At 41.7% G+C, this 144,179-nt stretch overlaps 1 protein-coding gene and 1 pseudogene across 3 annotated transcripts; both read right to left on the reverse strand.

Annotated features, from left to right (window-relative positions):
• Positions 1-25,678: 25,678 nt before the first annotated feature.
• PCMTD1 (protein-L-isoaspartate (D-aspartate) O-methyltransferase domain containing 1) lies at positions 25,679-88,923 on the reverse strand. Of its 2 annotated transcripts, none has more exons than XM_080938633.1 (6): positions 88,724-88,923; positions 60,928-61,349; positions 48,012-48,114; positions 35,148-35,319; positions 32,625-32,748; positions 25,679-29,669 (listed from the first exon to the last, which is right to left on the reverse strand). In XM_080938633.1, the coding sequence occupies exons 2-6, from the start codon at positions 61,232-61,234 to the stop codon at positions 29,302-29,304; spliced, it is 1,074 nt and encodes a 357-aa protein (XP_080794759.1). In that variant the 5' UTR covers positions 61,235-61,349; positions 88,724-88,923; the 3' UTR covers positions 25,679-29,301. The 2 variants fall into 2 exon arrangements, with proteins under 2 accessions (XP_080794759.1, XP_080794760.1); XM_080938634.1 differs by lacking the exon at positions 88,724-88,923 and adding an exon at positions 70,994-71,119.
• A 42,042-nt stretch (positions 88,924-130,965) lies between these two features.
• On the reverse strand, positions 130,966-136,469 carry LOC308437408 (small ribosomal subunit protein eS27-like; annotated as a pseudogene). The gene is made up of 2 exons: positions 136,436-136,469; positions 130,966-131,354 (listed from the first exon to the last, which is right to left on the reverse strand). The product of its transcript is annotated as a small ribosomal subunit protein eS27-like (transcript).
• Positions 136,470-144,179: the final 7,710 nt, after the last annotated feature.

Raw genomic sequence — 144,179 nt, forward strand, 5'->3', positions numbered from 1 at the left:
TAGATGGATGGATAGACAGACAGACAGACTAGATGGATGGATGGATGAATGGATGGATAGATGGACAGATGGACAGACAGACAGACAGACAGACAGACAGACAGACAGACAGACAGACAGATAGATAGATAGATAGATAGATAGATAGATAGATAGATAGATAGATAGATGAGATAGAGATAAAACTGGATGACGTTCTGGATTGCTGGTGGTGCTACATCTCCATGAAATTAACCATAGTCCACCCCATTCCAGTTTGAGTTACTGTGTGTCTGTCCCTCCTTCAGTCCCTGTAACCTCACCTCAGTTAGGTTACCAAGACCAACCAGGCAGGTACACTGTGTCTCCATTATTACTATGTTTGGATTCAGCTAGCTATGACCATCGTCATCTTAACTGGTAAGCTCTATGGTCACCTCAAGAGCAGCGCTACAGGGGTTCCCTAGACAACTAGATCTAGACAAAATCGACTCTTTATAATCCACTCCAGATCTGAGAATGTGCCTAATGCTTTGATGTCAGCTTAATAAAAACCAAATTTTCCCAGCTAGGGAGAAATTGCTTTTGTCTTAACACACATGTGTGCTTTTCCCTCTGACATAGACTGTCCATCCTCCTGAAACCTGAGGCCCCGGACCAGGCTTCTACCAGTAAGGTTTTTTTATTAGTTAATCTTGTTGACTTGATGAGACTTAGAATCTAGGCATGAAGAAATGTAACAGTTTCTAGATTGGGTTGAGGTGGAACTAGCTAATTTTGATGCACCGACCCATGAGCTAGAGTCGTGGATGGAATAGAATATTAGGACTCATATTTCTCTGCATCATGACTAAGATGCAATACAACCATCTGCTTCACGTTCCTGACATCTGCCATGGTGATCAACTGAACCTCTATCCTCCACCCATGAGTCAGAATGAATCTTCCCTTCCATTTTGTTAGGTATTTTTTTCCCACAGCATTGAAAAGGTAATAAAGAAAGGCTCTCTGCCCATTCTTGATATATAGTCAAAAACCCTCACCATACTGAGACCACTCCTCACACTCATGTTGAGGCTCTCACGGGACCTCTGAACACTGTCTTCTCTGTGGAAAGATGGCTCTACTGTACCAGTCCAACAGGAAACAAGGGGCAAAGCCCAACCCATGAAGTGTGGGGTAACCACAGAACCTGTCACCAATGGAGTGAGGGCTGCTGGGGTCTGCAAGTAACTAGCCATTTTCCATCAATTACCGGGTCAGTAAGAACTGCTACTTTATGAAAGTTGTCATTAACTGGCCTTAAACCTGCCATATCCGCCTTCCTCAGCCCTGAGAGTAGCTTGAACTATAGTAAGCACTATCATTTATCATGAACGGAAGTAATGGGTAGCCCTTAGCCTCGCACATACTTGTATTTGTCCATCCCCCTTCTGTTGTGACTCAGAATTCAAGGATCCCTGTTACAGTAAATATTAAAAAATAACAAACGGTTTATCTCTTTACCGTCCCAAGGTCTCACTCCTCAAGCCCGGTTTTAGTTCGGAGACTCACGCTCCTCTGTCTCCCGGTCTGAGCCACTAACAAGGTAACACGGTCCAACTGTCCATGCAACTCCCTTCCCTTGGTGGTTTTCTACCACCTGTTCTCTGCCTCTGTCCTGGGGTATTTCTGTACCCCAAAATCCCGCACAAATACAACTCTACAGCCCAACAGATTTTCGTACAGGTTTATATATTCAACTCTCAATCCACAAATCTTCTACACAACAAGATTGCATCAAATAGACAAAGATACAAACTGCCCTTCTTTCTATAGGAGATATTAGACCTGTAAAATCCTTAATGTTCATAGCTTTTTAACACCAATCAATCCCACCTGGGTCTAGCTGGTCCTTAGGAAGCTCCATGTTGCCTTGACCTCTAACCTCCGTCCTCTCACCTTCTTCTGACCTAACCTCTGAGCCCTCTCTAATTCCCTCGCCTACCCAGTCACTGGCTTTCCTTTATTTTACTAATTAAAATGGGCAAGCTCAGTTGGAGTCACGTGACTAGCCAACCCTTCTTGGGGAAGTGGAATTAACATTGAAATACAAACAGCTGCGGGACAATCTACATATCCCTTATTTTCTCAGATTTTAACATCACAGAAAACAGTAAGCAGAAACATTTAGCATGCTGAGTAAAGTTTTACATGCTCCATCTTAAAAACTGGAAAACGATTCTGTGAAAATTTCAAACTTTCTACAAACTAAAACAGTACACTGAGAAAAAAAAAAAAAGAGAGGGCTTTGAGACAGAGCTGCAGGGCCTCCTCAGTTTGCTTTGTTTGGTTTGGTGGCTTCAAGACAGTTGAGACAGGCTCACCCATGTGGTACCCCAAACACATATGATCCTTCAGTCTCTCCAGAATGCTGATGATACACCCCCAGATATGCACCTCCAGCCTCAAGATATAACCTTCTAAAATGGATTTGAGGTTGTATTCCTCACACCCCAAGGGTTACTTGCACAATCAGATTCCAATGGGACACAGGTTCTTTTCCGGTCTTTCTCCTCTATCCCAACAAGGTTACAAGAATGGCTTCCTTTTGCTCTTGCCCTTTGCCCCTCACTGTTACTTCTAGATTCTTACTTTTGAGAACTCTAGAGCTCCAAGCTCCTGTAGCAGTGTGCAGGGAAGCCAGAGAGGCTTTGAGTGTCTCCTTAACCCTACATCCATCCCTCATGAGAAAAACTGGAAAACGAAGTTCCAAGTGGATGAGTGGATACCTCTGGATTCTGAAGGGTACAGTCTAGACATGTAATAATTACCATTTATAGAAATTAAACTATTGGGAAAAAAGTATGTCTATGACCAGGTGAACCAGGAATGTTTGTACATTGTGTTTCCAAGAATTGGAAGGGTTTCCTGCTTTCTATACTACACAGATGCTTCCTGAAACACAGTGAAGGTTGGCAAAAGTGAAAGCTGAGCAGGAAACCATGACAACACAATGTGTGTACAGTTCTGGATACCCACCTGAGAGTACCTCATGTGTCCTGTAAGCCTACCTCATGCAGACTTACAGTATGAAAATACCTTACCACAGTCATACTAAACACTAATATTCTAGTGCCTCCTAAAGTAGCCTTTTAGTAATGAGGGAGACTTGTCAAACATTTTGCAACAAATTACACTTATTTATGCCATGGTTTATTTTTCAAGTTTCCATAGCCAAGTATTTTCAGCTTCTGTCTTTACAGAAGCTACTAAGTTTGGCAGGAATGCCAGTGCCTAATATTTAAATGGTCACGGCAAATGGCAAGAACTATTTTTTGGCACTTTTCCTTTTCTTCCATACATCACATCACACAACTGCAGTCTCTCCTCCCTCCCTCTCCTCGAAATCCCTTCCCCCATTTTCCTTTCCCATCCACTCCTCCTTCATGACAATAGGACTAGGCATAGGTCTATGAGTATAGCAGAATGTCATTGGGAATCATTTCACTGACTTTGTGTGTGCATCAGTCATATTTGGAGGAATAGGCATAGGTCTATGAGTATAGCAGAATGTCATTGGGAATCATTTCACTGACTTTGTGTGTGTGTGCATCAATCATATTTGGTTCTATTCTGGGTCTCTGGGATGTCCTGCCTCTGGTTCCTGCCCATTCAGGCAGTGTCAGGAATGGACTCCCTCTTGTGGCATGGCTCTCAAATTGGACCAATCATTGGTTCTGTGACCTTATTACCCAATCCTTGACTTCAAGCTGTACTACACAACTATAGTAATAACGAACACAAGGAATTAGTATAAAAGCAGACATGTTAATCGATGGTAATTAATCGAAGACACACACCTATAGACACCTGATTTTTATAAAGAGGCAGAAATGCACAATGGAAAAAAGAAAGCATCTTCAATAAATTGTGCTGCTCTAACTGGACTTCTGCATGTAGAAGAATGCAAAGAGATCCATATCTGTCACCTGAACAAAACTCAAGTCCAAATGGGTCAAAGACCTCAACATGAAACTGGACATACTAAATCTAGTAGAAGAGAAAGTGGGAATGGCCTTGGACATATTGGCACAGGAAACAACTTCCTGAACTGAATACCAATAACTCAGGCATTGTTATTGGATGAAATGATTTTCATTAACTCCACATCAGTGAGTTAATATCCCAAATATATAAAGAATTCAGAGAGACATCAACGAACCAAATAACCCAATTAAAAATGAGGTACAAATATAAACTGAGAATTTTCAACAAAACAATCCAAAATGAATAAGAAAAACTTAAAGAAATGTTTAACAGCCTTAACTGTTAAGGAATGCAAATCAAAAGTGCTTTAATATCCCATTTTATACCTATCAGAATGACTAGCCTAGTGCAGTGGAAGCTCCCTGGATTCTATGAGAGTGAGCCAACCTTAGTGTCCTAGCAATGGGGACATGGAACCTGAACTAGACATCAATAACCAGGCTAGGCTCCTATCAGTGGGACAGGGACATCATCCCCCCTATGAAATCTTTGACCTACAATCTGTCCTGCCAGTAAGCACTGTTTTTAGAAAAATGATATACAAAGGCAGAAGTTATAGAGCATCTTGGACAAAGGCACAGCTTAAGTGTGGCGAAAGGACGCCTGGAGAGTTGCCTCAGGAGTTGTGAGCACTTGCTGCTTTTATGAAGGAGCTGAGTTTTCAATTCCCAGTACTGAAGACAAGCTGCTCACCACCACCTCTAGTTTCTGTTCCAAGCTATCTTGGACCCTTTTCTGACCTTTGAGTGCACCAGCACATCTTTTACTCACACAAGCACATACACACAAATGAATAAAAAAATAATAATTGCCCTTTTTAAGTTGTGAACAGAGAACTCAGCATAGTGTGGCACTGGGCTCCACGATGCTAACTGCTGATCTCCACTCAGATTCCTGAGCCTAAAATACATCTCATATCTGCCAAGATTCTTCCTCCACCACAGTGAAGACCAGCATATGATGCTTTGAGGTGACAGACTTTTTTGCTAGGGAGATACAATACACAGTTCATGGCAATGGGAGTCCATGACAAACCACAGTACAGATACCACTGAAGTCTAACTTGATGTGCCAACTGGTTTTACAGGACTATGCATGAGGAGTAGAAATAACTCAAAGACAGTTGTATCCCTAAAGCTCACCATAGTTCAAGTAAGAGCTAAAAAAAAGAAAAGAAAAGAAAAGAAAATCCGGAACACATTGTACAGTTTCCAAGCAACTCAACAGTTTGGAAAATGTCCTTTCCAAGACTCTAGGAGAAGCTTTTGGCCCCGTGAAGGCTGAATTCTCCAGTGTAGGGGAATGCCAGGGTGGTGAGGTGGTTGTGTGTGGGTGGAGGGGGAGCACCCTCATAGAAGCAGGGGGAGTAGGGATGGGATAAGGGTTCTGGGGGGGGGCAGTAAAAGAGGATAACAGAATGTAAATACATAAAATATCCAATAAAAAAGTGGGAATTAGGGACTTTCCAAAGTGCCCCATCATCATCGAGTGACATTGAATGTATGTGTTTCTGCCCAACCGATTTCATTTCTGTTGTTAGAAACAAGCATTATTGTAACTACAGAGGGTCAGCTTCTGAAAAATCCTTAGCACCTTCACGGCCTAGGAAACTGACTTTGCTTTGCTCTATAGGTAAAATGGAGTCTGAAGTCAAAATGACTAAGACAATATAAGAACACGCACAAACACATGGTAAAATAAAAAATAAAAATAAAAAACAGAAAGTAAATGATTTGCAAATGAGTCTCTTATGTTATTTTAATCTTATTAGTATGTGTTGCTCTGTATACATGAACACAGATGCCCATAGAGGTCAGAGGCAATCCATGCTATGTAGCTAGCATGCTGTTTTGAGGTACCTGACTTAATGCTGGGAACTGAACGTAGGTGCTCTGCAGGAGTAGTATATGGGCTCTTAATTCCTGAGCCAATCTCTGCATCCCAAATCATGAGATTCTTCATGAGCCAACCTATGGTATAAGCAAACCAAATCCTTACAGTAACATTGAGGGGTTCAAGAATTCAGCCCTCCTGGGCCCCCACTGTGGAAGCCTAACAGTCTCACCAGTCTGAATTAGAATCCCCACTTGGCTGCATTCAACTGACTTAAAACATTTTAAAAGTTAATTCTCAGTGTTGTTACAGCTTTTCAACTGTGCTATTCAAAGGATCAAAGCACAGCCCATTGTTCAACAGTACTTTCTGGCTGGGCTGGTAGCCAGGCATGGAAGGGCTCCAGTATGGTTGAAGCCTGTTGAACTGACCCAGTTTGTGGCCACTGTTAACCTAAACCAGAGAGTCCAAAGTCTTGGAAAGCCAAGGCAGTAGAAGGTGCAAGGTTGGACTTCTTAAGAGAGATAGAAAGGAACTCTAGGAAGAAGTAAGAGGAAGGTTTTTTTCTCCATGAGATAGGAGAGTAGATGGACAAGATTACAGATATAGAAGAAATACCTAGACACATGGCTGGATAGGGAGAGGTCATCAGGTTAACTTAGATCAGCTAGTTGAGAGTCTGCCCACCTGTCTTAGTCAGGGTTTCTATTCCTGTACAAACATCATGCATGACCAAGAAGCAAGTTGGGAAGGAAAGGGTTCATTCAGTTTACACTTCCACATTGCTGTTCATCACCAGAGGAAGTCAGGACTGAAACTCTTTGGGTTTCTTCAACTTTTCCAACACAAGACTTCTTAACATTCTTACCAAGTGGCAACTATCCTCTTCAAACACACAAGCAAACAAGTTTGGGTTGCAATTGAACCTTAGGAAGCATTATATTGACATTTGTGGCAACTGTGATAAGTGCTGTCGCTCTCTCTGGGGTGTTGCTGCTCTCTTCCAGAAAACTGTCACTACAAAACCACAAGGAATCATCAGGCACAGCCATTATCAATCCTGCCAGGAACGAGAATCCATCCTATCCTTTTTGAGAGTAAGGCATATTTAATGTTTACATGCGTACAATGTCAACAAAGTGCTTCATAACCATAAACGTCTATGGACTGTGTGCCATTTTAAAGGCAACTTGGACTTTAATTAGAAAGTAATGTCCTCCTTTTATTATTACAGCTGAAAGGTTTAGTGGGTTTCCTAAACATTAGTCTCTCCAAATTCAAGAGAGGGGACTATTTTGCTTTGACCAAGAGTAAGATGAAAGCACTGAAGGCAAATTTTCCATAAACAAGGACAGGAAACCCCTCACCTGGCATGGTCTTTCAGCACTTCTTTTCCTGTGGCTCAAGATTTGAAAATTGTAATATCAGACCTTGCCTTCTAGTTATTTAATTATCTAACAGATGTAATTTAAGTATCCTTTAAAGTATATAGGGCTATTTTTGCCATATTAAAGATAAAGAGGCAAATCTGTACTAACTTGTTTGACTCTTTGTCTTAGAGTTTTGCTGCTGTAAACAGGCACCATGACCAAGGCAACTCTTATAAGGTCAACATTTAATTGGGGCTGCCTTATAGATTCAGAGATTCAGTCCATTATCATCAAGGTGGGAGCATAGCAGCATCCAGGCAGGCATGGTGCAGGAGGAGCTGAGAATTCTACATTTTGTTCCAAAGGCAAACAAGAAAAGACTGGCTTCCAGGCATCTCAGACAAGGGAATTAAAGCCCATGCTCACAGTGACACACCTACTCCAACAGGGTCACACCTTCCAAGAGTGCCTCTCCCTGCACCAATCATATACAAACCATCACACTCTTATATTATACTTCATACTGCACCCTTCAAATATCTCCCAGATGCTGACTACTCTAAAAAGGCTTTCAAGAACCTAGAAGTCTACTAGGCTATTTGTTGGTCTGCCAAAAGCAAGGATATACCATTCCTAGGAAGAACAACTCAGACTTTGTCAACTGGTGTCATATTCTCATGTTAAAATTATCCTTCCCAAACAACATAAACACATTCTGACCCAACCGAGAGACCCAAGGATTTGGGAACAGATAATTAAAAGGAATAAATCAAAAAAATGATTACAGAAGAGTTAATGAGGAGAAAAAAGATAGGAATTACAGGGAAGCTCTATTTTGGAAGCGAAAAGTCTCATTCATGTAAGCAACAAGGGGGTGGGCATCAGAAATCCTGAATTAATAGGAAGATCTTAGTGCTATCAGGGAGCAATGGAGCATATATCAGGATCCCTGGCTAACTTACAAGGCTATGATTTGCTGGGGTGTGGTCCAATGCCTAGTGCAGTGGTTCTCAAAAGGGTGGCGGCCCCTTTTGGGGGTTGAATGACACTTTCACAGGAGTTGAATATAAAATAGCCTATTTACCAGATATTTACCTTATAGATGCATAACAATAGCAAAATTACACTTATGAAGGTGCAAGACAAATAATTGGGGTCAGCACTACATGAAGAATTGGACCAAAGGGTTGCAGCACAAAGAAAGTTGAGAACCATGGGTCTAGTGCTTGCACCAATCGGTCTCTTCAATGCCAAAATGCCGTCAGGGACAGAGGAGCAGTGGCAAGCACCAGGAGAACATGGAAAAGCAAGTGGTTTCATTGATTAGTGTGGGTGCCATCCTTCCATCAGGTACTAAGCAGGAAAGCCGCAGGTAAAACTGGGCTGAACAAAGCTTGAGAACAGAGAAGCTGCCCCAGAAAAAGGTACCCTGGGGCCAAGGAGCTAAAAGGGAGAATACAGTATAGGGCTGTGGACACAGCAGCCCGGGAGACACTAGACTCAGAACAAGAAACCGAGGGCAAAGTCCTCCTCAGGCAGAGAACTACAAATCAAAAGCCATCCACAGTTCCTTCTGCTACAGCTCCGAGGCAAAGCTCTACCTCATAGCTTTGAAGCTCAGTTGATTATTTATTGAATCCAGGCAGAAGAGATCTTCTTCTTGATGTATGGTATCATTACCAAACCCTAAAGGGCAAACAGTTACAACTAGTTGACCTAGATGCACATGTGTCCTCCATGCGCCAAACCATGTTATAAAAAATGCTTCACCTATGTGAGGAAGTCAGTGACAAAAGGGCATCACAGGATCCCAGGGTTATAATGATGACAGTGCGGAGGGGGGGAGTTAGATACCTCCAGCCAAACCAATAGTTCATTGCAATGAATATTGACAAGTTAGGATGTGTGGACAGAGGGGTGTATTGTGGAACACTGTGACGGCCCGCAGCTTCCACAATGAGATGTCTTCTACCCTTTGGTTTATTTTGTTAGTGTGTGTGTGTGTGTGTGTGTGTGTGTGTGTGTGTGTGTGTGTGCGCGCGCGCGCGCGCGCGCGCATGCGTTTGGGGAGGAGGTTGTAATGGTTTAGGACAGATATGAGAAGATGGGGGAGATTAGTGGAACTGGTGTACATGATGTGAAATTCACAAAGAATCAGTAAAAATTATTTCTGTTTCTTCCATTCTAATCCAGAAAGCCACACATATCACTGATTCATGTCTGAGTCACACTGTCCACTGTGGGCTTCTTCATTATTTATCTACCATCAAGAGTTGTCTGTTTAAAACTATGACCTCCATTTCTTGCTTATAGGTAAACTACCTGATGGCATGTTTCTGAGTCTGTGAGCAAAGTCCCTGGATGACCTGCCTTCCAGCAGTGACCAGCAGGGTATATGGAGTCACTAACAAAGTGTCTTTTCTGCAGATACAAAAGACTACAGTTGACCCTGAAAAAATATGCCCTATAGATGAACACTGTGTACTGGAATTTATTTTTAACTTTTTAAAATCATCTTTAAGGACTAAATCTTTCCTGCTTATGGTGCATTTCAGTATTACATACAGCAAATATTTAAATATTATGTTTTGTAATTATATGCAAAAGAAAGAAATGGAATACTCTGAGTCACAAGACTGGGAGACCTACCAAAGTCTGCAGAGCTAATTTTGTCAAGTTTATTAAGAGGCAAAATAAATTTATCTTTGCCTGCAGTAAGTTTTCAGGCTCTCTATATATTCTATAGTAGGTGAATACTGCCCTCTTTTGGCAAAATGTTCACATTGTTCACATTGTGTTTGGAGGATTTTGTCAGTGTCACTCAAGTTAGTTATTTGGGACAAACATTCTCAGTTGAGAAAAATGACTTCACCAGATTGCCTGTAAGCAAGACTGTGGAATATTTTCCTGATTTATCATTGATGTGGGAGGGCTCAACCCACTGTGAGTAGTGCCATCCCTCAGCAGATTCTGTTCTATAAGAAGCAGAATAATCCCTGTTTAGATATAAACAGGTGCCAACTCACGTGGTGCCTCCTACAAACACTATCTTTAACACCCCCTCGCTTTCTCATCACAGTGTCTCAGGCCCCGACTTGTACACAGACACCCCTTAGCCACCCAAGGCCATGCCAGCTGCAGAAGTCCAGCTCCCAACTCAAGTAAAAATGCCTGCTATACCACAGGCCTAACAGGTCAAAGAGGAAATAGAAACTAAAGAAAATAACAACCATCCATCAAAAAAAATTCAGAAATGGGCACCTAGATCTATAGTCACTCTAAACCCAGATGCCTAGACATCAGCATAGAAACACAATCAACAAGACTTAGGACAATATGTTGCCACCCAAGCCTACCTATTTTACTACAGCAAGCCATGAATCTTCCAACACAGATGAGGAACAAAACAAACAAACAAACAAACAAACAAAAACTCAAAGCCAACTTTATAAAGATGATAGGTGTATTAAATGAAGAATTAAAGAAAGTCCTTAAAATTTTCTGAGGAGAATACCAAAATAAATAAATAAATAAATAAATAAAAAGGAGGAAATGAATAATTCCCTTAGAAAAAAAGAGTTAAACTGGTTATTAGAAGAAACTGGAAATAGAAGAAAAAATCTAATGGAAATTGTGGAAATGGAAAGTCTAGGTAGGTTATCAGGGACTATAAAAGCAACCATCACTAATAGAATATAAGAAATGGAAGAGAAAATCTCAGGCATTGAAGATTCAATAAAAGAAATGAATATGTACTCAAATAAAATGTTAAATCTAAAAATTTCCTGGCAGAAAAGCATCCAGAAAATCTCAACACTATGAAAATAACAAACCTAATAATAACATGAATAGAAGGAGGAGACAAAGGAGAAGGAGGAGGAGGAGGAGGAGGAGAAGAGGAAGAGGAAGAAGAAGAAGAAGAAGAAGAAGAAGAAGAAGAAGAAGAAGAAGAAGAAGAAGAAGAAGAAGAAGAAGAAGAAGAAAAAGAAGAAGAAGAGGAAGAAGAATCCCAGATTAATGTCCCAGAAAATGTTTTCAACAAGATCATAGATGAAAAATTTCCAAACCTAAAGAGAGGCCTATGTACAAGAAGCATACAAAACACCAAGCAGATTTTACCAGAAACGAAAGTATCCTCACCACATAATAATCAAAACACTTAATATTCAGAAAGAATATTAAAAGCTACAAGGGAAAGAGAAATTAATATATAAAAGTAGATCTATTAGAATTACAACAGGATTCTTAATGATGGTACCAAAGCCAAAAGGTACTGGATAGATACCTTACAGATGCTAAGAGACCACAGATGCCAGTCCAGACTACTATACCCAGCAAAATGTTCAATCATGACAGTGGAGAAAACAAGAAATTCCATAATAAATTGAAATTTAAATGTCTATTTACAAACCCAGCCCTACAAAAAATACTGGGAAGGGGATTAACTGTACCCCTAAAAACATGGGGGAAAAATCTCTCATCAGCAAAACTGAAGGAATAGAAGTACACACACACACACACACACACACACACACACACACACACCACCACCACCACCACCACCACCACCACCACCACCACAACCACCATCACTACCATCACCACCATCATCATCAACAACATGAAAATAACAGGAATTAAGAGTCACTAGTCATTTATCTCTCTCAATATCAATAGACTCAATTACCCAATAAAAAGACACAGACTAACAGAATGAATGTAAAAACAGAATTCTTTTTTTTTTTTTTTGCATACAAGAAATGAACCTCAACATCAAAGATAGATATTAATTACCTCAGAGTAAAGGGTTGGAAAAAGGTTTTCCAAGCAAATGGACCTAAGAAGCAAGTTGGTCTAGCCATTTTAAGATCTAACAAGATAGAGTTCAAACAGAATTTAATCAAAAGAAATGGGGAAGAAGATTTTCTACTTATCAAAGGATAAATCTACCAATGCAACATTTCAGTTGTTAACACTTAGTTGTTACACACACTCATGTGTGCAAAAAAAAGTTACTAAAGCTTAAAGCACACATCAACCTTTACACATTGGTAGTGGGAAACCTCAATATTCCACATTCACCCATGACATCCCATCAAAAACAAAACAGAGAAATACTAGAGCTAACAGAACAAATGGACCTAAAAGACATCTACAGAGCATTTCACTCAAATAAAGAACAATATACATTCTTATCAGCACTTCATAGAATTTTCTCTAAAATTGACCACATACTTGGTCACAAAACAAGTCTCGATAGTTAAAAGAAAAAGGAAATAACTCCCATATCCTATCAGAACACCACAGACTGAAGCTATATTTCAACAACAAACCAAAAGAAAGCCTACAAACTCATGGAAACTGAGCAGTTTTCTAGTGAATAAATAAAGACTTCCTGGAATTCAATGAAAATGAGTGCACAACAAACCCAAACTTATGGGACATGATGAGGCTGTGCGAAGAAGAAAGTGCATAGCACTAAGTGCCTATGTTTAAAACTGGACAGAGCTCATACTAGCCACACCACACACAAAAGCTCTAGAACAAAAAGAAGCAAGTATACCCAGAGGAGAATATTGCAAGAAATAATCAAACTCAGGGCTGAAATCAATAAATTAGAAATACAGTGACCAATAGAAAGAATGAATGAGACAAAGAGTTGGCTCTTTGAGAAGATCAGCAAGATAGACAAACAAGTATTCAAACTAAGGAAATATGGAGACAGAGTATCCAAATCAATGAAGTCAGATATCCAAAGAATCATTAGGTCATACTTTTTAAAAAGTTATTTATTTATTTTATGTATATCAGTACACTGTAGCTGTCCTCAGACACACCAGAAGAGGGCATCAGATCCCATTACAGATGGTTGTAAGCCACCATGTGGTTGCTGGGAATTGAACTCAGGACCTCTGAAAGTGTAGTCAGTGCTCTTAACCATTGAGCCATCTCTCTAGCCCTAGGTCATACTTTTAAAAACCTGTTCTCCACAAAACTGGAAAACTTAAAAGAAATAGATAATTTTCTCAGTAGAAACCACTTACCAATGAACCTATACCTAAGAATATAAAGGCAATTATTAAGTGTCTCCCAAAATTCTCTTCTATTATATCTAGTGTGTCTGGTTTTGTGTTAAGGTCTTTGTTCCATTTGGACATGAGATTTGTCCAGGGTGATAAATTTTGATCTATTTGCTTTTTTCTACATGCAAACATCTAGTTAGACCAGCACCATTTGTTGAAATCTTCTTTCCATTGCATGGTTTTGCCTTCTTTGTCAAAAGTCAAGTGGCTGTAAATGTGTGGGTTTATCTCATTTATTTCATGCTCTTCAGTTCAATTCCGGGTTGATCAACATGTCTGATCCAGTGTCAATACTATACAGTTTTTATTACTATTGCACTGCAGTACAGCTTGAGATCAGGGATGATGATACCTCCAGAAGTTCTTTTATTATTCAGGATTATTTTAGCTATCCTGTGTTTTATTTTTTCATAGGAAGTTGAGAATTGCTCTTTCAAGATCTATACAGAATTGTGTTGGAATTTTCGTGGGAATTGCATTGAATCTATAGATCGATTTTGTTAGATGGCCATTTACATTATGTTAATTCTACCTACCGATCCATGAGCATGAAAGGTCTTTCCAACTTCTGTTATCTTTCTCAATTAAGGATGTGGGGCAAGGGGAACACAGCTCCATTGCAGATGAGAGTGCAAACTTGTACAACCACATTAGAAATCAATTTGGCAGTTTCTCAGAAAACTGGGAACACTTCTCCTGAGACCCAGCCATACTAGTCCTAGTATAGCTATATAGCAGTATATACCCAAAAGATGTCCTACTATGCCACAGGGAGAGTTGTTCAACTATGTGCATAATATCTTTGCTCATAATAGCCAGAAACTGGAAAACAACTTAGATGTCCCTCAACTGAAGAATGGATAAAGAAAATGTAATACATCAACACAATGGAATACTGTTCAACTAGTATAAACAAACACACCGTGAATTTTGCAGGCCAAGTAGATGGAACTTGAGAATATCATCTTGAGTGAGGTAACCCAGAGCCAGAAAGTTATATATGGTATGTGCTCACTTATAAGTGGACATTAGCCATAAAGTGCACAACAACCAGGCTACAGTGCACAGACCCAAAGAAAGTAGGGAGTAAGGAGATCTCAAAGGAGGATGCTCTATCCAAATCTCACTCAGAAGGAGTGTTGCATATTAAATAAGAAATACTTATCACTTTATCACACTCCCCACGGTCTCACTCCTCGGGTGCCACTTTTAGTATGAAGCCAGGTGCATGGATTCTGTCACTCGATTCGAGTGATACCCCCTCCACACAATTCCCTTCCCAGGCTGTTCACTCTGCCTGCCCTACTACCTCTGTCCCTGGTGGAATTACCGCCCCGGCGTCTTCTTTCCTCCACTGTCCATCACAAACATCACTTCAAAGGTCGGTACCTTTTCAAATAAGTATATGTAATAGATTCTCAATTCACAAACCCTCTACACAATAAGATTATATCCAATAGACAAAGATACAAACTGCCCTTCTCTATGAGATAAAAGAACCCACAGAAGCCTTTAAATATTTATATCTACCTATGTTCGATTACAACCACAAGGATCTAAGTCTGCTTTCCCCGGTTCAATCTTGATTTTTTTTTTTAATCCCCTTTCCTCTTCTGTTTTCCTACCTTTTTTCTGCCTATCTCCACTGTCTAATCACATATCAACTTAACATAAATCTACACAGGGGAAACTAAATAGTTATTAGAGGTAGATGGAAAGAGAAAACTGAGTAGGAGAGGAGATGAGGAAGGGAAAGGGGATGGTGATCAGGCATGGGGAGAGACAGAAGCAGGAGAACTCTGGGGGTGAGAATAGAAATTGGCAGGGAGCATCTCTGGTGACTAGCTGGAGGCCTGAATTGGGGGAGGATATCAGGTGTCTGTAGGAGTGACCTTAGGTCAAATTCCTACCAAAGAGGAGTATAAAGACTGAAATGACCACCTCCTGTAGCCAGACAGGACTTTCAGAGGAGAGAGGTGGATATGAATCCACCCACAAAACCTTCAACCCAAATTTTGTCTTGCCTAATAGATGTTCACAGATAAAGATGGACCAGAGACTAAGGGAACAGCCAAACAATAACTGCCCCAACCTGATACCAACCTATGTGAGAGAACTGACCCTTGACACTATTAAGGATGCTGCTATGCTTGCAGACAGGAGCCTAGCATAGCTGTGTCCTGGGAGTCTTCATCCAGCAGCAAATGGAGGCAGATGCAGACACTCACAACCAAACATCATGCAGAACCCAAGGAGTCTTGTGGAAGAGTTGGGGATAGAAGTGGGCAAGCCATAGGGGTGAAGGACACCATAAAAATACCCATAGAGTTAACTAATGTGGACCACCAAGTAAGGAGAATGCAGTAGCTATTCCTAGACTCCCTACACATTTGTAACAAATGTGCAACTTGGTCTTTATGTTGGGTTCCCTAACAAGTGGAGTGGGGGCTGTCTTTGCCTCTGTTCCCTGCCATTGGGGTCTTCTTCCCAATATATATATTCGATACAATAAATAAATAAAATAAAAAAGGTATAAGGGATAACCCTCTGTTAGGATGATGTTTTAACTGGGCATAGTAATTAGGTGAGCCAAAAGGTTTTTGGTTGCTGGACTTCAATCCTTTGATAGTTGGACACCAGTAGTCAGCATCAGGAAGAGGGATTGGCTAAATAAGGGAATAGACCTTGGGGGCTAGCTTCAAGAAGGTAGTCTAACAGTTTTTAGTAAGGAAGAGGGTGGTGGAATGGCTAGGGAAGTATAGTCTGTGAGGTTGGACTAGGATGTAGATTCTGAGAGCTGAGGCTGGCACTGGAGCTGGGAAGTAGTCTGTGGCTGATTCAGAATCTGTGGAGACAGATAAACTTAAGTGAAGGATTTTAGAAAAAATTCCTAGGTTGTACATTTAAAACTGTTTACTTGTATGATCTTGGGAGTTGGGAAGAAGAGGATTCCCAAGACTATGGAAAAGGGAAGAGGACCAAAGAAATGGTGAGGTATCCCAGGGAAAGGGGAGGAGGGAGATCCACCCCTTAGGAATAAGCTATGCAGGAAAATTTATGCTGTTGGTTGGAAGAAATATTTATTTAGAATGTTTTTGAGATATCTTGAGAGGAGCCAGAAAAAATGTAGATTGGCTACATAGAGTTATTTGGGGAATAGCCTTTGTCTGAAATCAGGGTCTGCTTGTGTTGGGGAGAATTCAATCTGAGAGGCTTTTGGTACATCAAAATAGTCTTTTGGGAGGTATTTATGTGGGTTCTGAGATTGAGATTCTTTAGAAGCATGGATGGTTGAGGAGGCTCTAGGCAAACTATGAAAGGGATGGATGGTATGCCATAGGGTTTCTGGGATTGGAAAGGTTGAGAGAACTTGGGTTTGGTTCCCAAAGAGAGACTGGGATAGTCAAGGTGACAAGTTCTGTAAGGGGGGGGGGTAGGGCACTGGCAACTGGGGAATCAGCAGTGAGAGTGATTGTTACTAATGGAGAGCTTCGAAAAGAGGTTCAAAGAAGCAGTGGAGACATTGATGGAAGGATGAGTGAGGTTAAGGAAAGAGTTTGTTGGATGACCTTGACTCAAGTCAGGGTTTGACCATAAGAGTATCTCTGTCAGAGAGTACATGGGGTTAGCTATGTTTTATCATTGGGAGTGTAGGATTTATTCAGTGTTTGATGCCTAAGAACATCTGGACAATTAATGAATTCAGAAGAGTCAGTTGGTGGTGGATGTTTGGCAATCATTTAGCAGATTAGAAGCAGGCATGTAAGTGGAGAGATGATTTGTGAGAAATGACTGATCTTGAGGGAACCAAAGCCAGAGGATGTGGAGAGGATTTTGTACTGGAAGAGGGCTGGTTATGTTCTTATCTGGGTTATCTAGGTAGGGTATCCTGGAGCAAAGTGAAAAAGTGAGGTAAATTGTAAAACTGGAGTGGTGGTTTGGTGAACTGTCATATCAGCATCATTATTGTCTTTACTGATAATGGAGGGGTTAGTCTGACATTGCTGTCTGACAGGAAGGAGCTGACATTCATATAAAAAGTGTAAACAGACAAAGCTAGAGGCTTCTCTTGTGTCTAAGAGGGTTGGGGTTGGAGGGCTTTGCTAATTTTGCACAGGAGTGTAGAGGATCTATCGAAGTCTGCGGCAAAATGGTAAGAGCAGAGGGACTGAGGAAGAACAGGTGAGGAATGTGAGGGTAAGTTTTCAATAAGAGAAGCGTGGAGGGATTGAATCCAAGACAGTGAAGGAGATTTAGGAGTTGAAGGAGATATTGGAGGAAATAGATTGTGAGAGAGGATCCCAGAGCTTGTTTAGATTTAGAGGTGAGCAGAGGAACTGTGGCAAGAGTACACAAACTGAGGGACCCTATGGCCTTTTGCAGTGTCACATCTTCCTTACAGCTCCCCTCTCCCACTAAGGGCTTTTGCAGTCCCTCACCCTCCAAGAAGGAGTGCTTCAATCTTTTCTGGCCAGCCTCTGGAATGTAGGGGAAGATTTATGACCCAGGTGGGTACCAGAGGTACCTTATCTGGGTAGCCCTCAAATGTATGGCATAGCCCCTTAGATGCAACCCACGTTGGCAGCAATTGATTTAAAGTCAACTAAACCTGCCAATGCTTTCATGCCTAGTCACCATCGCTGTAGCCTACCTGTTACTAAGTATATAAAAACTATACTGACGGAGAGCTCTAGGTTGCCTCCCCTCCAGACCCCAGTGCACTGGACTAATAAACCTCTTGCTTTTGCATTGATCGCTGATCTCTTGTCTCATTCATGGGAGCCTCAAATTGATAAGACTCAATTTGGGTCTTACAAGACAAGGCAGTCAGCTGTGGATAGTTTCATATAGAGTTTTGTAGAGGTAAGTGACAAAGCAAAGTCAGTATTCCAAAGTGTTTATGTGTTTGGAAAGTGTAAGGATGGAGGGGTTTGTATAGATCTGGGAGGTGAAAGGCTAGAGTAGAAAGTACATTTTAAGTTTAAGAAATTGTGGATGAAAGGAAGGTGGGGTCCAGTAATGTCTTGATATAGGGTATGTACTAGGATCAAGTATCTATGAGTCCATGGGTCCCCAGAATTCTCTCAGAACTAAACAAGTGGCTCAGGTATCTTGGAGGAATGTGGTAAAACCTGACATACACACTCAGGTCTATAGTAGAGCGTGGGCCCTGTCAGTACTCGACTGCCAGGGCCAGCAGGTGCAAGGGAGAAGCCAGAAGGCTTGATGACCTCAGGGAAGCTGTGCCCGGGAGGTAATCTGATGCCTACTGTACTCTGTAATTTAAGTAATGCCTGTTCATTCTGTTCCGATCCAATCTCCCAAATAATTGACACAAGGACCTATTAAGTTGATTAACGAGCTGTAAGCCTAGGCTTGGCAGGTTCTGAGCCATTCTAACTCTCTAAGATTGTTAATACTAAACAAATGGCCCATGACTTGCCAATGCCTAGCTCACTCTGGTCCATGTGTGTCCTCATGTCTGCTCTCTCCTCCTGGTCTCTCCATACACTCCTCTTCTCATGGTCTTCTTTCTATCTATCTATCTATCTATCTATCTATCTATCTATCTATCTATCTATCTACCTATCTCTCCTCCCTGGGACCACCTCTTCCCAAATCTAGAAGTCCCAATTTAGTCTCTACTGCCCAGCTAATTGTCAGATTAACTTTTTATTGACCAATCTGAAGGTGGATTTTTACAATCTGAGTTTACAAAACACAGATAGAAGATGCTACATAAAAATAACAGTGCCAAAGTCTGGCCTGTATTCTACTCCCCTCCCCCCCATAGAAATCAGCATTTGAAAGGTTGAAATACAACCTTAACACAGCTTTCAGTCTCCTCCCTCAGGCCAGGGAGGAGGGAAGTAATGAACCAGTCTCTGGCCTGGCGATTATGTCTATTCTTGTCATTTCAGTTAGAATCTATGTCAGGAACCGCTGCAGCTCCTGTGGGGTGAGTTTGCTTGGTGTTTGTAGGTTCATGAGCTTTTTCCAGACAAACGTTGACAAGTTATTTCTTCAGTGCCTGGGAAATGAGCCAATTTAAACCAGATTAGTTTATATTAAAGGCGGGTTTACTGGGAAGCGGCTCTTGGGTGGGCCAGTTCCCTGGCTCCAAGGACCAAGGCCAAAGAAGTAGCCATGAGGAAGGGGAGGAGGGGAGGAAGGGAAAAGAGAGATGATGTGAACTCAGAGACAGAAAACGAGATGAGAGGAGGAAGATGAGTGAGAGGTAGGAGGGGGAGGGAGCGCCAGAGCACAAAATGTCTGGATTTATAGGGTGGAGCTTCTGGGGAAGGACAGCCTAGCAGCTGGGCTGGAAAGTTCAGGGTTGGGGGCAGGGTATGCCAAATAGGAACTGAGGGATGCTGGGATTACTTGGAGACCAGGTCTGCTTTGATTTGTAAAATACGCACCTCAGTCCTAAGTCGCGCTCCAGTCGAGTTCCTCCTAGAGGAGGTGATTAGAAAGAAGCATTATAGAGATCCCGGAAGGTGAGGTTTTAAGGCAAGTTCATCAAGAGAAAACAGGACACAGAGCAGCGCCATCCACACCTGCCACTTTCCCAGGGGTTAGAACTGGGGCCAACGCCCCTCACAAAAACAAGTGTGGGGAGGACTTAGGGAAGGGCATCAGCTTTTAAGGGAGACATTGGCAAGGAGCTGCAGATGGGCAGGGCTGGGACAGTAGGGAGCATAGCGGCCGCCATAGCGGGCCTTTTGAGTGGTAGTTGCGAAGGAGGGCGGGAGGTAGGAGGTGATGCTGGCAGATGCAGCCTGAACAAACCCCCTTAGCAGGCGGAGGAGGAGGAGCTTTGGCACTGAGCGGAGTGTAGAGCGGCGGGAAAGGGCCAAAACAGCAGGGGAGCTAGGTGGAAAATCCATTTCCTTGTTTGGGTAACTTGCTGAGGGCAGTTGGAAAGGCAGACGGCCCTTCCTGGTGAGCAGCAGCGACTAGGGGAGGAAGTCAGGCTGGGAGAAGGAATCTGAGAAGCAATCTGCTTTCAGAACTGGTGGTGAAAACGGGCGGCTGCTGTTAACAGCTGCAGGTGACAGTGGGGCTTTTTACCGGTGGCAGCAGCAAGGGTCAGAAAGATTTGGGGATGGGGATGGGGGCGTGGCCTGCAGTGGTAGCATCAACTGTTCTAGCTTGAGAGGTGTGATTTATGGCTCTAGTGCCTCAGGGGAAGGGGAGAAGTGGCCATACAGTTACTGCTAGGTTTGTGGAGCTGCGTAGAAAGCACGTAGAGAGCACGGCTTTCCCCAGATCGCGGTGTAAGTAGCAGGTGTTGTAGGTCAAGGGCTGTCTGTACTGGCCGCATGCTCGCACCCAGGGAAGGGACAGGGCTAACTGGAAGAACTCTGCTGTTAAGAGGGGAGGGATGCCCCGCAGTCTGTCACAGTGTTCCTACAGAGTTGAGGCAGAAGTTTGAATGACCAGAAAGCAGAAAGTGCAAGGGGAAAGTCTGGAGCTGTGACTAGAAGCAAGCAGGACTGGAACCTGAGACCATATGGGTTCCAGGTGTAGAGAAAAACCAATCACTTTTGTTCTGCTAAAGGTATGTGCCAATAAAGCAATTCCTAATAATATACCGCTGCACCCGTAGGTCACCACCTCACTCAACGCACACCAGTGACGCTTCTCACAACATGTAGGAATTAACACAAAGACCCACAACTTCATAATGTTCACATATGAGAGACTTTGGAACATGAAGCCCTACATGGGAAGACTTCATCAACCCTCTCAAGTCACAAGGATCTCTGTGGAAGAGGAACTAGAAGATTATGACAGAAAGAGTATTCATGGATGACTCCAAAAAAACTTGCTTCCGAACAAAATGGGAGATGCACCTAGGAGCTCATAGTGAGCTATGAGCAGGTCAGGGCAGTGAGCAGAAAACCTGCACCGTGTTCAAGACGGACAAAATCCCAGAGAACGGGAGGTGAACACAATGTCTCCACCCTAACCTAGAAGCTGTTTGTAGCTGTTAACGGCCGGCAAATCAGGAAAATCAGTGTTTGTCAATAGTTATATCAAACCCACTCTGGAACCCATACCAACACAAAACAAAATGAATGGTTTTGAGGGAGACTTTTTGTTTGACTTATTTTTGGTTTTAGATATAGAAGGACAGCATTAATTTTATGAGGGAGATATGAGAATTTGGGAGGAGTTGGAGAAGGGGAAGGGTACATGATCAACATACATTGTATAGAAGATATTTTGAAAATAGATTTTGTAAACAATATAGCCTTTTTTTTAGAAAAACTTTTTCTTTTTTAAGTTCCTCTGTTTGGTTTGAGTCTATATGGCCTTCCCATTGGTGAGAGTGGGGCGCTGAAGTCTCACACTATTAATTTGTGGGGTTGGACCTGTCATTTAAGCATTAATAATGTGTATCTTATGAATGTGTGTAATCTTCCTGTGGGGCATGGGTATTAGGAAAACGTTCCAATGATTCTTTGTGAGTTTCAGATGATGTACCCCAGTCCCATTCACCTTTCCACCCCCTCATATCTTCTGTCACTGCAACCTTCCCTGCCAACAGAAAACACAGACACAATAAATAAATAGATGCATAGAAAGTATCGTGGAAGCTCTAGTATGCCATGATGTGTCCCCACAGTGTTCCTCTCCGTCTGCACATCACTTCCAAATGTTCATTGCAGAGTCACTAGTCTAATTGGGGGTCTCTGGCTCTGCAACACTGTCAATATTAGTTCTTCACTGGGACTCTTCCCAGTTATCCTGTTGTTGCTCTGTGTTGTAAAGATCCTGCAGCTTCGGATTAGCAGAACTGGCCCTTTCATGTGCCCCAACAGTTCACAGATGATGCAGATTTTGGGATGGGCCATCTCAAAGCCTTGGATCTGGACTTGGGTATGAGTTCCCTCTCTTGGAGTAGGCATTAAATCCAATTGGATAGTGATTGACTAGTTCCAAAAGGTTTGCACCACCGGTCTATCTTGTATGCAATGGTAGATTAAAAGCTTTGTAGCACTTAGTGTTTACCTTCCTCCTCTGGTAGCAGAGAGCTTTTTGTTTTTGTAAATATATTTTTACTTTCATGTCTTGAACTGTTTTATTCATTTTCTTTGTTTGTTTCTTTACAAATTTTATTAATAGGCTTCATCATTTAGCTCCTTGAATATATTCCTAATATTTACTTTTGAAGTTTTTGTCTTGTTGCATTTCTCAAGGCCTTCTGTAAAGTACGGTGGCTGGGTTCTGGAGGATGAATGCATATTATCTTAGTTGTTAGATAATGTCTTTTTGTTCTGGTATCTAGGCATCTGGGTTTGAGGGAATTTTGATTCTAGGTATTGACGTCCAGTCTTATCTTTCAGGTGGGTATTCCGTTCCGTGGTTTCTGTTGTCTTCTCTGGATCTCAGGAATATGTGGTAGTTGTAGGTTGCCCGGAACAGATTTCTGAGTACCTGCCAGCTGTGGCCGCTGATGGTTCCAGGTACAATGTATTTCTTGGTATCAGATGATGCCATAAAGGAATGTAGATGATCTAGAAGGGGTTGGAGCTAAGAGGACACAGGAAGCAAGAAAGCTGGGTCTGCCACAAGGTTTGGTGGAGTCCCCAGAGGAAGCCTAGGCCTCTGCTGGTGGCCTGCTCCAGGGCTGGGAATGAGACTGGTGAAGTGGAATTGGGGAGGCAGAAAGGAGAATGAAGATGTGCTACCTGCTTCCCAGACCAGCAGAGCTCAAGGCAGAGGGTGCCTCTTATGAATGCGTGTTGCCCTAGGAATGGGGCAGAGAGGGAGAACTCAGCACATGTGCTGCCACAGCTAGAGGTAAGACTGGAGGGTTGTAACTGGGGGACAGGAGGAAGAATGAAGATCACCCATCAGGTCCTCAGGTTCGGAAATACCAGGAAATTCAAGAGCCAGTTATATACAACAAACAAAATCGTGTAAGCAGTTCTTTAAAATGAACCCTATTGAGTTTGAGCGGCAGATACCCCAGATCCTCCTGGTCCCACGCGGCCATCTTTCACGACTCCATCCTCGGCCTCAGCCTGCACCATTTCTCTTGGGCTGGGGCCTCCATCTTAGGCTATGCTCTGCCACCCCGGCACCCTCCCATCTTGTCTGCGTAAGCAAAGTTCACACACCCCAGCGAACTACAGAACCCTGAATCCCTTGTAGCACGTTGATAAAAACAAACGTAAGGGCTTTGGAAGGCAGAACTAGCTCGGGGACTCCAGTGTGGCTCGGGTGTGCTCCGGATAGCTGAAATCCCTTTCGGATAATCGGATCTCCACACTTTTTCTCTCCCCCAGGTCTATAAGCGCTTGCTTTGACTCTCTGCCTCTCGATGGGATGCAGAAACGATCTCTGGGTTGTTAGTTCTCATTCCAGGGTCTCTCCCATGAAGGCCAGACTTGGAGTACGTGTGCAACGCCTTTCTTGTCACTGTGTCAAGTGTGTGGTGGAACACTGATGGCCACGTCCTGGGAAGTTCAACTTCCTCTCTTCAGAGTACCCTTTCAACTGAGAAGGGGATCAAAGAAAGCAGGCAGCAGAGCTGAGTTCCTGGGCCCCTTCTCAATGTATACAGCACCCTATCACTATTTGGGTGCACAATTCCAAATTCTTAGGGAAATAGATTTCCCAATTGTGCAAGGCTGCTGAGGCTTGAAATCTTCAGTGTCTCCAAAAACTGGTACCGGGAAAACGGGTATCTGCACATAGAGGAATGATAGTAGAGCCTCACCTTTCACCCCGCACAAAACTCTACTCTAGCGAATCAGGAACATTAGCACAAGACCCGAATCTTTAAAAATGCCAGAGGAAAAAGTAGGGCATATACTTCAACATTTTATGAGTAAGGCTCAAATCTCAGGAACCAACAAGCAATAGATGGAATCTCACTTACAATACAGGAAAATGGTAAGAGTGAAGAAACAACCTAAAGAATGAAGGGAAAACTTCTTGTGACAGATCATTACCATCTGTAATACACAAAGAACTCAAAAAAAAAAAAAAAAAAAAAAAAAACCCAGCAAGAGGATAATTTAAAACAGGCTGTGAAACCTAACACAATTCTCAAAAGAAGGAATAAAAATGCCTAAACACATTTAAAGTGTTCAAGATCCCCAGAACCACTTTAACTCTACTTCACTCCAACCAGAACAGCCAGCAATAAAACAAATGACAACAAGTACTAAGACTTAGGGAGTGTGGAAGCACTTGTCAAACAGTTGCTATGCAAATCAGTTGTATTTAAGACCAGCTTTTTCGTTTGTACTACTGGAAATCTAGTCAAAAGCCCAAAGCTGGGGATATCATAGGACTACTGTCTTTCAAACTGGGCATGTTGTAAAACTGCCTTCCGAATTGATGCAGATGTACTATTCCCAGCCTTGGTCAGTCTTCCACTTGCAGGGGAAAGTGCTCAGAATAAGAAACTGTTGACTGCTTGCTGATAAATGGGTCATCAATACCATCTCCCTCTTAAGGCCCAGGAAATAGCATGAAAATGGGTTAGAAACGATGTAAAAACTGGAGTGTTGTGGAGTCTGAAGGACCGTGGTTGCTTGAATGAGAGTGGATCCCATATTTGAATGCTTGGTCCACAGTTGGCAGAACTATTTGGGAAGGTTTAGTTATGTCCTTGTCGTAGTTGTCACTGGGGGTAGGATCCGAGGTTTCAATAGCCCACATTATTCCCAGTTAGCTCTTTGCCTCGTGCTTGTGGATTACATGTAAATTCTCACCCACTGCTCAAGTGTCATGCCTGCCCACCGGCTGCCATGCTCCTGCCCCTTTCACTTTAAGAGAATGTAAAGCTTCAATAAACTATTTCTTCGATAAGTTGCCTTGGTCATGGTGTCTTGTCACAGTAACTGAAAAGTAATTAAGACAAATGCTATGAAACGAATTAGGTCAAATGCCACCTTTGGGTCATGACATGCTGTTGTAACAGAAACCAGTGAAATTCAGAAAATCCTTAGGTCTTACCCAAAAACCAGATTTCACTAAACTGGAAAATCTACAAGAAATGGCTGCACTCCTAAGATGCATATGACATACCAAAAATTAAACAGAGATGGAATAAATATAAATGACATATCTATGGCAGGCAGAGGGATTGAAGTGGCAATTTAATGCTTAACTAAAAAAGTTTAGGTCCTCATGGATTCACTGATGACTTTTACGAGGCCCTCAAGGAAAATTAATACACCAAATGCTTCTCAAATTGTCCCATAAAATAGAAAAGGAGGGATTGTTAAGCCTTTTAAATGTTCCAATAACAAAATCAGATTAAAGACACAACAAAAAAGGCCAATTCTCCTAATTTACACAAAAATTATTAGTATTTACAAAACATATTCAAGAACACCTCAAAAATATTCACCACAATCAAGTTGGCTTTATTCCAGACATAGGGATGGGTAAATATATGTATAAATCAATATTAGAAATTACATAAATGGACTCAAAGACAGAATAACATGATCATCTCCATAAATGCAAAAAATGGCTTTGGACAAAATTTAACATCCCTTTATGTTAAAAGTCCTGAAGAATTTCAGAATAAAACAATCGTATCTCTACATAATAGAAGCTACATACGGCAGACCTACAGGCACGTCCTCTTTATGGAAGAACTCAGCATTTCCACTAATGTGAACTCAAGGATCTCCACTCTCTAAACTCTACTCCGTAGAGCATCGAAGTCTTAGCTACAGCAATAAGAATGCAGTAAGAGTGTGGAATTCGAGATTTAAACAGCAATAAAAAGCCAAAGCTTAAGTCTATGTTTGTTAAAAAGCTGTGCCTCCTTTCTTGGCCCCATAGTCACCTTGGAAGAGTAGACAGAAGTTTAAAACAGAGGCATCAGTAGCATCCTATCCCCAGGTGGGAGCAATTACTGGTGAGGACAAGGCCAAAACTAAGGAAGTGATCGTCTCTGGGCTACCTTTCAGGACCTTACTTTACCCAGGCCTCCTCATGCTCCTCGCCTGAATTCTTCTCATTTTAATATACTAAAGACAGGTGTCACTACACCACTGTGTGTTCTTGTCTCCTATGCAGCCACACTGAGTAAATCGAATCTGCTCTCATCGATGTTCAGTTCTTTTACTGGGGTGTCTCGATGGGGACTGACCTCACCATCGAGGTCAATGGAGCCAGAACTTTAGCCCTAAAAATGTGGCTAAATCCTGTGATTATTGATCTCAAAAATAATATCTCAAACATAAAAGAATCAGGCCACTGGATAATGCCATGTAATGCTGTGATTTGTTTATTTAACATGATTTTCCTCCCAAGTTGCCCAATGACTTAGCAGGTTTTGACTTTCGTCTCAAACAATCAACACATTTCCTGTACTTTATTTTCACTATATATGCTATTATAACACTATAGTAACACCAGAGTCCAGTTGATCAGTGAATAGGACAGACTGAAATTTCCCTTGGCAGCTATGGCGTCTCCCAGATCCTAGGAATTTCAGCGATGGCAGATGCTCCTTCAGGCCTTGTCACCCAATCTGCTGCAAAACTTAAGCACCACACACCTGCACTCAAGTCCTCTTTGTTGTCTTCAAAAGAGAAACTTAAATGTATTTTTGTCTATACGTAAATCCACGAGACTATTCCCCAAAATTATCAATCATACTTTCTTTGGCCCAGATGAGCTTCAAAGTCCCTCTGAAACCACAGATGTCTCACGTTTGTAGTATTCCTCCTGCGTCAGCCTCTCAAGTGCTCATCACAGGCATCAGCCAACTCATGGGACTTACTTTCACTTCCATTTTTGTTTATTGTTTCATTTTCTTAGTTTTTTTTTCTTATTTTCTTCCATTTATTTTTATTTTATCTGTATTTGCTACTTCTTTACTTATAAAGCATAACTTTCCATACTCAAATAAAATAAAACCCAAAGATTCTTAATCTAGTGCATCTGAGTTAACAGATAAGACAGCTTTCCTTAATTTTCACTCATCCATACCTTTAAAAAGTCAACCATAAAGTCACACCTGAAAAGTCAATAAATTCAAAAGGACAAAATATACATTTCATAGACAACAAATCCTACAATCAAGACAATCTCCTGTACAAGTCAACAGAAGACAGCATGAAAATAATCTATCTTTAAATATATCAGTAAAAACATTCTCCTAAATAATGAGATCATTGAGGAAGACATATTTTCAAATATCTGTACATTAAGCTCTAAGAAAAAACTAAAAAGATGTGGGTGACAGACTGGGAAATAAAAGAAAACTTTTCCCAGATAAGACTATGTGGGAATCAGGAATTCAAAGATTGAACTTGTTAAACACATTTTAAGCAGAACAAAAGAGTGTGTTGGTAGGAATATTTCTCATTGCTAGGGTGCTTGCCTAGCATGTATGAGGTCCTGGTCCTGGGTTTAATCCCCAGTACCACCAGGGAGCGGAAGGTGTCTTTCTCCTTTCTTGGACAGAAACTGAATAGAGCATTTCTTAATAATAGTCTACTAATTATGTGAGGAAAAGTTACACAGGCCCACTCCACAAGACTCAAATGAATCCTTTCCTTAACACTGGCGCTCACATTATTCAACCATTATCAATTGCTTGGGTCAATTTCATGTTTACACTGTTCTGATTACCTTTGCAGAGTTAGTGGACCTGCATTATACACTATGTGTCATCATGATTGCATTTCCTTAGGTGGATCTGGGCGGCTGCTCTGACAGTGGTGTGAATGAGACACTTGGAGTCTTCCTTCTGTGTGAAGCTAAGTAGTAAGTAGGTGACCTCTCACAGCTTCCTAACAAGGAGTAACTGTGCAGGCCTTACCGAGAGGAAAGAACTAGTAACAGCACACACTGCCTGCTGTGTCACTGTGTTACCCTATGTGCCTTAAGAATGTTGTATTAAGCAAAAGATGAGGATGGTTACACTTCAAAGGAACAGAATACAGAATGAAGGCGAGTGAGCTTGCCGTGGGTCTCAGAGACCCCTCTCTGATTCTGAAGCAAGATTTAACACAAAGGCATCTACATACATCTTCCATGACTATCTATATTAGGAATAATCAGAGCAGTTGAGGACAGCGTGGCCTACCTTGTCAAACAATAAATATCCACTTAACGAAAAGTTCCACTGCTAAATTCCTCAACGGGCCACATCATTCCTCTTGCTCCTGGCGGTCCCTAAGAAGTGGTGGTCACTTAAAAGTGATTTACTCACTGTCTGCATTTAGAGGCAGATGGGACAATGACTGCCTTTCCGAATCTAATGCTTCATAGTTACTTATAGAAAAGCAATCCCATACACACATAAAATTCTACAGGTAAGAAAACCTCATGATCTTTAAATACTGAGAACACACAGGGCCCATAGAAACTAGTTGTGTCAAGCAGCCACTTCCTAGTTTAACATTCACTAGCTGTGCTCTTAAAATCTCTAGGAGAGAAGCAGGAATTGTCCCCATGCCTTTTGGCAATAGCTAAAGTTTCGGGTCTATAAAATTTCATGAAGTCTGTTGTTTTTAAAGCTAAATTACTCAGTTTCTTAAATTAGTATTGCACTCACATGTTGCCCGGAATATGTCTAGAACAAAAGTAAGGTACGTAGGTCTACAAGCATTTGCTTTCCTTATTAGATAAGCAAGCTCCCGTAACGGAAATGCAAACTGCAATTTAAATAAGCCTACATGTATGACAATGCATGAGCCTCTTACAGAGTGAAACTGCCAATACTACAAACCCATGAAGAAGCAGAAATAGAACTGTATACAAAGTTCTTACTACTGACCCATTCCACCTTAAGATAGATCAAAGCAGTAATTCTTCAAGATTTAAGAAAAATAGATTTTAGGAAAGAGACTCTTTAAATCACTGAATACATCATGTCTGTCATTAAGAGAAATAATTTATGGTTTTTTTCTGCAATAATTCATTCTAATGAATTAATTCTCTATACTCCTAATTGACACCACATTTACAAGAGTAAGGGAGTTTCTCAGTAGTCATTCTTCCCTGTTTTTAAGTTATTTGTCTCTAAAATACGTCAAGTAAGCCTTCAAAGACTCTGGGAGCGGCAGCTTCATTATCTTTTCCCTCAGCAGGTTCTGAGGTGGCTCCTCACGCTTCAAGGCTTCGCTGTGATCTTTCTCCTCTTCCTCTTTGCTGTCTTCTTCCATTTTTTCATCCTCTTCACTGTCTAAAGGCTGAGGGATAAGCTGATTACCCACGAATACATAAGTGTTGATTCTCTGTTTAACTCTCTTTCTTTTCCTCTTGGGTGGAGCCCTTTGTGGAATCCCCTTGGCCTGCATCTCATCATTTATGAAGTTTCTAAGTGTACGTCGAATGTAAATACGAGCCAAGTCTTGGAGATTCCTGACAGCACACGGGGCTATAAACAAACACAGAAATGAAAACATACGCTGTGCACTTCTTCATAAACTTTAGAAAACATCGAACTATAAAAAACTGCTTTGAGAATGCTTAATACACAAGGACTCACTGCACACTGAGCAGGGCAGGTCGTATAGCAAAATGAGGTAAATGTCCGTGTTGTTATCTACATGAGTACAAAGTCTCTGGGAAAACAGTAACTTAGAAACAGGACAAAGTGGTAAGTTCATCAGAGATTTTACCTTATCATTTAATACTGCTGTTTCTTAAAGTTATATGGGGACTGAGAGAAAGGGGACACAGTATTGACCATAATCACTTGGAACTCCAGTTCCAAAGGATCTAATGCCCACTTCTGGCTTCTGAGGGACTAGGTATGGACATATTGTGCATGTATGTATGTATACATGAAAGCAAAACAGTCATATAATTAAATTAAACATAAACCCCTTTCTTAAGAAAATGAATGAATTATATGAGACAAATACCTAACAGAAAAACTTGATGAAACATTTCAGTAGCTGCCTGAACTCTGAATTTCTGGGGGTGCTCACCTAGGACGTGTGCATGGCTAGAGTAACACCCGGGGGTGTGGAAGGTCACCAAGCATACACACGTTCACAGCCAAGTACCATCAAATGTGAGTTGTGAATAAACACAGGTCCCCGTTTACTCAAGTCAAATACATTACAGAACGGAGGAAGAAAGGTAACATAAGCTCAAGTGTGTAAAATATCAACTGTGCCTTTGATGCAAATTTGTTCCCTTAATTACTTAAATCATTTGTTAAACAGGAGGCCAGGCATAAGAACTCTTTTAGAGACATGACTGGTTTAAACTGGGACAGTCCCTGAATACAGGGAGCTCACATATGTGAAATACATAGGTTTAAAAAAGAAGAAGGGATGAAAAGGAAAAGAAGAGAGAAAAAACCAGGGACTATGAGGAGAAAATGGGAGTGATGTCACAGGAAGTTCTTGGTACAGATATGGCAGCTTTCCACTAGCTGGTGAAAAGTACAACTCCAGGAGACTGCTTTTAGAGTTCAAAGGAGCTGAATCACCTAGCAGCCAAAAGGGAAAGACTGAACCATACAAAAAACATTCTGAATTCTCTTTAAAAACAAACAAACAAACCAAAAAAAAAAAAAAACCTAACTTCATATATAAATATTTTTTAAAAATGATTCCACAGAAACCAATGTGATAAAATTTTATAACTTATTATGGTGTTCTCCGCCCCTGAACTTAAACAATATACCTACCTTTCTTTTTGAAATTTTAAATCATATTTCTACAGTTTTATATCCATATAAACCACATGCCACACAAAACCATGGAAAGAAATGAGATTAAGCTATTTTATTTAATACCTAGATTTCTTAACTAAGGAGGCTTACTGTTTTATCTTAAATTTGTGGGTAACAGGTCCAACCTCTTTCCTACCTCCATCTCTACTGTCCTCGAGTAATTTAACCTATGTGTTGCCCAAGCATAGCTCAGACACCATCTTTTACAAGAGAAGATTCTCTACTGATATTTCAGTTGTTTAGTAGGTTTTGGCCCAAACGGCTTCCTGACACTTGTAAACTCATAGGCAACGCAAACATAACCTATAGAGGAAATGTCTGCACCCTCATCCCCTCCTTCCAATGTAGCGCAAACAAACTCAGCTCGTCATTCTTTATCCTCCACCCACATTCTTCAGTGTGGCACTTTTCTACCCTCAGACAATTCTGTCCACACCCACATAAGCCGTCCTCACAGTAACTAGTATTCCTGCCCACTGTCCTGTTGATGATCCATCCTCCTCAGGCACCAAACACGTTCCTGATCTTGAACCGCTGTTGTTCTTCATGAGCCTAACACCTTCTATAGTCACTAGAGATGCTGCCCATCAGTGTAGTGGGCTTGCCTACAGGTGCAGCACTCAGAAGGTAGAGGCATGAAGAATAGGAGTTCAAGGCCATTCATGGCTTTACAGTGAACAGGAGACTCTGACCAGAAAAGAAAAAGAAAAAAAAGAAAGAAAAGAAAAATACAGCAACAACAAAAAAAAAAAAAAAAAAAAAAAAAAAAAAGATGCAAACACTTATCCAAGTAGGTTCTCCGACAGCATTTTCATCAATTCAGATCATAGAACAGCAGACAGGCCTTCCTTCCTACCACTAGATGCTCTTCCACTACAAGGAGGAACCAAACTGAAGTAATTTTGAGAGAACCTTCCATTTTGAATAGGGGTCAAATAAAGTCTAAGTTCCCAAGACATCCATAGGTAAATGACATTCTGTTTGGCAGAGAGAGATGTGAATGGAGGTAACTGACATCCTGTAGGGTAGGCTAAGATATGGGCTAGGAAAGTTGCCCCACCGCAGTTGAATACGCCAACCAATGAGAACAGGGTAATAAGTAAGTGTAGCTTTACCAAACCACACAAAGAAGTGTCCCTAGGAAAGTTTCCTTCCCCTGAATTCTGATTGGTAGAAAAAAAAATATAACTGTAACTTGGCACAGATGTGTGTGGTTTTCAGGCTTAGAAGTTCTGTAACATTCTGACTGAGGGGCAGGGGTGTGAGTCACACACAGTTCAGATCACAAGTCTGTTCTACATCCCTGATTGATCTGTAGGGGCCTGATTACACTAAAGTTGTTTTCTGTATTGACTTGGTGTTTGAGTTGTGGTGGATCTAAGTATGTTCCATATATCACCACAACCAGTTACTTTCTACCACATTGCAAACTACTGACACAGTTGGTAGGATCCGTTTTCTAAATATCCTGGAAGGAAGATACACTGACCTATACAACATAAAGAATTGACTTTTTTTTAAACTATATTAAGAATAACCGTACTCACTGCATTACTGCCATACTCAATTTGCTATAATCATATAGAATATATATCTATAAATGCCATCATTAACACCTCCTTCTGAGGGCAAAGGTCTACTTACGGAGCCCCACAGAGTCCGCTGTGCCGTTATCATTCTTACTGGGTTGTACTAGTGGTGCAAAGGAAACCGCGAGGATATTTTTACTTTCCCAAGTGTTTTGTCCAGTCCTCATAATCTGTGTCAACTATTTGGAGTGAAACAAGAAAGAAGCAATTCAATTACTTTAATGTCAAACATGTACAAGAATAACTGCCAATGAGGAGCTAACATTTAAATGCAACCAAGATATTTCTACCTAGGTATAATACAACACAAGAAATCCACCACCTACTCCACAGGAAATGCATGCCTGCTACTTCAAGTCTGACCCAGAACCATAGTTAAGGAATTTACAGAACCCAGAGGAGAACCTACTACTATTTTTTTTAAAGATTTATTTATTTATTATATATGAGTACACTGTAGCTGTCTTCAGACACACCAGAAGAGGGCATCAGATCTCACTACAGATGGCTGTGAGCCATCATGTGGTTGTTGGGAATTAAACTCAGGACCTGTGGAAGAACAGTTGGTGATCTTACCCGCCAAGACATCTCTCCAGCCCTGAGAACTTACTACTACTATTATCTGACTATATAAACATAGTAATGAACTGTCCATCATGAGTAACACACTCAGTCCTTACTGAAGACTCACAATTTGTCAAACTCCAGAGAGTTGTTTGTGGAGTACTCAGAACGTCTGTATCACACCTTCTCAAAGCTCAGGGAACAGCCCCCAAAAAGGACAGAAAAAATTGTAAGAGCCAGGTCACACAGCACTGCTACATAATGGTGGCTTTGAGACATGACAAGACCACGGCACCTGCAGGCTCAGGGCATTTCCAGGAAGGCCTAAGGCCCCACCGTAGCTGAGATATCTTTTGATAACAGCTGCTAGAAAAGGGAAAGTCGGTTTCCTTTAAGGATAGAGCCCTTGTTAGGCTGACCATTCTTCAGTGAACAGTGCTACTTACATGTATAAGAACAACACTAATCGGACTCCTGAGTCATTAAAAAAAAAAAAAATGAGGTTGGGAGAAAGTCACTGGGAGAGAAATCAACGTTGAAGAGGGGGTTAGAGGTGGAATGTGGTCAAAATATACTGTTTGTAGGTATGACATTCACAATGAATAAATTATGTATATGTGCCACTGAAGATGAACTTTCAAAAAGGATTATATATATACATATATATATAATGTATATATTATATATATACACATGTGGTCTGGAAAGGACCTCATTAAGCATGTGCACATGTGGAAACCAACAGTGAAAGCTAGAGTTGCAGGCATTTGCAGATCCTATCTCTTATCCTATGACTGCACAGCAAGCATTCTTAGCAAGTGAGCCATGTGTCTAGTTCCAATATGAATGTTTCAATACAAAAGGAATACCTGAATGTGGACATGCTGAGTCTCTATGTTACATCCAACCTCTGTAAGATTCTATACTCACCTCTACAGTTCTATACACAACACGACCTCCCCAAGTAAGTGTCTGAAATAGGCTCAGGCTTTGGTTAGAATACTGTTAAGAGGACTGTACCAGTGAACTCACTTTATGCTCTTCTATAACAGTGATAAGGGATCCTAATGCTAACCTTAATTTCATACCACAAATAGAGCCGGGAGATGGTTCCCTGATCAGGATGCTTGCTGCCAAACATGTCACCTGGGTTTCATCTCTAAGACTCACATGCCAAAGGAGAAAACAACTCTCACACTTTTTTTTTTTTGACTTCCAAACGTGTTCTGCTGCATGCCCCCATAAATCATCACAAAAAGAGCTTTGCTAATTCAGCACACACTTCTAATTTTAGAACGGCTGTAAACCTAGCATGCACACAAAGACGCCAATGTCATGCACTGCAGCCTAGCTCGAGTTATTTCACAAGATCCTGGATTACCAAACGAGTTAGCACTTTCAAGAAAAATCAAGAAAAGTACATACACCAGGTAGATGTGTGTTAAGAACATTGTACACTGTACTCTCGTCTGCACACTTTCACACTGATCAAGGCATGCCCATTCTTTTCTTTTACTATAAATGCTTTGTACATGTGTGTTGCCCGGGAGAATTCATAGCCCTACCTGAGAGGCAGGCCCTCTACAATTCAAACACATCCCAGGCATTTGTATCTACTGAACCATCTTTCCAGTCCCTCAATGAAGTTGTGTTTTGTTTTGTTTATTAAATCACTTGTTTTACTTAGGGAGCTAAGCACTTGAAGTCACAAACCAGACTAACATGTTGCAAGTAGAGGACATGCATTCAGCTGCATACTTTCCAAATGGGGACTTGCCTGACTGGGTGAGGCTGACTACCCAAGTGAGCTCTAGTCTCCCACAATACTTTCTCTCTATATCTGTCTGCTTAAAATATTTAAGGATCTCTTCAAGCTTCTTTCTATGCATATACATAAGCACATATGTGAAGACCTATTTCCTCTTTTAAAGTTACAATTCATTTTTCCCTGTCACAGAGTCTAATTCCCAAGGGTTACATCTGTCCTGTGACAAATGCAGGACAGTCAAGGTACCTGGTCCTCTATAGGCATGACCAATATGCCCCCAACTTTGAGTAAGATCTTCATGTAGTTTTCGTGGTCTTTCTGTACTCCAGCTCCACAGTAAATTCGATCATACTGGTGACTGTCAGAAGCTATCTGAAGGCAATTACCCACCACAAATGCAGGTTCACAGAATTCGAATCTGGGTGGGAAAACAAACATTTTAATTTGTTTCAACAATACATTAGTTCTTTGACAAATCCCCATAACCCTTTCCTTGAAAAGGCAAGGCTACCAAAATTCATTTTAAGGATAAAATACAATTATGATATCTTATTCCAAAATATACATGAAATTTGACACCGATCAAGTAAAGTCTTTTGTTATCTATGACACAGCATACAAAGCATTGACCTATTTTGGACCATACAAAACTGTTACTTAAGGCATAGAAGTGAATATAATGGAAGTCCATCAAACCACAATCTTGAGATGTCCCCAAACTGAAGTTTGAGGATGAAAGTCAATGACAGGAAAAGGCTTCACGTCCCAGGTTCTTTTCAGATACTTAGGGCCAGCATACAGGAGAAGGGCTCACTCAAGGACTCCTCTCTGCTCGCCACTGCTGCGGACAGAAATAGTGGTGCAGTTCTGGCTGAGAGATACCAATCTACTGGCATGGCCCTTGCAACCACTAAGAAGAATAGGGCGGCTTTCCTAAAAACTGGGCTAGAAAGTAAATGAGTTTTGCTTTTGTAACTTCAGCTTTGGCCCCTATGGTTTTCTTAAGTAACACAAAAGGAGATGTGGTTTTGAGGTTCATCAGACCACATTATAATGCTGGCTCCTGGTCATATTATACATCTACAAACTACTCTTTATAGATTTCAATGTTATTTCTTAAATTGTTAATACAGTGAAAAACAGACTATTATACAAATTAAACTGAAAGCTCAATGCAAATGCAATTCTTTTCATCCCTTAGACCTTAAACTCAAGCTGAGCTCAAACTCCTTGAGGTCCTCCTGCTGCAGCCTCTTAAATGCTTGAAGTGTAGGGGCGAGCCACCACACCCAACCACATCCAATCTTCACAAACTAATTCTTCATCTTTTGATAGTAATAAGTTCATACAACAGGATTAAACTGTTTACAAATGAAATAATTTACAGTAAGAGCTTGACATGCACTGAAGAATGAACAAGTGATTTCAATCATCACCAATTTTACTTTAGAAAACATATCCTTCGATAATTAACCGTACATATTAGTTCTCATTAAAATGCACTGAAGTTTACAGCCTATTGTCTTTGTAGATGGGGCTTTAGAAAAAGCAGCAAGGGTTGAAAGAGCTAGGAGGTAGAGTTAAGAACAGGGCACACACTGTACTGGTCTCCACACGCTCACAGTGAGCCAGGCACGAATTAACGTTTACACTGTGAACTCCCTTTCACTGCTTCTATCTTCAGAATCCCCTTCCGCCATTTTGGTCCCATGCAGAGAATACAGGATCCTACGTTCTGGACATTTTGGTCCCATGCAGAGAATAGGGATCCTACGTTCTGGATGTATTCATTGTCTCCTTAGAAAAACTTTAATTTTTTGCTGTAATTCGGTCACCAAGTGTGGCAATGTTGAGAGGTACTGATATCTTTAAGAAGGCAGCACGAATAGGAGGTAACAAAGTCATGAGAAAACCACCTTGGAGGGATTACTTCGTAAATCATAGGGGTGGGTAAGGACTCACAGAGCAAAACAGTTGTCGCAAAGCAAGGTCACCTCAAAAATGTTATGTAGTATTTCCAAATACATGCTCATCGTGAGGTGCTGTCTATCATGCCCTGACACATCAGAAGGTCGCACTGGGTAGCTCGTGTTCTGTTACAACACAAGCCTACTTCTAAGTACTACACTTGCTGTGAACACTTCTCTGATTGCATGTGAGAACCACGAAGAGTTATTCCTGTTGTCTGTGTGTGCGCTGTTCTTTTCCCTCCCCAAATCCCTCACTGGCCACCTTTAATTAATGTCTGCTATATCTTCAATTTACACTTAAAATCAGCTTGACAATGAAATCAGTCTTTAAAGTATTAGCTTACCCACATTAGGAATATTTACTTTTTCTCAGAGATCTAGCCCAACCTCCATGAGATTTCTCTTTAGATTTATATATCTCGTTACTGTATGTGCACAGGTGTTTCACCTGTATGTATATGTACCAATGCATGCCTGGTACCTATGGGGGTCAGAGTGGGCATCTGTACCTCCTAGAACTGGAGTTACAAATAGTTTTGGGCCATCATGTGAGGGCTGGGAATCAAACCTGGGGACTCTGCGAGAGCAACAAATTCCCTTAACCACACTGACTCATTGATCCAGTCCCAGAATGTAATTTTTGACTTTAAGTAATCATAGTGTGAACCACATGGTTTACAAAGTTATTCTCAGAAAATTCTACCTGAAAATCGTCATCCTTTCATTCCCATGCACCGGAATTTTTAAAAATTCAAGACTTTGAACTATTAAAGTTCTTTTACAAATTCATCAAACAGCAAAAACACCATTTGAAGTGGGCAACTTATAATTAAAACCACAGAACATTGTTGAAGAATGTTGTGCCTGGTTTTAAAAATGTATGCCTCCGCACGCGCTCCTGGTAGTCTAGTCAGGCACATACAGTCTAACTTCAGCTATGGGAACTCACTGCTAACACAAGGGAAGGGACAAGACAATCCCACTCGTGGCAGTATAACTTACAACTGTGATGCGTGCTTTAGCATTTGGAGGGAAGAAATATGACTCCTTAAGAGGGAAGGTGAAAGGAAACACACAGACCTGGAAGTCAGAGGCCTCCATGAAACGAAAAGCTTTAATCTGAAAGGCCTAGAGCCACACTATCCAACATGACAGCCATTAAGAAAAACATGTAAAAAATTCATATGCTTTATATATATTATTACCTTTCCAACTACCAACTCTGAATAAGAACTCAAATTATAAATCTGATGATCACAAAACTTAAGATCTAAGGAGAAATTAGCCTAGAAACAAAGCTACGGGGAATGCATGTGCCTACTGCACTCCACAGTGATGCTGTAGCTCAGGTCATGATGCTGGCTGGTCAAGGCCCACTTCACTCAAAAGTGATACAGTGGTTCGCAGGCCACGATGCTGATGGATAACTGCAACATTATACACATATTGTTCCAACATGTAAAAACAATCAAACTAACTCTTGGCTCTGATGTCACATAACTGAACATCTAAAAGCACACTCATTATTCTACTAATAACCTGAATTTTCCTATCTAATCAAGATATCAAGAAGTCTATTTACCTAAATGTGTGGATAAGGCATATCCAATCTCCAATGTCCACTAACGTAAGTGAAATAGACTTCTAATTCACTTGCTACCCTTTAACATATTAACTTCCTTATATAGAAACACTAGAAATGCAAAATATGGTAAGATGGCTCCAAGAGTAAAGGCACCTGCTAACAAGTCTAATGCCCTTCGTTCAGGTCTTGGGACCACATGGTGGAAGATTAAAACTGACTCCCCCAGGTTGTTCCTTGACCTCCAAGTCAACACACACACAACCAACCCTACCCACAACAAAATCAATAAAAACATTAAGAAAAATAAATTGAAATCCCAAAAGCACTGTACTACTTCAACTGATAGAAACTGAGACATACCTAAAACTGGGAGAAGATGTTGGATATAAAATCATACAGAAAATAATTTGTAAGACAAATATACAAGTCACCACCAACGTATGACAGTGTTAAAGAAAACCAGATATGTCCCCCCAAAGTATCTACAATTCAACCTTTATTTATTATACTTAAATAGTATATTTAGTATTTGTAACATGTAAAAGTTTTTCACAAAGAAAAAAGTTAAGAAAAAAAAACTAAAGTTGTACATTGTTAACATTTTAAAGCCTTACATATAAACAGAGATTAACTTTGTGAATAAAAGTTAACCTCCAGTTGCTTCTGCCTAGCAGACAGCAGAAAATCTGCACCCCATCAGTCATGTCACAATACCTTTACAACAGCATTCATGAAACAATCTCACACTAGTCAGCTGGGAAAGGACAGATATTCCACTGCTGGCCTTTTTCTCAAAAATCCTATGAATTAAAATATACCCCTGAGATCCGAAGCCCTCTTCTGGTGTGTCTGAAGATAGCTGCAGTGTACTCATACACATAAATAAATAAATCTTTAAAACTATATATGTATACCCCTGAAAAATGTTGGAACATGTTTATAGATATGCTCATTAATAACTGAATCAAGACATAGACAAAAAAAAGACATAGCTGGTGGCCATTAGCAGTGTTGTTATTATCCAGGTATAACTCTGACTGATTCTTCCAAGGAGACTAGAAACAATTCTTAGTTGTCGGCTACCCCAAGGGCTGTGCCATACCTACGCTTCTTAAATGCACAGAGGCAAAGCACACTTTAAACCTTAACAGTGTCTGTGTAACCTAGAAGACTGGAGCAGTAATCTGCCCAGAACTGTGTATAAACAGCAATGTGGGCAGTAATAAATTATACATGTAGATCAGGCTAGACTGCAGAGGAAAGGGAAGTCCAAATTCCATCTTTTTACACAAAGCAGTGGCTTTCTTTATGGGTACATGTTGGATTATCTTCATCTTCAGATGGACAGAACATGAAACCTGAGAAATGTAACAAACCTACCAAATGATAGACAAATATATGTGGTTATATTTAAGAATGGCTCAGGTGTTCTTTCCCTGGTTTTTATATTAAAATTAGATGCTTGTTAAAATGTTGCACCTAAGTTAAAAAAGAAAAATCCCCAAATAGAATCTCCTAAATAAACTCACTTTCCTGAGTCATGCTACCAAACATTAAAGTTATCTGTATATAGGGAGAAAAATACAAATTCATTCACCTGAGGCGTATCACTAATAACCCTGAAAATACAATGACTGTTATGAGACTCCCACACAGGAACATATTCCACTTGCTCTTACTAAGCTGTGCGCTGGAAATAATTTATGGAAGAGTGCAGAACATACATCTTGGCTGAGAACATGAACACTTTGCCCAAGTAAGACCATGATTCTGATCACTTACCTTAGCAGTGGCTTTCTTTACAGGTGCAGGTTGGATTATCTTCATCTTCAGATGGACAGATGAGTTCATTCACAGCAGGGACCTTGCCAACTTGCCCATATAATTCTTTTGAAAAGCAGCTAGGAGATCAGGGTGACCTAGCCTTGCCCTGTAGCTTCCCTCTTAGACGGATAGTCTAGGTCTAGGAGCTGACTGAGAGTAGAAAAAACAACATTCCCCTTCAATACACTGTCAAGTTGGGGCCGGCAATTGTGCACCTAATTTATCAGGTGCCAGAGGACACTGTCATTGAAACTGTAGACAATTATTCCAATGGATTAAAGGAATTTCAAGGACCTGAGGAAGAGTCCTACCTTCTTCTCATATCTCATCCAAAACAAACTGACAAATGAAATAAATCACAAAATCTTTTTCTTAAAACATTTCATTAAAATACAGTTTGAGTCTTAAGTTACTACGTTGTTAAAAATAAGACACTTTAAACATCTCTGCTGGGCTAAAAGCAACTCTTGATCTTGAAATATACAATTCAAATACCTTATAATCAATAACTAAACTGTTGAATTAAAATTAGAAAACGAAGACTTTACCTTTCAAGTGTTTTCCCTTCCAACTGCATCAGACTCATCTTAGGACAATTCGGGAATAATTTTAAGTAAAGTGTTGAAAGTAAATAAGTGTCTTTGTTTGTACTGAATAAACAAACCCACATTACTGAATCAATCACTAAAACCCTGACAGCTTAAGTCATTTTAAAGCCATTATATTATTCCCTGCACAGATTATATATTTATATATATGCATGCTAGGTCTTCTACTATTTTCAAGAATTCTCTGTCAATTTGATTATTTGTCACATTAAAATTATTCTAGCAAGGTCTGTGGTTCATTCCTACCTATAACCCCAACCCTGTAGTAGCTGAGGCAGAAGATCACAAGTTTGAAGGTGACTTGAGCAACTTAATAAGCCCCGTCACAAAACAGGGGATGGGGGGATTAAGAAAGAAACGAACACTTTTGAGACAGGGGTTGACTCTGAAGCCTAGGCTCCCTTAAAACATTTAGTGACTCTCCTGCCTCAGTCTCCCAAGTGCTAGGATTACAGGTATGTCATGATCACCTCAAAACGGTATTTTAAAGAGGCTGACGATGTAGTTTAGTGTTAGAATGATCTAACCTGTATAAAGCCTTTGGCTTCATCCTCTACCACTGGGAGTGAAAGAAGAAAAAAATCTACTTACAACTTGGAATAATTTGTATAAAATTGTAACTAGACACTATTAATATAGCAAAATATGCAAACATCTGAAGGGTATTGAGAAATACTGATAATTAATTACAAAAGCCGGACGATTTCAATACAATTCACTTTCCGCTACTCCAGTGATAAAACTGAATACAGAAGTATTTAATTTTCAAATACAAATCGCTGTAAAAAATAAACCTAATAAGTTGTAAGTAAAACCAGGATACTAATTACTGCAATACATCAGTACTATCTTTTGAAAACTACAAAAGATAAAGAACTCATTGCCTTTCACTCAGTAAAGCTGTTCCGTCTGAGTTGACGGTGCCAGTGTGTTTAAGCACATCAGTGCTGTTGCCTGATTCTTACCTGAAGGAAAAACATGATTCAAATAAAAGTTCTACTTTACATTTCGTAACTGAAGCTAAGAGGATAGGCTACAGTTTACTGGAGCAGCTCAATTCTGGGACAAACTAATTAAAAAAAAAAAAAAAGAAAGAAAGAAAGAAAGAAAGAAATCAATCAGCTTTAACTGGCCAGAGTCAAAGACAGTGCCTCTCAATCTTCCTAATGCCGTAACCTATTAATACAGTTTGTCATGTTATGATGACTCCCAACCATAAAATTATTTTCTTTGCTCCTTCATAATTGTTTTTGCTAGTGCTATGAATGATAACGTAAAATATCTGATACGACAAACATCAAAGGATTGGTTGTTCAACCCCCAAAAGGGTTGCGAGCCACACATTCAGAACCATTGGTCTAAGACAAAAGATTTTCTCATCTGACCACATGGTACCTTTTTCATTATTTATGACTCATTTATATACCCAATTACATAGTAATAATGGTCCATTCTATAAAGGATAAAGATACAGATAAAAAAGCATTTCTAAAATTTATTCTCTGTTCATCTGGAGGGAAGACATACACTCTAATGACATTACAGGAACTTAATGCAGTATGATTCCAAAAAGCTAAATATACACATTTATATTAAATAAATGTGTACACATAGCTATAAATAAATGTTTTACCAGTGACAAGCTCTACCATGAGGTCAAAATTTACAACTTAAGCTTTTCTAACTACAATACTCACCCAAGTACTCACACCTAGACAGGTGTATTTTGTTTACTGCATAAATACTGATTTGAGGGTAATCTGATTCCCCCAACTTCCTCCTCCTCTTGTTGACTAAATACAGAAGATGTGAGGTCTCTGCTCACAAATAAACACTAGGAAATTCAGGAGGGAATGGTAAACATGCAGGGTTATCTCTTCAAAGCAGAGATGCAGACCTGTTTTCAGCCCAGAAAACTGAACATGTATGTAGTTAACAGCCTGATGATCTGTGCTTTCTATCCGTAGAGCCAGGCCTTCTCTGACTCCCACAAACGCTTTACATCCATCTCAGTCACTCTTCCTAGACCCTTATCTGGAGCACTGCTTTATGGAAAAGTCACATGGACTTTGGGAAGAGTTTCAAGGTAAATATGTCTTAAACTTTATTGTACACAGGGGATAGTTAATTATCATCAGGAGTCTATTTTCCCAAAATTGTCCTATGCTTAAATATGACTAAAATAAACTGTCCAATGCCAGACTCTAGAAATATGAGTCAAGCCCAGCTACTGAGTCCTGTTGAACTGGATTTCCTTCTTGCCTCACGTGAGACATTTCATTACTCTGTGGCCATATATGCCTCTGTGAGAGCCTGCAGAGAGCCCCTCAACTGAGCACCTGTTCTTTTCAAAACAAACAAAGAAAAACCCCCTCAACAAATAAGGCCCCAATACCAATTTAAATCAAAGTGAACTTTTAAAAACCGGTCTTTGAGGGCTGTCAAATGAACTTTGACTCAGTGGGTAAAGTTGCTTGTTGCCAAATCTGACATTCAGAGTTTGATTCTCCAGGACCCACATAATGGAAAGAATCAACTCCTGGGAGTCGGTGCAATAAAGATGTTTAACAAATTAAGTATAACACTGTGTCCTGTGTGGAGACTATTAGTGGTCAATAAACTGGCAACAGCAGCATAATTCTACTAGAACATGCCAAGAACATCCCTTTAAAAGATGGGAACCAGCTTTTCCTGCAGGGACAAAAATTACTATCGTCAGAGACCATTACCCCAGAAATCCTGAAAATTCATCTGGTCATTTGTTTTTATGAAAACCTTTGAAACCAGATCAGTTCAAAGGGAAGTTCAGTGAACACTAAGTAATAAGTAATCCTTCACTCCAGCTTCCCATGGCCAACCAATAAACTTTGAGGAGCTGCTCTGAGCAAGTACCTGCCCATGCATTGCTAACATAATTCAATGGACATACACATTAAGGACACTTTCACTCAAAGAATATTATTTAAGACACAAGACCCAAGTTTGTACCACACACACACACACACACACACACACACACACACACACACACTTCTGATTTCTACATTAGATATTCTAACACTGGTTAGTTAATAGATCTCTCGACCTCTCGCATCCTGATCCTAGCACATACATGTAGGAAACCCTTCAAAGTGTAGTTTACAACACATATACCACTCAGGAATACTACTGAAGAAAGGAGCTGATGAGAAGGCTCTGGCCTCCCCAGATGAAGACCAGCACTAGATTTTAAGCACCTGTTCTCTCTATGCTAAGTTTCAGAGATGAGAGGATAACACAAAATTTAATGACCCACTTTCCTTGATCTCTATCTTGATACACACATATATAAAACTGTTATACACAATTAAATATGAAATTGTTTACAGGAGAAATCTTTACACTTTGCAAATGTTCTAATTTTTCATTGAAAGTTAGAATATTTTCACATTAAAAAAACTTAAAGAATCATTAAGACATAAGAATGACAGGAAGAAAAAATATATCTACTAACTGGTTACCAAAACTAAATTACGTAAAAAAGAATTAAAAAGTAGCCAAATGAACAACCAATCAACTTTGACTACTTAACTTTATACCAGTTGCTATTTTAATTTTTATTGGTAAAATGAAACTATTTACCAGTACTAGCTTTCTTTGTATACAAGAATATAAGTCCAATATAAGATATTGAACAATAAGTAGTATTTCATACCTGTTCTGATTAGTTTTTTTAATTTGACACAAACTAGGCTCTTTTGGAAAGAGGAAACATGAGAAAAAATGTCTCCATCATAATGGCCTGTAGAAAAGTCTATGGGGGTGTTTTCTTAATTTATGATTGATGTGGGACAGCCCAGACTACTAACTGTGGGCAATGCTGTCCCTAGGCTGGTGGTCCTGGGTTACAATAAGAAAAAAACGTTGAGCAAACCATAGGGAACAAGTTAGTAAGAAGACCCTCCTTCAGTTCCTGTATTTGGGTTCCTGATTTTGAGGTCCTGCCCTGACTCCCTTCAGTGATGGACTTCAAGCTTTATTTCCTTCCTAGTTTGTTTTTGATCATGATGTTTTATCACAATAATAGAAACCTGACTACAATACTACCTGCTAAGAAGTAAAATAAAATTCCTCCAACTGTCTGTCTTCTTTCAAATGGATTAACATAAAAGTGTTTCAAAAAAATAAGCTGTAAAACTTCAGCAACTATGATAAATACCTGGTTAATAACTTTATGAAGAACAGCAAAAACATTCAACGTCACAAGGAAGCACTTAGATTATTCCTCACTGAATGTTACTGATCATTTTAGGAATTATTTTTAAAAACCTTCATAACAGTAACAAAAACTGAAAAACAAGCAAAAAGAGTTCAATCATGTTTCAATTCTGTGAAAACATTTTTTCCAATCATAGAGGGAAAAGTGCTGAGGAGGTGTTCCAGCTGTCATGCTCGTGAGGACCTGAGTTTGCGTCCCCCAGAACCCTATAAAAAGCTTGGCCTTGTAGCACACGCTTAGCCGAGTTGATGAGCTTCAACTTGGGTGAGAGACCCTGTCTAAAACTCACAGAGAAAAAGTGACTGAGGAAAGAGATCCCGGGGACATCAATCTCTGGCCTCCACACATACACACGTGTGCATATTTCATATCCATACTCACAGGAGTGAGCAAGCAAGCAAACACAAACACACGCATCAATAAATAAATAAATAACAAATGAGACATCTAAATAGCCTTCAGACTGATTTATTATACAAAGTGAAAATCACTGAACTCATAGCATTCTTCACTGATACTCAGACCACTTCTCAGCAACAAACCTGAACAGATTTGCCTTAGTGACTCAAGTCTTCCTTGAGTCTGTTGAGCCTTTGCTAAGACTACTTTTATACTAGTTATAATGTATCCAAAAACTTGTGGGCAGGTTGTTTCAATATTAAAACTTATTTTACAGGAAATCAAACAATGAAAAGAAAACCAATAACCAAATAAAATTAATCTTGCCCACATCTCAAAACTCAGCAACTGTAGATTTATGTTAAGTCGATATATGACTGGACAGTGGAGAGGTAGGAGGAGAAAAGGTAGGAAAACGGAAGAAGAACAGAGATTGGGGGAGAAATCAAGATGGAGCCAGAGAAAGCAGACCTGGATCATGGTGGCCATAATTGGCAATAGGTAGATATGAGTATTTTAAGGGATCTGTAGGTCATTTTATCTCATACAGAAGGGCAGTTTGTGTCTTTGTCCATTTGATGTAATCTTATGGATTAGAGGGTGTGTGGATTGAGAATTTAATATATAAACCTGTATGAAAAGCTATCAGGCCTTAGAGTCATGCTTGTGCCTGGCAGTGGGGTAAAAGAAACAGCCGGGGCAGAAGCATCAGGGCAGGCAGAGTGAACCGCCTGGGAAAGGCGTGTGGAGAGGACAGATTGCAGACCAAGTGACAGAGTCCGTGCGCACGGCTCCATACTAAAAGCAGCATCCGCGGAGTGAGACCGCGGGGGCCGATAAAGAGGTAAGTCATTTCATTTTTAATATTTAATGCAACAAGCAACTACATTAGGAGAAAGATGACAAAGATACAAACAGATGTTAAGGTTTAATGTCGAATTTCGTATTAAGCAACTTAAGCTAATAACTTTGATTTCTGTTAAATGTGTTTCTTTTGGAATAAATACAGAAGGGAATGAAAATAACTAAGACTATGAACTAGGTGTTAATTATTCCTAAAGAGAAGTTATTCAGGGGCTAGAAAGATGGTTCTGGAATTTGGCACACTTGCTCTCTCAGGGACCGTGGGTGGATTTCCAGAGCCGACATGCCACCTCTCAAACTGTCTATAACTCCAGCGCAAGGGATCAGATGCCCTCGCCTGAACTCTGTGTACACCAGACATGTATGTGGTTGTACTCACAGACATGTAGGCAAAACGCTCACACAAATAGACCTACAGAAGAGATAAGTTGTTCAGCAAATTGAAATTTTACCTGGCCAACTTAAATGTATTGTGTGCATTATAGGGAAAAAATAACCTGAACATCTCAACTCCTTCAATCCTGCCTAAAGCGCTTCATGATCCAGTCACAGTCACACTGTGATGCACGAAGCCTCTGCTGGACTGCAGGGGCTGAGGAATTGCTGCGTCTTGTGTTCTTCAGCCATTCCAGGCACTTTTCACACTAGGATAGATACGAACCCACAACAGAGAAGACAACAAAAATAAAGGGGGAGAGAGCAAAAGGGCAGAGAGGGAGACGTTCCCTTGGGGAGTGGTCCCATCTCCCTAGAGTTTTTACAGCAAAGGCTGGGGATGGGTGAGAGGCCCTGCTGAAAAGCCAAGTCTGAAGTCGGGGTCGGTTTCTCCACTGATCCCTTGTTGGACTGTGACCTCTGCCTGTGCCTCCTGTTCTTACAAAGGCTTTCTCTGTTGGAAACTCCAACATGCTACATAGAAACAGGACACACTAAAGCCCTACACGCGGTAGGCTAGTTCGATTCATAGGTTTTACTTCAAATTCAACCATAAGAGCCCTTGTTCCACAAAACCATCAAGGCAGAATTTCAGTGCAATTACACCCCCAGATCTTCAGTTTTGCTGCTGGCCAAGGATCAATATCTATGCAGTACATCTTGGAAAGAGAAGCCAAGGTAAAAGTAAACAATTCCATAAAGCAATTTCCCAAACATGACCCCACATGACACATACAGGTGCATTTATACAGTAATCTCTACTAAATTGATTGTGGATAAGGAGGGATATCTGTATGCTCGTATATACGTTATAGACAAACTGAAGACAGACTGTTAAACTACCAACCGATAGGCTAAAAAAACAGGTACAGAAAAGTACTGGGACCACAAACATCTGGTTTTCTATCCAAGACTTAACTACAAACATCTGGTTTTCTATCCAAGAGTTAACTATGTGGCATTTAATAAATAAAAAAAATCAGTAATCACACATTTACCGATAATTTAATAAAAAATTACTTGGTAACTGATTTTCTCACTGCATAGCAGAGATTTCTACTTTATTCATTTAGCCAGGACTAATATTCTGATACTGTTTAAGAAGAGGCATGCTATAATACATCCCTTCATCGCTCTCACACCAAATCTCCAGGTATAAATACTTACTTATCAAAGCTATCGCTGTTTTTGATGAAGCTCTCCAGTTTCTCCTTGGCATACTCCACCACATCTGAGTGAAGTTCAATCCCATGATTTATTCCAAAAGGACCTGGAATTATATAAGCATTTTTAAAATATACATACATATATATATATTAATAATGATGTGCCCCAGAATCCCAATTTCTGTGCACTTATCTATCAATAGCATTTACAAAGGGCAGGAAATATACAAACAGCTAGCTACTACCTGCATTTTACAGATGAATGGAAACCTGTTTACACCTGTTTTCTATGAAGAGGAAGGAGTGAGCACAGTGTCAAGAGATTACAAGGCTTTACACACCTCCAGACAGTTCCTGGCAGGGTACCATGGCCAAAATCATCACACATCCGCAGGTTTAAGGTGCAGTGGTGTCGACTTGCCTTTCTGAAACTGGAACCGGTCCCTGCACCCCCAGCACTGTTTACTAACTTGCTTACTCAGACTGGCCTTCAAGGCACTCTGTAGCTAGTCTCTAGCTTGTGGTTTTCCTGCCTCGGCTTCCTGAGCAGCGAGAGGAAATGTGCACCAACACACCCAGCTGAGGCACTGTTACCGTCAACTTCACTTTATGCAAAATCTGGTGGCTCTCAGGCGTGTGGTTCCAGCCAACTTCACGTTTCTCGCACCATACTTTTTATTCATGATGGCTGGAGAGACCTCCCGTGAAAAGGGCTAGAGGAGAGAGCTTACTGAGTGCTCCCTGTAAGTGCTCCCTGTAAGTGCTCCCTGTAAGTGGCAGATGGTTCTAGGACTCAGTATTTTCTAAATTTTCTAAACTTCCTACTCCACATCCTGGTTGCCCACTCTCCTCACAAAGGCAATGCACAAAGCTCTCTCCAGCGTCTACAATGGAGCCCAAGAGTAGTCTGCAAGGCTTCCTAAGAAGGGTGTGTATTCTTCCTCTTGTTTTGGGCAGTCGCTCTGTATTGTACCAACTGTCCCTAAATTGTCTCCTGCCTCTGCCTCAGGACTGCTGGGATTAAAGAAAGACGTGCACCCCATGCCAAGTCTACTCGATTTTCTTACCGAATCTGTAACTAAAGGAGTCCTCTAGTGCCTGTCACAATACAATGTGTACCAGCCTTGTCTTTATTAAGCACAAAGTACTAAGACAAAGTCAAACAGTACAGAAAATTAAAACATTTGATATTTGCATTATGCAATGCAGAATGACTTCAAGAGCAAGCCCTATCACAACGTCTCTAGTCACAGGATTGCAGGCATAGCCACAGGCCCACTAACCTGAAATAGTATGTTTTGACGAGGAAGCAAACTAGGGCAATCCTAAGCACTTCCTTTCTGCTCCCTTACATTCGTAAAGTTTCATCTGGAAACTGAAATCTCAGTTTAACATTCCTTCATATTCCTGATACTATGAACAGTAAAATTGAAAATTTACCAAAAAAAAAAAAAAAAAAAAAAAAAAAAAATCACTCCTCTCCAAATTAGATGTAAAAACTTCAGTTTCCGGAGGAGACTGAAGTATATGTGGGGGAAAGTTCAGCCTCAAAGTGCTGTTCAGAAGGAAGACAGGTAAATAAGGGGGTAGTGAATATGCCCAACATATATTCTAGACATGAAAGGGCTTGTTCAAATGTGCGTGAGCAAAACATCTGTAACTCAAGATCCAAGGGGATCTGAGAGCTCTGACCCCACAGGCACCTGCACTCCTATACACAGACAAACATGCACACGCGGACACACATACTTAAAAACAATAGTGGTAAAAACAGAAAGGAGAACTGAAATAGCAATGTTACTATATTAACAGAATGTGCTCTCAACTAGAACACGCCAAGCTGTCAAAATGTAAGACAATGCTGATAGTTAGAACTCAGAAAGAGAACCCCAGGAAAATAAGACACAGGAAACTGGGGACACACCAGCTGCTTCTGAAAATGAAAACTGGAAGGTCTAGGGTAGGAAGAACATCTCAGCATTATACACTGTAAAAATGTGCTTTGCCCATAAGCATGCATAACCCATCAATCAAAACACAGGGTACAAGGGCTGCAGAGATGCTGAATAGTAAGTGCTTCCGATGCAAGCGTGGGAAACCAATTCTGAATCCCAGAACCCATGTAAATCCAGGCTCCTTGGCTTGTCAGTAACCTCAGTGTTTCCTACTGCAGACGGAACGCAGCAAGAACAGGAGCACACAGGCCAACCAGTCTGGCCATGAGACAATAAACAGAAATCCTGTCTGGAACAAGGTGCAAGGATAAGGACTGACATTGAAGATGTCCTCTACCCTCTACAAGCATGGCATGGTACACATGTGCCCCACCCCACCGCACCTCCACACAAAATGCTAAAGCCACACACGGGGCTGAACAATGTCATCTTCAGCTATATAGTCTAGTCAAGGCCAACATGGGTTACATGAGTTGCTATCCCAGGAAACATGAGATCCTATCACGGGGGGGGGGGGGGGGGGGGGAGAAAATTGTTTAATTTTAAAGCAATATAGAAGTATATCTTTATCACTTAATAATCAAGAAGTCATTAACATTGAAGTAAATTTAAAACATGAAATATATTAACAAAAGGCAAAATTCATGGACAGAAGAGGTTAGTAGCTCAAAGCATGGGCTGCTATTGTAGAGCACCCAGAAAGAGGATTTAAAAAAAAAAACCAAAACTATGAACATTTAGATTTATTAAAACATATTGTCATATATATCAAAAACAATAGTACAAGTTGCCAATGGGAAAAACAGAAACTACTCTCAAGAAAATGTAACTGTTGCTTTGTATTCAATGCAATCCAATGTTATTTATTCACATAAACCAAGGCATATTTTTAAGAAATAATAAATGTTTCATTTCTATAATATACAGCTATAAAGAGAAAATGCTAACAGGAGATACAACGCTTAACAATTAACTTTTAAAAGAGAAAACAGGAACAGAGTCAGTTTATTAAAACAAGTAAAAGTTACTAAAAACATCTAGGTATTCTATATATTAGAAATTATTTTTAAGACTGACTAAAGCTCAGTTATGATAAAGAACAAAGATAACAACATTTTCACATAATAAAACTACAGACTAATTATCTTCTTTTAACGATTGTGCCTAGTTCTAACCAGCTCGCATATTCATCGTTAGTCAATAATTAAAGTAGATGTCAAGCACTAGGCAAAGTACAGTAACTATTTTCTATTTCCAGCAGTGTCCCCTTCATGTGACACCCCACAGCTGGGGCAATGTGATGTGGGTACACACACCTATCTGACAGCCATCACGGAGACACAAGAGCATTACACTACACAGATAAAGCACACGCTGCTGGGACGTTTCCTATAAAGCTAACTCACAGAACACAGTCCAGACAAAAGGACTTCCTTACATTTAGCTGGACAAACTGAGGGGAGGAAAATGATCAGACCTACAATTTTGTTTGAGAACATTAAGGCAGAACGTGCTTGTTTGTCCCCGTGGAGCAAACTAGGATTAGCCGATTACTTCCTGAAGATTGTTTCTTACTCAAAAAGGAATCGTGAGGCTCCACCACTGCTAACGTAAAAGCACTTGGCTTGCTGTGAAGTATAAGACAAGTAACAGAACATGAGAAATGATGACGTGCCCCCACCCCCACGCACATCAGTAACCTGGGAAGGTGGGACAAGCTGGACCTGTTTAAAGTCATCATGGTTTGGTCCTACTGCAGACAGGCCAAAGGCAATCAATCCCTCTGGGGTGTGTCGCTAGTGAGGCTAATGTAATAACACAACCAGGGCTCTGATGCATAAATATACCCTAATTACTATACAAAATCCAATCTGATACACACACATACATACACACACACACACACACACACACACACACACACACACACACACACACACACCCTATGTAACTCTGCCTGACCTGTACTGATCTGGGTAGTCTTGAATTCTCAGCAGTCTTTTTGCCTCGGGACAACATTATATGCATGTACCACCATGCCCAGCTCAGTCTGAGTGATTTTAGTGTTTTGAACTATTCAAATCCCTGTTCTCACTTGTAAAGTAATACCACAAGTTAACAACTATTAATATAAAAGCATTTGGTAAACCCTAATATTTACCACAAGGGGGAGTACATGAACTGGTTATTTGGTGTTTATGATACTTATGTAAAGTCAATGGTATTAAATCATGCATATTAAAATACCTTTTAACAAATTATATTTATCATCAGTGACTCTGATTATGTAAGGTAAGAATTTAGGAAGTGAAAGTAAACTTGTAAACTGTGACAGGTAAAAAAAGAATTATGTGCCAGGTTCAGTGACAAATGTATTTAATCCCAGCCCCAGGGAAGAAAAAGCAAGAGAATCAGAAGTTAAGATCGATCCACTTTGGGGCACACAGGTAAACACAAGGTCAGCCTAAACTGCATGGGCTGTATCCCCCCAATAAAGCCAAACATGGATAGATGTGTCTGTGTGGTTCTTAGAGCTCTTCACACTCTAACACTGATTAAAGACAACTACTGTCCAACTTTTCCTAAGTCTTATCATGGAATAGTTTCATGATTCTGGAAATGAGAAACTTCTCTTTTGTAGATTTGGCAAAGTCTCATGAAAAAGTCCTAGACTTTGCCACTAACATCTCGAAAGGCACAAAAACCTTCCTAGTCTATGTATGTAACTACTAGTTTCTTTTTACTTCGTTTCAGCTAGTTACTGGTTTCTTGACACAGTGCCTCATGAGTTTCCGCTATTGGCTTTTTGAGACAGTATCTCACTGTAGTTCAGGCCGGCTTTAAACTCGAGAACGTTTTATGTAATTAAGGATTTTCACGATTCTCCAGCTTCCACCGCACACAAATTTACACAGCTATAGATTTGATCCAACAATGTTAATTTCCCCCAGAATTCATTTTCATTGGCTCTTTCCTGCTTCTTCTGAGTCAGGGTTTTACTACATAGCTCAGGCTGGCCTTGAACATCTTGTTCTGTACTGGGATTACAGGAACCACTCCCATGCCCGCCTCACTATTACTGAAGGTATCCACGTCCAGACATGACTCTCACTGAAATGTGAATTTATTGAGCAAAATGAAGAAGAGCTAATAAGAGAAGTCCTACGGTTTTCTATTGACTATTCTCAGCAACTGGTATAGGGTTTAATGCAAATACTTCATAGGGGTCTGAAGAGATGGCTCAGTAGTTAAGAACACTGACTGTTCTTCCAGAGGTCCTGAGTTCAATTTCCAGCAACCACATGGTGGCTCACAACCATCTGTAATGGGATCTGATGCCCTCTTCTGGTGTGTCTGAAGACAGCAACAGTGTACTCATAGGTAAACTAAATAAATCTTGAAAGAAAGAAAGAAAGAAAGAAAGGAAGGAAGGAAGAAAGAAAGAAAGAAAATCTGAACAAGGTGGGATAGGCCTGAAAGAATCTTTAAAAAAAAACTTCATTTAAGTATGATAAAGAAATTACAAATTTATATCAAAACTACTATCAGGGAATAAATAAATCTTATAAATACACTATTCAAAACTAATTTAATAAAAAATCTTCAGACTAGATTACATATTTACTTCAAACCTACTCTCATCCTATTAGAAATCCATCACATAAATATTATTTTTTTAAAAAAACAAGGTGTCCTCGGAGTTTCACATTACTGTTGAAGTGGGATGGTCACTGGATTAGATGAAGAAAAAGAAAAGCTATTTCAGAGCATACCTTTTGATATGCTGGGGGTTTGAACCCTGAAAATGAGTTTGTTGCCTTTTCTACAGTAAAAAAAAAACTAAAGAGGCTGGGATGAAGAAGAAAATATAGTGAAATTTTGGCACTATGTGAAAAAGAATTCAGGAAAGGATTGAGTTGAGGACAGGGTAATTTCTTGTGTACCCCAAAGAAGAAATAAGATGTGAACCACAAGCGTAAGGACAAAGACTGGGAATACTCTCCAAAGTCCACGTGCAGACATGGGTAGGTTAGCCCTGAAGTTGTGGAAATTCATGGATTCAGCAACATTCAATAATACTGAAACCAAAACAAAAGAGAGATCCAGTCTTCACTGCAGGCTAAAGACAAAGGTTTGTGGTTCTTGCTGTTATTTAAGTGAACAAGGCATTTACAGAAACAATAGAAGGAGATCTGGACACCCAAAGGAAGGGGAGGGGAGGGGAGGGGAGGGGAGGGGAGGGGAGGGGAGGGGAGAGGAGAGGAGGGGAGAGGAGGGAAGGGGAGGGGAGGGGAGGGAAGGGGAGGGGAGGGGAGGGGAGGGCTGAGAAACACTGTCTTCAAGATGCACAAGACCTATGTACGACTGCTCCCTTCAACACCACTGAATGATGCAAGAAAGGGTGTGCTCCTGAGGCCGCAGCCCTTCCTGAAGAACTATTAGCAGGGGAGGGCTATCATTACTGTGTTCATACACTTAACTGTCTGAAATGAAGACGAACAGAGAGGGGAAGACCAGTGGGAAAAAAGGCTCAGCAAGAGCAGGAGAGGGTAGTGAGGAGGGAAATAATATCACACCAGACTGCAAGAAACACTCTCTCATGCACACAAGCACTCGAACACACACACACACACACACACACACACACACACACAGAGTTCCTAGACTGGAAAAGGCAGACTCTGTCAGAAGACAGACTCAAAACAGAATGTGAAGAAGACCAATTACAGAAAGAACGAAACCCTCCCCGCAAACCAAGCATGGCTGTGAATTACAATTAACTCCTGCTGCTGACTTCATGCAGTCAGCCCAACAATCAACACAACCCAGAGAGGATTGTACCACAAGGAAAGAAACAACTGTACAACTGTGCGCTTTGACGTTACATGACTGGCTCATAAACTCTCATACAGAGAAACAGATGCAGAAAGACAGTTATTTTCTCAAAGTATTCTGTTCTCGTAGCTGTGTTCTGCAGTCGTATGTATACACACATGCAGGAGAGCAAGAAAGAGGCAGAAACAAAGATACAGACAGAGGGAAGTTACAACCTTACATATTAAAAACTCATCCTGGTAGAGCCTACTTAACTCTGCAAGCCGAAATGAGCTCGGAACCTGACTTGCCTGTGCTAGCACCAGGGACTGGTGTCATATTTATGACCTAAGCTCCACTCACAGATCTCCGTGCAATGCAATCTCTTGCTCAACACAAGAAAGAGGAGACTTTCTTCTTTACACTTCTGCTAGGAACCCACACGAGTCACTCAACACCTGCTCCTCTGCACCAGATCAGCAAGTGGCACCAAAGGCACTGTTCACGTGGGGTCACAACAGCACTGCACTCGAGGAGGGGGTCACGAAAGTGCTGCGCTCATGGAGGATGCAAAAGTAGTGCGCTCGTTCGTGTGGTGGGGGCGGGCTCATAAGAGCGCTGCACTTATGAGACTTACCACTAAATCTGACAAGAAGCAAAGAGGACCATTTGCTACACAGAAGATCCAGGTTGGAAAGACATTAACCCAGAAGTTAGCCAGGTAGCTCAGGATCAGAAAGATCCTGTGTGCTTCCTCACATAGGTGGCTCTTAGATCCTAACCGCTCCACTCTGAGCATCTAGATGGGAGAATAACGACTCCAAAAGCAGGAAAGGGGTCCACGACACAGGAAAAAGGAGGCTTTTAGAAGAGAGCAGAGAAGACAATAGAACGTGAGATACTAAAGTAGGAACAACAATGTAAAGGGCACAGTAAAGAAAAAAATGGCAGGAGGTGGGGCTGGAAATCAGTAGGACAGAAGTAGGTACGAAAATGCCAGAAAGAAGCCTGGTACTTTGTAAAATAATTTTTTAAATTAAAAAAAAAAAAAGAACGAACCATGCTAACGATGCAGTAGAGGATGTTGGGTAGACAGCAGGAAGCACAGATGACTGTACAGGAGGAAGTAGCGCAGCGTACACAGGGCGCTTGACAGCTTAAGTGTGACGGTAAGAGAAAACACTCTCGAGGTTTGTTCAGTCATAACCAAGTTACCTGTCAATACTCTCCATAATTACTAAAAAGACAGACATCTTTTCTTAAAACACACGATAGGGGGTCAAGACTAAAGCCAGTGTTTAGTGCAGAAAACAGAATTTTCCCTTAGCATGAAACATGACATTGGGAGAATGTGTTTAATCTTCCCAGGAACAAAGAACTTGGGCAAGACCACTTTACAGAAGTCCTCACAGAACCTGAGGAAACATTAGACAATTCTATGCTAACAAATGCTGATAAAACCATGAATAAACACAAACAATAACAACAGGCAATGGACAGGTAAAAACACTGCCCAGACACTGCACTGAAGCTATACAATAACCAACTAGTACTGAGCAGATGCTCCATTCATTAATTATGGACGTACCACACTGACCTCCAATGCAATGACAACCCACATCCACTTAGATGGCTACTAAAAGATAAAACAGGCTCAGATTCTTGGAAGGGAGGCGTAGCTCGTAGGAAATGTGTGCTCAGTGTACACAAGACCCAAGTTTAATATTGGCAGGCATGTAAAACACTGAGATCACATTTTAAGTATCGTAATTTCTTAAAAAGGAAAATATGTTGTACATTCAGTCCAACAATTCCCGTTCTCAGATCTACTCAGGAGAAATTGTCCACACAAGACTTTCTATAGGGGCCTCATGGCAGTATTCCCAAATAGCCAAAAAGAAATAGCTCAAATAAACATCAACTGTGAACTGACTGGAAAAAAAAAAAAAAAAGTAATGATATTTATTCCTCAAGTCATAGATTCCACACATGAGTTGTGAAGCTATAGCTGGGTGACAGAAACCAGAAACAAAAAGATCACGTGTGATCCCATTGCTATTAAAGGTCCAGAAAGGTAATCTATAGGAGCTATTAGCTGTCAAGGCCATGATGGGATAATACCAAGAGTGGGTACTACCAAATATGTCCTCATAGAGGTGTTTAAGACTAGACTGTGGCAGGTGCAGTATGCTGCCATTTTATTTTTTAAAAAAATCACTGAGTTAAAGACTTACAAATGGGTAATCTTGAGGCTGGAGAGACAGGTCCTGCACAAGTACTGGCTGCTCTTCCAATCCAATTCCCAGGACGTGTATACACACACACACACACACACACGTATGTATGTATGTATGTATGTATGTATGTATGTATGTATGTATGTATGTGTGTGTTTATATGTATGTGTGTGTGTGTGTGTGTGTGTGTGTGTGTGTGTGTGTGTGTGTGTATGGCAACTCACAACCTTTTCTAATTCCAGCTCCAGGGAATCCAATGTCGCCTTCTTCTGGCCTCAGAAGCGTCATGCACACTCATGGCTCACAGATACCCATACACAGAAAATATGCATACACATAGAATCACAGTGAAGGGGAAATAGTAAGACTTCCAACATATGATCCATACGTGATTAAAAGAAGTGAGAGAAAGCATGTACAAATACAGAGGGGGAATTGTGTGAACATTTTCTGAGGGCAAAGGCCATGTAAGCATCCCTTAACATCCTGAATGAAGACCAGAATGGATACAGGGGTTAGAGGAAAGAGATTCCTGAATAAAGTCTTGGGTTGAAAAGGGGTTGACACTATTGTTATGGTTGTCAAGTTTCTTGGAGCACGTTTGAGCTTTGCCATCAGGATATCTAGTTTCTTCTTGGTGCACAACGTCTTAAACCGTGATCTACAACCAACAACCCACCCCCCCCCACCTTTTGGGGCCCTGGAATTGGAGTACCCTCTGAAAAGTCCCCAGAATTTTACACAATCTCAGAAATTTTCTGCAACTGGAATTGTCACGGCTCTGCTAGCACAGGAGCCAAATTATAGTTGGCTGCTGTGGACATTCAGAAGCAGCCCCACATCTTGTATCTAGGATAAAAACGAAAACATAATATTTCTGTGTTTAAAAAAAAAAACAAAACAGAATCCCTAAGTTGTCACTACAGGACTGTGTCCCATACTGAGCTGAGCCTGACTGTAGGAGATCCCAGTGACACACTTCCTCCAACAAAGCCGCCCCTACTCCAAGACCATACCTCCTAGTAAGTGCCACTTCTTTTGGACCAAGCCTTTAAACTCATGGGGGGGCCATACCTATTCAAACCACCACAGTTGTTTTTTATTAGAATTCTACGGCAATTTTTAAATATAAGAAGTAAGGCAGAGCACCTGTGAAGCAGTGGCCATAGCTAAGATTTAATCTGAGAAGCTGCTCTGTTAAACCTTATTCCCACAGTACACCCTCATATCGATGTGTGTTCCAATAGAGGGAGGCCAAGTGAAAAAGACTTGGACCTGGTGGACTGCTTACACAAAGCCTGTAATCATCTGGGTTTGTGCATGGGGTGTGGTCCTAACCTACAGTGGCCACATTTACAGAAGCCCTTTCCTCAGCATATGCTCGCTGTATAGTCTTGATACAGCGATCCAGGCAGAAGCTGGGAGAGCAAGGCATCTCTGGTTTGGTAATATGCAGTTAAGGGATAAGGTGCTCCTTGGGGAATTCGCTCAGAAAGGAGTATAGAGGAGAGGCCATAATTAGAGCATTCTTGTTCAGAGAGGAGCAGTTAAGAGTTTTCTCCGGAAACGTAATTATCCATAAATTTAATTTTGCTCCAGACTTGGAGACTAGGTCACTTCAAATCCTAATATGTTGCATCAGAACATCACCTTTAGTTTTAAAGTAAAAATGAATTCTGTTCTGCTTACTTAACTGTCTTCCCAGAGCTCAGGATTTTTACAAGGGACTCTCAACAAAGTTGAAGAGAAGAAAAAAGAGGCTTCAGGTCTTTTACCTTTTAAAACCAAACCATTACCACAATGTTGTTCTTGCCGCTGCTGATTCAGGTGGGGGTGCTCCCTTGATGTACTGACTCACTCACCCATAACAATGAGAGAATTAGTCAAGAGACTAGGAAAATATTTAAGTTGGATAAATAAATGTATGTATGACTCCTTTTCCTAGAACTATAGTTCCTATATTACAGGTTCTAGTGGGGAAATCGGAATACTAGTGATAGGGGGTAAAACAGAGGGGAAAAGTAGAAGAAAGAAGAACCCACAAAATAGCCAAAGACCAGTTAGCAGACAGTCCCCTTTTTCTGCCTGCCAATCAATATGCAGAACTCTTGGCTCTTCCAGCACCAAGTCTGCCTACACATGGCCCTGGTTTTCACCATGATAATAATGGACTAAACCCCTAAAACTGTAAGCCAGCCCCAATTAAATGTCTTTATAAAGTTTCCTTGGTCAGAATGTCTCTTTCTAGCAATAGAAACCTAACTAAGACAGCAGTTGGTACCAGGGTCTTGGGTCTTGCTGAGATAGGACTGACTACGCTTTTGTTTGGACGAATGTGGTTTGGAACATTGGATTAAGAAAGCAACAGAATGGTTAAGTGGGGCTAGTGGGGATGAGGGTGATTTGAACTGTGGGGAATTCGTACAGGAGTTTCTGAGAAAAATAGTTTTAGTATGTTGCCTAGAGATCATTCTTATGATATTCTGTTGACGAATATGGCTGTTTTGCCCTTGTCCAAAGGGTCTGCCTGAAGCCAAGGTAAAAAAGATTTATATTGATTGCATTGGCAAAGTAAATCTCAAAACAGCCTAGCACAAACTCTATCCTGCAGTTCACTTTTTAAAAGTATTTATTTTATGTATGAGTACGCTGTAGCTGTGTTCAAACACAGCAGAAGAGGGCATCAAATGCCATTACAGATGGTTGTAAACCACCATGTGGTTGCTGGAAATTGAACTCAGGACCTCTGGAAGAGCAGTCAGTGCTCTTAACCGCTGAGCCATCTCTCCAGTCCCTGCAGTTCACTCTTAAGAGGGCCTTTGATCAAATGTAGGAAGCTGAGAAAGGAAAAAAAATCAAAATGTATGGTTCAAGGATTAAAGGGGCCCCAGGAAGGAGAATAGAACTGAATCCTGTATTCAAGGAGATAACCAGATTAAAGATAAATGGAATGAAGGGACTGGTGACCTCAGGGCAGGCTCCTTAAGCTAAGCTTCCATCTTGTAAAAAGGACATTGCCCTGCAGTTGTGTGATAGTTATATCACATCAGGTGTTATTATAACTTGGTCATACAAGGTATAATTATAGCATAAGGTGTTACTGTAGCCCGGTCAGTTTTCATGTGGACATAAGAAGATGTCATATGCAATGCTAGCACTCATTTTAAGTACCCCTTAAGCTCTTCAAAGGCAAAAAAAATCTCAGTCCCTTTTGAGCCCTGCTGTTTCCATACCAGAAGCAATGCCCAGGACAACAGACTCAAATATGCTGCAATATGCTTTTTTCCCAGTCTCTTGCTTTGCCCACTTGTCTTCAAGATGGCACTGTTACCTTTCCACTGAAAATGGAACATTGATAAAACACTCAGAAACCGTGTGCCAGTAGACAGATACTCCTAAAGCTTCTTGCCTACCAGTTGCCTTTCTTTTTTTTTTTTTCTTTTTGGTGGTGGTGGTAATGTTTGTGTATTGGGGTGGGGGGGGGGTCTTCATATTTCCCAGGCTGGCCTCAAACTAACTTCGTAGAGTATATTACTAAGGATGACTTTGATTTCTAAATCTACCACTGTGACGGTATGTGAAGTATTAGGTCAAGCCCAGAGCTTGATACATGCTAAGTAAGTACCTTACCAACTGAACTGCAGAGCCAGCCCCAATGGCTTGATTTTAAGTACTGAGATACTGTTGTATACTGCAACTAGGCAGAACAGTGCCAGAGCTGACCTGTTGGGGTCAGGGCTGGGAAAGAGATCACTACGACCGTAGTGTTCCCACACCTAAGTAAACACTAAGCTGCTTTAAACAGACACATTCTGACACACTGGACACAGTCACAAATACACTACGGGTCATGAAGAGCCATGCAAACTCAGCTCACTTTACAAAGAGAGATTCACAAAAATAAAATTACCTAAAATCAAGCCCACCATTGTACTTAAATATCCGGTTCCACTTCCCAGGTTAAGGAACGACAATCCTGGTTGGAGTTTCAAAGCTTCCATGACTTCGGAGTAAATGCAGGGTGCGGACAGGTGAATGTTCCCGTGCTTCCAGGCTAAGTCTTTGTACGCGCTGTCTCTGTAGCCCTCCAGGTAGTAATCTCCACGGTCAATGGCTCTGAAGGCCTGCTCTACTCTTTCCGTCCGGATGTACTGAGCTTCCTTAAGGTTATCAATTAAGTCATCATTATCTTCCCCAGCACTCACAGCTCCTCCCATGACAGTATTCAAATCAAATCATAACTTAAAATGGAACGAATTATTAGAAATGGCTTCCAATAATGTGAGCTTTTCCTTTTTAATATTGAACTTGATTTCCAAAAATAAATTAAACCTGGAAAAGAGTAAAAATAGACAAGTTTAAATTAATGTGTGTTATAATGTTTAACTACCATTTCCCCAAGAATACATTCTGTTCCAGACACAGTGTTAAGTGACTTAAATATACTATTTATTTAATTCCTGTAACGACAATGGAAGTTAGAAAACTGGGGCTAAGAATTTACGTTAATTACTATTGCTCCTATATGGTGACCATGAGTCACATATCAAGAGATTAACTAATCATAATTACAAGCAACTTAAAATTCAGTTAGTCAACTTCATCAAATTCACATATGCTTAACGGCTACCTGTGGTAGCCGCCACATCAGACCTTGTCGGTCTAGAGAGGGAGACGGCTTTAACTTAGTACCAGGTCTTTCTGATTCAGAACACGTGCTCTGAATTACTTAGCCGCATTTAAAGTAAGTAATCCTGGCTTAATGACTTAAAATTTCTGATTACAGAAGCTAACGATTTTACATGGTATACATTTTAAATATTTAATATTTCTATTGCCTAAACAGTAACATAAATGCAAAAGCGAAGTTAAGACAGGCATGATTACAAGGCACTCCTGCAAGTCCAGCACTAAGAAACCAAAGGCAGGCAGTTCATGAGCTCAAGGCCAACCTGGGCTCTCAAATTCTAAACGCCAGATTTGCTGCTTTAATACATGTACATGCGCAAACACAATGACTGCCTTGTTCAGTGAATTTTGTTATAATAATGAGACCACAAGCTTCATTAACAAGGAACAACAACAGTACACAATGAAAACTAACAAACCAAAGTCCTGAAATGCTCATTTGCATCTGGCATGCCTAGATGATCAAAGGTTTCCAGAATGAGATTGTGGATGTTAACAGCAGATTGACATCTCTTCACTGCATCAACACACCAGAAAGCATGGCCTCTGTGGAAAAGTGATATAAATTCAGTGTGTGTGTGTGTGTGTGTGTGTGTGTGTGTGTAAGCTTGTACATGTGCCTACTTTCTGGGGAGACCAGAAGAGTGAGCCAGATCCACTGCTGCTGAAGTTACAATCAGTTATGGTGGTGCTGGGAACAAAACATGGGTCCAGTAGTCACAAGTGCCCTTAACCACTAAGCCATCTCTCTAGCCACTCTCTAGGTTTGTTTTACTTTGTAAGTGACATAGCCTCTTAGTACATCTGTCATCTTTTTCATCTTATACTCAAAGAATGAATCAGTTCTCAGAATGGGAATTTAAATGACTACATTACACAGAGAAGCAGTCTAATCTAAGGTGGCGTGTACCAACAATTTTACAAGAGTAGTTTGCATTATAAATAGACATTTAAGAAATGGCTTGCAGGACTAAAAGGGAAAATTATGTCCTTGGTATTAGTTCAACACTTAAGAGAAACTGTCCCTTCATGAGAGCCTTCATGTTCCAAATTATCTTAACCAACCAACCCAAAGTTAGTTGTATTTACTACAAAGCCTACAACACTTTTTCAACAACAAAAAAATCTATTTTTTTATTTGTGTGTGTGTGTGTGTGTGTGCTCGCGTGCACAGGGGCCTGGACCTGGAGTTGCAGATGGCAGTGAACCTCTATGGAATCCAAACCCCTTCGGTCCTCAGCCAGAGAAGCCAGTGCTGTCATCTGTAGGCTGCTGAACATCTCCAGCCCCACAGTTCACATTCCTGGTTAGAAAGATGCGAGTATTGATAAATAAACAACTACCAGTATTTACTGGCAGAAACCTTCCAGTGTTTCATTACTCAACATTACAATAAGCCAATGAGGAAGGAAGGCAGTCAGTATGTCCACCTTTAAGAGAGAAGGCATACATTGAAGGACAGAGTGCTGTATCAAATGAATCCAGCAGAACACAAGATGGGTCCTGGACAAAGAAAGTGAAACTGAAGGCAGCTTCTTTAAAGGCATGCGTGATGAAAGAGACTGCTGGCTGAAGTCAATCACAAGAGTAAGACTTTTGAGAAATTATCTTTCACTCTAGACCAGTAATTTCTTCCCTTATGCAGAACTGACCCTTTCCCAAATTTATGGACCTTCTCCTACTAAAAAAAAAAAAAACAAACAAATCAGAATTTTTATATACAACATGAGAATGCTCTCAAACCACCCCAAAACCCAGGAGATTCAAATCTAATTTAAAAAAAAAAAAAAAAATTTTTTTTTTTTTAACTACAGGCAACACTGAGCTAAATCAAGAGAGTTTTAACAAGGTCAAGATAACTCCATCTCCAAAATATTCCCAGGGTGGGTCCATCTGCATACAGAGCTACAGTAGCCGGCCTGGGCCCCAGCACTTCAGGGGATGGAATATGCATTCAAACATAAAAGGTGGTGCCCAATGGGAAACTAGACCGCAGAGAAGCCTTTCTTCATGTTCTAGGAGGCAGATTCAGATCTGAACTAAAGGCTACAAGGAAACCTTTATTTGTTGTGTGTACTTTCTTTCCCATCATCAACAATGGTCTGAAATAGTAAGTGGAGAATTCCAGAAATAAGCAATTGTATCCCCATTCCCAAACACTCTGAAGAAATCCAACACTACTGTGGTCCCTCCCGGCGAGGGTGTAAGCCCTGCCTCGGCCCAGCTACTGTTAACTGGATCTGGCATTGACTCTGATGGCCCAAAGCACCCAGAAAAACCCGGATGCGCTTATTAGTCAGGTCACTTACTAAGGCCTCCATTCACCCTCCTCCACCTCATGTAAGTGCTCCACTTCACACCATCGCAGACCAGAGACACCTCAGCACTAAGGGCATGCCTGGGAATCAAAGGCTGGAAAAAACACTCCAAGCAGATGGTAACCAAAAGAGAGCATACAGCCAGACATGTTGGTGCATGCCTGTAATGCCAGTGCTCAAGAGGATCAGAAAAGTCATGAAGTAGGTTTTTAGCATAATGGAGTAAAAGCAAACTCTGTTGGCAGGAGAAATTCTGCAATATTCACAAGTACTTGAAATTAAAAACATTAAATGTTCCCAAACAACCCAGTCAAAGAACTCAAAAAAGAATTTTTTCCAATATCTTCAAAAAATTGAAACTGTATGTTTTAGTTGCTTTTCTACTGCTGTGAGGAAATACCATAACCAAGGCAATTTATAAAATAGAGCCTTTAATTGGGTGCTTGTTTACAGTTTCAAAAAGTCCATGAACATGGAGGCGGGGAGCAGAGCAGCAGGCAAGCATGGCACTTAAGCACAGGGGTGGGGGGTGGGGTGGAGACAGACACAGACACAGACAGGCACAGGCAGAGACTCAGGCACAGGCACAGACAGGCACAGACACAGACACAGACAGGCATAGGCAGAGACTCAGGCACAGGCACAGACAGGCACAGACACAGACACAGACAGGCACAGACACAGACAGGCATAGGCAGAGACTCAGGCACAGGCATAGACTCAGGCACAGGCAGAGACTCAGGCACAGGCACAGACAGACACAGACAGACACAGGCACAGACAGGGACAGACACAGACAGACACAGGCACAGACAGGCACAGACACAGACAGACACAGGCACAGACAGGCATAGGCAGAGACTCAGGCACAGGCACAGACAGGCACAGACACAGACAGGCACAGGCATAGACTCAGGCACAGGCATAGAGAGACACAGACACAGACAGACACAGGCACAGACAGGCACAGACACAGACAGGCACAGACACAGACAGGCACAGGCATAGACTCAGGCACAGGCATAGAGAGACACAGACACAGACAGACACAGGCACAGACAGGCACAGACACAGACAGGCACAGACACAGACAGGCACAGACACAGACACAGGCAGAGACAGGCTGGGCCTGGCATAGGCTTTTGATACCTCAAAACATAACTCTCAGAGACACACCTCCTCCCAGAAGGCCACATCTCCTATTCACTTCCAAACAGGTCCATTCACCGAGAACCAAGCATTCTCCATAGGAGCCTACAGCGGCCATTCTCATTCAAACCACTACACTACAGCTTCTGAACATGCAGCCTCAGCTAGCAGTGTTTCCAACAGCTAATACCAGACTTTCTGCTGACCTAGGCCTTGGGGAACTCTAGAATCCTACACCCATGCCTTTGTAGGTCTCAGTGGAAGCACTTCTCCTGAATACCTAGCAAAAGGGTTAATATCACTGCTGCTGAAGATGGGACCACAAAGCCTCATCTGCAAGTGAAGTTCGCAGTAAGCAGTCCAAGCACCCTCCCTCTGGCTGCAGGAGCAAGTCACTCAGGCTGACTGAGTTGGCTCGAAGCCACCCTCCGGCACTGCCTTTCCTCCTGTTGCAACAGGAGACCTCGTAACAGACTGCTCTTCAGGGGCCTCTTCTTCCCTACTTCTTAGCGGTGTGGGGGCTGATATAAAGAAAGCGGCATCTGTCTTCTGTAACCAGGCAAGGCCTCAAGTAGAAAGATTGGGACACCAACCCAGTCACAGAATCTTTGACCTACAGCTTGTCCTGCCTGCACGATGTTCTGGGCCCAGAGCCTAGCATAACTGTCATCAGAGAGACAACAGCAGCTCCATCTAGCAAGAAGATAGAAGCCAATGCAGAATCCCACAGCCAAACATTAGAAAGAGCTTAGCAGAGTCCTGTGGAAGAAAGGAAGGGAGGACTGGAGGAACCAGAAAGGTCAGGGACACCTCAAGAACATACTCCACAGAACCAACTGATCAGGACTCGTGGGGGCTCACAGAGAAGGGGGGCCTGCAGAATTCTGACCTGTCCTCTGCATGTATTATAACTAAGTAGCTTGGTGTTCCTGTGGGAATCCTAACATTGTGGGAGCTGTCTCTGAGTCTTCTGCCTGCTGACTCTTACCACTCTCCTCCTACTGGTTCCCTGCTGCAGCCTTGATGGGATGGTGTATGCCAGGTCTTGATGTAGCTTGTTCTGCAATGGTTGGTTCTCCCTGGGAAGCCTGCTCTTTTCTGAGGAGTGTCGGAAGGGGATAGGGGTGGGGAAGCAGAATGGATCCGGGGTAGAGATGGGGGGTGGGAGGGAGAGACCAGGGGCAGGGAGGGAAAACTGCATTCAGGTTGGAATATATGAAAGAATAAAATCTGAGAGGGAGAGAGCAGAATCTCAGACAGCAGAGCAACGGAACAGTGAAGCGTTAAGCAGGTTACCTAGCGTCAGAGGCAGCTGAACAGAGAGAGCTATAACAGGAACAAGAGGAACAGCATGCAGAAGTGAAAGGACAGATGGTCTTAGAAGATCACAGGCCTGGGCTGCTACAGCTGCTATGAGCTACCTGATGCTGCCACCCACGCCTGTGCAAGGCCGGTCATACATGTGCATGTGAGTCCCACAACTCCAGGGCTGCACAGGAGCTGCAACACAAGAGGGCATCCACCAGCCTCCACCACCGCTCACTACTGCCATATGCCAAGGAATACGAGTGAAGGCCGCACCATCACACTGGAGAAGGTGCAATCTCTTCAGTAAGCTGTGTTGGGAAAATTGGATATCCACACAAAAATTGAAATTAGGATCTTATTTCACACTATATTCAAAAGAGATTTAAAAAATAGCTAAAAGGGGTTGGAGATGGCTCTACAATGAAGAGTGCTTGCTGCTCCTGCAGGAGCTGAGCTCACGCACCCGTGTGGCTCATAACCACCTTGTTCTAGCTCCAGATGACCTACCACCCTCGTGTGGCCTCTGAAGAGTCACCTGCACACGTGGGATACGCTCCAATGGGACCCACACATAAGGAAAAATTAAAATCAAAGACTTAAGCATGAGACTGACAAACCATAAAACTGCTAAAAGAAAATGGAGAAGCAGAGCATAGTGGTTCACATCTACAGCCCAGGGAACAGAGGCAGGAGGATTACTCAATTTGATCTAGCCTGGTCGACATATACATAGCTAATGTTCCCAGCCACCAAGGGCTTAATGGAAGGTAGGGAAAAGGAGGTAAAGGAGGGGGTAGGGGTGGGAAACGGAGAAACGTTCAACACTTCCACATTCACCTGGGAACACATCTACAGGATGTGACTCCTAGGCAAATGTGCATGAAATGACAGAGGCTCCATCAAACTAAAAAGTCCTGAAGAGCAAAGGGAGCAACAATGAAAAGACAACTGACACACTCAAAGAACATGTGAAACGTCTTGGAAGAACTTATAAGTATGTTCAACCTGTACATGGAAAGTGTTCACCGTGACTATCCACAGAAAATTTTTTAAAAAATCAAAACCACCGTAAGGCCATTTACAGTGATATACCTGTAATCTCTTCACTAGGGAGGCTGATGGTGGAGCAATCCAAGTTCATAGTCAGTGTTCAGTTCACAAGGCAACTGCAGTGGCCCTCCTTGCCTCTCCCCTTCTCCAGTGTGCAGAGAAGATTCTCCAAACCAAACCAACTGCTGAGTTTCCAGATTTTACTACAAAGACGGTGTGACTGCTATCCTACCAAGTAATACATTGGAATTATTTTCCATATCTTTGATGGTTCTGGTTTTCTTTACATGGCTACACGGCAAGGCCCTATTTCAAAAAACACAGATACACACATATATATGTGTGTGCACAGAAACATACATGCACATATACAAGAAGATATCACCTCACCTCTGTTAGAATGACTATGTTTTCTAAAAGGACAAAAGGGGGCTGGAGAGATGGCTCAGTGGTTAGGAGCACTGACTGCTCTTCTGGAGATCCTGAGTTCAAATCCCAGCAACCACGTGGTGGCTCACAACCATCTGCATTGAGATCTGATGCCCTCTCTGGTGTGTCTGAAGACAGTGACAGTGTACTTGTGTATAATAAATGAATAATTCTTTTAAAAACCTAAAAGGACAAAATGATAAAGTGTTGGTGAGGGTGTGCAGAAATAGGACCTACTAGTATTGCTGGTAGAAATGCTAACAGGGCCATTACAGAAAGTGTGTAATGGGTCTTTAGAAAACTGAGAGTAGAATTATCAAATGATCCTGTAATCTCACTTATAGATATACATTCAAAAGAACTACAGTCAATATAATCTGCACTCTTGACCACTGCTGTAGTATTCAAAAGCTTTAAGATGGGTCAACATTGGACTCATCAGGTAACTGATCAGCAAAATGTGTCCACCTGGGTATAGTGGTACACAAGCTGTATAGCCAGCATTTAGGAGGCAGAGACAGAATGATCGGAGAGTTCATAGCTATCCTCAACTACATAGCAAGTTGAGGGCAGCCTGGGCTACAGGAGACCTTGTCTGAAAAAAAAAAAAAAAACAAAGCAAAACAAAGTAAAAGGTCACATAATACATAATGAAATACTGTTCAGCCAATGTCATTACAACATGTAACTTGGACTGTGTAGTCTGAGTGAGCCAGACACAAGAAATGTTAAAGGGTCTTTATTTGGAATCTACAAATCAGCTCAATGATTATTACTAGAAGCTAAGGAGAAAGTACTTGGGAAAAGGAGAAATACTCTACAATGGATTGGATGGAGTACACGGCTATGCCATGATATGTATACAGTGCATACAGTGTATGTGGGCCAGGGAGATGACTCAGCTGGTAAGAGCTTGCCATACATACCTAATAACTTGACTTCAATCTCTAGAACGCATGGGGAAAAGCCAGTTGTGGTGGCACATCTGTAAGCCCAGCAGTCTTACAACATTATAGCAGACAGTGGAGAATGGACCAAGAACTCACTGACCAGCCCACAGTACCCAGCACAGTAGAAACAAGACTCTGCCTGAATGCAATGTCCTCTGCCTACTCTGAGCACACACACACACACAGGGGCGGGAGAAGATCAGAAAATAATGAAAACCACTCTCTACTAGCAAAATGAAGTGAGATTTACTAAGTAGCATAAGCAGCCTGTAAGTAGCCTGGTTTATCACCCCACATTACAAATACCAAAATGACATAATTGTCATACAACATATAAAACTCTGATACAGTTTCCTTTCCTAGCGCTATGACCAAATAGCTACAAGGTATCAAAAGTACAGGCCAGGGGAGTCATGGACCCTCAGCAGCTGGAGGCCATGGCTCCAGAGGCCCAAGAAGGCTACCTGCACTGGGCTGACAGAAAGTGGAGAGCTAGGGCAAGACACGCAGAGCAAGCTGTGATGTCTAAAATCTACCCGATTCCCAAGAGCCACATTCTCCATGTAGCCTCCACACTCCAAAGCCTCGAAACAGCATCAACAACTGCAGACCAAGTGTCTAAGTACATGCTATGTGGGCATCTCACACTCAACGCATGAAAACCACACAGACATGCACTCATTACTGCTTACCCACTAAAAATAAAATATTTAATAAATAAAAATGTTAAGAAAAAAAACAGAACCAAAGACAAGGAAAAGAGTTTCTTCTTTTTTAAAAGATGTATTTATTTATTTATTTATTATTAAAAGATGTATGTGAGTACATTGTCGCTGTCTTCAGACACACCAGAAGAGGGCATCAGATCTCATTACAGATGGTTGTGAGCCACCTTGTGGTTGCTGGGAATGGAACTCAGGACCTCTGGAGGAACGGTCAGTGTTCTAACCACTGAGCCATCTCTCCCGCCCCGGAAAATAATTTCAATGTATTACTTGGTAGGACAGCAATCACACTGTCTTTGTAGTTAGAAACTGGAAACCCAGCAGTTGGTTTGGAGGGTCTTCTCTGCACACTGGAGAAAGGGAGAGCCAAGGAGGGCCACTGAACACTGAAACCTCACCAATGACCACACACTGGAAATGTTACAAAATAACGACTGGAACACAACCATTACCAGTGGAGTAAATACCTAGTGTGCGTCAGAGGATGTGGACAGGAAGAGGCCAGCCTCCAGGGCTACGTCTTTAGCTCCTAAGGTTTACATGAATAAAACAAAACTGGCAAGTTGAATGGTCACATGAAGAAATTAATGAAGGGATATGAAGAATAACGTTTGAAGGATTAGCTGCATGTTTACAAGAGTCTAGGCGAGAAAGAAACCAATAAAGAAATCACATGGAACTTCAAAAAGTTCTTTTTCCATTATTATATTTCAGTGTATTATATATTTCCATGAGTTACTGTAAACATCTTCAGAATATTGACTGGTCTGACTCTAAGAACACTCCTGCAGAAAGTGAGCTTCTCTTTCTTTCTGTGTCTTTTTCTAACCCCCCCATCCCACCCAAAAATGCCATCCTGACATTCTGGACTTCACCCTTCCCACCTCCTGTTATTCAGGTTACAGAACAGGCCATCCCTTCCTTCCTGGACCCAAACTGGACCGTGACACTCCCTCTTCCTTTTCTTCACCTCCCTCCCCTCCACTGCTGCAGCATCTGCAACACATCTGCCCTATGATTTCTCCTCAAACACGATAAGATGGTCCTCAAGCTTCCAAGAGCATTTGTAAATTTTTATTAGCAAAACTAAGAATCCCAAGAGGGAACCCAAACCACCCCAGTAACAAGTTTAGGACTTTCACTAAATGAAATAAAAAGTCCCAGGCCTCATGCTCCACCACACATACACACAGCAGGCCATGGCAATCTGAACGCCAGATAACCAAAGCTCACCGAGTCTGTATTAAAATGACTATTCTAATCTTCTAACTTGAACAGTATTAGGAAGTAGTACTACTTAAGTGCCATGTGTTAATTCGGAGCTAATCATCTCAAAGGAAAATGCAGCAAACCCACACCTGTCTGGCTGTGGGCAGTGGTAACTCAGCAGTGTCCTGGGAGTTGTTTCCCACACCAGCGAGTAGCGAACTGCTTCCCCGGATCCTGTATGTCTCACTGGCTATCACAGGGCGTCTCTTCTGCACAAGTGGTCACCTCTCAATATTTCTATTACTTTGGTCACAACTTGTGCTGTCCCCTCCTGCCATTTCTCTCTTCCATGGAGAAGAAAGCATTTGAAGGAAGTGTTCAAACCCTCTGTTAAACAGTAAAAGCGAAGAAAATGCACAGAGCTAAATAAAGGAGTGACAATAAAAAGCTAAACAGTTTAAGCACTTAGCAGTTAAGTCTGATAAAGTCATCATTCACTCACAAGTCAGAAAATGCTGTCTTACTCTTCATCATTTTCTTCAGCCCAGTGTGTGGCTGTGGGTGGGGGTGGCAAAGAAGAAGAAAAAAAAAAGCTCCTGTTCACATAGTCTCACCTGAAAGGATTTGAGAGCTCTTGCAATCCTTCCAAAATTAAGACCTAGGGATTAAATTCATTTGCTCTAAAGAACTTCTGGGGGTCCAGACAACAGCAGGTATCTTGGGGGCTGTTTGGGGATGTCTATCAGAGGGTGAAGTGTTAACCCTCTGTGTCAACAAGCCAAGTAGGTGGAAAGCAGACAGATGGCAGACAGATGTAGCCGAGTGGGAGAAGAAGAGAATGAACGCTGACTCACCTTCCTTCCCCCAGCACCCCGGAAGGAGGAGTCAATCACTGCTCCCAGCTGCTCCTTTTCTGCAAAAAAGGAGACAAAGCTCACCCAGCCCTGGTGCAAGAGAGAACGTCATCCAAAAGAGAGTGCAGTGTTTGAAGACATAAACAAAGAACACTTCATAAGCCCACAGCTACTGTCCCTAGCATCATGGACCAAGGCTGCTTGGAGTTTGGTGGCAACTGCACCAGAGCAAACTTTTCCTTACTGATACAGGCAATTTACTGAGAATTATCAAGGAATGCCATAGGTTATTTCACCCCTGGCTTGCCAAGAACATCGATTTAACTTGGTATTTGATGATAAATACAAACTGTTATTAAAGGTTTATTTTAATTTATGTATATGTGTATGTATCTGTTTATCTGCCATGAATACAGGTACCTAGAGGCAAGAAGAGAACAGTAGATTCCATGGAGCTGGAAATTAGAAAGGAACCCAACATGGTTATCACACTATAATATGCTTTGCTTCAAGCTAACAGCTTAGGTCATTTTAAAGGATGAATTTGTCAACAGTGGTTTAATAACTCTACTCAAATGATAATCATTTTGAAAACCCCTACTTAACAATCAAAATGTTTGTCAAAGTTATTTTATTTGTTTTTGAGGCAGCAGTTAATCCTGAGATTGGCCAGAACAGTTTCACCATTTGAATCAAACTTGAATGGACCTTTTAATTAAATTCTTTCCAGGGTGGGTGTTGGTCAGGAAGGACCAACTCCCTGGAATTGCCAGCTAAGTGGACTGGAAACACATTTTGCAGGGACTTACAAACTCATTGGCCACCCACCATACTTTCTAATGAGGCATTGTTATTTTCAAAGAACTACATACAACTCCCACCATTCCACAGCTACCTGGTCCTTGGGCTTGTAAGGCTTACGGGTGAACTTCGGGTCTTATACAGGGTCTTACGATGTAAACCTAGCTATCCTAGAACTTGATATATAGACCAAGCTAAACTCAGACTCAGATATCCATCTGCTTCTGCCTCCAGAGTGCCAAAATCATTAAGGGCATGAGACACCACAGCCATGTTGTCAAAGCTTTTAAAACTCTAGATCAGTACCTGTCTACTGTGTTTGGCATTTTCTGCAAGACTGATTCGGTAAATTGAACAGAACACAAGCTCACTATGGAAAAAAATATCAGATGATTTCAGGTCTTTGTTCTACAAAATCAGTATCTGTGTAGAAAGAATTACTTAGTACTAATTTTATTGTTCTTCAAAAAAACAGTAAACTATGTGATTAAAACTACTCATAATTGTGTACTATAAAATTCTGAATGTGCCCTCAATTACAGCTACTTAAAAGTTTTTAAAAAGATACAATTTTTAAAATAAATAGAAGAAAGCAAACTTTTAAGTTTGTAAATGATAAATCACGCCTTTATTTAGATATCTGAAGTGTTTTGCATAAAAAAATTTTCACTCAATTTTTTCACCCAACAAACAAAACAGACTTCCTATTTATGCTTCAAGAACAATGCCAGAAAGAGAAAGCTAAGCTCATTCAGAAGCCTAGAAGGTCAGAATTAAATTGAGCTAACTAGCAGTTGCCCTGTCCACGATTACAAGTTAGGAAGAGTTTATTAGGTATAAAATAGAAAATCCAATATTTGCAAGTCATTAAAAGGTATCCTAAGAATAGGGGCCTATTCAAACAGTAGAACATAGGAATGCAAAGTGACAGGGCCCAACAAATACCAAATATATCTAGACATATAAATATATACATATGTACATATATTGTGTATATATGTGTGTATATTATATATATGTGTGTATATATATATATAATTGCAGAAGCCAAAACAAAAGCCACTTTTACTATTTTTTCAATTCTGCTAAAATTATTGTAAAGAAAAAGCTTCTGGATTACAAAGCTCTAAACAAAACTGGTATTCAGTTTATTAAGCATATCTAAACTGAATTTATACAGGTTATGAAATAATCACTACACTCAGCAAAAGAAAAGGTTTAGCAAGAAATCAGTAAGATTCATGTCACTGTAAACAGGAATGTAATTTTACTCCTTTGCTAGTCCTATTAAACCAGTGCTTCCAAACTTTCCTAATACTGTGACCCTTTAAGACAGTTCTTCACATTGTAGTTAGCCCAACTGTATAATTATTTTTGTTGCTATTTCCTAACTGTAATTTTGCTACAGTTATGAATTGCAGTATAAATATCTGTGGCAGGCTAGAGAGATGGCTCAGCGGTTAAGAGCAGTGACTGCTCTTCCAGAGGTCCTGAGCTCAAATCCCAGCAACCATGTGGCAGCTCACAACCATCTGTAATGGGATCTGATGCCCTCTTCTGGTGTGTCTGAAGATAGCTACAGTGTACTCATATACATAAAATAATATTTTTTAAATAAATAAGTATCTGTGTCTTCCAGCAGTTTTAGGTGACCCTGGTGTCTTAGTTGGAGTTTTACTGCTGAAGAGACACCATGACCATGGCAAGATTTCTCAGGGCTGGCTTACAGGTTCAGAGGTTTAGTCCATTATCAAGATGGGAGCGTGGCAGCATCCAGGCAGGCATGGTGCAGAAGGAGCTGAGAGTTCTGCATCTTCATCTGAAGGCTGCTAGTAGGAAACTGACTTCTAGGCAGTTCAGATTGGGTCTTAAAACTCACATCTACAGTGACATACCTACGCCAACAAGGCCACACCTCTAAATAGTGCCATTCCCTTGGCCAAGTATAACCATGATGTTCTACTCCCTAGCCCCTAAATCTTGGGAGCCCATACCTAAATATAGGACAATGAAAAATACATTTAGTCCAACTCCTGAAGTCCCCACAGTCTCAATGTTTAAAGTCCAAAGTTCAAAGTCTCTTCTGAGATTCATCCAATCACTTAACTGTAATCCACAAATCAAGACAGGGAACCAGCTGGGCCAACTCCAAACTCTGTATCTCCATGGCTGATGTCAAAGCGGTCTTCAGATCTCCAACTCCTTTTTCATCTTTGTTGACTGCCACAAACTTCTTTCTCCTGGGCTGGTTCCACTCCTTGTTAGCAGATTTCCTCAGCTGATAGCCCACAGCTCTGGTATCTTAAACATCTCCAAACAACTTCAATGTTATAGCTTCTTGTTCCAATGTCTGGGATCCATACAATATCTTCTGAGCTCCTCCAAAAGGCTGGTGTCACTTCTCCAGCTCTGCCCTCTGTAGCACTTTAAGCTCTGGTTGAAACCTCCACTACTGCTGTTCTTGATGATCATCCCATGATACTGGCATCTCCAATATGCTGGGGTCTTCCACTGAAACTAGACATCACCAATAGCCTCTCATAAGTTCTCTTCATGGTGCCAAGCCTTAACTCCTTTGCATGACCCCTTCAGTCCTGGGCCATCAACTGCAACTGAGGCTGCACCTTCACCAATGGCCTTCATAATAGCCTATCAGAGTGGCAAGCCTCAGCTGCTCTTCATGACTTCATGCTTCAAAACCAGTACCACCTGGGTGACTCTTACACATTACCAAGTCCAGCTGCTGTAGGAGGTACAACCCTGGCTGTCTCTAGAACACAGCTTCTTTGTGCTGTCATAAAACACTTCCCAGAGGGTTTCACCTAGGTGACGCTGGTCTCTTAATCACCACCAATTTCTTGGCGTCAGTTAACCAGCATCCCTTGTCCCAGTGAATCCTTTTATCTTTGACTCGAAAGCCAGAGCCATATGGCTCAAGCTGCTGGGTCCTGCTGTTTGCAGGAGCTTGGAACATGGTCCCCTTGTTCTATGACATTACCACAAGCTTTCAGTTTTCTACCTCCTTCACTGACTACACTTGGCTGGCCTGGATGTTGCTCCGTAGATTGACTGACCTTGAGCTCAGAGATCTGCATACTATCTCCTGAGACTAAAAGGTGTGTAAGACCGTGCTGGGACTTAAAAGCTTTTCTTCACCTAGGATTTGTTCTGTCTCAGGTTGGCCCTGAACTCGGAAATCTGCTTGGTGTTGTCTCTTAGGATTATATAACCACTATGCTTGGATCTAAACTTTGCTGGGTAGGATCTTACCACAAAGTCCCTCTCCCTTTATTATCACCTAGAACACAAGATTCAGCTCCATTTCACGTCCTGGTACCCCTTTAATACTCGAACCATTTATTTTATATTTTTCCTTTCTAAGCTACCTAAGCTTTTTTCAAATGCGCTTCATGAGACTTAACCAGAGAACAGAGTCTCTACTGGGCTTTTTTGAGTCTCCCTCTGACAATGCAATTATCTGAGTCTCTTTTCCTCAGCCTCAGACAAGGCAAAAAGTAGCGACATTTTTCATCCAAAATACCACAAAAACAGTCTCTAAGGCCACAATATTAAAATTCAACACTGAAACCTCTTGGGCCAGGTCTGCACAATTCAAATCACTCTCAGTAATAAAGTCTTCCATATTCCTGCTAGGACAGCCCATGAAGCCCCATTAAAGCATTCCACTGATTTCCAAATCCAAAGTCCCAAAATCCACATTCTTCCAAACAAAAGTATGCTCAGGCCTATCACAGCAGTGCCCCAGATCCTGGTACCAACTTTTATATAAGTCGGGCTTCTCTAGATCACAGAACTTATGGGCAGTCTCTACATAGTAAGGGAAGTGGTTGATGACTCAGCCTGTAGTCCAACTCCCCCACAATGGTCAGCAGCTGTGGATGGAAGCCCAAGGACCCAGCAGTTGCTCAGCCCACAAGACAAGCAGGTGAAGAGAAAGTCTTCTTTCTTCCAATGTCCTGATGTAGGTCTCCAGCAGAAGGTGTGTCCCACATTAAATGTACGTGGGATTGAAGGAAAAATTCAGGGATCAATCGGAACTTCCAAAAACAAAAACACAAGTAAAATAGGGAGAAAGCAACGTACACCCCACTCATGCACTAGTGGAGTTGCTTTTTGGTTGGTGGTGATGGTTTTGTTTGTTTTTTTTTTTGTTTGTTTGTTTTTGGTTTTTTATTTATTTATTTATTTATTGGTTTTTTTTTTTGTTTGTTTGTTTGTTTTTGTCAAGATGATACAGACTCAAGTTACCTGGAAAGAGAAAACCTTAAACGTGTTTCTCTGACTGTCTCCAAGCAAGTCTATGGTGGAATTTTCTTAATTGGTGACTGATGTGGGAGGGCCCAGGCCATTGTGGATGATGCCATGTCTGGGCTGCTGTTCCTGGGTGCTAACGAAAACAGGCTGAGCAACCCCACAAGAAACAAGCCAGTAAACAACACTCTTCCAGGGACTCAGCTCCAGCCTCCTGGTCCACTGTGTCTACCTTGTTTCTGCCTCTGATGATAAACTGCTGCACTTAAGATTAAACAAAATAACTCATTTCATCCCTGAGTTGCTTTTGGTCACTGGTGCTTCATCTGAGCAGCAGAAACTCTATCAATCTTGCATGTGATATTACTAGGACCTTTGTGTACAACTTTTAATATTCACTGTTGAACCAGCTTCTACCAAAAACTTAAAATGTTGTAGGATTTGCCTATTCTATTAGAGCCCAATGCCCCTCGCCAATTAGTAAATACACAACTGAGCACCCATTCTACTGAGGAATATGCTGTCCAAACACCCTATCATGCCCTAAAAGTAAGGGCAATGCTGTGTCAACTTGGTCAGAGCTGTAAGTAAACTTCAGAGGTGTAGATGTGAACAAAGACATACTTCTGTAGAGAGAGCAGGCATCCCCAGTACAGGATGAAGAAGGAGGGGTTCTGTGTCCTCCGGATCACAAGTGGATTATTACTATCATCAAAAAGTACACAGATACACATAAATACCAAGAGAAAAGAAATCCAAACGGTTTCACAGAAGAGCAACACTGGAGTTCAATAAACTACCCTAAGCATAAATACAAAAATACAAAAAAGCTGAAATCATGCATAGATTTAGAATGTATTCAGAAAAAAAAAAAAAAAAAGACAAGTATACTCTACTTTCTGAGTCCTTCCTTTCACCTGCCTGTCTTCAAGAGTTTTTGTGTATGTCACATGAATGTTTTGTTGTTGAAGTGGTGACAATAGCAATCAAGTGAGACTAAATAAAAAATAGTCACTCTTGACATTTGAAACTGCTCTCTTGACCTTTGAACTCAACCACAAGGCTATGACCCCTTTACTTCTCTGTACAAACCAACAGAGCACTTTACCATTTATGAAAGGGAGATCAGGAAAAAGGGAAGAAATATAATATAAAAGGGGAGAGAGGCCTTGGAGGTTAACAAGCACTTGCTACTCTTCCAGCAGACCCATGTTTGATTCTCAGCACTCCCAAGATGGCTCACAATCATCTTCAACTTTAGTTCTAGTATGTGTGACGCCCTATTCTAGGCTCTGCAGGTACCATGTACAGACCTGGTGCACAGACAGGCAAACGCCCTTACATATAAATATAAAATAAATGTCTTAAGCACAATTACCTAGCTTCCCATCTCTTCAGGTAAAACAGCACACTGGTTTTCTTTTCAATTCGATGTAAAACAAAAGCTACAAAAAGTGGTATTGAGAGATAAAATGGTTTTTGTATGCTGTTTATAAACAAAAACCCTTTGTTAAAAGTAAGTCAAGGGTGGGTTTAGTACCTTTACCTTTACTGTCTTAATGTGGGGAAAGGTAAAAGTATTGGCCCAATATTATGACTGTTTTATATTTTTATTTATACAAGAGGCAAACAGGATGTGAATCAGGTGGATGGAAACAACCTAATACAGAAAAGAAACAGCATCTAAATCAAAAGGAGTCGTACCAAAAGCAAAGGGCACAGAGGCTACAGAGACTTGTTCCAAGGAGAGTCTAGAGCAAGGGTCTGTTAACACATTCTACCAGGAATTACGCCAGTGCCTCTGGTTGCAACCCCTTTGGCAAACCTCTGTCTCCAAAAGAATTTCCATTACGATTCATAACAGTAGCAAAATTATAAATATGAAGTAGCAATGAAACAACTTTATGACTGGGGTCACCACAACATGAGGAATTATATTAAAGGGTCGCGGCATCATGAAGGTTGAGAACCGCTGGATTAGCCAAAGTGAAAACGCACCATTTCCAACATTAATTTCAACTGGTAGTTAATATTTAGCAGATGGCACTGAAGACACTGCAGGCAGCAAAGGGCTTGGCTTCCTGGTTAGGGCAGCAGGGTTGGCAGGCCTTTCAAATACCAGACTTCCATAATGCACCAAAACCGGTACGCTTCCCCTGCACCCTCTCTCCTATCAAGTATGTAGAAGGAAGTCTTCAGCAAATTATGTGTATAAGCAACTCTTTCTGCTCCTAGCAGAGGTAAATTCCTGGCAAATTCTAGTCACACAAATCACCCAATCAGCCAAAAGCTCATCTCCAAGGAAGGGAGCTCAGAACTTCAGTTAGCTTCTTACTTAGGTGTTCAACCACAGCCCTCAAGTTGTGGCGTATAAGCCAGATATGGTTGCACCTGCTTGTCATCAGGTGGATCACAGGGAACACGAGGCCAGCCTAGGCTACACCGCAATATGTCTCAAAGGGAAAACAAGAAAAAAAGGGGTGTTCATGACTGTGCTAATGTCTCTGTCTTGCTCCTTTCTACCCCACACACCTTGACTAAATTCCACATAATCCATGCTAGCTCCAACTCCACACAGACAAGGATTGCCATAGGATCCTGAGTCTCCTCCTCTACCTCAAGTGTGTGCCCCTGAGCATGGACAAATCCTTACACTAGGAGATCCCTTATTCAACAGGAAAACAAAGAGTCTTTGTTCCTCCCCACTGTCTGGAACCAAGAAGACAGAATCCTAAAACAAGACTAGTAACTGCTGGATCACTGGGGTAGTGTTCCAGCTGTTCAAGAATGAGGATGCCTGGTTGGAGAGATGGCTCAGTGGTTAAGAGCACCAGCTGCTCTTCCAGAAGTCCTGAGTTCAACTCCCAGCAACCCACATGGTGGCTCACAACCATCTGTGATGGGATCTGATGCCCTCTTCTGGTGTGTCTGAAGACAGCTACTTATACAGAATAAATAAATAGATCTTTTTAAAAAAGAAGAAGAAAAAGAATAAGGATGCAACTAACACCTGGCCAGACAAATCGTCCAAACCCCCAAACACTTCCTTTGTCTTCTTGTTTAAATTTAAGTACTGAGCATTTGTCTCAGATCCTGGCAAAGTTTCAAACACCTGTTGCCAGCCTCCATCTTAAAAGAGATGTCTATTCTAATCTTGGAAAGGTGGGCCGCCCAGAGTTACTAACAGTTTTAGAGCAGAAGCTACCAACTCAGGCACAACGTTCTAAGGCAGAAAACACACTCTGGCAGATTCTGCAGAGGTACCTGAGAGCTCCCATCAAGTCAAAGTCAGCTTGTACATACAGTGTTAATATGCCTCTTGCTGGTGTCTCCTCTATATCCATTAACACAACTGCATGCGGGTAAGACCACTAACAAACTCCTTAAGTTTCACAACAGGCAGAACAAAGATGGAAATCTCAAAAGAGTAAAGGAACGGGAAACTGGGCAATGTTAAATTCTTTACACAAAGGCCAATCCTAAGGAACTGTAAAGTTTACTGTGGAAAAATTGAGTTTCTTGTGACATTTCAGGTTGACATGAAAAGAACAGGAGAAATGAACTCTGAGGTGTGTGAAGGATGAGAAAGCCCTTCAGCACACATGGGCGTGCTTCTTACTTGTCCTGAGTGAGAAAGCTTGTGCTACTAGAACAAACAAAAACAATAATGTGGATTTGGGGGCATTGTTTTTGTTTCTCTTGTTTCAGAGTGCTTGCTAGCTTGCCTAAAAGGACTGTATTAGCCAAGCTGGCCTCAACCTTTCAAATGTGTGGCAATCTTCTCTGTTCTCCCAGTGCTGAGACTACAGGCAGAAACGTTTCAAGACAGCAACTTAGAAAACGACGTGATAGCCAACATCGCTGCTGCAAACCGGTTGTCCTTCTTAACAGCTGGCTGGTCCCAGGACAGGAATGTGTTGTTATTCGCCTGCAGGTCACAAGGCAGGTTTTTCTCTAAAAATAATGAATATGCACATCGAACTTTTTCTTCCAAACTGGGAAGGCTTCTTATAAGAACTATATGTGGCTTCCATCTGCCAAAAGGCAACTTAAGCAGCTGTGGGAGATTTTTGTTGAGTTTTTGTTGTTGTTCATTGGTTGGGTTGGTTTTTGAGTTTTTTGGGTTTTTTTTTTTTTTTTTTTTTTTTTTGTCTCCATTACGCAGTTTGAGACATCCATTCTCACTCCACTAGTGGGTAATAGCCACTTTGGCAGACCTCTGTCTCCAGGAATATTCACATTATAATTTATGACAGTAGCAACATTTAGAAAGGAGCAAAGAAAATAATTATGATGTGTAACATGGCAAGAGACACTGTATTAAAAGTTCCCAGCATTAGGAAGGTTGAGAACCACTGGTCTGAGACTTTAGAGCACAATCACTACTGTCCCCATTTGCTGACTGGGCAAGTAATTCAATGTACTCAGGAAATGTCTAGATTAATTTCACAGGGAAGGTGAATTCCACCATCACTTCCAATTTAGTATCTTTAAAATCAAAATGTCCTACCTCCCCCCCCCCCCCCCGGCCTTTCAAAGCAGCTATTCTCTGCAATTACTCCCCTGGCTTTAATGAAAATTTCCATCACTACCCACAAGTTTTGCTACTTCATGACAAAAATAACCTCACAGTTCTCCCAAATTAAAGCATCGACACCATCCACTTCCCCAAGGAATGAAATGTTTACAATATACATGGTAACAGAAGTTTTCTATCACTCCCTTAATGAACTATCAAGAACTTAATGGCTTAAACCCATGTATTATTTTGTCTTAAGCCCAGCTTTAGTGTTTTGTAATGGTGGAAGTCCCAAGTCTGACACTGGTCTCCCTAGAGTAAGATCAAGGCGTCACCAGGAAAACAATACCAATAGATTTAGGACCTCAATTCCAGGAACTGCCACTCACACGGAAACTCCTTCTTCCTGAAGCGGAGACCATTTCCCCTGTACTCTGTGTGAAGGTTCCCTCCTGTGCATGTGTGCACAAGAGTGCATACAGGTGTGCATATGCGCACGTATATTAGTGCCAGTTACTCAAGTGCTTCTGAGATACAATAAAGCCAGTGATTACTGCGTACTGACAACACACATCCTTGATAGAAGAAAGCAAGCTTCATTGCCACTGTAAACAATGAGGCAGTTCAGTCACTGAACCATAGTGATTTCATGTCCTCGTTTTAGAGCTAAGCCAATCTCAAAATCAGTTATTATACACATATCTATATAAATCATTGTAGAAATGGAAAGTCTTTCCATTTTAAATTTCCCTGGTTCTCAAAAGTACAAGTTCAAATCATTCTTTATAGGAAAGAAAAACAAACCCAGCAAAATAGCTTAGAAGGATAGTAACTCTTTCAAGATAGGTTTTACAATGCTTGCTACACCAGAGATAACTGCATACTTTGCTTGACACTAAAATCCTACTGACTTTAATCCAAATTCCAAAATATGGCCATAGGTTTGACTATGAACACTCTAATTTTTAAACTGACCCTAGGGGCTGGGGATGTAGTCAGTGGGTGGAGTACTTGGGTGACTCTCCAATATCACATAAACCATGCCCGTAATCTCAGCACTCAGGATAAGCTGTGGCCAGCCTGGGCTACAGGAGACTCAAAAAACCACAAAGTACGCGCATACGTACAGACAGACAAACTAGTCAGCAAGTGATGAGTGGGCTGTTGACTGAGGTGTGGTAGTCACAGCACTTAGGCCACAAGCAGGAAAATGGTGAGTCTGAGAGTGACGGATGCAAGCCTAGACTATAGAGTAAGGCTGTAAACACACACAGACACACAGACACACGGGGGTGGGGGGGAGAACAAACACACACACACAGAGAAGCATACATAGAGACATATATACACACAGAAGCACACTATTTGTCTTGCAGGGGGACTAATGGAAAGCCGTGTTCCTCAGTTGACAGAGGTCCCTACAATTACCTGACGTGCTTCCTGACGTCAGTTAGTAATGTTGCTCCAATCACCTGTGACTATTTTTCTTTAAGATGTATTCATTTCAGACACACCAGAAGAGGGCATCAGATCCCATTACAGATGGTCGTGAGCCACCATGTGGTCCCTGGGAATTGAACTCAGGACCTCTGGAAGAGCAGTCCGTGCTCTTAACTGCTGAGCCACCTCTCCAGCACTCAAGAAGATTCTGATGTTATGTGTGCTTCAGTGTGTGTGGTATACATGTGTATGTGCATGCATATATATGAACACATATGTGAGAGTGTGCATGCACATTCATGAATAAAAGGGCCAGAGGTAAATTTAAGTGTCTTCTTCAATCCACCCTACTGAGATGGTCTGGAGCTCACCAATTCCGGTAAACCGGCTGGCCAACAAATCCCCAGGGAGCTGTCTCCTCCCCAGTGCTGTTACAGGGAGCTACTGTCACTGGGTTTTCACTCGGGTTCTTAAGGATCCTAAATTCATCTCACGCTCCTTGCAGCCTTTCTCATGGCCCTAAGGTACACAATACATTGTCTTGTTTACACATCAAAGCTCCTGCAAAGGCTCTACCAACCGGTGAGCAGGGAAAGACCCACTGAGGAGAAACTTCTTTAACTTCACCTGTTACAGCATTCTGAATCTGCCATTTGCAAACACTAACTTTGTAACTGAAGCATCGATTATCACACAGAAGGCAAAGGGAGCCAGGGTTAGAAAACTGCACAACCCAAATAGGAAATCAGAGAGCCCAGGTGAGCAGGCTCCCCGCCACCAGGCACTTCTTAAATTCTTATCACCTCTCTCACTGCCACAGTGGGGACCAACATCCACCACAGGATTTGTGGCAAGTTTCTAAGTGTTAAGTATGTCCAAACACCGAACTACTAAATATGTTCAGGGTGAAAACCTGGTGTGGATGGAAAGCCCTTAAAGCGCACTCTCCATTCTTACAGATTCTAGCCCCATGATCCCACCCTCCCCACTCACCACCCATGAGCCATCTGGGCAGAAAAAGAAACAGTAAACTTCCACTACAGTTCAAAACCACAGTACCGGAGAGCATGGGGCTTCAGCGTGTTGACTACTTTGAATGCAGAAAACTTCCTCAAGAGCCTCAGGAGTAGGCAGGCCCTCTGACTGTCTACCCTTCTTCATCCTGCTCCATTTCCCTCCAAAACAGGCTATCGACATTAGTATTCCTCTTCCCTACAGCAGGTCATAGAAATTATAGTTCCCACCCCCAAAAGTGAGCCATAAAATAGGTATTTTATCTTAACCTTCCCATATCCTCTTGTATCCACACCTGGTCATGAAAACACTCAGACTAGGGGCTGGAGAGATGGCTCAGTGGTTAAAGGCACTGACTGCTCTTCCAGAGGTCCTGAGTTCAAATCCCAGCAACCACATGGTGGCTCACAACCATCTGTAATGGGATCCAATGCCCTCTTCTGGTATGTCTGAAACCAGCTACAGTGTACTCATATACATTAAATGAACAAATAAATCTTTAAAAAAGAACTATCAAATATAGCAAAATGAAAACAACAGAACACACATGATCTGACTTCATCCTTTCTATCTCTCTGTATACACAGAAGAAACCGTGAAGTGGCCCGTGAGAACTCTGCAGTTCATTAGGAAGCTGGGTCAACTTGACGGCATGGAAAATAATTCAAATACCAAAACACTGATTTCTTACAAACTTAGATACAATACCAAGAAACCAAACACACAAGTAAACTAATTTTTGGATGAGCAATTTACCATTTCCTAACAATCTGAAAAGAATTCACATAATCTATATAACTAGAACAAGAAAATATAGAGGTCTTAGATACACAGAACTCTCATAAGCTTGTGTGTGTGTGTGTGTGTGTGTGTGTGTGTGTGTCAGGGAAAGAGAAAAAAAAAACAAAACAAAGATGTGGCAATGAAAATAAAATACTTCTCAGGGGTCAAGGCGGCGGAGTTTCCCGTCACTCGACAATTCCAAACTCATAACTTAAGAACTGGCTTCTCCTTCCGAGAACTTTACAATCCAGTTAGTTAAAATGGCTGGAGGGTTGTGAGTAAACATCATCACGCCAAAGGTATGTGAACAGGTAAAGTCTACCAACACACTGACCAAGAAAAAGGATTAGCACTAGGCTTTTACACAGGATTTATTTTCAAGTTAAAGATGAAAAAAGAAAAAAGGATTGCAAAATAATGCAGGAGAGGAAGAAGTGGGGTAAAATTGAGGTTGGTGCTACTACAGGAAGTAAGTTTTTTAAAAGCACTGGGTCCATTTCACACAGACAATGCAGAGGAACTAGGCAGATGCCCACAGCATCAACTCCAGCCCCTCCACAGACTAGACACTCCTTGGTTTCTTTACACGGGAACTAGGGTGACAGCACCTGCTAACATACGTCACAAGGACCAAAGGAAACAAAGCATTCCCTGGAGGCAGTTGGACACACATGCACACACACACCAATAAATGTTTGGGGTCTTTATTTGTCATGAAGCAAAAACCACATTCAGGGCATTTTTAGGACAATTAATACCAGTAACAGGATGAAAAGCAAAACAGAGAAATCAGAAGTGTCTCACTGTGTACACAACAATAGAAGAACAAGAAAAAAAGGCGCAGTGACAAAAAAAAATAGTGAGAATAATAAAGAGGGGGGAAAATCTGGTTGACCTTTTGATCTGAGGCCTCTGCATGACTGAGAAACTATTAAGTTTACTAAAATAAAGAAGTAATAAAGAGGCACTCAATTCACAAAGTAACTAATTCAAAGTAACAGAATGGCACCCAGTAAGGACTTATCAGAGAGGGTGACTCAAACAGCAAATCTCAAGGTTAAAGAAAATGAGCTAGTGATGCAAAATCAGGACACAGGAGACAGATGAAACCAAGGGCACTGCTAGAAAAAGGGAAATGAGAAATACAACAAGGGATACCCAAGGCCAACGGGACCATTCGGGGTGCTGGCTCAGAGTAGGTAGAGATACAGCCCACAGCACGTCACATAGGACAGCTCTTCAAACGCAGTGTAACTTCCAACATGAACTCAACTACAAATTGAACACCATGAGACTGCTGTGCAAAGTTATCAATTATTCTAATTCAATTCCCACTGGGACAGAACTAAAAGGATACTGAATTAGTAACTGTACATTATTCCCATATCTCAAAACTAAGAAAACTGTAATTCATGCCCTTCTGCAAACATACATCTGATTCTAAGCAACCCTTTTAAACCCTGTTTCTCTCTCCCTTTGCTTACTGATTGACAGTTCTCAATTTTCAGCCCCCTCCTCACACTCTCTGCTTTGGCTTCTTCCTGGAATCCCAACGTTGGAAGAACAACTCCTGTTGAAATCTGAAATGGCTGTTCTTAAAACCCCAAATGGGATTTTAGTACTCTCACATTTTTTGGTATTTAATAAATTTTGTGGGGTTTTTTTTATGCTAACCCAAACTAAACAAAGCCAAATAAAACCCCCAAAAAGGAGAGTAATAATAATGATTACATCATTAATAATGATGATGATGATTTTATTAACTGCAGATGGAATCCCTTGTGCTTTAGTTTTAAAGAAAAAGGCACAAGACACCAAACACTTGATTTATCTCTAGCTACTCACATGAACATGTCCCCAAAAATATTTTCAGGTTATTCTAGAAAGCACGCTTTCCCATCAGCCATAGCAGGAACCATAGAAAGCCTCAGACATGTCAGGTAAGTTCTGTCCTGCTGAGCTCCAACCCCAGCCATTACTTTTAATTTCTGAACACACTTAGCACATTCCCAAGACTTCCTGATTGCATAACTAATAGTTATTCTGTTGAAAATATTTTCTGGGGCTGGAGAGATGGCTCAGCGGTTAAGAGTATTGACTGCTCTTCCAGAGGTCCTGAGTTCAAATCCCAGCACCCATCTGCAATGGGATCCGATGCCCTTTTCTGATGTGGCCTGAAGACAGCTACAGTTTACTTATAAGAAATAAATCTAAAAGAAAGAAAGAAAATATTTTCCGGGCTGAAATATTTTTGTGTGTCACCAATGGGACATATCCAGTACAGTCTAAGACGTAATAGATAATGGATGGCAGATACTTAACACCCTGTCATCCTGAACAAGCAAAAACCGCTCAAATCTCTCACTGTACATGGGTTGCTCCTCAAATGCATAATTTGATTATACTTTATTTACAACTCACTATTGATCATATTTCCTTAAACTACACTTAGTTACACCTGCCAGAAAGATGAAAGTAGGATACACTATGAGGCACAAACCCCAGTATCACATTTTTAACTCCCATGCAGTAAAGTTTAACCTTGTCTACTTTGTATCCTTTCCAATTTACAGAGTTTCAGCCATTTTAATATGAAACCACCAGAAACCTCATCTAAGAGGAGACCAGCATAGTTTCCCTACACTCATTTCTTTAGACATTTTTGATAAGCAGCGTTCATTCAGGAGGACAAGGCAGGGCCATAAATGCAGCTGGGTACTCAGCATACCCACAAAAGCAGAGCAGCTCCACAGGGGCTAAAGGCAGGCAAGGCAGGCTCGCCCTCTCTCAGTCAGGCGCTCAGCTGACTGAACACAGAAGCAGGAAGACGCTACTTAGGCTTTTATTTAAAAAAAAAAAAAAAAGTACCAGCATATTGTTGCCAAAAACAAGAAAACACCATAGATCTCTTCTGGTCTTTTTAAAGTTCAGTTCCTAAATAAAATGCTCATAATTAAGTCTATGATTTAAGGAGAGGCCTGTTTAGAATGAGATGGTTTTCTGCAGATTACTTCGGCAGGCTGTTCTTGAAAGCTATCAAGATTAGCACAATAACACGTCTTTAATAAATAAAGTTAGCTGCAGCTCGAACCTGCTTCCTTTCGGTCTTAGTAAACACTTTTTTCTTCCACGTCCAGACGTCTCCCTTCTCCTTGCAAAATATTTAATCCGTGGTAGTTTTTTTTCCCCCTTATTCAAGTACAAAATTTCTAGATGCTGAATTTCTACAAGACTTCGCCTAAAGTGGCCTCCTAGAGTTTAAAGAATTAAACGCTACCATCTAACCATATGGTATTTAAGCTTTATGACATGAAATAAAGAAAAAAGTCAACTTTGTGTAATCTTCAGGCAATCATACCCTCTCAATGTAAACTCTGAGGTCTATGTAAACACCGGCAACCTGTTTCATATGAAAGTATCACAGTGGCCTTAGCTATTGTGAAAGTCAACATATTAAGTTGCAAAATACTGGTATGTAGGCCAGACACAGCAGCTCATGTTTGATTCCAGCACTTGGGAGGTGAAGGCAGAAGCTAAGAGTTCAAGGTCAGCTTCCCCTGCACAGGAGTTTCTGTCTTAGCTTGAGCTACGGAACAGTGTCGCAAATCACAAAATACACAATAAGCTTTTGATTGACTTGCTACTGAACGTGTGAAGCCCTTGCCAAACAGTAACATTTAACAATAAAGTATGCTTTTAAAAAAGAGTGGCGAGTTCCGTATATTGCTCGCCCCAAAAATCTATATTCTATATAGGGCTTTAATTTTCGTCTATAAACACACTCCTCACATGCACAGACAAAATCCTGAATGGCTGACTGCATGCACTTGGAATCGAGTTACCCTGAGTAGGAGGAGAGTAAATACTGGGGCTGGGGACCAGGACCCAGAGGGAAGGCAGGAGTCCTGTGTTTTCATTGTTTGGCAGCTTTTTTCTTCTTCTTCTTCTTCTTACAGAGCACACAGTACTTTAGCTCCATTTCTAAGAGCATTCCTCCTCCTCTGTGCCCAAATTCAGATTTGTAAACGCAAAGCCGTAGCTTCACAATTCGAAAACAGACACGCATAAAAGCAGGGGGGAAAAAAACAAAACAAAAACACCTTGGCTCTGCAAAACCGGCTCGCCCTGCTTCTCCCCATCCGTCCTCCCGGCTGGCGTCTAAAATGCCAAAGCAAGCGGACGCGCACCGCACTTACCGAAGACGCAGAAGACGCTCGCACAGCAGCAGCGCCCGCTGTCCCCGGAGCCCCGTCCCAGCCCCCGCGTCACGAGCCTGCGTAGGCGGGAGCCCTCCAGGCCAAAGCAGCGGCAGGCCGGCGGCGGGCGGAGCGCCGCAGAGACAGCCGACTGGCCCGGCACGGCGTCCGCCAGCGCCGGCGCGGGAGGGCGGGGCCCGACCCGCAACCCGCGACCCGGCCAGCAGGACTGCCCTGGTGGCCGCCACCTCCTGGGAGCTGCGCATGCGCGGGGCGCCCCAGCAGACAGACGCCCGTCAACAGGAACACGCTCCCCACCTCCAGCCGGCTTGGACTCCGCCCTCTCGCTGAACGCCCCGCCCCTTAACCTAACAACGCGAGGCTTGCCCAGGAGGCGAGGCCGCGAGAGCTGCGGCTCCTCCCACTCTGCCGCCGCTCTGTTTCTGTGCTGCTTAGCTCGGGACCACCCGGTTTGTGGCTTAAATTCGTCACCAGCTCCGCCTTGGGTCGGCGAAGTGCCGACTGTGACAACGGGGCCACCTCAACAGCAGCCTCTCCGTGGGGTTTCTGTAGCGGGTGATGGGGCGGACTCTCCCCGTGCATGGTGGCGTGGATGCCTTTGGCCCCTGTGCAGGCGCTGCTGACGCCTCCTCGGTCCACGCTGAAGCCACAGCCTGTTACGGGAATGAGGGCATGTTGAGAGACAGCTAGGATCGAACCAGGGGAGCACCTACACTTATGGTCCTCCACAGTAAACATATGTGTTCCGACTTTGGGACTTCCCCCCCTCGACCCCCCGTGTTTCCAGCACATAAAAGACGTTGCCTCCCAACTGCTGTAATTTGTCACCAAATGCACTGCCAGGTGTGGTGGTACCTTCTTGTAACCCCAGTACTTGGGATGCTCAAGGTCTCTCTGGACTACATACATACATCAAGTCCTTAAAAAACAAACAAAAAGGTCTTGAGGCTAGGTTGCTCCTGCCTAAAGTAACATTGTGTAGTGTTTAAGAACAGAATAGTGTAGAAGAAGAAAAAATAAATAAATAGGAACAGAATAGTAAAGTCAGATCTTCCAATCGTGAAATGATCACTTGAACACTGTAACAACGTAAACTTCTGCGATGGCCTGGCTTTCAACTCAACAACTTGTCTTTCTGTTTAAGGTACCATGTTATGTTTAGCGCTAAACTGTGGAAAGTCGATTACTCTGTCCCTTAGACTGAGGCTGCGAGTCAGATTCCTAAGTCCTATCTTTGTATCTCTCGCCTAGAGCCAAAGCACTCCTGGACAAGATAGGATTCCTGATACTCCGGGCAGAAATTTCAGTAGGTGAAAATATTTTATCAGGTGGGTTCCTGTTTGTAATTCCTGCAGCTCTGTACGTGAATGCAGGGATGAGTAATCTAAAATCACCTGCAAACACTTCATTTGAGGTCAGCCTGGGTTATATATGAAACGGTCTCAAAAAAATCTTACTATAAATATAATAAATCACGTAATATAAATTAAGAAGGTTTGGGAGTTCTGACAGTCTCCAGGTTGGCCTCAAACTTGAAACCCTCTAAGTCTCCTTGGTGCGAGAAATCACAGATGTGTTCCTTCCGCTCCACCTGTCTCAAAACAACAGTGAAACTAGAAAACATTTTGGTTTTCTTGTTTTTCTATCTTTCATTTCATTCCCTATGGGAGGCCCCCCTTCTGCCCCCCAGGCCTTTTTTCTATTGAATTAGAATTGAACACAGCTTTTTTTTTTTTTTTTTTTTTTTTTTTCCTTCTCTCTGCCTTCAAGGCCTGGGATCACAGGTGTGCACCAATGGCCATGTTTAATAAAAGGGATAAGTACTTTGTTTATAATACAGGACCAGGGGTTGCTCTTCGGCAGCAGCTAAACTGCAAAGAATCATGCAATAACTTCCTGCGTGTACACCTCATGATACCTGCCACCTACCCGTGTTCCTAATTATGTCTATTATGTCTCAAGTCCTGCCTTTGCACCTGTCATTTCTTACGTATCCTCCCACAACTTGTAACCTGGGAAGGCTGGATACTGGCTACCAAACTGCTTCCAAATCTTGCTACAGTGCTACACTGTTGATGCTTATCTTTGTTATAATTGGTCAGTTTTAAGTTATTTTACCATCCAGATGTATGTAAAGCTTTTAGACTTTCTATAGCCTACAGGCAATTTGTTCTTAGCATTCTTGACCCACTGTTGGAGGAAGCCTGGTCCTGGAAATGGTAATAACACTTTTATTCTTCATACCAGGTGGCTTCAACTTTATTACTAAGCAGGGAATCCCACCGTTTAGTATGGCAGGGACACTTTGTTCACAAAACCATGCAGACAGAATGTCACAAATGTTCAGCCTGGCATGACACTGAAGGCCTTTAGTTCTAGCACTAAAGAGATGAAAGTAACAGGATCAAAGAAGAGACAGAGACAGGTGAGTCTCTGTGAGTCCAAGAACAGCCTGCCTGGTCTATATCAAGCTCCAGGACAGCTAGGACTATAGAGAGAGAACCTGTCTAAAATGAAAATGAAAGGTGTGCATGGCCTGGAGGAGGAGGGATGATTTAACTTAATGGTTAAGAGCACTGGCTGCTCTCCCAGATGACCCTGGATCAATTCCCAGCACCCACGTGGCAGCTCACAACCATCTGTTATCTCAGTCCTAGGAAACCTGAAACCCTCTTCTGACCTCCACAGGCACGGAATGCATAAGGCGTACAGACCAAAATCCAGGCATTCACCCGAGTACATCAAAATAAGTAATCTCAACATAAAATCTTGTTTAAAAAGTACAAGGAAATTCCTGGCTACATAGTGAATTTCAAGCCAGCATGAGCTGTGTGAGACTCAACCTGAAACATCCCCACCCCATCCCACCCAAGAAAAGGAAGAGGAACTGTTCTGTCATTTAATTCATAAGACATTCATCAAAAGGTTATTCAAAGTCCAAACAATTCTCACCTTCCTGGTGGCTCATATTTACATAGGCAAGACATTGACATTGTTGAATTGGAAACCTCCGGTTTCTTTGGAAACACAGTTGTGCCGTGTGATGTTTTGCTGGAGTGGGAAATTGAGAAGAGATGTAATGTTTGCAAAGTGTGTAAGTATAAACCAACAGACAGTGAACGAGGCTCTTGCATTGGTTTGCCTTGCAACGCTTCCCAGGTCTTTGCTGATCTTCGCTTGTCATGACTTTGTAGAAAGAAGCACTATCGCACCAAAGAAATTTTTATAGTATTATGGAGGTTTCCTGCTGATTAGGCAAAGCCTAGCTATTTCTGCTGGATCAAACTGCAGTTACTGATTGGTGTTTTGGTGTTTGCTATTGGACTGGATTGCTGATATCTTGACAACAAATATTGAAATTGCCCCCAAAGAGCTACTTTTTTTTTAACACTCCAGATTTTATTCCCCTCCCAGTCCACCCTCTGACTGTTCCACAACCCATACCTCCACCCCATCCCCGTCTCCATGACGATGTCCCCACCCCTCCACCCTCCACCCCACTCCCTGGGACCTCCAGTCTCTTGAGGGTTAGGTGCATTTTCTCTGACTGAACAAAGACCCGGCAGTCCTCTGCTGTATATGTGTCGGGGCCTCATACCATCTGGCGTATCTACCTGGTTGGTTGTCCAGTGTCTGAGAGAACTTGGGGGGTCCAGGTTAATTGAGACTGCTGGTCCTCTTACAGGTTCTCCCTCCTCAGCTTCTTCCAGCTTTTCCCTAATAAGAACGACTTCTAAACAGGTCCACTTCCTCCATTTCTCTTCACCTTTCTTTTCCCCTACCTCTGGTCGGTGGGCTGAAAGGGAGGTTGAAGCGTTTAAGAACCATTATTAAAGTAGGTTTTGAAAACTCTAAGCCTTCACCTCGGAACTGGAGGCCTCCTTGTGTTCCCCCGTGTATCACCACTGTCAAGCAGTAGCCCTTATGGAACCAAATCTAGTCTGAAGCCTAAAGAATTTGCTTACATTCATCATTTCACACCCAGTGCCTGGGGAAAGCCCCTCAAACCAGAGTCTTACTAAGCAAACTTGTGCTGTGCACTTTCCTTTCCTTGCACTATCTCAGTCCTTCCCTCAAAACCCAGCTCCGAGTCAGTCAAAATCAGACACGTCCCCTCCGAAGAGCTGCTATGACTTATTTTTCTGTGTTTGGGGCAAATGAATCATCCTCTTTCTGATTTTTAAAAAGCCAAAGTTTTAGTTTGGTGGGGTGACAAGGATTGCCTTAGTCCACTAGGGCTACTATAATAAAGTACCATAAACTATAACCTATAAATAAGAAACGTATTCTTCACTATGAAAGTCCAAGATGATAACAAGGTTAGACTCAAAGTCTGAGGGCTGAGCTGGCTCATCCATGGCAGTTACTTCCTGTGTAACGTGAGGCAAGGCGGCTCTTTCTGGAGGGAGCCCCCTGTGGATCCGCCTTCATATACCCTAACACTGTAGTTAAGGTTCCTGTGCGTTCTGAGGAGCTCCCGCTATCCATTTAGAGGACTGATATTTCCTACAGTAGGAGTGGACCTGGGAAATAAACTGCTGGTTTGCTTTGTTTTTAAAAATAAGATCTCATATTACCCAGACTGGCTTTGAACTCTCTCTGTATCTGAGTATGATCGTAACTTCTGACCCTCCTGCCTCCACCTTCCAACTGCCGAGATTCATGAGTCACCATCGAGAAAGAGACAGACAGAGAGAGAGAGAGAGAGAGAGAGAGAGAGAGAGAGGGAGGGAGGGAGGGAGGGAGGGAGGGAGGGAGCATGTATAGCTATAACTTTTCTAGAACTTACTATGTAGACCAGGCTGGCCTGGAATTACAATGAGTCCACTGCCTTCTAATGGCTATGCAACACCATACCATTTTTAAAAGCTGCAACACCAAGGGCTGAAGATACTGCTCGGTGGGTAAGAGCAAATGCTGCTCCTACAAAAGGACCTGAATTTAGTTTCCAGAACCTTCACTTCCCCTCAAAACTGCCTTTAACTCCAGCTTAAGGGGTCCAAAAGTCCTCTGCTGACCTCTGTGGGTACGGCACACTTGGAAAAACACTCACATATTAAACATAAAAATGAATAAGTCTTTTCTTAGTTGTAAAGTATGACACAGTGATGACATCCAGAATGACAAAGCTAGAAGTGACAACCTCTGCCCACCACCTGTGTTCCTGCCTCTTCATTACATGGACAGCTTCATTCAGAACTTACTATGTAGACTGTGTTACTATGTTACAAACTTATTATGTTCTCTAGCACCACAATTTGCCACACAACTATAAAGCCCAAAGACAGATATACAGGTCTACTGGGGAGGGCTGATTTTTCACAATTTGGTTCAGTTACATCTACTATCTGTGGTCGTTTGAATGACAGTGACTTCCTTAGTCTCATATATTTGAATGCTTGGTTCCTAGCTGATAGAACTGTTTGGGAAGGATTAGGTGTTATGATCTAAGCGACTGACACCATAAAGTCACACAATGCAACAGATCTCATGTGGCAGGTTTTTGGGCAGAGGGTCAACGGTGGAGGGAAAAGAAGCAGGGAAAGGAGGGACTCTGTCTTTTATAAGGGGGTACAGCACATGAGCAGAAGGGGGATATGATACTTGTGACAGTGGGAATATGTCCCATCTTGGTAGCTACTGATAACATGTCCTGCCATTGCTGGTTCCTGGGCTAGGCAGTGGAGATGCCTAATTGCTAACATTTGGAGATGTAACCTTGTTGGAAGACGTGTGTCACAGGGGGTGTTAGGGTGTAGTGGTGATAGGGTTCAAGGTAAATACTGTTCCACTCCCTGTTTGTCTATCTGTCTGTCTGTCCCCTGCACTCCCTCCTTTATGGCTGTGTCTCAAGATGTGAGCTTTCACTCTTGCTCTGTCACTTTGCCCGCCTGCATGCTGCCCTGCTTCTTACCATGAAGGTCAATGACTCATACATTGGAAACTAATTAAAGTACTTCTGTATGTATCTTGGTCACGGCGTTTTATCACAGCAACAGAAAAGGGACTAAGACAGAAGTTACCCTAAGTCAGCTTCCATTGGCTTTAGACAATGAGAACAAAAAGCCCAGCACGGAGAGAAGATGTTAAGAACACAGGCACTATCTAAAGGTTACTTCTGAACGGAAAACCAAAGGGAAGAGGAAACATGACTGCTCCTAGGTATGGTGGAAGAGGTGGCTTATTGCAGACTTGTGGAAGAGCATGGTAGACGCAGACACATTTGGAAGGGTCCAGTGTGTTCATGACCCTGAACCATTTGGGGAGAAGGTGAGGGGAAAGGAGAGAGGGGAACCTAGTACAGCAGCCAAGAGGGCAAAGGTATGAAAGAAAAGTGGGTAACCAAGATGTCTGGATTATAGAGGGCAGTCAAGGCCCAGTGCTATAGAGCTCCAGATAGAGGGTGGAAGATACCAGCCACATCTTTTAACTGAGGAATGTTGGGAGGACCTGGTGGCCAGGTCGGTTGGTATGTTAAGTAGGCACTTTAGCCTGTTGTTCCAGCTTTGAAAATTAGCCCGAAAGAAGAGTAGGCAACTCAACCCCTTGGAATGGAGAACTCAGGGTGGAGAGTAGGGTATGGTAGCCCTGGAACAGGTAACAGGTAGGGCTTGAGGGATGCAGGGAGAACTTGGTCAGCTTGCATACGTTAAGTAGGTATATTGGGCATTTGTTCTGGGTTTGAAACCTAACACCAGCTAGCACTCTAGAAGCTGAGACAAAAGACTGTAAGTTGGAGGCCAACCTAGAATACATTATGAGTTCTGGCCTGGAATATCACTTGAGGGCCTGTCAACAAAGAAAGGAAAACAAGGCAATCTATAATCTGAGTTTTTAGTCCTTTGACATTTATAGGGTTGATGTGATCACTAACCTAGATCCGACGGAGAGATGTGGTTGGCTGAGATGTATGTGAGATGCCTTTCATTTGTTACTTCAAGTACTTTATCTGCATCCATTTTAAGGTTCTACATCTTCTAAAAAGTACGTGTGTGTAAGCCGCGATTTGTGTGGTGGTTAGTTATATTGACTGAGATAGCACAGAGCAAAATCATATTTCAAAAAAATATCAAAACTTTGCTAGGACTGTCACAAGAGAAAGCTTGAGCATAGTAACTTTCTGTAAGGAAAGTTGGGTATGATGGTCTTGGTGGGCAGTAAAATTCTGCATCGCAGTGCTCACAGCAGACAGGGAAAAGGATTCTCAAGAAGACAACGGTGCAACTGGTCTCAGCCCTAGTTTATTGTAGCCCATCCTAGACCAGGACTTCTAGAGTGTCTGACCCGGATTGTTTTATTTTAGCTATATTTAAGCACATCACAACTGGGGGAGGGGATAAAACATTATATGATAACAAATCAGTCCCAAGTACGCAGCAATTTAAGACATGTTTACACCGAGATTCTCTACAAAGTACATTTGGCTGTTTTTTACAAGAACAAGTAATACTGACTCACAGACAGGGCCGAATGTTTAGGGTCCAGAGATCTTGACTGAGGTAAACATCATACAAGTCAATTAAACTGCTATAAAGCACAAGTGAGTTAAGGATGGGTTTTATGGTCTAAAGCAGTGCTTGAGACTTGGGGGAAAGAGTCTGGGATAAGCAGAAACAGAAATTGTGAGCGATAAGGGCAGAGCCTGTCTCATCAGACAGTAAAGGATCACCAGGATGCAAAAGTACATCGTTCTTGGAAGAGCAGATACACACCTCACTCCATTGAGGTGGGCTGTGTGCCTAATTTTCCAGGATTTCCCAGTGTCATCTGTGTGTACAAGGCCTTTCTACCTTCTACAGTTAGACATCACTGTCTACAACTAAGCTGTACTACCTAACTACCTATCTAGCTATCTGCTTTTACACTTTTTTTTTTTTTTTTTTTTTTTTTTTTTTTTTTTTTTTGAGCCATGGTCTCATGTATCTAAGGCTGATCTATATAGTCATGAATGACCCTAAATAATTGGTCCTTTTAGCTACACATCCTGTATGCTTGGCTTATGTGGAGCTGGGATCAAACCCAGGGTTGCAGGAATGGGAGATAAGAATCCTATTGTTTGAACCCTCTCCATTTCATCTGTGTGTGTTTTGGGGGAATGTGTGGTGTCCAGAGAACAAATATTGGTCCTGCTTAATACATTTTAGTTTTACATTGGGTTATAGGCTTGAACCACTAGGCTGGGCTGAAATGAAACAATATTTCTAATCCAGAGAATATAAAATATGCAATAGTTTAAACATTTATAAGTAATTCTGGAGCTGAGAATTGTAAAGTTTCTTGTATATCATCTCAAAACTTCTATTTGTAAGCTACCTGTGCTAGATCCTCCCAGGAACATCAGAACACCGGAGCCCGTGAGGCAGGAGGATGACTGAGAGTTCAAGATCAGCCTCAGAGGAACAAACTTGTGTTTTTGATGGGACTGCTAGCACAATCCCCCGATCTTAGCTACTTTCAAGGCTAAGGGGAAAAGGTGATGGCTTCAAGGCCTTCCTGGGCTGTATTGAGTTCAAGGCTAGGATCCTATCTCCTGAGGGGTATATGAAGTGGTAGAGTGATTGACTAGCATGTTAGAGTCCCTGAATGTGCTTCCCAGAGCTACAAACATTGTATCAATAAGTAGAGAATAAAACCCTTCTACTTGTCACGTTTTTACATTGTTGAACACCATTTTAAATTAATGCTGATAAGTGACTGTTCCTCCTGGGACTCCCAGGACAGCACCAGAGGTTCATCTGAAAGGCTACAGGTAAAGAAGGAACAGCAAAACACATTGTCACCCGTGGGTAGGCCAGATATGGGCATCTTACTGCTACCTCAGACTGCCAGATTTTTCTTTCTTTCTTCCTTCCTTTCTTTCTTCCTTCCTTCCTTCCTTCCTTTCTTCCTTCCTTTCTTCTTTCCTTTCTTTCTTTCTTCCTTTCTTTCTTTCTCTCTTTCTTTCTTTTCCTCCCTCCCTCCCTCTCTCTTTCTTTCTTTTAAATACAGATTTATCTATCTTATGTGAGTATGCTATAGTTGTTTTCAGACACACCAAAATAGGACATCTGATCCCATGACAGATGGTTGTGAGCCACCATGTGGTTGGTGGGAATTGAACACAGTCAGTGCTCATAACCACTGAGCCATCTCTCCAGCTCTCGCTGGATTTTTCTGTTTGAGTTGGAGAAGTAACCAACGTTCTAAAGTAGTATATTGTTTAGTCTTTGTATCCATGGAGATAGTGGAGCTGGATATAGCTTTCGGCTGTTCAAAGATGAATCTGAGCCATGTTACTCTGTGCAGGTCTGGAAAACCTCTATCACCAAGCTTTCTGCAGATTGTGAGTAAGGAAAAGGTCACATTGGAAAGAATGGTTAAGATAACAAGAGCCCAAGTGCTGGGCTACCTTCATGCCCGGCTTCTCTTCCTGAAACGCTTACAGTACAGACGGAGCACTTAGCATGCACCTGAGACCTCTGCAGCCCAGACAGTTTAAGATTAAAATGAACTAGAAAGGAAAAGCTGTTTTCATTCTTTCAAAATGTTTCTTTATGATGTCCATTCATTATGGGGGGGGGGGTGTTGCACCCTTGCCACAGTGATTGCAGAGGTCAGAGGTCAACTTGTGGGAGTTATTTCTTTCACAAAGCCCTGTGGATTCTGGGGCTCCAACTCTGGTCATCAAGCTTTGTGGTAGGTAAGTGCCTTTCCTGGCTGAACCTTTAGGCCAACCCTATTTTCATTCTTTCGTGCATTTCCAGTGTATAAACTTAGTGAGTCTTTCCTTTCATATCTCATGCTGACTGACCCATGTAGTTTGCTGTAATGTACATGTCCATTGCTAGTCTTTGCCTCTTGATACCTGTTACTATAGGAGACAAAGCAATCTCAATATAGTGCCAAACCCTGAGAAAATCCAAACCATAAACCAAGATCATCAAAGCTGAACAAGGTGTACTCGACTATAATCCCAGCTCTCCTGGAGGTCAAGGCAGAAGGTCCAAAACTCAAAGTCAGTCTGGGCTTTGTGATCATATAAGGTCCTAATTAATTTAATGTATATGCGCACTCACATATATACACTCGGAGTCATGTTGTTATATTTATTTGAAAGTACACATATTTCTCTAAAAGTATCCTTTCTATTCAAGAGTATGAATAAATCAATGTATTTATTATTCATTTGTGTATGCATGTGTGTGATGTTGGTACGTGTGCATGGGCGTATGGGTGTACATGGGCATCTGGAGGCCAGAGGTTGATGATAGGTGTTTTTTTATCAAGTGTCCTTCACTTTATTTACTGTGGCAAAGTCTCTTGTTGAACCAGGAGCTCACTAAGTAGGGCAGTGGTAGTTGGAATGAAAATGGCTGCCACAGGCTCATAGTGAGTCAGGGTTTTATTAGGACATGTGGCCTTGTTGGAGTAGGTGTGGCCTTGTTGGAGTAGGTGTGGCCTTGTTGGAGTAGGTGTGGCCTTGTTGGAGTAGGTGTGGCCTTATTGGAGTAGGTGTGGCCTTGTTAGAGTAGGTGTGGCCTTGCTGGAGTAGGTGTGGCCTTGTTAGAGTAGGTGTGGCCTTGCTGGAGTAGGTGTGGCCTTGTTGAAGTGTGTTACTGGGGGCGTGGGTCTTGAGGTTTCAGATGCTCAAGCCAGGTCTGGGGTCACTTGTCCTCGTCCTTCAGATCCAGTTGTAGAACTCTCAACTAAGTTTCCAGCACTATGTCTGGGATGCATGCTGCCATGATGACAATGGAATGAACCTCTAAACTGTGAGACAGCCCACAATTTTTCTTTTATAGGATTTGTCACGGTCATGGTGTCTCTTCACAATAATAGAGACCTAACAATGACAACCAGTATAGCCTGGGAATTAGCTGCCTGTGCTTCCTAAAGCAGTGAGATTATGGGTAGAGCATCTTAGCTTCCCTGCTTTTATGCGGGTGCTGGGGATCTGACTCTGGTCCTCATACTTGTGCAGTGAGTGGTTTAGATACTGAACCATTTCTCCATCCTCTCATTTATTTTGAGACAAGATCTTGTTCCCAGGTTGGGCTCAAATGTAGTATGTAGCTAAGGATGATCTTGAATTTCTGGGAGGAGAATCAGGCTATGTGATGCTGGGACCCACACTACATATACACATACACATCATATACACACACACATACACATATACATACACATACATATACATATACATACACATACACATATATGTCATATACACATACACATACATATACATACACATATACACATACACATCACATACACATACATATACATACACATGCACATATATGTCATATACACATACACATACACATCACATACACATACACATACATATACATATTTAGTTAGTTTTTTTGATACAGGGTCCCACCATATATTTATAGCCAGCCTATTGCCATAGCTAGTCTAGTATCCAGTATGTAGTTCAGGATGGCATTGAACTCATAACAATCTTCCTGCCTCGGCCTCCTGAGTGCTGAAGTACATGTATGCGTCACCAAGCCTGGATGTTCTAGGTCCTGAAGTCACTGTGTATTCAGATGGGCCTCGACCTCTTGTTCTCTTTGTCCCAGCCTTCCAGCATTAGCGATTACAGCTGTGATCCACCATGCTCCACAGAATAATAAGAAATAATAAGAAAAAAAGGAAAAGAAAAAAAAATCTGGGAGGGAAGCCTAAAGCATGGGCAAGGGGCTCAGTCTCCAATGTAAAACAAAACAAGCATTGGAACTTCCCGGAACCAAGGCAAAATCACGGGCCTGTGTGTAGGGACGCTGCATCTGCCCTGCAAACAGCGCTGTGGCTTGGCAGAGGTGCGACAGTAGATATCTAAGTGGATGCAGAGGAGGCTATTAAAGCCACAAATGGTCTTAGCAGGTTTGTCAGGTCTGTAAAGCAGGCCTCCTCTAAATGAAAGAGAGTGGACTGACTAGGTTCCTGCAGGCACCCTGGCACCACTAAACGTTAGTGAAGCCTGTCTTAAAGCTGCTTCCTCAGTTGCCTTTGTGACATTATGAAAGTCGCTCAGATTCTCTGGGACTCTTTTTTTTTTCCCCCGACTTGTAAAAAAAAAAAAGTTTGATTTAGTTCTGACTTTCTATTTTGATAGGTTCTAGAACGAAGACTCCTGCTTCTCTGTTTAATACTGAAGGCTACTCTTACAAGCCAGTCTCATGAGAGAACCCAGCACCCATGCTGTGGACTCTCATGATTACCAGCCACCGTTCATATTTTACTTTGTGACTGAGATTAGTCCCCACAAATCAGACACTCACTTCCTTCTCATTCTCTCTCCAACCCCGCCCTCTAATCCATGGTCTTAAAATATTATGTCATGCCATAAATACAAATAACTAAGTTATTTGATGTAAAGTCACTTGGTATACTAACTTTATTAGCAAATTAATTGTACTCAATGTTAATATTTTAAAAGTCATTAAAATTTCATTGCTAGTAATTTTAAAGGACAATTTTAATTAATAATCATTTACTACCTAACATTACGATGCCCATATTTAAGTTGTAATTTCTCCCTACTTAAATTACTTTTCAGTGCCTACCAATACCATCTTTTAATTTTTTTATTACTTTTGTTTTCTTATAGTCCAGCCCTTAACCAGTCCTCCCTCCCACAATTTCTCATCCCTTTCTTTTTTCAAGATTTATTTATTATATATAAGTACACTGTAGCTGTCTTCAGACACACCAGAAGAGGGTCTCAGATTCCATTATCTGGATGGTTGTGAGCCACCATGGTTGACTGGGATTTGAACTCAGGACCTCTGGAAGAGCAGTCAGTGCTCTTAACCGATGAGCCATCTCTCTAGCTCCTCCTCATCCCATTCTTTCTCTTCTTAGTCTTCAAGAGGGTGCCATCCCCTCAGGCCAGGTTTCCTCCAATACTGCCTTAAATCAAGAAAGTTCAAGATAATAATACAAAAGTGATGGCAAGTTTAGAAAAAGTCTTGTTTGGATTTAAGTTTGTAGAATCTGTGCACTTTGAGATCAATCTGGTCTCTGTTGATGAGTTATGGCCACACTTACTCCCGTTTTGGTGTTAGGGGGACACTAATGTAATTGCAGTTTTAAGGCAGAGCCGTGGCTCCAGCAGCCTCTAGGTTCAAACACCTGGCACTAATGTCCCAAGTAAGAAGCTAGGTAGAAAGTACTTTATTCATCATACCCACATTTGATAAGAGGAAGCACTAAAGGGATTCTGACCTTGACCTCGACATTGAGGTACTTAAAGTGAGTCTTAACTACCAGGAGACCCCTCAAGTGAGACAGGAGAATGGAGTTCGATGCAAATGCAAGAGGTTTATTTTCTGGCTCATTGGCGTCCACCCTCAAACAACTCCTCATCACAAGTGACTAGAAGGTGACCCTGAATGGCTATAACAAACAGTTTTTATACTTTTTAGGGGTACAGGTTACACCAGCAAGGTTACAGTTCAAACTTATTGGCTAAGCTTATTGGCCTTTGAATCTATTGGCTAGCGAGCATATGACAGGCATTCGAACTCTATCTGGGACCAGAGGGTCAGGTGACTCTCAGTCAGTACATTCTGCGGTTTTTCAAGAATGTTCCTGCTCCTTCAGAAAACTGTAGGTGGAGAGTGGAACTCTTAGCCCTGACCCAAGGCGGGAAGCTGGTGCTTGGCTTAGTCTTGACCTGAGGCGGTGGGTGTGAGGCTGGCGAAAGCCCCTAGGATCCTTCACTGATAATGAGCTTTAAATTTATCTAAAGTAAAACTGGCAAGAGAAGCTGGCCATGATGGTGTTAGCTTGCAATGCCAGCACTCAAGAGGCTCAGGCGGGAAGTTGATCTACACCGGCATTATAGGCTGGGAGGAAAGAGGTATGTGTAATTAAGGAGTCCTGGGAAGGTGTGGTCTGTTGATCATTGCCTTCATTCTGGTCCTGCAAGTTCATCCTGAAAAGGTCTGTTGTTGCAGTCACAGGTGAGGTACAAGCTGTTTCTCGGGCTGGTTGTTTCTGCTGCAGGATTTGCCCGCCCAAGTATTGTCTCTACTTGGGAGTATGCTACCCTGCAGGTTTATCTATTTCTTCGGGAAGTCTGAGTTCCATGTCACCAAGATTTATTCCAAGTGGCCCAAGAGTATGAACTAAAGTGGGGGTGGGGTGGGGTAGCCACGCCTATGTTAAAAATTCTATGGGGCTGGAAGATTCAAATTCCTGATTTGGGAGAGTAGAAATGTTTCAGATTACCTTAGTCTCTCTTGGTCCTTTTTGACTTTTTACTGCCTCCTTGTTTGTCTGATTTAACATCCCATGATTCTTTATTCTGGCTGGTACTTCCTGATGTGACCCAAAATGAAGAAGTGGACAGTGGTAAGTGCTGAACAAGACATAGCATAAGGAAAGAGACATTTCCAAAGACATTGCTCCGGTGTCTGTGATTTTCCTACCTGGCCTGTCCCTAGTCTACATTTAGGGACTTATCTCCTTTACAAATCAAGTATGCTTTCATTGTATGTCCTGCATTTTTGCAAGTTCTGCATCTTGGTTATACTTTTCTGCTGGGTATTTAAGACCATGCTTTAAAGAAAAGACTTTTTTTTTTTTTTTTTTTTTTTTTGGTTTTAATTGTTAAATACGCCAAGACTCCTCGGGAGCTACTTTTGGGGACAGAGGAGTCCCTGGTCCATGTAGTTTCTCTCTGCCAGTTGAACCGTCTGCTGGGATTGCTGACGATGTGGCTCCTTGGAACTATAGAGGATTTATATAGAATTTGCCATCCCACCCACCACTGGGTTCATTCTGCTCCTTTCAGAATGTACACTGGACCTCCCTACCTCTTGAGTGGCTAGGACCGGCTCCCAATCCAGGTTAGGTGCTGGGAACCAAACCGGGCCCCTGGTGTGCTAGTCAACATTCTATAACCTATAACGGAGCCGCATCTCTAGGATCTGCAGAAGGCTCTGAAGAATATGAGATCATCTCCATGGACCTAGCTGGCCTGGGAGCAGTTCTAAAATAGTGGCTTCTCACTTTCTAGTGTGTGTGTGTGTGTGTGTGTGTGTGTGTGTGTGTGTGTGTGTGTGTGTGTGATTCTAACTTGATTTTATGTACATAAGTGTTTTACCTGCAATTATATCTCTGCACCATATGAATGTACTGCCTTTGGAGGCCAAAAGTAGGTGGTAGACTAAAACATTGTCATTAGCTGAGATGCAGGGACTTGGAAGTGGACCTAGTCCTCTGGAAGAGCAACCAGTTCTTAACCACTGAACCATCTCTCCATCTCTTACCACCTTCCTTTTGAGATAAGGTCTCTCCCTGTCAGAGCCCCGGGATTAAAGGCATGCAACACAACACCCTTTGCGGCATGAGCCCATGTTTACAGTTTTAGGACATGGGTTTATTGCTAATCTTTCACATTTGTTACAGCTGATATAAGAAATACAAACCTAGTGAGGTGTACATTGATGAGCTGTGAACTTCATCCCTATGATGTCAATACAAACCTAGTGAGGTGTACCTTGATGAGCTGTGAACTTCATCCCTATGATGTTCATACAAACCTAGTGAGGTGTACCTTGATGAGCTGTGAACTTCATCCCTATGAGGTCCATACAAACCTAGTGAGGTGTACCTTGATGAGCTGTGAACTTCATAACTATGATGTTCATACAAACCAAGTGAGGTGTACATCGATGAGCTGTGAACTTCATCCCTATGATGTTCATACAAACCAAGTGAGGTGTACATTGATGAGCTGTGAACTTCATCCCTATGATGTCCATACAAACCAAGTGAGGTGTACATTGATGAGCTGTGAACTTCATCCCTATGATGTCCATACAAACCAAGTGAGGTGTACATTGATGAGCTGTGAACTTCATAACTATGATGTTCATACAAACCAAGTGAGGTGTACATTGATGAGCTGTGAACTTCATCCCTATGATGTTCATACAAACCTAGTGAGGTGTACCTTGATGAGCTGTGAACTTCATCCCTATGATGTTCATACAAACCTAGTGAGGTGTACATTGATGAGCTGTGAACTTCATAACTATGATATTCATATATTCAGAAAGCTATGAACTGTGTATTCGCAGAAAACATTTTTTTTTATTACAAGCTGCCATCCCGCTCAAAAGAACTACTGAATGTATTTCTTTTTATCTGGCTAACACTCAGTTCTGTCAATTATATGGTTTTTAAATTTTTCTAGCTATTACACATTTTCCCATCCAATGCAGTGCAATAGTTTGTTTTTTAAAATATGTTAACAGATTTTTAATTTAATCTTTGAAGTCTCTGATTGTTTTTTTAATTGAAAATGAACATGTTTGCATCTAAAATATTCAGTCCCTTTCAGAGCAAGGTCTAACACTCTGAACAACTGTTTTCAAATGACCCCAGTATAGCTGGTACCAACACCATTAGAATTAGTAAATGTCAAAACTGTGCTATTAAGATAAAAATATTAAATTATCTCTAAAGTAAAACGACAAGACAGCATTTATATTTTCACTTCACACCGATTCTTTGGTCAATTCTTACACGAGGTTGTCTTAAATATCATTTAAAATTCAAATAGTATAAAAGAGAGTGGAACATACCCTTATCTTTTAAAAAAATTAATGATTTAAAACCAATGACTGGGCATGTTGGCACAGGCCTTTATTCCCAGGAGATACACAGGCAGAAATTACGTGTCTGGATGTAGGTGGGAGTTATACAAGCAGAAAACACGTCAGGAAGTATGCTTGCCCCTGATTGGTCCTCATGAGAAATATGGAAGCCCTATGGGTTTGCCTTTAAAAACCTCTGCAGAATGTGACCATTTTCTGAGAATTCTTGAATGGTCCTGGACAAAGTTTATCATTCTGGCCAATATTTTATTAAAGATTGTTTCAAAAATTGTGGAACTGGTCTTTCTCGAATGATTCTGTCCTGCTGTTGAGAGATGATCTAGCCAATGCTTTTTCCACTTATTTTATCTATCTATCTATCTATCTATCTATCTATCTATCTATCTATCTATATATCTATATATCTATCTATCTATCTCTATCTATCTATCTATCTCTATCTATCTATCTATCTCTATCTATCTATCTATCATCTATCTATCTATCTATCTATCTCTATCTATCTATCTATCTATCTCTATCTATCTATCTATCTCTATCTATCTATCTATCTATCTCTATCTATCTATCTATCTATCTATCATCTATCTATCTATCTATCTATCTCTATCTATCTATCTATCTCTATCTATCTATCTATCTCTATCTATCTATCTATCTATCTTATTTTTTCAAGACAGGGTTTATTTGTCTAATAACCCTGGTTATCCTAGAACTCACTGTGTAGACCAAAATGGCCTTGAACTCATGGAGATCTGCCTGCTTCTGCCTCCTAAATGCTGGGATCAAAGGCATGCACCACCACACCTGGCCAGATTTATTTTATTTTTAATCATGTGTTTGTACATGTGTTTGTGTCTGTTTGGGTGAACATATACGTATATGTAGGTGCCCTTTGAGGCTAGAGGAGTCAGATCTTTTGTAGGCTATAGTTATGGGCAGTTGTGAGGTACCGCACATAGATGCTAAGTACCAAACATGGATTGTCTACAAGGGAAGTCTACACTCTTAACTTCTGAGCTATTTCCAGCCTCTTGGCTATCCTTTTAATCTCATATACTAATTGATTTTGCTTCCTTGTATGGTTATTGAATGTTCTGAAGGTCAATTACATAAAATGTGAAGAATGAGCTATTTAAATTTTAGAGGTTGCATAACAGCTCCATAAAGCTTGAGAGAGAGACAATTTTTTTCAATAAACTTTGACTCTTTTAACTTTCTAATTAGAAGCCTGATACTCAGTAGAAACTATAAGCAATTATCTTGATAAAACATGCAATTTTGGTGGTCAAGATGGCTTAGCAGGGAAAGGCACTTCCTTCCACGTCTGGTAACACTTCCACAACAGAGACCCACATGGCTGAAGAAGAGATCCAACTCCCTAAAGTTGGCCTCTGACCTCCACATATATACATGTATAGCATGAGTCTCCCTCTCTGTCCCTCCCCACACATCATTTTCTAAAATTGCCAAGTTCAGTGTGGCCCTGGTCAAGACAGAGTGGCGTGATTGCTGTTTAAGGCATGTTTGTGTAATAATGTACATTTTCACAACCTTCTGTTAACATTAATGAGTCCATGATAATCTGAGACAGAATTCATCCAGGAGTAGAAGGTACGGCTAACGTCTCAGCAAAAAGGTAAATGCTGGGATCTTCAGGATAGCCCTTGAAGCTATGTGAACGAGCTCTAAATAATAAATACATTCTATATGTGGTACTCCCTGAGTCTAAAGGAACAAAGGCACCCACTCTATGAGCCAGCTTGTCAGAAAGATACGAAGGCAGGCAGATTCCTGAGTTCAAGGTCAGCCTAGGACACACCAAAGCTAGGCCCAGGTGTGGTGGAAATTGTAATTTCATGGCAGAATCCTACCCAACTGTCTTATCCTCTGTGCTTAACAAAGACAGACAGAAAACAAAACAAAACAAAACAAAACAAAGACAGACAGATCTCTGAATTCTTTTGCTATGGTAAGAAGAAAAAAAGTATGCTTGCAAACCCTTGAAAATCAAAGGGCTGGGGTCACAGGGTGGCCGCTGGTGAGATCAAAAGGAAACCTGGAGTAAATGTCTGGACTGACAGGTAAAACGAAAGACTGGGTCTGTGTTCTACAGGTGATGACTATTCAGAGAATTTATTAGGATAGAAAGAGAACTGCTCAGAGAACGGAGACATACACAGAGACAGACAGACAGACAGACAGACAGACAGACACACCACACAAACACACACGCAAGCACGCAGGACATGGTCAAAGAGATCTCTTAGAATAGGCAGCAGTACATAGGTCCTGGATCCACGATTTGAGCTTGAGTCAATCTTTTTTAATTTTTAATTATTTATTTATTATATGAGCACACTGTAGCCGTCTTCAGACACACCTAAAGAGGGCATCAGATCCAGTTACTGATGGATGTGGGGCTTCACGTGGTTGTTGGGATTTGAACTCAGGACCTCTGGAAGAGCAGTCAGCGCTTTCAACCGCTGAGCCATCTCTCCCTGAGATGTCATTCTTTTCACCATCCCTAGACACCCCTTCCCTCGGAACTCACTCCATGGCGAGGCTGGTTCTTGGCATAAAAGATAAAATCTTTGTTCTTTTATATCTTGTTAGATTGTTAAGGAAAGGTGAGAGCATTGGAATTTTGTAAACTCCACCCCACAGGTACCTGGCAACAGCCAGGTATGCTCCACCCCAGTTACCTGACACTATATAGGGGGCTACTTGCCCCCTCCTCTCTCTCGGCCTCTTGTCCTCTTGCTCTCTCCCTTTGTCCCTCCTCTTCCCCTTCCCTTCCTTCCTCTCTCTCCACATGCTCATGGCCAACCTGTACTTCTCAACTCCTCTCTCTCTCTCTCTCTCTCTCTCTCTCTCTCTCTCTCTCTCTCTCTCTCTCTCTCTTTCTGCCTCTACTACCCTTTTAACTCCCCTCCCCATGCCCAGAATAAACTCTATTCTGTACTATACCATTGTGTGGCTGGTCCCTCAGGGGGAAGGGATTCCCAACATGGGTCCCTCAGAGGTATCCTCCTTGCCCCCAGGCCTCGACACACCTTCATGGAGCACATCTTCCCCCCACCCGCCCCACTCTTTTCATTTTTTTCCTGACAGAGATGCTTGCCAACACTTTAGGTTCCAGGAATAGCAGAACCTAAAGGATCATTATAAGCTGAGGGTAGTTGTCCCTGGAGCAGGTGCCATTGTGTGCCTTGAGTTCATTTTCCCACACAAAGGGGATTTCATTAGACCATTGGCCCAATTAAGTTTGAGACAATAATAAAACAAATAGCATTTTGACAAAGATTTTTTTTCTTACATATCCTTTTTTTGTTTTCTGCTTTAAGATTTTACTCACTCTATTGACAGAAAGGAAGTCGAACTGTTCTGTCACTGACTGGCTGTTGGTAGTTTAATTTACAAGATAAAATTATTGAACAAAGAGAAAAGACAGATAACTTCCCTGCAGATCTGTGAGTTAAATGTAATCCATTAACGTGGATAGTTCCATAGGTTGCCATATTCCCTCATGTTCCTCCATTTCAGACATCCTACTACTCACATGAACTCAAGGGCGGGGTGTTTCATGTCAAGACGAAGGCAGAAAGCGAAAGAAAAGAATCAGTCTATAAGTCGTTTCATGAAGCCTTACAAATAGATGGCTAGGGAGACGGCTGGGTGCAAAGCGGGCTTGCCAGGAAAGTCAAGGATCAGAGTTCAGATCCCCATAATGCAAGGAAGTGCCAAGTGAGGCATGGGGTCCTGCCGAGAATTTGAGAGCACAGAGGGCAAAGACAAGGTCCCTGGGGCAAGCTGGCTAGCTACACAAGATGGATCAGCAAGCTCTGGATTCAACTGGAACATGCTGCCTGGTTGAATAAGGTAGAGAGGGACCAAGGAAGTCAGCTGATGTTAACTTCAGGCCTCCACACACTTAAGCACATATTAATATAGATACACACACATGCATGCCATACATACACACAAGAATGAAAAAAATTAGCAATGATGGGCCTGAGTACGTAGTTCAGTTGGTAGAGTGCTTGCCTAGCATGGATAAAACCCGGCGTTCCAACTCCAGAACTGTCACACACACACACACACACACACACACAAACACACACATACATGCATACACACACTTACACACACACACACACACACATACACACACACTCACACCACACACACACACTCACACCACACACACATACACACACACATACACACACACCTCCAGTCCTAGCACTCAGGAGGTGTAGGCAGGAGGATCAGAAGTTTAAGGTCATTCTCTATTATAGCAATATTATAGCAAGTCTAAGGTAAGCCTGGGACAGAGAGTTTGGCAATAACCTAACAGACATATAAATGGCATGTGATAAATATCAAGCTGACAAAGAAAGCTGGAACCCTGCAGCCCCCCATCCATACCTACTGAAACCAGCTAGTCAAACTGACACAAGCTGGTCCCACTGAGATAGGGTAAGAAGCCCTACAGATTGTGCTGAGTAACCTGTGCTTTGTTATAACACTAAAGCACACGTTCATGTGAGACACCACTTGATGCAGAAGTCCTGAGTTCAAATTCCAGCAACCACATGGTAGCTCACAACCATCTAGAATGAGATATGATGCCCTCTTCTGGTGTGTTTGAAGACAGTTACAGTGTACTCACATACATGAAATAAATACATAAATCTTGAGAGAGAGAGAGAGAGAGAGAGAGAGAGAGAGAGAGAGAGAGAGAGAGAGAGAGAGAATTAGAACTGGGAGTTGATTGAACAGTTAAGAGTGCTTAGAGGGCCAGGGTTCAATTCCCAGCACCTACATGGCATCCCACAACTATCGGTAACTCTAGTCTGCTCTTTCTGATTTATGCAGGCTTCAGGCACACGCATGATGTTATACATACATGCAGGCAAAACACTTATATACATAAATTAACAGGATCAACAAATCCAATAATTAAAAAAAGAGCAAGGAGGCCACTGCTAATCAGAGTTGATGCCTTTGAACCAGGCTGCCGACATTCTTGTTAGAGGCTGTCCTTTTCAGTGAAGCCTGATGGCCCAGGCTTTTTAATCTTTTTTAATCTCAGCACATGGGAGGCAGAGACAGGAAGATCTCAGTGAGTTGTAAACCTGCTTGGTCTACAGAGTGAGTTATGGGATGGGGAGGACCTACAGGGTATGATTCTGCCCAAAAGAAAAGTTGTCTTCTGAAGCATTATTAAGGGCTGCTGGTTTGCTGACATTCAGTACAATTAGACACTTTCCTCAATTTAACTAGTGACTCACAGCCAATTCCTTTCTTATAAAATACTTCAGCTTTTGCCAGGACAGGTTATAATTCCTGGCTCACTGGTAAACCACTAACAATCTCCTTGGGGTTTAAAGCTGTAAAACAAATTCTGCATGTACTTGAGCCTCAGGGCACATCTACAGGATGACCTAAATCTGTGTTTACCCAGACTGCAATCTTAATTGGTACCAAATTGGTGCAATTTTCTTTGTTCTTCCCTTGGTTGATTTTAACCTAGGTCAACAAAGGCCACAGAACTATTGTGTCTAACCACTTCGGAATTGAGAGCTGGTTCCAAAAGTTATTAATAGCAAACCTACACCAAAGTCTAAAGCAGACATAGAAACCAATCCCAGAAAAGTGACGTCACAGTTGGCATGGACAGGAAAGGTTCCGGAGAAAGTCAGATGCTGGACTGGGCTCTAACAGGGATGCATGGGACATTTTTCATGGAGAACTGTACCTGGATGCATATGTGTAGGCAGAGGCATGGGATAGCCACAGATTGGAATCTGTGGCCATTTTGTAACTACAGGCTTTTAAAAAATTGGTATTTATTTATTTATTATAAGTACACTGTAGTTCAGGACCTCTGGAAGAGCAGTCAGTGCTCTTAACCACTGAGCCATCTCTCCAGCACCTACTCTCTACAGTCAGAGCAGCAGAAGTGTCCAGATTGCTAGTTAGTCAGCTTCTGACCATCATGCCAGAGTTACCCGCTCCCCTTGCCAACTCCTTATCTCTGCTGGCTGCGCTGCCTGGAAAGACCTTCCCGACTATCCGCTCTGTGCTGGAGAAGGCACCTGGGGAAGGCCTCTGGTACAATAGAACGAACAGAAGTCATTGGCTTAGTCTTTGACATCCACTTTCTGGGGGGCGGGGGTCTGTGTGTGTTTCGGGGAGTGGCTGAACTATCTCCCTCACATGAAAATAACCTACACAAGGAGCAGCTCCTGGTGCCGACTCAGGTTCTAGAGCATTGCATGAGAACCGTCAATGCTTGCTGAATTAGTGTACAAATAAGCCACTGACTTCCTAGAACAGCACCAGGATCAATCAATGGCCTTAGGGAAAAAAAAACATATGTTTCAATCTTACTTTTAAGGAAGTTTTGGTTGAGGCTAATCGATTTAAAAACAAACACCCCTCTTATATAGGAAGACCATCTTCTGACTACCAGAGGATGAATAACCTAAGAGAAATCGGAGAGCACATTTTGGGCCCTGGATTTCTTCCCATCCTTTAAAAGAAAAGAAAAGGAAAAAAAAAAAAAAAAAAAAAAAAAAAGAAAAGAAAATGTAAAATTGAAGTGATTTCCTTTAGTAAGTTGGTGACAGAAAAACTGTATGTAATGTCCAAAAGAAACTTGGAACAAGTGGCTAAGTGTGGTGCCTATTAGCATACCAAAGCACATGCTGGCTGGCCTCCAAGTGTCACAAGTACCTATTACAGAGTCCACCGGGCATCCTGGCCCCTCTCATCCTGGCTCTTCTCAGCTCTTCTCACCCCACCTCCTACCATAAACTTCTCCAGCTCATGGGCTTCCCCTCCCCCAGCTTCTTATTCCTATATAGCCCTGCCATTTGGGTTATGTGTTCTCTTGGCTCTTGGCCCATTTGTCTGCCTCTTGACACCCCTCAGCACACCACGGCCTGGTCTACTACTTTCTCTTTCTGCTTTGGACTCTACCAGTTGCTTCTGGCTATACCCTCCCTCAATATCTACAATAAAAACCTTGGCCTCTGCCATACCTTGGAGTGATCATGTCCTCTCTTTATGCATCTTTATCCACTATCAGTGCCTAATCCAGGAGGTTAAAATGAGAAGACATGAGGCCTCTAGCCTCTCTGGGGTTTGCTTCTCACGCCTTTAATTCTAATGCTCACTGAAGGTGACAGGTCTGAGTAATATGTCCCTTCAAAAGTGCTCTTCCCCCATTCTTCCCTCCTTCTTCAGCCACCAGCTTTTCAGAATTTAGGTATTCAAGTCCCAGAGGATGCAAGTCCCATGCTCATAGCATTACATTTGTCTATTAATTTAATTAATCAATTAGTTATTAGTGAGCCAGGGATGATCTTGAACTTAAGAATTTATCTTGCTTTAGGATGACAATATCTAGGTTATATTATGAACATCTATCCTGCCCTATATCAATTAACGTTTCAATTAAAGATGGAACTTCATGATTCTAAATAGAGAGGTAAAAAGTTAAAAACCAGAGACAAATTATTGTGATGGTTTGAATATGCTTGGCCCAAGCTCCTCCAGCGCCATGTCTGTCTAGATGCTGCCAGGCTTCCCTCTGTGATGATAATGGACTGAACATCAGAACCTATAAGCCAGCCCCAGTTAAATGTTGTCCTTATAAGAGTTGACTTGGTCATGGTGTCTGTTCACAGCAGTAAAACCCCATTAGATGCCCACCCCTTTGTTTGACCTAATCTTTTTATGACTACAGAAAGTTTAAAATGTTCTCTTGGCAGACCACTAGCTCCACCTTTCTAAGAAATGAGAGTGCCTTTGGCTTCTCTGCTGTGACCTGCTGACTTGCAGACCCCTCCCAGGCACATAGCAAAAGTCAGGTTACAAAGCAACTGAGGACAAATGGCTAAACTAACTGTAGTCCCCATTAACATACCAAAGCACTCACTGGCCAAAGGGTTCACTCAGTCCCTGGGATCCCTCTCAGCTCTTCTCACCCTCCCACTAACCTCTTCAGCCTAGGGGCTTCCCTTCTCTGCCCCACCTTCTGATTCCTATATAACCCAGCCATTTCGGCCAGGTGCTATCTGGGTTCTCTCCCTCTTCCCCTCTCTCTCAGTTCTCTTTGCCTTTGATTCTCTTGGTCCTCCACTGCTGGCTCTTGGTCCCTCCTCTTGGCCCTCTCTCCTCTTTTCCCTTTCTCTCTTGTTCTCCACATCATTTTCTCTCCAATGTACAATAAAACCCTTATCAACTATACTTTGGAGCAGTCATTTTCTTACGTCCTTCAGTAAATGCCTTTATCTATGACTTTGCACTTGTTTCCAATGCACACGCCTTTTGTAAGCCAGAGGGATTGTGTTTGACTCAGGCAGAAGCTGACTCTTTTTCCAGAAGTGAGAGCTGTGTTTTATGTTGATACATAGTATATGTGCTCCTTATTTCAAGGGCTCTGTCTTTTTTCCTTGGGAGGGGGAAAAAAAGGTGTCTTGTTTTGCAGCCCTGAGTAGCTTATAAGTTGCACTTGCTATGTAGACCGGGCTGTCTTTGAACTGATAGAGACATGTCTAGATGCCTCTGCTTCCCATGTGCTGGGATTAAAGGTGTATACCACTTCACATGACCATGAACCCTGTCTTTATTTCCAAGTGTCACAAAAATCTTCTGAGAACCCCTGTTTCTAGCTCCCTGTGCACCATTAAAAACATTCTACTAGTTCACAACACTGTCCATGGAAGTCTTCAGGGGCAGAGGACATTATAATTTTAGAAGTAGCTAGTATCCAAGCCTTGAGAGAGAAGCTCTGTGTAATTTGAGTCACCACTGGTGGACTATGTGTTCTGAAGTTCAGAGGGTTGGAGGATCACCAGGTAGGAAAATGCTGCAGGCTTCTCCTGGGGAATCCTCTCAGGTGAGGGCACGTCTAAAGCAAGCCGGACCTACATCTGCTGGTGGGTAGAATGGAGTTCTGCTGCCAGCGGCCAAGAGGATGGCACTGTTGGGAGTTCCTAGGTCTCTGAGAATGTGGCATGGGTAAACTTAGGAATATGCAGGTCACAGGAGTTAGAGTAACATAGTGGCTAGTCTCAGAGTCCCTTTGCAAAGGCTTGAGATGCTGTGTCTGAATGGTAAGGTGGTCTGACCTTGGGGACACCTGCAAAGTTCAAGGTTTGTTTTGTTAAGTTGTTCTAGTTTTATTCTGTACTAACAGCTTGAGGATGATGAGGTAACATACTGGAGCCACCCTGAGTTGGTTCAGATTGGGGCCACCTCAAGTCTGGCTCCTTATTTTCTAAGCATTACATTATTCTGAGTCACACAGAATGGTTTCTGTACTGGCTGGTTTTGTGTCAACTTGACAAAAGCTGGAGCTATCACAAAGGAGCCTCAGTTGAGGAAATGCCTCCATGAGATCCAGCTGTAAGGCATTTTCTCAACTAGTGATCAAGGGGGGAGGGCCCAGTCCATTGTGGGTGGAGCCATTCCTGGCCCAGTAAGCAACATCCCTCCATGGCCTCTGTATCAGCTCCTGCTTCCTGACCTGTTTGAATTCCAGTCCTGACTTCCTTTGGTGATGAACAGCAGTGTGGAGGTGTAAGCTGAATAAACCCTTTCCTCCCCAACTTGTTTCTTGGTCATGATTCTTGTGCAGGAATAGAAACCCTGGCCGAGACAGTTTCCAAGTCTCAAGAATGGTTTCACTTATGTTCTTTACTCTATGCCTCTATCCTTCATTCTCTCTCTATATCTAGCCAAGATCCCAGGAAAGACCCCAAAAGAAGAGGCTCCTTACTCTCTCTGGTCCCCATAGCTTTCCCTATATTTCTCTACTGCCTTCAGGACATAATTAGTTATAGTAAATTAAACCATCTCAAGCCAAAAAAAAAAAAAAAAAAAAAAAAAACTTTTGGTTTTGTTTTTCCCTTTTGGAGCCATTGTTCTCCTACTGTGACTGAAAGAGAAATATCAAACACAGTCAACAATTTATTTCAAAACAGTTTATTTCATAGGATATGGCTGAAATTGGTGTCAGGGAACACCACAAGCCTCGTGGCCTATCGGTGACTTCCAGAGACTGACGTCATGCTTCATTCCCCCTAACCCCCACGCACATTTAAACACAGTGGAACTTGTGTTCCGTAAGCTTTATAATAAATTCTATTGACTGATAAATAAAGCTCAGGGCTGGGGCCTAGAGGAAGGATCTAAGAAAAAATTAAGAATAGATTCTATTGATGGAGGATGCAAAGTCTCTTTCATAAGGATGTGCAGTGGGTTGGCTTGATGTGGTTTGTGTTCTAATGTTAATTCTGGTTCGTCGAGAGGGGTTGCCATGGAACTCAGGTGATGACAGGCAAACCTTCAAACCATTTTAAACTAGTTAATAAAAGACTAGAGCCTGCGATTGTACAGTGGTCGGGGAAAGGTAGGACTGGTAGGAGAGGGAATGGCAGAAAGAGAGAGGAGAATGGAGGAAGAAAGGAAGAGGAGGAGGAGGAGGAATGAATGAACCAGAATGGTCCAGTAACAAGGAGTTTTATAGCTGGGGAATAAGTTAGTATAGTACTAGATCTGCCCAATCTAGGCATATAGCTTATTATTAAAATATCTAGGTTGTATGTCCTTTATACGGACTTATTAGGGTTGGAGATTCAGAGCTTGAACAATCCTCAGGGTACTGGGGGACTCAGGTGGAGTTTGGCTCTAAATAGAATCCCAAAGAATCCCCTGGTTGTCTGACCATGTTTCACTCTGGCTTCCAGGTGATAAGGCATCATTCACTCCCTTCTGCTGAAGAAAATAGGCTGGAATGATTGACAATCTGATTTCTCCAGTGCTTATTTTGAGCTGTGCTTCCTACGCACTGGGAACTGCATCTATTTTACTCAAAAAATTTGAAAAGTTTTTTCTTTCTTTTTTAAATAAAGAATTACAGTATTCTGCTAGCAAACTTCAGATGAAGATGGAGAACTCTCAGCTCCTCCTGCACCATGCCTGCCTGGATGCGGCCATGCTCATGCCTTGATGATAATGGACGGAACCTCTGAACCTGTAAGTTCACAGAAAGCAGGTGATGATGTAATAGAATAAAAGGGCCATGTTCCACTCTCAACAAGCAGCAGAACTTGGCAGCTTTGGCCATGTGGCTCTGGCTTTTGAGTAAAGAATAGAAGGGACCACTGGGACAATTGATACTGGTGAGCTGGAGCTAAGAAATTAGTGGTGATTAAGAAGAGGCCAGCATCACTGAGGCGAGAACTTCTGGGAAATGTTTTCTGAGAGCACAAAGAAGCAGTGTTGCAGAGAGAGTCCAGGTTGTACCTCATGCTGTAGCTGTACTTGGTGATGTTTAAGAGTTACCCAGGTGGTCATGAAGAGCAGCTGAGGCTCTGCACTGTGAGAGGCCATGGAAAGCCATTGGTGAAGGTGCAGCCTCAGTTGTAGTTGAGAGGCCAGGACAGAAAGGGTCATGCAAAGGAGCTGAGACTTTAGCACCATGAAGAGAATTTATGAGAGGCCTAGTTTCAGTGCAAGACCCCAGCATATTGGAGATGCCAGTACCATGGGATGATCACCAAGAACAGCAGTAGTGGAGTGGACCAACCTGACCTTAGAGTACTACAGATTACAGAGTTGGAGAAGTGACACCAGCGGTTTTGAGGAGCCCAGAAAATTATGCGTGGACCCCAGACATTGAAACAAGAAGCTGTAACATTGAAGTTGCCTTGGAGATCCCAAGATGTTTGAGATGCCAGAGCTATGAGCTGTTTGCTGAGGAAAGCTTCTAACGGGGATGGAACCAGCCCAGGATTAAAAAGTTTGTTGCAGTCAACAAAGAGGAGTTGGAGACCTGAAGATCACCTTGAAATCAGACCTGGAGATGCAGAGTTTGGAGTTTGTTCAGGTAGTTTCCTGTCTTGCTTTGGGGATTACAGTTAAGTGATTGGATGAATCTCAGAAGAGACCTTGAATGTGGAATTGTTAACATCCTCGAGACTGCTATAGATTATGGGGGCTTTTGAAGTTGGACTAAATGTACTTTTTATTATGCTATGTTTAGGTATGGCCCCATGGACTCTTGTGTTTGAACAAACCTATGGGGGCCAGGGAGTGGAATGTGATGGTTTGTATATGCTTAGTCCAGGGAGTGGCACTATTAGAAGGTGTGGCCCTGTTGGAGGAGGTAAGTTATTGTGGGTGTGAGCTTTAAGACTCTCATGCTAGCAGCCTTCAGATAAAGATGCAGAATTCTCACTTCCTGTACTGTGCCTGCCTGGATGCTACCATGTTCCCACCTTGATGATGATGAACTGAACCTCTGAACCTGTAAGCCAGCCCCAATTAAACGTTGTCCTTATAAAGAAGAAAAGAATTACATAAAACTACATATCTAATGCTCAAGGTTGTATGCTCAAGGTTGTATTTAAGATGACATTAACAATTAAATAGTTATATATAATCTGAATAAGAAAGTAAGTTGCTTGCATTTTTACAAAATCTGTTTTTCTTTTTTTTTTTTTAAAGATTTATTTATTTTTATATATGTGAGCACACTTGTTGCTATCTTCAGACACACCCGAGGAGGGCATCAGATCTTATTACAGATGGTTGTGATCCATTATGTGGTTGCTGGGAATTGAACTCAGGACCTGTGGAAAAGCAGTCAGTTCTCTTAACCACTGAATCATCTCTCAAGCCCATGATTTTGTTTTTCTACGTACACGAATTGTTTAAAAAGAAAAAGCAATATTTAAGAAAAATATTAATTTGTCTGAAGAGTTAGTTTATTAATAATTGTCAGCTTGCTACGTTCCTCATTGAAATACCAAATAAAAGTTGAAAGTGGTTTATAAAACAATGTATTTAGAAAATGAGGACTTAGAAAGGAGGTATGCAGGCTGGAGAGATGGCTCAGTGGTTAGAACACCGACTGCTCTTCCAGAGTCCTTGGTTCAATTCCTAGCAACCACATGGTGGCTCACGACCATCTGTAATGGGATCTTAGTAAGGAGTGTGCATAGGAGTGTGCATGGGAGTGTACAAGGGAGTGTGCATGGGAGTGTGCATGGGAGTGTGCATGATATGAGCGAAGCCTTGGATTCTATGGCCAGAATAAAATTTCTCCAGTGGGAGCTGAACTACAGGCGACTGGATACAGTTGCTGGATTTGGCTCCAGGACAAAAGGTGGCCAGTCAGTACAGTAATGAGCTGCTTAGAACTGTCAGGAAGAAGATCAAATTAACACCTCCCAGTCAACCCTTATCTGAAGATCGGAGGCTTGCTGAGCATTCTTAGGGATTTGGAAATGATGGCTGTCGTCAGGTCCCAAAAGAAAGTTGGGACAAACGGCTAACTGAAGTGCCTAGGCTCACGCAGTAGCAGTGACTCCTCTGTGCGCTTTCCACTCCCAACGCCCACCCTAAACTCCTCCAGCTGGGGGGGGGGTTCTCTTCCCGTACCCCAGCTTCTGATCCTATAAAACCCTGCCATTTTGGTCATGCTCCTCTGGCTGTTTCTTCTTTTTCTTTTGGCTCCTTCCTCTCCTTGCTCCTTTGTTTGCTCTTGGTCCTCTTAGTCCTCACCTCGTCCGGCGTCTCCTCTTGCTCTCTTGCAGCAACCCACCCCCTCCCCTTTCCAGATGCCTCCATCTCTACTCTCCCTCATAAGTACAACAAAAACCTTCTCAACCTGGAGTATGCGAGTCCTTTTTTTAGTCAGTAACTTTATATGAAGCAAGAGACCCACTGCCACCTTGTGGCACACACTGCAAATTCAGGGAGAGCACTGAAGGGAAGTCTCCTTTGCAAATAGGGTGGCAGAGTCCAGGTTCCTTGAAAATCCACCCTGTAGCTGAGGATGCCCGCCCTCCAGCTCCAGATCCTCCTGTTTCCACTTCCCAACTGGAAGTTTCTCCTCTGTGTGTGTTTAGTTTATTGTTGTTATTATTGTTGTTGCTATTTTAGTTCTTCATGTAGTCTCACTCTTAAAAAATAAGTAGGAATTTATATTTTAATTTTTACACAGTGGTAGTGGGCTGATGCTTTTATTTCAGCATTTTTACATTTTTCTTTACTTTTGTGTGTGTTCGCAGGTATGAATGTGGGAATACCGGGGACAGCTTCAGGTGTCATTCCTCCGGGGCCATGCACTTGTTTTGAGACAGTCTCTTACTGGCTTAGAACTCACCAACAAGGCCAGGCTGGTGGTCAGCGAGTCTGGGTATCTGCTTGTTTCTTCCTTTTCAGTGCTGGGATTGCAAGCACTGGGCCGGTGGGGAGAGCACACCAAGGTTTTATTGCTATTTTTTAATTTTAATTTTTATTAGATACTCTCTGTATTTACATTTGAAACATTATCCCCTTTGTCCATCCACCCCACTCCCATCCCCTGCTTTTATTGTTATTAGCGCATCTGGCTTACATAAAAATGGGTTCTGACATCAAACTCAAGTGCTTGTACTTTCAAGATAAACACTTTACTGACTGAGCTATCTCAATGAGTTTCAAAGTGGCCGTGTTTATAGGATATTATTTAAGCAGATTAATGAAGACAGTTTTTAAAATTTAATGTATATGAGTATACTGGAGCTGTCTTCAGACACACCAGAAGAGGGCATCAGATCCCATTACAGATGGTTGTGAGCCACCATGTGGTTGCTGGGATTTGAACTCAGGACCTTTGGAAGAGCAGTTAGTGCTCTAACCACTGAGCCGTCTCTCCAGCCCCCTTTGCTGCCCTTTGAAAAGTCAGCGTGGTTACACATCACTTCTTCACTCTTCTTTTTCTTAAACGGTGTCATATAATGTAGTCCAGGCTGTCCTGGAATCCACAACCCTCCTGTCTTTGCTTTGCTGATAACTGGGACCACAGTGTAAACTAGCAGGCCTGGTTTATTTATTGGTTTACCTTCTCATAAAGAAATGAATAGTCTGCTGTTACCTATCTCTCCCTTTATTTCTTCCCATCTAACATTTGAGGATCCGACTTCAGACTCAGCATCACCAACAACCTTGCTACAAGAGCCGTTTGCCCTGGGAACAGTACTTTTGGTCCCCAGAATACAGGCTGTCCTAGGACCCCTCTTTCCAGAAACCCAGATGACCTGTGCTTCTGGCAGGCAGGACGGTGTCCTTTCCTAGGTCATCTGGCCCCATGTGTCCTTTCCTCTTCTGGAACAACTTTCTGCCCCGCACCCCTTAGATTTCCCATTCCTCTATGTTGCATCTCTTCAGAAGCGTCCTCAGTTGCCCCAGGGAGGCAGCCCTGATTTTTCTCCCATGGCTGATTACCTACATTTTTGCCATTGCGATGACTGAGTAATTAATCAAAGGCACAATGCATCATGTAGGAGTCCCCATTCTTTCGTCTTCCTAACCAGAATCAGAAGCACTACCAGCAGAAACCAAGCTTGGGGCCCTACACACTTGGAGAGGGTCTGCACCTCATATCCCACTTCCCAAACCAAGTGGGCACAGCAGTGAGCACCTTAGAGCTCACCTGCTGCTGAGTAAAGTACCTTAGAGCCTCATGGCACAGTAATTACACTCTACTGCATATTCTGCACCCTGAAGGTCCCCAGGAGGCCCCTAGAGATAGACTTAATATCATAGCTCTTTTTGCCTTTCTCCCTCCCTGTCTCACTTTCCTATGCCATGCAGGGGAAGGAGAGGAGGCATCCCACCTGAGAGGTATAGGGGACAGAGGGACAGCCAACATGTAAAAAATGGGGAATAGTGGCCCCAAGAGCCCCTCCTGTCCCCTTTGGGTCTAGGGCAGCAAAGACGGGATACAGATTTTAGTGAGCTATAACTTAGGAATATGAGGGGGAGGTATTAGCTTCATGGAAGTTTGGAAGTAGCCCAACCATTGAGCTATTAAAGGAATATCAAAATATAAAGGCTCTCTCTGTGTGTGTGTGTGTGTGTGTGTGTGTGTGTGTGTGTGTGTGTGTGTGTTTGTGTGTGTGTGTTTGTGTGTGTGTGTTTGTGTGTGTGTGTTTGTGTGTGTGTGTTTGTGTGTGTGTGTGTTTGTGTGTGTCTGTGTGTGTGTTTGTGTCTGTGTGTGTGTTTCATTAAAAAGCCACCGGGGTGGGTAGCAAAGAGCACCACTACCTCCACTATCAGGGTCAATTTGAGTAAGATTTTTGGAAAGTACTGCACAAAACAGTAGCAAAAATACAATTATGAAGGAGCAATGACAAATTTGGGGGGGTCACTACAGCCTGAGGAATTGTATTAAAGGATCATAACATTAGGAAGGTTGAGAAACACTGACGTAGGAGGTAGAGGCGGGAAGATCAACAATTCGAAGTTATCCTGCATAGTGAGTTTACAACAGATCTGGGCTAGATAAACCCTGGTGAGAATAAAATGACAATTAAAAAGGAAAAATAATGAATTAACAAAAGATATCCCACACAAGCCACATAACAGTACACATGGTCTGTGAGTGGCAGTCCAAGCTTACACGGATACTCAGAGCTGGTCAATAAACAGATTCCCTGATTTGGTTTTGGTTTTGGTCTCAGCACGTGTTGGGTTCACTCTGAACTGGTTGGTTTTGGGAAGTGAGTGAGGCTTCGGTGATTGTTGATGTCACAATCACGTGTGCCAGGAAAGTCTTTTTCCTCAAAAACAACAACAACAACAACAAACAAACAAAAAAACACACAAAACAAACAAACAAAAACAAAACCCACAGTTAAAGGTATTTTTTACTACTTAGTGGTAATATGTAAGTAGAGGACCCTTTAAAAATAACTTATTTTATGTGTGTGGGTGTTTCACCCACATGTAGATCTGTGTATTCCACATATGCAGTGCTGGCAAAGGTGAGAAAGGGTAACAAGCGACTTGGAAGTGGAGTTATAGACAGTTGTGAGCTGCTGTGTGGGTCCTCAGGAAGAGCACCAACTGTTCTTAACCACTGAGCCATCTTTCCAACCACAGGAACTCTTAGGGATTAATAATTCTAAAGACTTATTACCTCTCTTTCTTAAAACATAGAACCAACATATTCCCTTCTTGTTCCAAATTATTATCACAAAGCTAATTTTCTCCACCACAGATTTTAGAGACTCCCCTCCCCTTCTGGGGATACAGTCTTACCATAGCCCAGGCTGGACCATTCTGGGATTACAGATGTAGTCATCACATTAACTTTTAAAAAAATACTCTAAATTTTTAATCTGATATCATATCTTCATATCTTAAATACACTGGTGCACATTAAACTGTGTTTTTTGGTGTATTACATAGAGTATATAGAAGTGAATATTTTATTTTATTTTTGCTTATTTATTTATTTATTTATTTATTTTTATTGAGGAACTTTATTTTAAAAAAAAACAAAGATAAATGTACAAATTTTTAAGCATTTTTTTAAGGTTTGATACTCGGCATTAAGGTCTTACTAGTTACAATGAGCAAAAAGTACATGTAAAACAGGATGTAACCCGGAATTAGTCCATGTTTTCTTAGTGTGTAAGGATTGAGTGTAAGGATTGAACACTCCAGTTAAGAGACTGGGCTGCCCTTCTCCCAGAGAGTCTCCCTTATATATTGCAGACATTTTGGTTACTTGTCTCTTTGTGCCTTTAGCCTCTTGGCTTCTGTACTTTGTTTCCGTCTCTTGTTTACCCTCCTCTTCTCCCCGTGTGGTTCAGGGTCATGACCACTGTAGACTCTCCCAGGTGTGTCTGCTGGCTATGTCTCCTACATGTCTATAATAAACTTTCTGCCCTACCATACCTAGGAGTACTCATGTTCTTTCCTCTTTCTTCCTTTCTTCCCTTCTTTTCTTTTTCCTCTCTCTCTCTCTCTCTCTCTCTCTCTCTCTCTCTCTCTCTCTCTCTCTCTCCCTCTCCCTTTCCCCCTCCCCCCTCTTGCATTCATCTGGTGCCAAAATGTCTTAAATGAGTTTCCTTTCCTAAAGAACTCTACTGCTCTGAACCAAGTTGCTGACCTGACTTTTCGAAGGTATGTGCTGATGATTTGTTTCTGCTGGCTTTTCCTTCTTTTCCTTCCAGCCTTTCTCATCCCTGCTCAGATGCTGGCTGCCTGTTGTATGCCCTCCCACCCCCCACTGGTCCCAGTAAATCTCTTTTGTGATGCCTATTACCTGATGTGGTTTTTGCTTGGTTCCTTGGTCAATATACTCAATAGAGCTTAGCAGTGGACGACACAGGTGGGGACCAAAGAATTCCACAAAGTCATACTATCCAGCATCTCACTGGAGAGATCGTATTGGGAGTGGTGTGTGTGTGTGTGTGTGTGTGTGTGTGTGTGTGTTTGAGAGAGAGAGAGAGAGAGAGAGAGAGAGAGAGAGAGAGAGAGTGAGAGAGAGAGAGACAGACAGACAGACAGACAGACAGACAGACAGACAGAAGTGTGATGGTGGGACAAGGTTACACTAATTGCACTTGAGGGCTGGTACTGAAGTTAGTTGCTGACCCTGAGTTGGTAAAAGTGGAGGGAGGGTACCTGGTTCTGGAGTGTGGACAGTCCTAACAACTCTTGCTCCAAAACCCTTTCATTTACTCTGTACTGTGTTTTGCTTTGCAGCTGTGCCCTGTGTTCCTAAGAGTCCCGAGGTTCTGGCAGTCGTATCTCTGCCTCTTCAGTGCTGGGATCACAGGCATCTATTCCTACCACACCCCAACCCTTTTCAGATTTTAATTTGGCCAGTCATTATTTGAGGGTGAGAATCGTAATTTCCTTAAAACCCATGTCTTTTTCAGGGCACCTCTGACCTGCCACAATGACCTGGACAGATAACGCCTATTCTGAGCCTGTCATTTGACCACGAGCTCTTAGACACTGTAATTGCCAGTGCGCTCCAGGAAAACATCCAATTCACTGCATTTTGTTAAGATGAACTGGCTGTCTGAAACAGTTGAGGTTTCCTTTTCTTTCACGTTCTTTGATAGGACAGCTGAACTATTTTGAAAAAGTTTATTTTCTTGTGTGTGTGTGTGTGTGTGTGCGTGTGTGATTTAGGATGACTTTGACAGTTATATTTTACAAATTTTTGTAATTTTAGTATCTAAACATCTGCACTGATTTATTAAAAGTGATCACAGCTAATGTTGAGGGGGGAAACACATTTATATGCTGTTGTGTTTTTAAGGCTTTATGTAGCTTGCACTAGCATTGAGCTTCCTACATTTAAATTGAGGACGACTTTGAACTCCCCATTCTTCTGCCTTTAGGTCCTGAGTGCTGAGATTACAGGAGTGCACCACTACACTCTGCTGCAAGGTGAGTGTGGGCTGGAAAGATGCTTCAGCAGTTAAGAGCACTGGCTGCTCTTGCAAAGGGACCCAATCACCCACATGGCAGCTCTGTATGTAACTCTGGTTCCAGGCTAACCTGGCCACCATGCATGCCTGTGGCATTCAAACATATGTGCAAATAAACATTTACATGCACAAAATATTTAAGCAGATGCTTAACTCTTTTGTCCTTTTAGTTAATCTGAATTTATAGAATATTATAGATAAAACTCAATTTGTCCGTCCTTTAAAATTTATTGGGAAAACATTCCGCAATAATGTATCGTTAATATTTTCTTCCACTTAATAAATTAAGAGGAAAAAAGGATGTGACAGCTGAGAAATATTAAACAATCTGTTTACTAAAAACTGTCTATAGCTCCAGGTAAGACAATGAGAAAAAGAGTCTTCTGGCAAACATGTAGGAGCTGTTTACATTTGGATTGCAGCTTAATAATTTGCTGATTGCATTATAATCACAGCAATATTGCTTTTTAATCACACATATACATTTGGTTAACTAAATTAATGCCTTCAAATCACAGTTTGATTTTTGCTAATATAGAACCAGTTCCTTTTCTGTCTCTGTTCCAATAAGGAAAATCATCAGTGAGTGTAGCTTTAAATCAGTTGTTCCTTTGGTAAACTCCCTGGCTACATTCTACTTCTCACTTACTAGACACATCCTTTGCAAACAGGTGGGACAGTGAAGAAGCTTCATGGGGTAACGTCTGAAAACTAGAAGCAAGTCTCCCCTAGCACAAGCCTGCAGTATTTTTTGTGTGATGAAAACCCACAATTACTGGAACACAGATTTGCCCATTGCTCCTGTACTGAATGCTTTTCTTTCAGAATGCTGAAGCTGCCGACTTCTCATGGGTCTGCAGCTTGGCAGGGCTTCGCACTCCAGGACTTAGAGGGCCTTGGCATGAAACACACAGGTTGCAAGTTTGAAGGTGCCTCACTTTAGCCAATTTATTATTTATTTTAACCAAGGAAAAACATATATAAGCAGTGGAAGAAGAAAAAGGGAGAGTAGGAAGAGAAAAAAAAAAGAAGGAAAGCAAGCAAGTAAGTAAGCAAGAAGAATTCTATTGCTCAATCTCTGAGCCATTTCAAAGTAAGATACAGGCCACACACAAACAAGAGACTCTTTTCAACAATACAGACTGACTTGAAGTAGAGGGAAGTTCCTTCTCGTATCATTCTTCCTCCAAAACTACCATGTCTTGAGGTCCTTCTGAGATACTTTTCTTCATTCCTTTTGTGTGAGGAGAAAGAGCAGAAATGGCATGTTCACAGTCAGGAGCAATGGCTAAAGCTCTCCGTCTCTGCAGAACTCCTGACTGGGGAATACACAAGGTTCCCGGGGAGATAAAGTCTGACTTAGATGTTGGGTGGTGTGCCCGCGCTGCGTTTAGTTGTAAGACTGTTGGCCTAATCTACTGGCAGTCATCAAAATTGTCTCATTTTGCCAAAGGCATGTAATAGAGGTCAAGGACGGTTGTATAACTGGAGAAGTCTGGGCAAAAGACCTCAGAAAAGACATGAACGCAGGATGGTGCCACAGATTGCCCGAGTTTACTATTAGGATCCAAGCAGACCAAGAGGGAAGGTTCCGCACAGGAAATAACTTATAAAGAGGGTGGGACTTTTAAAGGGATACTGTGCTTTATCTTGTGATACTAAAAATTACATGTTGAGACAAACAAGAAAGGAAAGGTTGTGGTTTAGTAAGGATGTATTTGTGTGTGACTGGAGTCCCACCTTGTGAGCCACCATCTGGGTTCTGAGAACTGAGCCTTGGTCCTCTGGAAGAGCAGCCAGTGCTCTTAACCACCAAACCATCTCAGCAGCCTTCTTAGTGTTGTTCTGGATGATAGCAGTTCTGACTGGGGTGAGGTAGAATCTTAAAACACCGTTAACCTGCATTCTCTTGATGGCTAGGGATGTTGTAGTCCTTCAAAAGTATTTACCAGCCACTTGAATATCTTTCTCCGGAGAGTTGTCCGTTTGGTTTCACAGCCCACATTTTAAGTAATTACCTTGCTTTCTTGGTACTTCAGTTTCTGACTCATTTATATATACTAGACACCACGTCTTCTGCCAGATACATAACTGGCAAGGGTTTTCTCCTATCCTGTGTGCTGTCTCTTCACTTGATTGACAGTTTCCTGGACTGTCCAGGAGCTTTATTTTTTTTATTATTTTTTGAGATGCCATTCTTTGGTTGTTGGTTTTGCTTTCTGAGCCCCCAGAGTCTATCTAGAAAGACATCTCCTGTGCCTGTATCTTGGAGCGCATACCATACTCTTTTGTTTTTCTAGTACTTTGAAAGTGTCAAGTTCTATCTTGAGGTCCTAGAAGTTGAGTTTTGCACAGAATGAAAGATAGAAATCTCGATTTTTTTTCCTGATTTATACTGACACCCAGTCTTCCTATCATCATTTATTGAAGATGTTGCTTGTTTTATCACTGCATTTTGCAAAAAAAAAAAAAAATAGCTGTGTTATGTGGAATCTTGTCTCTGTTCTCCATTTTATTCCATTGGTGTGTGTGTGTGTGCCAATATCATGTAGAATAAGTTGAAGTCAGGTGTGGTAATCCATGTTGAATTATTCTCTTTTTAGGATTATTTTGCCTATCTTTAGTCTTTTTATATAATTGTGAGCTTGTGTTTTCTGGTGTCTCCTTCCTTCTCTCCCTCCTCACTTCCTTTATCTCTGACATCGTTGATTTTGCAATATGGCCCAGGCCAGTTATTTTACATTTGGGGATTTTTTTGAGAATTTTCTCAGGATTAACTTCAGGTTTAATATTTGGCTAAGGAAAGTCAATAGAAAATTATTTTATTTTATTCTGTGGTGCTGGGGATGGAATAAAGACTCTGCACATGACAGTTGACATTTGACCAGCTGAGCTCCTTCCCAGCCCCACTGTCACTTTCTCATTAGCAGGCTTGCTTTTAAGCCATCTTAAATATTTTATGATACGCTGATAATTAATTTAACAAATTAGCATCATTAACATAATTATAACCTAATAAATTGAACTATATTTTGTTTAACACATAAAAATATCCCAGAGTCAAGTAATGATTAAAAATCATATCATTAGTATTCTGATTTAATTAGTATTCTCTCGACTTAAAAGCTACAGTTGCTAAGCAATAAAAAAATTACAAATTGAGGTCATTTAGGCCCATCCTGGAAAACAAGGCTTCTCTGGGTTCCATTTCACATTAGGAAGATTCGCTGAGAGGAGAAGTGCTCAGGAAAGGGAAACTGGGTGAGAGGTTGTTATAGGCTAATATCGCAGTTCTTCAGAGACTACTTGATCGCACTCACAAAGGGTGGGAACTCCAAGGCTGATCTTAGAGCCCTCTGAAGAGGAAGCCAATGAGAGTGAATGAAAGAGTGATATTGTATAAGGTCTTCAGAGACTCAGACCACACAGAAGGTGGATGCAACTGGAAGAGTGGGTGAAATAGTTGCCCACAGAAGCAGGATGCTGGGCGCTTGATGTCTCTGCATCTCAGAACCCTTGGGTGGCTTGTCCTTGAGATTAGGTGGTGACCTAATAGAATGACAGCCTAGGGCATTTTAAGGAGTAGAAGAGCACCTTAAGTTCTTTACTTTTCTTCTTAAAAAATGCATTTACTCTCTCAAATATTACATCCAGACCACAGTGTCCCCTCTCTCCAAGTTTCTCCCCCTCAACATTGCCCCCCCCCCATCCACTCCCTCCATATTTCCCTTCAGAAAAGGGCATGCAGGCCTCCGAGCAATAGCAACCAAACATAGCATAATAAGTTATTATAAGACTAGGCATCTTCCATCATGTTACAGCTGGGTAAGGCAACCCAGAAGGAGAAAAAGGGTCTCAAAGGTAGCAAACGCTTCAGAGATAGCCCTGCTCCCCCTGTTAGGATTCCTACAAGACACCAAGCAGCCCAGTCACAGAGTCTGCGCAGAGGGCCTAGTCTAGACCAACACAGGCCCCTCAACGGCTGCTTCAGTCTCTGTGAGCTTCTATAAGTCCCGGTTATAGAGTCTGTGAGTTTGCTTGTGATGGTATTGCACCTCTGGATCCTACAATCCTTCCTCTCCCACTGGATTCACTGAGCTCCGTCTAACGTTTGGCCGGGGGAGGGCTGTGCATCGGTATGAAGCCTCTCTGATGGTGTTTATGCTATGCTACTGTCTACAAGTACAGCAGACTATTATTTGGGACTATCTCACATACATTTTTCCCCCTAGCGTGTTTGGTTTTACCATAGGTCTCTGGACTATCTGGCCTCTAGTTCCCAGCTCTCTCCACGTGGTCTGAGATATAACCTTCCTCTTGACACATGGGTCTCAACACGAACCAATCGTTAGCTCGCAACTCCCATGATTTTTGTGCCCCCTTTACCCCAGCACATCATAGAGGTGGAAAAACTTGTAGGTTAGAGATTTTGTGTCTGGGTTGGTGTCCCAACCCTTTCACTGTAAGTCTTGCCTGGTTACAGGCTGGTTCAGGTCCCACATTTCCCATTATTAGGAGTCTTAGTTAAGGTTACCATAATAGATTCTTGGGAGTTTCCATTCCACTAGGTTTCTACTTCCACCCCCAATTCCAGTGTCTTTTCTTAGCAATTTCCCCCCTCACTTGATCCCTCCTATTCCAATTTCAATCCACCCCCAATCTAACTATGATTTTGTACTGGCTAATTTTGTGTCCACTTGACACAAGCTGGAGTTATCATAGAGAAAGGAGCCTCAGTTGAGAAAATGCCTCCATGAGATCCAGCTGTAAGGCATTTTCTCAACTAGTGATCAAGGGGGAAGGGCCCAGATCATTGTGGGTGGGGCCATCCCTGGACCAGCCCATTGTGGGTGGTGCCATCCCTGGGCTGGTAGACTTGGGTTCTATAATAAATCAGGTTGAGCAAGTCAGGGGAAGCAAGCCAGTAAGTAACATCCCTCCATGGCCTTTGCATCAGCTCCTGCCTCCAAGTTCCTACCCTGTGTGAGTTCCAGTCCTGACTTCTTTTGGTGATGAATAGCAATGTAGAAGTGTAAGCTGAATAAACCCTTTCCTTCCTAACTAGCTTTTTGGTCATGATGTTTGTGCAGGAATAGAAACCCTAACTAAGACAAACTGGTACCAGATGTGGGGTATTCCTGTAACAACCTGACTGTGTTTTGGGGAGGACTGTGGAAGGACTTTGGAACTTTGATCTAGAAGAGCCATTGGAATGTTAAGAGCTCTGTGGGATGTTCTGTAGGAGCTTGGAAGATAATGTTGAGAACAGTGCAGAAGATGGAGGCCTGGCTTGTGAAATTTCAGAGGGAAGATTAAAGACTCTTATCAGGGCCGTTGCTGTTTTGATTGTGAAGAAGATTCTGTGGTTTTGGTTAGCTGGGGCAGAAGAATCAGCTGTGAATAACAAGATACCAGAACTACTAAAGCAAAACCTTTGCCTTACTGAGATGATTCATACTGATCAGCTGGAGCTAAGAAATTAGCAATGATTAAGAAGAGACCAGCATCACTAGGGTGAAATCTTCTGGGAAGTGTTTCCTGAGAACACAGTGAAGCTCTGTTTGAGGCAGCCAGAGTCGTACCTCATATTGGCAGACAGACTTAGTAATGTATAAGAGTCACCAAGGTGGTACTGGTTTTGAAACCTGACGGGGTAGCAGCTGATGCTTGGCACTCAGAGGCCAGGAGAGGCCATTGGTGACAGAGCAGCCTTGTGGCAGTTGAAGGTCCAGGACTGAAGGGAAGTTGTTTGCACCCTGAAGAAAGCCTATGAGAGGCTACTTGTGCAAGTGCAGTCCAGTTGTAGCAGAAGACGGCCGTGTTTTGGAGATGTCAGTACCATGAGAGGACCACCAAAAACAGCAGCGGTGAAGTACAGGCAGCTGGAGCCTAAGAGACAAGGTGTGTGCTACAAAGGGCAGAGCTGGAGAAGTGACCCAAGCTCTTGGAGAAGCCTAGATGATCGTGAGTGGATCCCAGACATTTGACGGTTAGAATTTTATTTTGCTTTTGATTGTGACCGTGCCCTGATATTTTTCCTTCTTGAAGTAAGTATCTTAGTGGAGCCCACAGTTAAGAGGCTTTGAATTGCAAAAAGTATTTGAATTTCAAAAGAGATTGGATATTTTAAGGGGAGTGAACTTTTTTTGTCCATAATTAAAACTTTATTGAAAAACTGACACCAAAATAGATTATTGTTGTAGACTTTATAAAAATCAAACATTGTCTTGGTAGAGTAACTGAAGTTGATAAGGCTTTCTGTGAAAAACACAAATTTAGGAACTTTTATAGATAATTAGTGTTGCTTTCTTCTAAATGAACAGTCTTCTGTGAGCCTGGTTTTCCTCCAATGGGCTCACATAACACAGTTGAACAACCCACACAAAGAAGCACTGTCTGGGCCTGGATGAAAACTGTAGTAATCTTGTAGCAACCTGGACATTTCTCATCCGTGAAGTAAGAATTTGGGCTCTGAATCAGCCATTTCTTCTTACGTGTTTTTCTTTTCCTCTTCCAAGGAAGGGTATAGTAGGTCTCTAGCTAGGCCACGGCTCCAGAAGCACAGCTGTGTTAGATCTCTAAGACGAGGCACTTGCTTTCGAGCCCCTGACAGCAATTCAGAGATTGCAATTTTAATAATGTAAGAAATTGCAAAGATTGTGGAGCTTTTAAAGTTATTTAGATCTTAAGGATGAATAAGAAAATAAGGATTGAGGCTTAATAGTGACGTGTTTGTGTGTCAAGTTGACAAGGAGCCAGTCGTACTGGCTGTTTTTGTCTGTGAGCTTGACATAAGCTGGAATTATCACAGAGAAAGGATCCTCTGTTGAGGAAATGCCTCCATGAGATCCAGCTGTAAGGCATTTTCTCAACTAGTGATCAAGGGGGGAGGGCCCAGTCCATTGTGGGTGGTGCCATCCCTGGCCCCACCCATTGTGGGCGGTGCCATCCCTGGGCTGGTAGACCTGGTTCTATAAGAAAGCAGGCTGAGCAAGCCAGTAAGTAGCACCTCTCTGTGTCCTCTGCATCCGCTCCTGCCTCCAATTTTCTGCCCTGTGTTTTCCTGACCTGACTTCCTTTGGTGAAGAACAGCAATGTGGGAGGGTAAGCTGAATAAAAACCCTTTCCTCCCCAATTCACTTTTAGGGCATGATGTTTTGTGTAGAAATAGAAACCCTGACTAAGATATCTATTCTCTTTCTCCTTCCCTGGGAGATTCACACATACCCACAGAGCCCTGCTTGTTACTTAGCCTCTCTGGGTTTCCGGCTTGTCACATGTTTATCCTTTACTTTACAGCTAATATCCACTTATGAGTGCGTACATTCCATATTTGTAATGCAGGGTCAAGGTTACCTCACCCAAGATGATATTTTCTAGTTCTATCCATTTGTGGGCAAATTTCATGATTTTTTTTCTCTTAAAGGCTAAGTAATACAAAGTGTAAATGGACCACATTTTCGTTATTCATTCTTCAATTGAGGGACATCTAGGTTATTTCCAGGCTCTGGGTATTACAAATACAGCTGTTATGAACATAGTTGAGCTGGTGTCCTTGTAGTAAGATGGAGCATCCCTTGGGTATATGCCCAAGAGTGATAAAGCTGGGTCTTGAGGTAGATCAATTCCAAGTTTTCTGAGAAATCACTATATTGATTTCCAAAGTGGCTGTACAAGTCCATTCCTACCAGCAATGGAGAAGTGATCCCCTTGCTACACATCCTTGTCAGTATGAGCTGGTTTTTATCTGAGCCATTCTGACAGGTGTAATATCAGAGCAGTGTTGATTTACATTTCTCTCATATCTAAGAATGTTGAATGTTTCTTCAAGTGCTTCTTGGCCATTTGAGATTCCCTTCTTTTGAGAGTCCTCGGTTTAGATCTGTGTGCAATTTAATTAGATTAATTGCTTTGTTGCTGTCTAGACTCTTAAACTCTTTATATATCTTGGAAATTAGCCCTCTGATATGGAGATGGTGAAAATCTGTAGGCTTCCATTTTGACCTATTGACCATGTTCTTCACCATATAGAAGTTTTTCTATTTCATGCGGTCTCACTATACCAGGCTGGCTTTGGATTTACAGCGATCTGCCTACCTCAGCCTCCCAAATGGTAGAATTAATGGTGTGCATTACCACACTGGGTAGGTGTTGTAAGTGTTACAGCACATAGTGAATTTATATTTTTAAAATTTATTATGTTTCACAAATGTAACCTTAATTCTTTTTAAAATTTTAATTTAATTCAGTTTTTATCAGATATATTTTATATCTCAAATGCTATGCCCTTTTCAAGTTTCCCCTCCATAAACCCCCTATCCCAACTTGCCTCACCCTGCTTCTATGAGAGTGCCCCTCACCCACAATGCCCTTCCACCTCACTGCCCTGACATTCCCCTACAATGAACCATCAAGCCTTACAAGGACCAAGGGCTTCGCTTCCCATTGATGCCCAACAAGGCCATTCTCGGCTGCATATGCAGCTGGAGCCATAGGTCCATTCATTTCTACTCTTTAGATAGTGGTTTAATCCCTGGGAGTTCTGGTTGATTGGTATTGTTGCTCTTATAGGGTTGCAAACCCCTTCAACTCCTTCAATTCTTTCTCTAACTCCTCCACTGGGGACCCTTTCTTAGTTCAATGGTTGGCTATGAGCATCTGCCTCTGTGTTTGTCATGATCTGGCAGAGCCTCTCAGGAGACAGATATATCAGGCTCCTGTCAGCATGTACTTCTTGGCATCAGCAATATTGTTTGGGTTTGATGGCTGTATATGGGCTGGATTACCAGGTGGGGCAGTCTCCGGATAGCCTTTGCTTCAGTTTCTACTTCATAATTTGTCTCTGTATTTCCTCCTGTGAGTATTTTTGTTCCCCCTTTTAAGATGGTCTGAAGCATCTGCACTTTTGTTTTTCTTCTTGAGCTTGAGCTTCATGTGGTCCATGAATTGTTTCTTGGGTATTCCAAGCTTTTTGGCAAATATCCATTTATCAGCTAGTGCATACCATGTGTGCATGTTGTTGGTTTGTGTGTGTGTGAGTGATTGGGCTACCTCACTAAGGATGTTTTTTTCCAGTTATCTTTGCCTAAGAATTTCATTAAGTCATTGTTTTTAATAGTTGAGTAGTACTCCACTGTGTAAATGTACCACAATTTCTGTATCCATTCATTTGGTGAAGAACATCTGAGTTCTTTCCAGTTTCTGGATATTATAAATAAGGCTGCTATAAACATGGTGGAGAATGTGTCCTTGTTAGATTTTGGAGCATCTTTTGGGTGTATGCCCAGGAGTGGTATAGCTGGGTCCTCAGGTAGAACTATGTCTGATTTTCTGAGGATCCACCAGACTGATTTCCAGAATGGCTGTACCAGCATTCAATCCCACCAACAATGGGGGAGTGTTGTTCTTTTTCCACATGCTAGTCAGCATCTGATGTCATCTGTTTTGTATTTAGCTATTCTGACTGGTGTGAGGTGAAATCACAGGGTTGTTTTTGATTTGTATTTCCATGATTACTAAGGATATTGAACATTTCTTTAGGTGCTTCTCAGTCATTTGACATTCCTCAGTTGAGAATTCTTTGTTTATCTCTGTAGCCTATTTCTAATAGGGTTATTTGATTCTCTGCAGTCTAACTTCTTGAGTTCTTTGTATATATTGGATATTAGTCTTCTATCGAATGTAGGATTGGCAAAGATCTTTTCCCCAATCTTTTGGTTTCTGTTTTGTCCTAATGACAGTGTCCTTTGCCTTACAGAAGCTTTGCAGTTCTGTGAGGTCCCATTCGGCTATTCTTGATTTTAGAGCATAGGCCATTAGTGTTCTGTTCAGAAAAATTTCCCAAGAGCCCATGTGTTTGAGGCTCTTCTATTTTTTAGTTTCTCTTCTATTAGTTTGCGTGTATCTGGATTGAGGCAGATCCTTAATCCACTTGGACTTGAGCTTTGTATATGGAGAGAAAAATGAATTAATTTGCATTCTTCTACATGCTGTCTGCCAATTGGACCAGCACCCTTTGTTGAAAATGCTATCTTTTTTCCACTGGATGGTTTTAGCTCCTTTGTCAAAGATCATGTGACCATAGGTGTGTGGGTTAATTTCTGGGTCTTCATTTCTATTCCATTCATCTACCTTCCTGTCTCTGTACCAATACCATACAGTTTTTATTACTATTGCTTTGTAATATAGAGGCCCAGGATGGTGATTTCCCCAGAAGTTCTTTTATTGTTGAGAATGGTTTTTGCTATCCTGGGTTTTTGGTTATTTCAAATGAATTTGAAAATTTTGCTCTTTCGAACACTATGAAAAATTGAGTTTGAATTTTGATGGGGAGTGTGTTGAATCTGTAAATTATTTTTTGGCAAGATGGCCATTCTTACTATGTTGATTCTTCCAATCCATGAGCATGGGATATCTTTCCATTTTCCGAGATCTTCTTCAGTTTCTTTCTTCAGAGACTTGAAGTTCTTGTCATACAGATCTTTTACTTGCTTGGTTAGAGTCACAACAAGGTATTTTATATTATTTGTGACTATTGTGAAGTGTGTTTCCTTAATTTCTTTCATAGCCTGTTTATCCTTTGAACAGAGATAGGCTACTGATTTGTTTGAGTTAATTTTGTATTTAGCCACTTTGAAGTTGTTTATCAAGTTTGAGAGTTCTTTGGAATTTTTGGGGTCACTTAAGTATACTATCATATCATCTGCCAATAGTGATATTTTGACTTAATTTTTTCTGACTTGTGTCTCTTTGACTTCCTTTTGTTGTCTAATTGCTCTGGCCAGGACTTCCAGTACTGTATTGAATAGGTAGGTGAAAAGTGGGCAGCCTTGTCTAGTTCCTGATAGTGGGATTGCTTCAAGTTTCTCACTATTTAGTTTGATGTTGGCTACTGGTTTGCTGTATATTGCTTTTACTATCTCTAGGTATGTACCTTGAATTCTTGATCTTTCCAAGCCTTTTAACATTAAAGGATGTTAAATTGTGCCAAATTCTTTCTCAGCATCTAATGAGATGATCGTATAGTTTTTTTCTTTGAGTTTGTTTATATAGTGGATTACATTGATGGATTTCTATATATCAAACCATCCCTGAGTCCCTGGGATGAAGCATACTTATTGATAATGAATAATCATTTTGATGTGTTCTTGGATTCGGTTTGTGAGAATTTTATTTAGTATTTTTGCATCTATATTCATAAGGAAAATGGAAGTTATTTTTCATGTTGGGCCTTTTTGTGGTTTAGGTCTGAGCATAATTGTGGCTTCATAGAAGGAATTGTGTCGTGTTCCTTCCGTTTCTAATTTCTGGAATAGTTTGGAGACTGTTTGTATTATGTCTTCTATGAAGGCCTGATCAAATTCTGCACTAAACCTTCATCTGGTCCTGGGCTTTTTTTTTTTTTTTTTTTTTTTTTTTTTTTTGCTGGGGTGACATGGCATTTGTCTGGAGGCTGGAGGATATGTGAAGTCAGTTTTTCCCTGCTCACCTTCAAGTTGGTTTCAGGGATTGAACTTGGGTCTCCAGGCTAGTGTAGCAGGCATCTTTACCATCTGAAAGCCCTAGGTTAAGGTTTTCTATTCAAACACTGAGCCCCCCACCCCCAGTTATGCATTTGAAATCTGCCTGTCTGAACAAGGAAAGCAGCTACTCTCCAGAGAACTAGAGGCAAGTTTGAGGAAGAGCTTGCTTCCACCCATGGTGCTGTTCTAAGGTGATTGTCACAAATCATGGTGCTGGGTGTCATCTTCAATGGTATCTCATACCACACAAAGGGTCCACAGACAATATGAAATCCATCGCTGACATTTATGAAATGATGAGAGATCATTTATCCAGCTTCGCAATTAATGGCATAAAGCGGCCACTGCGTTCTGGGGAAATGCTAGAGAGCCTAGGACTGCAGCCCAGACAGGCATTGCTTGTTGGAGCCAGAGGAGGGCCTGGGGAGTAATGGTTAAGCGGTTTGAGTTGGTAAGCGGTGAGCTGGGCTTGGAGAGGCTTTCCCAAGACGCACACTATGGGAGGCGGTTGTGCTTTTGGAATTGGACCCTTTTCCTTGTAAAACGAGAACTGTGTAGTTATGAAGAAGGAGCAGCTGCTTGTACTAGCCACGAGAGGGGGCTCTTCGGTCATTTTGCAATTCGGAAAAAAAAAATGTTTGTTTTTGAGAGAGAATAATTCTGCCATGGTACAGATACTCAACAGGAAACATACCATTTTAACAAATTTCAAGTGTCAGATACAGTGTTGGCAACGTGACAGTGCTCTGTACGGCAGCCCCCCTAGGACATACTCTGCTCACTTAACTGAACTTCATGGCTGCCTCAAAGCCCATAGTTGCTACTATTCAAACAGAATTTCATGAATTTGACTATTCCAGATATTCTGTAACTGGAGTCATGTCGCACTGACCTTTCTGTGGCTGACCTCTTTAGATTGTTCTCACGTCTTGCTGATGTGAATAATTCTCTAACGAGCTTGGAAGGGCAGGTGCATTTTCAAAGCTGTAATTTCAGTTCCTTTGGGTGTGGGCGTACTGTGTAACTAGAAATAGAGCTGCTGGATATTACAGTAACTCTTCTTCGTTTTGTTGTGTTTGAGACAAGGCTTCACTATGTACCCCAGGCTGGCCTGGAACTTGCCTGAATCTTGCCACATAGCCTGCACCAGGATGGGACTTAGTGTCTTCTTGCTTCCCTGGCACTGGGACTGCAGAGAGTACCACCGTGCTGTGCTGGGAAGCAGAGGCTGTTCAGTGTCGGGAACTGAGTCTAGAGCTTTACTTACTGTAGGCGCAAGTACTCTTCTTGGTGAGCTTTCCCATGAAATCTGGCACGAATTTTTAAAAATAAATTCTATACATCAGATTCCTTAGCAGCCATACTATTTTGTATGCACGTGTAAGATTCTGACTTTCCTCATTCTTGCCAATATGTATTCTCTTTGTCTTTTAAGAATTAATAGGTATCCTGGCAGATGTGGCCGGATGCATCCTCATGGTTTTCATTCACTCGTCTTTCTTCAGTGGCGAATTCAGGACCAGCGAAGACATTTTGATCGTTTTACTGGATATATGAACATCTCTTTGGAGAAATGTCTGTTCAGTCATTAGCCCATTTCCAAACCAGGCCATTTACAGTTACTTCTTGCATGAAATGCATCCCGTCACTTCAAAGGTCGACTTTTCCTTTTGTTATTTTCTTCGACTTGCAAAAGCTTGTTAATTTTTGTTTTTATTGCCTGTACTTTCAGGGTCATATTCATGAAAACTAAGGCCAAGACCAATGCCTTTCTCCCAGTGCTTTGAAGTTTCAGTTACATTTGGTACTTCAATTTATTTAGAGATGATGTTTGTATACAGTGTGAGGGTTGGGTTTCCTTCTTTTACATTCATATGAACCATGTCCCAGGAGGATTTATCTCTAAGACACTCTCTTTCCCAGTTACACAGTCTAATCACCCCTGTGAAAGGTCAGTTTGCTGTAGGTGAGATTTTTTTTTTTACTGTTGGATTTTGCTCCACAGGTCTACCTACATGTCTGTAAGAAACATCCTGGCATTGTTACCATAGGCTCACATTAAGGCTGGAATCAGAACGGGCTGTGGCTCCCTCCCTTCTCTTTGTCTGTCTCAGGATTGGCTTGGCTGTTACTAGTCTATGGTATTTTCACAAGATTTTTTTTTTTTTTTTTTGTACTTAAAAAAAGTCTTCTTGTGCAGTGGTGGTTCATGCCTTTAATTCTAGCTCTTGGGAGGAAGTGGCAAGCAAATCTCTGAGTTCAAGGTCATCCTGGTCTACAAAGTGAGTTCCAGGATAGCCAGGGTTACACAGAGAAACTCTGTCTCCAAAGACCTCTCCCCCCATAAGTCTTAGGGAAACTTATGCAGTCAGTGGATTGAACTGACCTTCTAACAAGACTGACTTTTCCCATCCACAGAGCGTGGACATGTCAGCATCAATGTTTTGGGCTCGGTGAGATCTTTTGCTTAGCAGAGCACCATACTCTTCTTGCTATTGTGAAAATTGTTTTCTTAATTTTCTTTTTGGATAGTTCATTCTTAGTGTTTAGAAACATAACTGGTTTTTGTTATTCTGATGTGTTTTGGGCTACAACTTTATGGAATCCATTCATTAGTTCTGTTTTTTAAAGAGAATATTTCTAATATGTATAAAACGGTGTGTTCTGCCAGCGGGATAATTGATTTCTTCCTTTCCAATTTGGATGCCTTTCACTTCCAGCACTATGTTAAACAGAAGTGTCGAGAACTGACACCCTTCTTCCCTCTTGGTATTTAATCAAAAGATTCCAGGATTTTTAACCAGCGTCTCTTTTATGTTGAAGAATTTTTCCTCCAGTTCTTAGTTTGTTGAGGTTTGTCATAAACATGGACTGCATTCTGTCACCTTGTCTTTACAGTTACTAAGACAACCATGTAATTTATTATTCTTTATTAATGTTGTCTTAGCAAACAAATTGATTTTCATGTATCAAATTACTCTGGCATCTGGGGGATATAATTTCTCTTATTTTGTTTCTGGATTGGTTCGAAGCTCTTTTGTGGAGGTGCTGGTGGTGGCCTTGGTCAGGAACCTATTGGTCAGTTTTACCATTTGTACTCTCTGGCTTTGACTTAAAGGTGATGTCAGCCACTTGAGATAAACTGAAAGTGTTCTTGTGGCATTAGTGTTTGGCAGATTCTGAAGACTACTAGTGTTGGATACTTACCAAATGTTTGGTAGAATGCGTCAGGAGCATCTGGGCACTGGCCTTTGCTTGCTAGGGAGGTTTTAGTATCAATCCAATTTCTGTACCAGTTACAAGTTTGTTTAGGATTCTGGGTTTTCATGAGCTAGTTCTAGTAAGTTATACGTTTCTAGCAATTTTCATTTCTTCTAGCTTTTATAGCTTGATAGCACATGGCTGGTGATGGTAGTTTTGTGTAAGCTGCCTGATTTCTGTGTCATTCATTGTAATAATAATAGTTATATAATATATAATAATAATATAATTGCTTATATTCATTTTCTTTATTGGATGTTTTATGTATTTGCATTTTAAATGTTATCCCTTTTCCCTGTTTCCCCTCCAGAACCCTTCTATTCCATCCCCCTCCCCATACTTCTATGAGGGTGCTCCCACTGCCACCCACAGACTCCCACCTCCCTTCCCTGCCTTGGCATTCCCTACACTGTGGCATAAGGCCTTCACAGGACCGAGGGCCTCCCCTTCTATTGATGTGAGACAATGACATCCTCTGCTACTACATATGTGGCTGGAGCCATGGGTCGTTCCATTTGTACTTTTTGGTGGTAGTTTAGTCCCTGGGAGCTCTGGGGGTTCTGACTGAATGACTTTGTTGTTCTTCCTATGGGGTTGCAAAAACCCTTCAACTCCTGCAGCCCTTTATTTCTCTAACTTCTCCATTGGGGACCCTGTGCTCAGTCCAATAGTTGGCTGTGAACATCTGCCTCTGTGTATGTCATGCTCTGGCAGAGCCTCTCAGGAGACAGCTATAATAGGCTCCTGCCCACAAGCACTTCTTGGCATCTGCAATACTATCTGGGTTTGCTGACAATATGGGATGGGTCCCTAGGTGGGTAGTCTCTGGATGGCCTTTCCTTCAGTCTTTGCTCCACACTTTGTCCCTGTTTATCCCTTAGACAGAAGCCATTCTGGGTTAAAAATTTGGAGATTAGTGGGTGGCCCCATGCCCCAACCTTGCCTAACTTCTGGATATGGTCTCTACAGGTTATCTCTTCCCTTTGTTGGCTAATCTCACCTTCTTGGGTCCAGGGGGCCTCTTGCTTTCCTGGCACCTGGGACTTAATGTTGGCTACCCTCAGTTTCCCATCCACCACTGCTATACACCTCTGTTTAGATTCCTGACCCTCTATAATTCTTGTATCCTCCTATACTTGGTCTTGCTCCCATTTTCCCACACCCTTTTTCTCTTTCTCTCAAGAGCCTCTCACCCCTTACTTCCGGAGGATTTTGTTCCCACTTCTAAGAAAGGCTGAAACATCCACACTTGGGTCTTCTTCTTCTTCTTCTTGAGCAGCATATGGTCTGTGAATTGTATCTTGGGTATTCCAAGACTTTTGGGCTAATATCCACTTATCTGTGCGTGCATAACAGGTGTGTTCTTTTGTGATTGGGTTACCTCACTCAGAATAATTTTTTAGTTCCATCCATTTTTCCAAGAATTTCATGAAGTCATTACATTTAATACCTGAGTAAATGTATCCCGTTCTCTATCCATTCCTTCATTGAAGGACATCTGGGTTGTTTCCAGCTTCTGGCTATTATAAATAAAGCTGTTATAAACATAATGGAGCATGTGCCCTTATTATATGTTGGAGCGTCTTTTGGGTATATGCCCAGGAGTAATATAGCTGGGTCCTCAGGTAGTACTATGTCCAATTTTCTGAGGAACCAACACAATGATTTCCTGAGTGGCAATTACCAGCTTGCAATCCTACCAGCAATGGAGGAGTGTTCCTCTTTCTCCATATCCTCACCAGCATGTGCTGTCACCTGTTCACTTGTTTTTTGTTTGTTTTTTAATCTTAGCCATTCTGACTGGTTTGAAGTAGAATCTCAGGGTTCTTTTGATTTGCATTTCTCTGATGACTAAGGAAGTTGAACGCTTCTTTCAGTGCTTCTCAGCCATTCCATATACAAATTTTTTGTTTAGCTCTGTATCATATTTTTAATAGGTTTATTTGGTACTCTGGAGTTTAACTTTTTGAGTTCTTTATATATATTTGATATTAGCCCTCTATCAGATGTAGGATTGGCAAAAATCTTTTCCCAATCTTTTGGTTGCCATTTTGTCCTAATGACACTGTTCTTTGCCTTACATAAGCTTTGCAATTTTTATGATGTCCCATTTGTCTATTCTTGATCTTAGAGAATGAGCCATTAGTACTCTGTTCAGAAAAATTACCCTGTGCCCATGTGTTCAAAGCTCTTCCTCATTTTCTATCCTATTAGTTTTACTGTGTCTGGTTTATGTGGAGGTTCTTGGTCTACTTAGACTTGAGCTTTGTACAAGGATATAAGAATGGATAGATTTGCATTCTTCTACATGCTGACCATCAGTTGGACCAGCACCATTTGTTGAAAATGCTGTCTTTTTCCACTGTATGTTTTTAGCTCTTGTCAAAGATCAAGTGACCATAGATGTGTGGTTTTATTTCTGGGTCTCCAGTTCTATTCCATTGATCTACCTGCCTGTCTCTGTACCAATTCTATGCAGTTTTTTTTTTTTTTTTTTTTTTATATCACTATTGTTCTGCAATAAAGCTTGAGGTGAGAGATGGTGATTCCCTAGAAGTTCTTTTATTGTGGAGAATAGTTTTTGCCATCTTGTCTTTTGGTTATTTCTTTCTCAGTCTGTTTATCCTTTGAGTAGAGGAAGCCTAAAATTTGTTTGAGTTAATTTTATTATATCCAACCACTTTGCTGGAGTTATCAGGCTTAGCAGTTCTCTGGTGGGATTTTTTGGGGCCACTAAAGCACACTCTGATGTCATCTGCAAATAGTGATGTTTTCACTTCCTCCTTTCCAATTTGTATCTCTTTGACCTCCTTTTGTTGTCTAATTGCTCTGGCTAGGACTTGGAATACTATACTCAATAGTTATAGGGAGATAGTGGGCAGCCTTGTCTAGTCCCTGATGTTAGTGAAATTGCTTCAAGTTTCTCTCTATTTAGTTTGATGTTGGCTACTGGTTTGTTGTATATTTACTAAGTTTAGGTATGGGCCTTGAATTCCTGATCTTTGCACGATTTTTAGCAAGAGGGGGTATTGCATTTTGCCAAAGGCCTTTTAAGCATCTAATATGATGATCATGTGGTTTTCTTCTTTGAGTTTTTTTTACACAGTGAATTACATTGATGGATTTCTGTGTGTTGAACCATCCCTGCATCCCTGGGATGTAGCCTTCTTGTTCATGAAGGATTATTTTGATGTGTTCTTGGATTCAGTTTGCAAGAATTTTTATTATTTTTGAATCAGTATTTGTAAGGGAAATTGGTCTGAAGTTTTCTTTGTTGGGTCTTTGTGTGGCTTAAATATAAGTGTAATTGTGGCTTCATAGAAGGAATTGGGTAGTGTTTCTTCTGTTTCTGTTTCATGGAATATTTTAAGAGTACTAGTATTATGTCTTCTTTGAAGTTCTGATAGATTCAGCACTAAAACCATCTGGTCTGGGTTGCTTTTGATTGGAAGACTTTTTTTTAAATATATATATATATATATATATCTGTTTATTTATGTGTATGAGTACACTGCAGCTGCCTTTAGACATGCCAGAAAAGGGCATTTGATTCCATTACAGATGGTTGTGGGCCATCATATGGTTGCTGGGAATTGAACTCAGGACTTCTGGAAGAGCAGTCAATACTCTTATCTACTGACCTATCTCTCCATCTCCCTGGGAGACTGTTAATGACTGCTTCTATTACTTTTGGGGTTATAGAACTGTTTAGATTATCTGGTCCTATTCTAACTTTGGTACCTGCCATCTGTCTAGAAAACTCTCCATTTCATCCAGATTTTTCTGTCTTATTGGGTATAGTCTTTTTGTAATAAGATCTGATGATTTTTTGAATTTCCCCAGTTTCTGTTGGATGTCTCCCCTTTCATTTCTGATTTTGTTAATTTGGATACTCTGCACCTTCTAGTTAGTCTGGCTCAGGGTTTTTCTATCTTGCTGATTTTCTCAAAGAACCAGCTCCTGGTTTTGTTAATTCTTTTGTATAATTCTTTTTGTTTCTACTTGGTTGATTTCAGCCTTGAGTTTGATTATTTCCTGCCCTCTACTCCTCTTGGGTGCATTTGCTTCTTTTTGATCTAGAGCTTTCAGGTGTGTTGTCAAGCTGTTAGTCAATGCTTTCTCCAATTTCTTTTTGAAGGCACTCAAAGCTATAAGATTTCCTCTTAGCACTACTTTCATTGTGTTCATAAGTTTGGGTATGTTGTGCCTTAATTTTTATTAAATTCTAAAAAGTCTTTAATTTCTTTATTTCTTCCTTGACCATGTTATCATTGAGTAGAACATTGCTCAGCTTCCATGTGTATGGGGGCTTTCTGTCATTTTTGTTATTGAAGACCAGTCTTATTCCATGGTGATCTTATAGGATGCATAGGGTTATTTCAGTCTTCTTGTATCTATTGAAGCCTGTTTTGTGACTGATTATATAGTCAGTTTTGGAGAAGGTACCATAAAGTGCTGAGAAGGTATATTCTCTCTTTTTTAAGATGAAATGTTCTATAGATAGATATCTGTTAAATCCATTTGGTTCATAAATGATTAATTTTACTCTCTGTTTAGTTTCTATTTCCATGTTCCATCCATATTGAGAGTGTGGTTTGAAAGTCTCCTACTATTATTGTGTGAAGTACAATTTGTGCTTTGAGCTTGGTAAAGTTTGCTTTATGAATGTGGGTTCTCTTGCATTTGCAACATAGATATTCAGAATTGAGAGTTCTTGGTGGATTTT

This window comes from Micromys minutus, assembly GCF_963924665.1.
Source record: "Micromys minutus genome assembly, chromosome: 26".
Lineage (NCBI taxonomy): Eukaryota > Metazoa > Chordata > Mammalia > Rodentia > Muridae > Micromys > Micromys minutus.

Excerpts from the sequence above, each read along its gene's own strand:
- PCMTD1 (XM_080938633.1), bottom strand. The coding sequence starts at position 61,234 with ATGGGAGGAGCTGTGAGTGCTGGGGAAGATAATGATGACTTAATTGAT. Across the intron at positions 32,749-35,147 it reads TCATGCCTATAGAGGACCAG|TTGACACAGATTATGAGGAC; the intron begins GTACCTTGACTG and ends CACTCCAAATAG. Across the intron at positions 29,670-32,624 it reads AGCGGACTCTGTGGGGCTCC|CCCCGTGTGCTGTCAGGAAT; the intron begins GTAAGTAGACCT and ends GTTTGTTTATAG.